Raw genomic sequence first — 132,742 nt, 5'->3', positions numbered from 1 at the left:
CAATGTCTGGGACCCCCCGCCCCCCATTCTGCTCCTCTTTGAGGAGGGTGACGCGTTTTAGCTTTTCCATAGTGCTCCCCCAGACAAAGCAGAAAGCCATCCGGGTAATTAGTTTCCCGGTGGCTTTGTCTGGGGGAAACACCCTCCCCACATAGAGCAGAATGGGTAGGACAATTGCCTTTAGGACGAGGATCTTACCCGCCATGGTCAAGGGCCGTGCACTCCAGCTCCTGATTTTATTTTGGACGTGGCGGAGGGCTCCCTCTCAGCTGGTTCTCCCTCCTCCGTCAGCCTGGAAGGTCACCCCCAGGAGCTTGATGGTATTCCTACGCACAGGGAAGGAAACGGTCAGCTCCTCACTCCAATGTGGAGACAGAAACAGTTCACTCTTGTCCCTGTTGACCAGGGCGCCAGTGGCCACACAGAAGTCGTCCAACACCTTGGTGGCACAAGCGATAGAACGACTATCTGTGGCGACGATGGCAATGTCGTCCATGTACGCCATCACCTTTAGCCGTTCCCCCCCCGCTCCAGGGAGTGGATAGCCCACCACCCCTGGATTGGCCCTGATGGCCTGGAGGAACGGTTCCAGGTAGATGACGTACAGGAGAGATGCTAGAGGGCACCCCTGCGTGACGCCAGACCTGACATCGAACGGGGCAGAGGGCTGTCGATTGACAACCACTCTGCCAGTTATGTCTGTCAGACAGATTTTTGTCCAGCGCAGGAGGGGGCCAGGAATGTTCATTTTCTCTAGCACTCTCTCCAAGCACACATGACTCACCCGGTCAAATGCCTTCTCTTGATCGAGACTGAGAAGGCACAAGGGGGACCTCCGCTCCCCGGAGTGGATGATTAGATCCCTCCCGAGGAGCAGGTTGTCATTTATGGACCTCCCCTGCACGCTGCAGGTCTGGTCCGGTCTGATCACTGATGTTATCAGGCCTTGGAACCTCCCCATCAGCGCCTTCACTATGATCTTATAATCGACTGAGAGGAGGTTGATCCTTCAGGTCCCCCTTCTTTGGGACAAGAGCTACTGAGCTCTGTCTCAGTGAGGCGCCTAACCGCCCCTCCCTGTACGCAGCCCCGAACACTTCCGCCACGTCCCCCTTCAGGAGATCCCAGTGAGCCTGGTAAAACTCAGCTGGGATTCCGTCAGGGCCCAGAGCTTTGTGCGTGTTCAAGGAGTGCACGGCCCTGGTGAGCTTCTCAATGCTCAACTCCGCTTCCATCTGCTCACCTCCCTTCCTTCGCCTTCCTCCGCCCGACTGCCCGGAAGTAGCCCCGCACTCGCTCCTTCACTATCTCCCACCACTCCACCGGGGAGTCAAAGAGATGTTTCAGACTCACCCACTCCAGGTATCTTCCTCGAGAAGGAGAGACGCACCTGGGGGTCTTGGAGATGGCTGATATTCATCCACCAGAGCCCCTTACCCACAGTTATAGGTTTCTCCCAGACCAGGGACACGGTTACCATGTGGTGGTCCGAGAAGTGCACCGCCTTGGTGGAATAGCTGTGCACCTTCAGGCCTGGGGAGAGCAGAAACATGTCAATTCTCGATGAGGAGGAGCCAGAGGAACTCACAAACGTGTGCTGGGGAGGAGAGGCGCCCCCGGCGTCGCAGAGGGAGAAATCCTTGATGAGGGACCGCAGCAGGGTGCCGGAGCGATCCGGTCTTCGTTTGCTGCGGTCCTCATCTCTTAATACACAGTTGAAATCTCCCTCTACGACGACGGGCATTGTGCAGTGTAACAGTGGTGATAATTTAGTGAAAAGGGAGACTCTCTCGGCCACGCTGGTGGGGCCGTACACGTTGATGACCCTGAGTGGGGAACCCCCGACCTCGAGATCGGTGATGAGGATTCGCCCACTCTCCACAATATTGTGTGCTGTTATTTTAACAAAGGCATTTTTCATCGACGTGCCGACCCCCATCAGCTCTGGCGATGTTAGAGCCAGACCAGAGAGAGTCTCCCATTCTCCATTCCTCCCCCAGAGCGCCATCCCACTCCCGAAACGGGCTCCGGGCCCTGTTCGCGTACGAGAGGGGGCAATCACGGAAGAGATTCAGATTTTACTTGCCCGTACCTGCCCAACCACGTACTCACATCGTGGTCCTGTACAGTACACATACTTCTGCCGCATCTGATGAACTGTTGGCCTCAGCTGTAGTTAGGCTTGGCTGCACCCTATTGTCGTGAGCCACGGACCCCTTGCCGAGCTCAGACCTCACGTTCCCACGAGCAGTACCTCACCATGAGGTGTCTCGGGGACGAACTCAAGTACTCCGAACGTCCTGGAGCCCTGGTAAGTTCTACTGAACTTCCAGCCCAGTCTCGAAGTGAAGGGTGTGATGCAAATCTGGTATTTGATGTCCTGTATTCAATGTATTCCTCTAAAGAATCTTTATCACATATGATTATAGTAAGATATACTTTATTATAATCAATCAAAAGAATAGAGTTATACAGATTACAGTGTACATATCATCTTTTGCAGTTTGCTGATCACATGCAAGTTACATATACCCCTTTAGCTCTTTCTAATTTACCTTTCCACCTATGATGTTTAAAAATCAAGGTACACCCCTCAAATATCCATCCTCTTTGGCCTTAGCCTTATCCTATAGCTCCCCCTTCTGGACGTTTAAAAGAAACTATTCCTAGAATATTATATTTATCTAACTATGATAACTTCTCTACATTTTTCTACCTTATATAGTACCTTAATGAGAAATAAAAGATATTAAAATAAAAGGAAACTTATAATGTGTTACTTTTCCGACTTCTACAAGTAATATAGATTATAATTACCACTCCAGCTTGGTTATAGTTTTTCTGTGTGGCTCTTTCTTCAGCTGAGTCCGCACCGCGTACGTCACTCCTCTCTCCATATCCATATCCTGGAGTGGCGCGCAGAGGGAGCGCGCCACTCCAGCTTGACTACAGCTGTCTTGTGTTGCTCTCTCTTCAACAGCTCGTAGATATCTTGTGAGGCAAAATTCTAAGATCCTACCCTAAGGTCTAAAAGCTTATTCCTTATATATCTTTTTTGCATACAAAAGTGTACCTTGTTGATAAGAAATGTCCCCAATATTTCAAGCGGGAAGACATTTATCTCTTATGTAACTTGTTTTTTAATGACCATATTCATTATTTCTTTTTTACCAACTGTCATTTTCTCATACTGAAATTTCCCCAATACTTTATCTCATGTGCCCCTCCGGTTTTGGGAATTTCCACCATCTTAATATACGAGTGGAAAAACACTAGCTTTTTTGTATTTTTTTAAGGAACCTATTCATCACTGGTATCTGTTTCAATTTCATAGTCTCTCCTTGACTTCCTCCACACCTTGATCTCATGCAAGCCAGAAGTTAATGCCTGCCACCATCTCAATACACTCTTCTTCTACAGTCAGTCCTTTGAATCTATCCAATAAATTATTTGTGCTATAATCAGGAAGGCCCTTGAAGCCTCTTAATATTCTTTCGGTATTGACATCCCTTCCATTTTCCTTATCTCTCCTACATTTTTCCATCTCCTCATATTCTTTGATCTCCCAATTATCTTCATTATTTTTCTCATCCTGTTGCTTTAACCGGGCCTTGTGCTCCTCCCCTGTAGGAGCAAGCCCGCACGTGTCAACCAAGTATGTTATCACATCTACCGTCTCCTTGAATGCCAAACTCCCTGGGTCACCAATTTCCCGTTCAGCTTGTTCAGCATCTTCCATGGTCATGCTAGAACACATTCTACGCATGGCCTCAGTCAGGCCTTTAGCCTTGCTCTCTAAAACCCTGAATCTAAGTCCTCTGACTTCAGACTCCTCAGTATCCATATACGGTTGTACATTTATCTTGTACCACATATTTTTCTTCTTACGGGCGTTCTTACTACCACCTCGATGGCGTGTGCGAGGGGTTAACAATGCATTCCTTCTTAACCCATCGCACGTCAATCTCTCATCAGGGGGGCCTAGGGCCGGGTCCTCGACACTATGTACAGTCTCTTTTGGAATCTGGGCTTTGGCCTTTTGTTGTCCTGTCCTGTTTTTGTTCATTCCCTGACTTTTACACACCCGTTCAATGTGTCCCTTTTCCCCACACTTCCTGCACTCCACATCCTTACTCCAACACTCAGCAGCAAAATGTCCTGTTTTGTCGCACTGGTAACATTTGCTCTGAGCTCCCTTTTCATCGGCGGAGACCTTGTGCAGTTTTCCACTGCTTTCACTGAGGTGATGAGCCGCTAATTCCATGGACACACTCATTTCAATAGCTTTATCCAATGTAAGTGCACTTTCAGTTAGCAGGCGTTTCTGAGAAGCTCCACTCCGCACACGAGCCTGTCCCTTACGGTGTCATTCAGTACATCATTGAATTCACAATGCTCAGCTAGCTTTCTTAGTGCAGCTGCAAACACTGCTACGGACTCCCCTTCCTCTTGGTTCCTTTTATGGAAGCGAAAACGCTTAGCAATCACCAGGGGCTTAGGTGAAAAGTGAGCTGTTAAAGCAGCCACTATACTTTCATAGCTTTTGGTCCCGGGCTTGTCTGGCTGGACCAGGGCACGTAGCAAGTTATATGTTTTTGGCCCCATTACACTTAAGAACATAGGCACAAGCTTCTCGCCTTCAATGCCATTTGCTTTAGCAAAGTACTCAAAACATTCCGTGTAGGACTTCCATTGCTCCATATTTTCATCAAAGGCGCCAATGCTTCCTAGTATCCCCGTCATTTTAGCCTTGTTAGCAACTTGTTAGCCAGTACTCACGCTCCTTTGTTAACTGATTTATCTGCCAACGTAGTCGTCCTCCCAACGATGAAGCTAATCATCCGCTAGCCGCATTCTTGGAAAACAGTCCGCTCAAAACTTTTCTTTCAAACGAAACACACGCAGATCACGATAATCCTCGTCGCCACTTTGTCGTATATTGCCTGAGTTTCATTCCCGTTTAAACTCTTGCTACAACATAAATCAGACGGAGACGGACTTGAACAATACCAGGAGAGTCGTCCCTTTATTTTACTTCCAGAAACAACATGTGACCCGAAGGTCTCTTAAATCAGAACAGTTAGTAAGGCACTAGCCAATTGGTGGCAGTAACAGAGTATAACACCCAATACCCGAATATATGACAGAACCCAGCATCAGGGTCCAAAACCTCGGACAGGTGTGTCTAATGTGCAGTGCAGAGCAAAGCTTTGAAGCAGACCACAGGTCATCAGCCATCACTGCTCTCTTTAATACAGCTAACAACATGACCAAGAATGTGGTTCTTTATGGGAATCCATATTTGATTGAGCTTTGTGTATAGCAACTTTGAGTGTCCTTTTTGTGCCTGTTGGTTGAGAATTGGAGGATTTGAGATCTGGTTTATATAGAAAAAAACGAAATTATTTAAAATTCAACAATTTGAAACCCAATGATTCATCATTGTGGCAATCGCCCAAATTATAATTTCGCTTTGTATGCTATTCTCTAAAAATAAATGTTTTCCTTAAAAATGTCAGCTTGATCTTAAAAAATAATTGCCGAAACTTAAATGACGTTTTGTTTTGTCAGCCGTCCTTAAGAAAATAATTGTTCTTATCACATCGTACAGGCATACAAACTGCCCTTCACAAATGTGTTCTTGTCAAAAATAATTGACATGACATGTTACATCAAACGCTCAAAAATAAATGACATTTTGCATCACAGGCTATATAAAAATAAATGTTCTTATCGCATTGTACAGGCATACAGCTGTTCTGCAAACTGTCTTTGCCAAAGTTAGACCCCCCCCCCCCCCTACACAAGACTTCCTGTCCTGCACGGTTCATACCTGAACTGTCCTTAACATCGATAGCCCACCCCCACAACGCCAGGCATCCTGCCCTGCAAGCAGTTTTCTAACACAGAGGAATCATTCGGTATTTTCCAACTTTTCTTAAGCATACACATTATTTTATTCAATTCAGGTTACATATGGGTCACGATACTTCTAGCACAAATGAGCAGTTAATCAGTTTGAAAATATGTAGGCATACTTAATCGTACTTTAACAATTGATTAATGGTGGTTTCTTGCGTTTCCATAAGCTCATCTGTAATGAATGACATAGGTTCATTGGATTACATATTCTACAGTTGACACTGTGGTTTCTTGCGTTTCCATAAGCTCATCTGCAATTAATGATATAGGTTCATTGGCTTGCATATTGATTACATGAGTAATAGGCAGCATACATGTGATATATATCGATTATAGGCCGCATACATATTGGTATACTTTTGGCATGAAGCTTTAAGAGTTTTGGAGGAACCAGCTTGCTCAACTCTAACAGTTTGACGGTTTAATCTGATTTTGACTTGTGATTGATTTGTCATAAAATGGAGATAGAACAACTTGTTCTGTGAATTTTTCCTACAGTAATTTTCCTAAAAAGAAATACTGGTTTAGTAGTTGAACTCATACCAGGCAGCCCTGTAGGAGGGGTCTTCAGTAAAGCCCAATTTCTTAAAGAGCCTGTAGGAGACCTGGTTCTCCTCCTCAGTGTAGCAGTACACAGGGTAACCCTGGGCATGGAGCCTTGCTGCCATGGTGCTCAGCATGATCTTGGCATAGCCCTTCCCCCTGTGCTCTGGCAGGGTGTACACCATCCCCATGGCACAGTAATCATACAGCAGCACCCAGGAAACTGGACGGCCTTCTTCATCAGTGATGCAACATGTGGGGAAGTGGCTTATCAGATGTTTGATTCGTTGAAAACCTTTTTCATTATCTCCATATTTCCAGGTTTTATTCACCAAACCGACATGGGATTCATTCAGGGAGGAGATCCTGGCCTCCACATCTCTGTGGGGAAGGACAGGAACACAGGACGTAGGTTGAGGAAAAAGGCCTGTTTCATGACCAGTCATTTGGATTTCATATAGTCAATTAACTTCAGCTGAACCTTGACCTCACATGAAAAGTAAGATCTCTGTGCCAATGAGAGGACATTCAGTTCCACACCATTGGTATGTCTCAACAAAAACACAAAAACCACCAATGGCAAATGCAAGGGAGCTTCAACTAAAGATATGAGAATGGGAATGACCAACTGAATGTACCTGCTCACTGTCAGGTGAGGAAGGTGATTTGGGTCTTGTAATTCCAGGAGGTGAGCTACATGACACGGTCTCATTGTGACATCTTTTGTGGCAGAAATGTCCTTCAACATGGTGGTATGAAGCATGTCAATCCCTTCAGGAAACAAGAGAAACCCATAATATGAATCATAAAAACACATGGTTGCAATGGCTAGAAAGGTTAAAAAGGAAGAAGAAAATTATCCACCTCCAATTTTCAAGTATTTATTCCAATCTAAGATGCTGTCTTCTGTCAACATTCTCTTAAGAACCTTCTCATCAGTACTGAAGCAAGCCAGTTCCTCATTTTTAAGCAGGGTGTGTTCACTCTGTTCATGCCATTAAAAAATAATCAGTTACTCAAACAATGGACATGTAATATGTATTCATATTGAATACAGTACAATTCTGAAATTGACTGGATGAACAGAATGAGTGATTGAACATACACATACATAATATGTAATATGTATTCACCTTTTGGTGCGGTCGACAAATGATGGTTTTAAAATCAGGCCAGGAGTCCACAACAACCTCTAGTGTATGTGGTTTGTCTCTATTCATACCAAACAGATATCCATAAGCCTAAAGGACAAAATACAAAAATGTTCTTATTCACAGTTTTATTTCATAGCGAGACTCTCTCCACCCTGTTACATATTCCATATGTGGAGGGAAGGATCGCCCTGATCATTAGACGTGGATATTCTTTCAGACACACTGACTGCCGGCCACGCCCTGATTAATGCTCTATAAAGCCCAGTCTACAGCAAACAGCCAACTTGAGATGAGACCAGAATTATGGTTGTGTCTATCAAAGCTGGCTGGGTTGGGGACCAGTAGCTTGTGCTCAGCCCTGCCTCAGCTAGTGTGTCAAACTGACACTTACAGTCAGCCTTGCATCTTACAGGCTGAGCTGCCTTCCAGTTCTTCTGTTTCTCTGTTTGTCCTGTGCATCTCTTCCCTGTCAGGTGTGCACATCGTGTTTGTTTGTTTTGTACCTAGCTGGGTGCTACTGCTCCATCTCCTTGTGGGGTGTCTTGCACAGTTTCCCCATTCATATGGAACAGAGTGGAGAGATAGTCTCCATATGAAAGAGAGCGTATTGGTTATGTTGTAACCATGGTTCTCTGGTGTAGACCACTCGGAGACAGGGCTGATCAAATGTTCCGTGCCAACTCCAGTGCTTTATAGAGCATGAATCAGGGTGTGGCTGGGACAACCGGGGTGTCATAAAAAATATCCACTGTTATGTTCCTGTTTTCTGTCTGTTAGTTTATCATTGTTTATTATCATTATTCTTGTCATTTATTATTTTTCATATTCATGTCTGGTGTTCTGTTTATATTCATTCGTCTTTGCACTCGTCTTCCCCTGTGATGTCTGAGTCTGAATGTTTATGAGCCCAGTCACTCCCTTGTCTGCATGCCCCACTATTCGGGTGTTTACGGTCTTTCCGGGGTTCAACCTTCCTTCAAATCTTGCATTCCTTACTTCCTGCTTTCTCTCCATTTCATGTTTGTACACAGCACTAATATACTAATCCCAACTAACATAGTATAATTAGTACTGTACAGATCCTAACACAGTAATATGTTCATCAAACTAACAAACTAACATTCATTAGTTTTGGGTATTTGTAATTTAAATCACTGAACTAACTTACTAACGCATCTCCAGTTTCAATTCTGTTCCGTAACTCCGCCTCCCTATTCTATCACTGATTACTTGCTTAGTTTCAGCAAAGTATTCGCACCTGTCTCTCCGTATCTCTGCATCTCCTGATTTTGTGCAATTGTCTACTCCCTAGTCCGGAGCCATTTGTATTACATGTGTGTCTTTGCGATTCCAGTCCGCGTTGTGCTATTCCCCTTTCATGTGTCTCACCTGATGTTTAGTTGTTAGACCGCCCTCACTCCCATGCCCCGCCTAGTTTGTCTCATTCCCCTGTGTATTTATACCTGTCCTTTTCAGTTGCACCTTGCTAGTTCGTCTTGTCCTGTTTTTTTGAGTCCAGAGCCCTTTATTCCGTTCCCTGTTCTAGCCTCCTTATTCCCAAGCCTTGTTTTCCCAAGCCTTGTTTTCTCCCAAGCCTTGTTTTCCCGAGCCTTGTTTTCCCAAGCCTTGTTTTCCCGAGCCTTGTTTTCACCCAAGCCTTGTTTTCCCGAGCCTTGTTTTCCCAAGCCTTGTTTTCCCGAGCCCTTGCCCTGTTTATTGTTGGATTCCCTGCGTTTGACCCCTGCCTGATTTGTGGACTCTTCTGTTGGATCTACTTTTGCCTGTCTGACCCCGTTTATTGAACTTTTGCCCGTTTGCGATGACACTCTGTCTGCCCCTTCATCTGCTAGTAAACCTGCCATTTTCTACACCCCTATGTCTGCTTCTGGTTCCTCTGTCCGCCCAGCGTGACAATCCATGTCAAATGACCAGGGGGGATCCTTCCCTCTACATATCGGTATCAACACAGTATACAACCAGAACAGATGGGTGCATGCTTTAACAATACAAAAAATAGAAACATTTATCCTTAAAAATTAAGAAAATAAATTATTAAATAAACAGTGCAATTATTAAAGATTTCCATTAATTGGTTTCAAATTGGCTCAATACAATTATTTTAATTATTATTTAATTATTTAATTATTAATTATTCCCGCACAAAGCTATTTTCACCATCTAGGCTACTTCTAGTGATTTCACTCTTTGTGGTACCTGCCAAAATAAATAATGTATACATTACCATGAAGCCTTTTGGTAAGTATGACCACAGAACCTTTTCTGCGTGTTGTAATGCAGCCTTATTTAAAATCTTCATCTTTTCAAGACACGATATCCAGCTAAAAATCTACAAAGAATGATGGCCTATATTAACTACATTTCAAAAAAAATAATCTTTAAAGAATTACTCATGAAAGTTTCAAATTTGAGATATGTTTCTAATATGACATCATATAGTCAAAACTCCACTGACCGCCTCGGATTTTGAACTCCATCTAATATCAGTGGAACGCACCCGCCCTGGCTGCCTGCCTTGAGTGCCTCATCAAACTTTACATAAGTCACGGTTTCTTATCAGTAGTTTAGGCAGAAAAAAGACGGTGGGTGTGCATCAGAAAAACTGGTTGTGGCACATTTCATTTTCGCCACCACAGACTATAGGCACCGCTAGACTGATGTGCACCTCCACATAAATATAGCCTAACCATCTAGTACTCTCCATTATAGGCTTGCCTACAACATAGCCAAAACATAAAAAGTTTTTTTTTAGGCTCGGACACAGATTCAGGGCTCCGTTGCAGACCACGAACTCTCAAAGTTTTCGTTTTTTTTATTGTTCAAGACGAGTGCAGGAATAAGCTAGACGTAGTCAGCAAAAACCGGTTTAAAAAAAATTATTCCGTTGGAATCGCACTGAAAGTGGTTAAGTTCCATAAACTGTCGGACTCAGGATTTCGATTTTTTAAATATATATTTTTTCACCGTTGCTCCTCCCAGTTGGTCTGTTGGTCTGCAGGTTATTTATGTTATGTTGCTGTGTCACATTCTCCCAAAGCAAGCAACTTTGGGAGAATGAGTGCAGAGTGCAGAATATTTCTTGGATTTGACCATAGCCCAGTTCTCAATCTGTTTGTATCACAACCAACTGAAGTTATTCCCAGATGATTCGTCCACGTCTATGCCTGCATGTACGTTTATTCGGAAAGGACTGTTATGGGAAGTTTGTTCATCTGTTTTTACTGTGGATTAGCAGGGAAAGTAGGCAAAACTTCAACTCAAACGAATGTTCCCCAGTGCATTTCACAGTGTGAGGATATCACAGACTCTTGTGTGGTTATCCGTGACTCTTTTCCACATTTCTTTTAAAAACGTCTTTCTGTAGACTTAGGTTTTGCATTCCCTCCCTAAAAAATAAAATAAATCAAGTTTCTTCATCCAGCCTATTCTAGAGGTTAGATTAAGAGGTAATGTTGACGTGGTCTGAAATAATAAAAGTCTCATGCACACATTGTGCTTATCGTGCTGCATTGAAAACAATGACAAAAAACAAGGAAACATTTTTCAGATGATCAAATTAAAGACTCCTAATGAGGTCACTGACCACAGGTGTTATTTCATATTATTTCCCTTCAAACTAACACAATACAGGTTTAGCTCATTATAGCTTTCTTCATTAGCCCATCACCTAATGGTTAGCTTTCATGGCCAGGTGTACAGACTTTCACCAATTAGGAACCTGTTGATCAGTCTTTAATTTGATCAGTTAATATTTAATTTCATGTTTTTACCTCCCTTTATGTCATTTTCACTAGACCAAGAGCACAATGTGATTATGGGACTTTTAGTCTGCAAAGCAAATTCAGACATAATCTGGCTTAAAAGCATCAATATTTCCTCTAAACATGATAAGAACCAAATATAGAGAAGTGGAGTTTTTTTTAAATTCCAGGACAGCAGTAGGCTATATTGCATAGCACGTGCCACCAATTAAACTTCTCATCTAACCCAGGCAGACAGAGTAAAATAGTTTATCATCTTCACTGATTCAAATTAAAGAAATGCTCCCGCTTCTCCGTGATGTTCTTAGGTCACGCAACCGACTCTCATCAGCTCGTACTTACCAGCCCAGGGATGGTTCCATACTACATTGTGACTATTATGGAAGAATTGTCAGTAAACGGAAGGTTGAGTCGAATAGCTAACACAAACTTACCTATTGACTGCACAAATATCAATGTTCTCACCCTACTACCTTGGTCCTGATTGATGATCGCAACATTGGTTTGGAAGATAAGAAGAGTTCTTGGGGTGTGTCTTCAAACTAGTTTTTCTGGCTAACCTCATTGGCAGCAGCGTACCAAGCTTCAGCAGGTCAAGTATGCATTAGATGTTTTGTCATGATAAAAGGAATTCCTGCCTCTAATGCAATCAAGGCAAAAGTGGAATCGCACCAAAAGAAACTTCAAACCTGGATGTTCATGGCTCATGGGTAGAGTACTGAAAGCTAGAGCAGATTCAAGATGACATGTTAGGAGTGTACTTCTGAGAACTAAGATTAGCACACTAGAACAACCTATCAGTAAGGTCTGCCTGCTGGTCCAAGTGTCACACTGAAGAAAATGACAAGTCCATGTAAGTACGCACGCACGCACGCACGCACGCACGCACGCACGCACACACACACATTCATACGTTTGCATTACACACATAATGCATTACACACATAAGTAGACTTGTAGGAATACGAAAGATTTGACGAAAGATTTGATGTTGATTTGCCTCCTTAAATTTTGTTTCGTGTATTGTTATGTTACACACGGCAAACAATAGGGGCCGGTGTGTAGGAGCCAAAGGTTGGCCAGCTACAACAAATTTTGACTATTTAAGGGCACCACTGGATGATGCAAGCAGAGTTTGCCAATTGAAGACAGGTGCTCACCTGAAGGATGCCGAGCTGAAATCGGTTTTTCTTTTTTTTTCTTTTTTTTTAACGAGCTTTGCTTTAAAGTTTCAATTGTTTTCATTTGTAAAGGAAGTTTAAGTTTTCTAGAAGAGCTTTCTTTAGTTTTATTTTGTCCCGACATATCCTTTTTTGTTTGGGCTATTTTATAGCTTTATAGTCTATCCTGCATAACATATGCCTAGCATTTCAGCTACAAACATAGCCTATACATGCACACTCATTCATTCATCTTTTGAAACACCGTGAATCTGGAAGACTGGATACTTTGAACAAATCAAGAAGAAGCAATCTCCTCAATGCTGAGAAGTACAGGCAGATATTTATCCATCATGCTATACCATCAGGGAGGCATCTGATTGGTCCCAAATTTATTCTGCAGCAGGACAACGACCCCAAACATACAGCCAATGTCATGAAGAACTATCTTCAGTGTAAAGAAGAACAAGGAGTCCTGGAAGTGATGGTATGGCCCCCACAGAGCCCTGATCTCAACATAATCGAGTCTGTCTGGGATTACATGAAGAGACAGAATCATTTGAGGCTGCCTAAATCCAAAGAAGAACTGTGGCTAGTTCTCCAAGACGTTTGGAACAACCAACCTGCCGAGTTCCTTCAAAACGTTTGTGCAAGTATACCAAGAAGAATTTATGCTGTTTTGAAGGCAAAGGGTGGTCAGATTTTTCTGCTGTTCATTCACTGCTTCGGTTCATGCATTTTGTAAATTGATAAAAAATAAACTATTAACATTTCTAATTTTGAAAGCATTCTTATTTTACAGCATTTTACACACCTGCCTAAAACTTGTACACAATACTGTAGAACCCTAGCCATTTTCAATTTAAAAGCAACAAGGTGCAGAGAAGGGACGATGGCCAACTGGAATAGAATTGGGTGTTGTTGTGGAAGGTTGTTAACTTTTTTGGCACCACCACCAGAGGAGCACCACCACCAGAGGAACACCACCCCACCCGCCCACTGACAGTGTGTATGAGCGCAACTAAGAAAGGGTATTCCAGCCAGTCTGCCTTAAAGAACATTGCATTGTGGGATTTCCCTTCTTGCGGGAAGCATTTTATGCCCTTGTAGGGAGGGAAGAACAAGGAAGCAAGGGAATATAATCATTCCCTCCCCTTTAATGATTTCAGAACTGATACCCAGAAGAGAGAATAAAATTTGGAATCGAACCCAGCATCAGGGTCCAAAACCTCGGCCAGGTGTGTCTAATGTGCGGTGCAGAGCAAAGCTTTGAAGCAGACCACAGGTCATCAGCCATCACTGCTCTCTTTAATACAGCTAACAACATGACCAAGAATGTGGTTCTTTATGGGAATCAATATTTGATTGAGCTTTGTGTATAGCATTGTACACTTCTTTCAATTGTCCTGTTTGTGCCTGTTGGTTGAAAATTGGCAAAATTATTTAGAATTCAACATTTTGAAATCGCCTTTTTCCAAAAAGGACAGCCTGAGTAATTGCGAGTCAAACACTAAGTCTCAGGCCGTGCTCAATTGCAAACGCCAACATAACAGACGTATTTTAGAAAAGTTACCACACTTGTAATTTTCCTCAAAAGTAAGACTGGTTTAGTAGTTGAACTCAAACCGGGTGGCCCTGAAGGAGAGGTATTCAGTAAAGCCCAGTTTCTTAAAGAGCCTGTAGGAAACCTGGTTCTCCTCCAAAACGTAGCAGTACACAGGGTAACCGTGGGCATGGAGCTTTGCTGCCATGGTGCTCACCAGGATTTTGGCATAGCCCTTCCCCCTGTGCTCTGGCAGGGTGTACAGCATCCCCATGGCACAGTAATCATACAGCAGCACCCAGGAAACTGAACGGCCTTCTTCATCAGTGATGCAACATGTGGGGAAGTGGCTTATCAGATGTTTGATTCGTTGAAAACCTTTTTCATCATCTCCAAATTTCCAGGTTTCACCAAACCGACATTGGATTTTGTTGCAGATAACATGGCTGTGTCATATAGGTGAGGTGCAGGGGGCTGAGATACAGAATTTGTGCCTACCTGCTCACTCTTAACTGACTGGACATCACCCATTTCACTGTTATAGGCTTCCAATCTGGCTCGAGGTCCTTCCACAACCTTCAGCCTGAAGACCTTCCAGCTCAGACCTGTGAATTTCCTGTTCTTTCTTGTGCTGCTCTTCTAGAGCTTTTATCCTTTCTCTTTGCTTACTTTCCTCTTGCACAATCTTGTATTCAGACCCTTTTGATGCTAGCTCTGCTGCTGCATCAGCCCGTTATATGAAGACGAGGAATGATGGCTCCTATTTGACTGGGCAGCGGTAGAACCATTCATTGAGAGAGCATAGTCACGATCCAGCAGCTCACACAGACGACATTTTTCATTTTCTGCATCCAAATCTCCAGTAATCCCTGTTAATCTTTCATAGATGATTTTGATAATGTCACTCGTTACTGCTTCACATGCATCAACCTTTCGCCTTAAATCAGCTCTTGGTGCTCCCTGACCTCTTACTTCAATGTAAAGTCTGTTTCCCCTTTCTCTAAACTGTCCGCAAGTGAAGACAGGTGTTCTTTAGTCATTTCTGACTTTAAGTTTCTCTCTTGCCTCACGCGCTTGGATTTTCCACTGTTCGTATAAGCCGGTAAATCTTTTTTCCTTTTTACTTGCTTCTTCCTGTTGATAAGTAAGCATTTTTTCTGTTGGCATTCTGATACGCTCAGAGTGGCAAGGTTTGTCTGTATCACTCGGAACTTTTCACTGCAGATCAGCCAACATTTTTTCTTTACCTTTGATTGTTTCCTTTATATATCCTGCCTTGTCGTATCACTCGTTTTGAAGCAAGCCGTTAAGATGCTGAATTTCTTTGATTAGATTGTCTATCTGTTCATGAATGTCCTTAAAGCTCTCGAATGAGGCTTCTGCGCCTTTTTCAGCCACTTTCAGTGCATCCAGAGACATTATAGGTATCGTTCAGTTTCCAGACAAATTCTGCCACCTGTTGTCCGCAGCGGGTATTTACTTTATAGACTCGAGACCACGTTGTGCAGCATGGGGGCGGCTGGTCAAGTTCTGACTGTAGCGTCCCAGTATAATTAAGAACAAGCCTGGACTGATGATCTAAAGACGTTTAGAGCTCCAATTACCTTCATTGACCAACCAAGAACGTGTTGCCCTTTCCGACTGGCGCTGATCTCCCGTTACTCTCTCCGTTCGTACTTATCACTCGTTTTATCTCGTTAACGTTGCGTTAATGCACCATTTATCCTTTCCGTTCTCTATCTACGTTCACTTTATGAAATAAGAATATAATGTCAAAAGGAAAGCACGTCCGGTTAACACGAATAACAAAATAAAATAACAAATACAAATTATGCACGTATGCTTAACTTATGCATTTACTATGAACTGAGACATTTTTTAATTAAATCATTTTTAAACATTGAGGTCATTTACACATACATTGGGCCTCATTTATCAAACGTGAGCCGAACGAACTAAATTCTTTGGAAATGTATTTGCAAATACAATGTGGGATTGATCAAAGTTTTCGGATGTCAGTTTTTTCTTGGGAGCCGAACGAACTTCAGGAGTAGTCTCAGATGATCGTATTGTGCGCGGAAATGAAAGGAATGAATGCGTTTATTATTCCATTCATTTATATTTTATTTTGAAAAAATATTTGAATAAGCCAGTAATCCTGATTAATTGATGCTTGACTGGAGTTGAATATTGAAACAAGTCCACGCCCTTGTTATGTGGGATTTCCAGTAGCGTGCACACGTTCTTTGTCAGTTGGCAATGGCAGGCAAAGACAGGAGTCCATGGAGAGTAAAGAAGTTCCGTTTATTGTAGAATGGATTCCGCATCACTGTTCAACCGTTGTTTCGATAGAGATACTGGAGATACAATTTGAGAAAGACAAATAACCCGCGAGAGCACCTCGCTAGCACCAATTACTAGGTGAAATACACACAGCCGCTTGCCGGGCTGATAATTACTCCTGATTTTGTGGGTCTGTCTCAGGGTTTACTCCAAAGTTTCTCCAATGGCTCCAACATGCACTTCCTCAACCGAGTACAGGCACAACCGCCGCCTCGCTTTTCGCGACCAGGGTTTTATACCCAAATGTATCACTTAATGCAGTTCTCACTTAGGTCCGCTCCGGACTACCTAAACTAGTTGTGTTTTCTCACCCTCATTTTTACGCACAAAATCAGGAATAACATTTAGGATACAATGCAGATGCATAAACAACCTGGTTCATTATAAAGTACATGAAAACCCTTAACAGTATATGCTATTCTGAACACTTAGCATAATGTTATTGAAATGTAAAACACATTCAAATGTATATTTCCAGGGTGATGACGTTGACAGTGTTCGCTAGCGCCCCCATGTGTATCTCGCCCAACACAACAGAATGCACTGCGAACACAAATCTGTCAAAATATAAATTCCATAAAACACATGAAGTTTGCTGAAAGCGAAGCCTACAAGTCTAAGTGTATAGCCGCTCTTAACATTACGTGAATGTATTGCTTGAGCCTATTCGAAGATTTGGGGCATGGCGTAGGCAAGAGGGCACGTTTTTTTGCCTCGCATTTGATTTCAGAAGTTGACATGAACTGTTTTCCCCAGTCAGAAGCTGGTCATTCGGTCATTCCGAAATGATGTGAACGCAGCATAAAACTCTTTTTCGATTACATTATTGCTTGAATAGAAGATGAAAGCATGGCTTACTTCCAGAACGTGGTCAGGTGCTTTCCGTCCTCAGCTTCTTGTGGACTGGCACAGGAAAGTGAAAATACATCGTTGCTTGATGATCCCGCAGTAACGTCTCTCCTGTAATGAGATAACTTTGCCTCCAGTTTTATGTCAACCAAATAAGTTTTATATATATGTCCATGCTCACAAAGAGAAGTTGCTGAGTATCAGTGTGAGTCAAACTGTCATGTTCCTGTGTTCTGTGTGCTAGTTCATCATTGTTTATTATCATCATTCTTGTAATTTATTATTTTTCATATTCATGTCTGGTGTTCTGTTTATATTCGTTAGTCTTTGCACTCGTCTTCCCCTGTGATGTCTGAGTCTGAATGTTTTCTAGCCCAGTCACTCCCTTGTCTGCGTGCCCCACTATTCGGGTGCTTAGGGGGTCCAGCCTTCCTTCCAATCTTACATTCCTTACTTCCTGCTTTCTCTCCATTTCATGTTTGTACATAGCACTAATATACTAATCCCAACTAACATAGAATTTGTACAGTACTAATTATACTATCACACTAATATGTTTGTCAAACTAAAAAACTAACATTCACTAGTTTTGGGTATTTGTAATTAAAATCACTTAACTAACTTACTAACGCATCTCCAGTTTCAATTCTGTTCTGTAACTCCGCCTCCCTATTCTATCACTGATGACTTGCTTAGTAGTTGAACTCAAACCAGGTGGCCCTGTAGGAGGGGTGCTCAGTAAAGCCCAGTTTCTTAAAAAGCCTGTAGGAGACCTGGTTCTCCTCCTCGATGTAGCAGTACACAGGGCAACCCTGGGCATGGAGCCTTGCTGCCATGGTGCTCACCAGGATCTTGGCATAGCCCTTCCCCCTGTGCTCTGGCAGGGTGTATAGCATCCCCATGGCACAGTAATCATACAGCAGCACCCAGGAAACTGGACGGCCTTCTTCATCAGTGATGCAACATGTAGGGAAGTGGCTTATCAGATGTTTGATTACTTGGAAACCATTTTCATCACCTCCACGTTTCCAGGTTTCATTCACCAAACCGACATGGAATTCATTCAGGGAGGAGATCCTGGCCTCCACATCTCTGTGGGGAAGGACAGGAACACAGAACACAGGTAGAGGAAAAAGGCCTGTTTTTTGACCAGTCATTTGGATTTCATTTAGTCAATAAACTTCAGTAAGATCTCTGTGCCAATGAGAGGACACTCAGTTGCACACCATTGGGTATGTCTCAACAAAAACACAAAAACCACCAGTGACAAATGCAAGGGAGCTTCAACTAAAGATATGAGAATGGGAATGACCAACTGAATGTACCTGCTCACTGTCAGGTGAGGAAGGTGATTTGGGTCTTGTAATTCCAGGAGGTGAGTTACACCACACGGTCTCATTGTGACATCTTTTGTGGCAGAAATGTCCTTCAACATGATGGTATGAAGCATGTCGATCCCTTCAGAAAACAAGAGAAACCCATAATATTAATCATAAAACACATGGTTGCAATGGTTCGAAAGGTTAAAAAGGAATAAGAAAATGATCCACCTCGAATTTTGAAGTATTCTTTCCAATCTAAGCTGTCTTCTGTCAACATTCTCTTAAGAACCTTCTCATCAGTACTGAAGAAAGTCAGTCCCTCATTATGAAGCAGGGTGTGTTCACTCTGTTCATGCCATTAAAAAAATAATCAGTGGACAAATGTAATATACATTCATATTGAATACAGTACAATTCTGAAATTGACTGGATAAAGAGAATGAGTGATTGAACATACACATAACATAATATGCAATATGTAGTCACCTGTGGGTGCGGTCGACAAATGATGGTTTTAAAATCAGGCCAGGAGTCCACAACAACCTCTAGTATATGTGGTTTGTCTCTATTCATAGCAAACAGATATCCATAAGCCTAAAGGACAAAATACAAAATTTGTATTGTTCACAGTTCCATATGTGGAGGGAAAGATAGTGTCGTGAGCCACGGACCCCTTGCCGAGCTCAGACCTCATGTTCCCATGAGCAGTACCCCACGAGGAGGTGTCTCGGGGACGAACTCAAGTACTCCGAACGTCCTGGAGCCCTGGTAAGTTCTACTGAACTTCCAGCCCAGTCTCAAAGTGAAGGGTGTGATGCAAATCTGGTATTCAATGTCCTGTATTCAATGTATTCCTCTAAAGAATCTTTATCACATATGATTATAGTAAGATATACTTTATTATAATCAATCAAAAGAATAGAGTTACACAGATTACAGTGTAAATATCATCTTTCAGTTTGCTGATCACATGCAAGTTACATATACCCCTTTAGCTCTTTCTAATTTACCTTTCCACCTATGATGTTTAAAAATCAAGGTACACCCCTCAAATATCCATCCTCTTTGGCCTTAGCCTTATCCTATAGCTCCCCCTTCTGGACGTTTAAAAGAAACTATTCCTAGAATATTATATTTATCTAACTATGATAACTTCTCTACATTTTTCTACCTTATATAGTACCTTAATGAGAAATAAAAGATATTAAAATAAAAGGAAACTTATAATGTGTTACTTTTCCGACTTCTACAAGTAATATAGATTACAATTACCACTCCAGCTTGGTTATAGTTTTTCTGTGTGGCTCTTTCTTCAGCTGAGTCCGCACCGCGTACGTCACTCCTCTCTCCATATCCATATCCTGGAGTGGCGCGCAGAGGGAGCGCGCCACTCCAGCTTGACTACAGCTGTCTTGTGTTGCTCTCTCTTCAACAGCTCGTAGATATCTTGTGAGGCAAAATTCTAAGATCCTACCCTAAGGTCTAAAAGCTTATTCCTTATATATCTTTTTTGCATACAAAAGTGTACCTTGTTGATAAGAAATGTCCCCAATATTTCAAGCGGGAAGACATTTATCTCTTATGTAACTTGTTTTTTAATGACCATATTCATTATTTCTTTTTTACCAACTGTCATTTTCTCATACTGAAATTTCCCCAATACTTTATCTCATGTGCCCCTCCGGTTTTGGGAATTTCCACCATCTTAATATACGAGTGGAAAAACACTAGCTTTTTTGTATTTTTTTAAGGAACCTATTCATCACTGGTGTCTGTTTCAATTTCATAGTCTCTCCTTGACTTCCTCCACACCTTGATCTCATGCAAGCCAGAAGTTAATGCCTGCCACCATCTCAATACACTCTTCAACTTCTTCTACAGTCAGTCCTTTGAATCTATCCAATAAATTATTTGTGCTATAATCAGGAAAGCCCTTGAAGCCTCTTAATATTCTTTCGGTATTGACATCCCTTCCATTTTCCTTATCTCTCCTACATTTTTCCATCTCCTCATATTCTTTGATCTCCCAATTATCTTCATTATTTTTCTCATCCTGTTGCTTTAACCAGGCCTTGTGCTCCTCCCCTGTAGGAGCAAGCCCGCACGTGTCAACCAAGTATGTTATCACATCTACCGTCTCCTTGAATGCCAAACTCCCTGGGTCACCAATTTCCCGTTCAGCTTGTTCAGCATCTCCCATGGTCATGCTAGAACACATTCTACGCATGGCCTCAGTCAGGCCTTTAGCCTTGCTCTCTAAAACCCTGAATCTAAGTCCTCTGACTTCAGACTCCTCAGTATCCATATACGGTTGTACATTTATCTTGTACCACATATTTTTCTTCTTACGGGCGTTCTTACTACCACCTCGATGGCGTGTGCGAGGGGTTAACAATGCATTCCTTCTTAACCCATCGCACGTCAATCTCTCATCAGGGGGGCCTAGGGCCGGGTCCTCGACACTATGTACAGTCTCTTTTGGAATCTGGGCTTTGGCCTTTTGTTGTCCTGTCCTGTTTTTGTTCATTCCCTGACTTTTACACACCCGTTCAGTGTGTCCCTTTTCCCCACACTTCCTGCACTCCACATCCTTACTCCAACACTCAGCAGCAAAATGTCCTGTTTTGTCGCACTGGTAACATTTGCTCTGAGCTCCCTTTTCATCGGCGGAGACCTTGTGCAGTTTTCCACTGCTTTCACTGAGGTGATGAGCCGCTAATTCCATGGACACACTCATTTCAATAGCTTTATCCAATGTAAGTGCACTTTCAGTTAGCAGGCGTTTCTGAGAAGCTCCACTCCTCAGGCCGCACACGAGCCTGTCCCTTACGGTGTCATTCAGTACATCATTGAATTCACAATGCTCAGCTAGCTTTCTTAGTGCAGCTGCAAACACTGCTACGGACTCCCCTTCCTCTTGGTTCCTTTTATGGAAGCGAAAACGCTCAGCAATCACCAGGGGCTTAGGTGAAAAGTGAGCTGTTAAAGCAGCCACTATACTTTCATAGCTTTTGGTCCCGGGCTTGTCTGGCTGGACCAGGGCACGTAGCAAGTTATATGTTTTTGGCCCCATTACACTTAAGAACATAGGCACAAGCTTCTCGCCTTCAATGCTACTCAAAACATTCCGTGTAGGACTTCCACTGCTCCATATTTTCATCAAAGGCGCCAATGCTTCCTAGTATCCCCGTCATTTTAGCCTTGTTAGCAACTTGTTAGCCAGTACTCACGCTCCTTTGTTAACTGATTTATCTGCCAACGTAGTCGTCCTCCCAACGATGAAGCTAATCATCCGCTAGCCGCATTCTTGGAAAACAGTCCGCTCAAAACTTTTCTTTCAAACGAAACACACGCAGATCACGATAATCCTCGTCGCCACTTTGTCGTATATTGCCTGAGTTTCATTCCCGTTTAAACTCTTGCTACAACATAAATCAGACGGAGACGGACTTGAACAATACCAGGAGAGTCGTCCCTTTATTTTACTTCCAGAAACAACATGTGGCCCGAAGGTCTCTTAAATCAGAACAGTTAGTAAGGCACTAGCCAATTGGTGGCAGTAACAGAGTATAACACCCAATACCCGAATATATGACAGAACCCAGCATCAGGGTCCAAAACCTCGGACAGGTGTGTCTAATGTGCAGTGCAGAGCAAAGCTTTGAAGCAGACCACAGGTCATCAGCCATCACTGCTCTTTTTAATACAGCTAACAACATGACCAAGAATGTGGTTCTTTATGGGAATCCATATTTGATTGAGCTTTGTGTATAGCAACTTTGAGTGTCCTTTTTGTGCCTGTTGGTTGAGAATTGGAGAATTTGAGATCTGGTTTATATAGAAAAAAAAGAAATTATTTAAAATTCAACATTTTGAAACCCAATGATTCATCATTGTGGCAATCGCCCAAATTATAATTTCGCTTTGTATGCTATTCTCTAAAAATAAATGTTTTCCTTAAAAATGTCAGCTTGATCTTAAAAAATAATTGCCGAAACTTAAATGATGTTTTGTTTTGTCAGCCGTCCTTAAGAAAATAATTGTTCTTATCACATCGTACAGGCATACAAACTGCCCTTCACAAATGTGTGTCTTTGCCAAAGTTAGACCCCCCCCCCTACACAAGACTTCCTGTCCTGCACGGTTCATACCTGAACTGTCCTTAACATCGATAGCCCACCCCCACAACGCCAGGCATCCTGCCCTGCAAGCAGTTTTCTAACACAGAGGAATCATTCGGTATTTTCCAACCTTTCTTAAGCATACACATTATTTTATTCAATTCAGGTTACATATGGGTCACGATACTTCAAGCACAAATGAGCAGTTAATCAGTTTGAAAATATGTAGGCATACTTAATCGTACTTTAACAATTGATTAATGGTGGTTTCTTGCGTTTCCATAAGCTCATCTGTAATGAATGACATAGGTTCATTGGATTACATATTCTACAGTTGACACTGTGGTTTCTTGCGTTTCCATAAGCTCATCTGCAATTAATGATATAGGTTCATTGGCTTGCATATTGATTACATGGGTAATAGGCAGCATACATGTGATATATATCGATTATAGGCCGCATACATATTGGTATACTTTTGGCATGAAACTTTAAGAGTTTTGGAGGAACCAGCTTGCTCAACTCTGACAGTTTGACGGTTTAATCTGACTTTGACTTGTGAGTGATTTGTCATAAAATGGAGATAGAACATCTTGTTCTGTGAATTTTTCCTACAGTAATTTTCCTAAAAAGAAATACAAGTTTAGTAGTTGAACTCATACCAGGCAGCCCTGTAGGAGGGGTCTTCAGTAAAGCCCAGTTTCTTAAAGAGCCTGTAGGAGACCTGGTTCTCCTCCTCAGTGTAGCAGTACACAGGGCAACCCTGGGCATGGAGCCTTGCTGCCATGGTGCTCAGCAGGATGTTGGCATAGCCCTTCCCCCTGTGCTCTGGCAGGGTGTACAGCAACCCCATGGCACAGTAACCATACAGCAGCACCCAGGAAACTGGACGGCCTTCTTCATCAGTAATGCAACATGTGGGGAAGTGGCTTATCAGATGTTTGATTAGTTGAAAACCTTTTTCATCATCTCCATATTTCCAGGTTTTATTCACCAAACCGACATGGGATTCATTCAGGGAGGAGATCCTGGCCTCCACATCTCTGTGGGGAAGGACAGGAACACAGGACGTAGGTTGAGGAAAAAGGCCTGTTTCATGACCAGACATTTGGATTTCATATAGTAAATTAACTTCAGCTGAACCTTGACCTCACATGAAAAGTAAGGTCTCTGTGCCAATGAGAGGACATTCAGTTCCACACCATTGGTATGTCTCAACAAAAACACAAAAACCACCAATGGCAAATGCAAGGGAGCTTCAACTAAAGATATGAGAATGGGAATGACCAACTGAATGTACCTGCTCACTGTCAGGTGAGGAAGGTGATTTGGGTCTTGTAATTCCAGGAGGTGAGCTACATGACACGGTCTCATTGTGAAATCTTTTGTGGCAGAAATGTCCTTCAACATGGTGGTATGAAGCATGTCAATCCCTTCAGAAAACAAGAGAAACCCATAATATGAATCATAAAAACACATGGTTGCAATGGCTAGAAAGGTAAAAAAGGAAGAAGAAAATGATCCACCTCCAATTTTCAAGTATTTATTCCAATCTAAGATGCTGTCTTCTGTCAACATTCTCTTAAGAACCTTCTCATCAGTACTGAAGAAAGTCAGTTCCTCATTTTTAAGCAGGGTGTGTTCACTCTGTTCATGCCATTAAAAAATAATCAGTTACTCAAACAATGGACACATGTAATATGTATTGATAATGAATACAGTACAATTCTGAAATTGACTGGATAAACAGAATGAGTGATTGAACATACACATACATAATATGTAATATGTAGTCACCTGTGGGTGCGGTCGACAAATGATGGTTTTAAAATCAGGCCAGGAGTCCACAACAACCTCTAGTGTATGTGGTTTGTCTCTATTCATACCAAACAGATATCCATAAACCTAAAGGACAAAATACAAAAATGTTCTTATTCACAGTTTTATTTCATAGCGAGACTCTCTCCACCCTGTTACACATTCCATGTGTGGAGGGAAGGATCGCCCTGGTCATTAGACGTGGATATTCTTTCAGACACACTGACTGCCGGCCACGCCCTGATTAATGCTCTATGAAGCCCAGTCTACAGCAAACAGCCAACTTGAGATGAGACCAGAATTATGGTTGTGTCTATCAAAGCTAGCTGGGTTGGGGACCAGTAGCTTGTGCTCAGCCCTGCCTCAGCTAGTGTGTCAAACTGACACTTACAGTCAGCCTTGCATCTTACAGGCTGAGCTGCCTTCCAGTTCTTCTGTTTCTCTGTTTGTCCTGTGCATCTCTTCCCTGTCAGGTGTGCACATCGTGTTTGTTTGTTTTGTACCTTGCTGGGTGCTACTGCTCCATCTCCGTGTGGGGTGACTTGCACAGTTTCCCCATACATATGGAACAGAGTGCAGAGATAGTCTCCATATGAAAGAGAGCGTATTGGTTATGTTGTAACCATGGTTCTCTGGTGTAGACCACTCGGAGACAGGGCTGATCAAATGTTCCGTGCCAACTCCAGTGCTTTATAGAGCATGAATCAGGGCGTGGCTGGGACAACCGGGGTGTCATAAAGAATATCCACGTCTAATGACCAGAGGGGATCCTTCCCTCTACATATGGAATATGTAACCAGGGTATCAACACAGTATACAACCAGAACAGTTTCGACTGCATGCTTCATACAGATGGTTGCATGTGTAACAGGTGAAAAAATTGCCTGAGTCCGAAGTGGGATTTGAACCCCAGCCTCTTACTTGTCCAAATTATTTGTTGAACTAACGCGTTACCAGTCAGCTAAAGACGAAGTCGCCTCTGGCCAACCGCAAGAAAGTTCTTTTTGAATTTGAGGGTTACGTCATCGGGGAGTGTTGCCGCGATAACCTGCTACCAGCCTTCGCTTTCACTGCACCATCCGTGCTTACTAGCGAACTCGCTGAGCTAACCATGCTACACTCACCCCCCTTGACTTCCTTCTCCATGTGAAACTCCGCAGCGACCATTTATTTATTTTATTTTTTACTCCCACCCAGATCCGAGTCACGGCACCAATGTAACAGGTGAAGAAATTGCCTGAGTCCGAGATGGGATTTGAATATCAGTATGGTGGGATTTGAGGGTTACGTCATCGGGGAGTGTTGCCGCGATAACCTGCTACCAGCTTCGCTTTCACAGCACCATCCATGCTTACTAGCGAACTAGCTGAGCTAACCATGCTACACATGCTTTAACAATACTCAAAATAGAAACATTCATCCTTGAAAATTAAGAAAATAAATGACTGAATATGCAGTACAATTTTAAAATATTAACATAAATTGGTTTCAAATTGGCTCAATACAATTATTTTCATGAATTAATTATTTTTTACATTACATTATTGGCATTTGGCAGACGCTCTTATCCAGAGCGACGTACAACAAAGTACATACCCATAACCTGGGATAAGTTCGCTGAAAGACCCTAGAGGGAAGTACAATTTCAACTGCTACCTGTACAACAAAGATAAGGAGGAGGGCCTTTTTTTTTTTCTTTTTTTTTTTGAGAACAAAGAAACAAACAAACAGAGCAAAAGTGACCAAAGTTAACAATCCAAACACTACAACACAACATTTTATCCCGTACAAAGCTATTTTCACCATCTAAGCTACTTCTAGTGATTTCACTCTATGTGGAACCTGCCAAAATAAATAATGTATACATTACCATGGAGCTTTTTGGTAAGTATGACCGCAGAACCTTTTCTGCTTGTTGTAACGCAGCCTCATTTAAAATCTTCATCTTTTCAAGACACGATATCCAGTTAAATATGATTGCAACATTTGTTTGGAAGGTGAGATGAGTTGTGGGGGTGTGTCTCCCCTTTTTTTTTTTTTTTTCAGGCTAAACTCATTGGCAGCAGTGTACCCTACTTTGGCAGGTAAAGCCTGAAGTAGGCGTTCCATTTGGAGTTTAGCAAGATGTTTTGTCATGTAACACAGTGTAGCACCTACACCGGGTGATTGACAAGGGAAAAGATGGTCTTCCCTAGTCAGCGAAACTGCAAAAGATAGGTGTGCCAAGCTTGTGGCATCATATTCAAAAAGACTTGAGGCTGTAATTGCTGCCAAAGGAGCATCAACAAAGTATTGAGCAAATGTTGTGAATACTTGTGTACATGTGATTTCTTAGTTTTTTATTTTTAATAAATTTGCAAAAATTTCAAAACAACTTTCATGTTGTCGTTATGGGGTGTTGTGTGTAGAATTTTGAGGAAAAAAATGAATTTATTCAATTTTGGAATAAGCGTGTAACATAACAAAATGTGGGAAAAGTGAAGCGCTGTGAATACTTTCCGGATGCACTGTATATGCAGTATTTTACTGTGAATCTGTTTCATCAGACAATGCTCACCTGTGATATGCAAAAATGGCAATTTCCCTAACAAAAGTTAGTTCATCTGATCTTACCGTGGATTAGCAGGGAAAGTAGGTAAAAACGCAAACGAATGTTCACAGTGTGAGGATATCAGACTCTTGTGTGGTTATCCGTGACTCTACCTTTTTCCAAATTTCTTTAAAAAACGTCTTTCGTTTTGCGTTCCCTCCCTAAAAAATAAACCTTCTTCATCAAGCCTATTCTACAGGCTAGATGAAGAGGTAATATTGACCTTCTTAACACACATGGTCTGAAATTGCGATGCGTGCCATGAATGATGAGTCTCATGCACACTGTAGCGTCTCGGAGTGAGTGGTTCCAAACTGTAAGAGGCCGACAGAGCAGCGTTCAGTTCATTTTTGGCACCTACAAAATTGGTGCCTTGGTCACACTTAATTTGTCTGACTGAGCCTCGCAATGCTATAAAGCAACGCAGACCATTGATAAAGGCATCAGTGGACAGATCATCCAACATCTCCACATGGACGGCACGAGAGCAGAAGCACGTAAAGAGCAGGCCATATCTTTTGTTTTCTTTTCGGCCTTGTTTAGTCATTTGGTCTTTGGGTCTTTGATGATCACTAGCTCTGCGCTTTGTCATTCACTGATAGTGGAGTGTGCATCTGATTTGTCCTTTAGGAGTCGCCGTCGGAGACGTGCTATGGCCCTGACAGCCTGTGCCCAGGATGAGAACTTTACCAGGCGGTCTGAGAGACTCACAGTCTTTGTTTGCAACGTTAGAACCTTTCTGACCTCTCGGTCTCCGATTGGAAGTTCCAGAATCTCCATTGCTGGAGGTCGAATTTCCTTTTCCCACAGGAACTTTGGACCTGTGAGCCAAGTGAATGACAGCAATTCATCTATTGTTGTTCCCCTGGACACGTAGTCTGCAGGGTTTTCATTGGTGGAGACATAAAGCCATTGTTGGGGTGTTGTGCTATTGCGTATCTTCTGCACCCTGTTTGTGAAGAAAGTGTGAAAGGGTACATAAATAACGAAGCGACACGCTAAGACAACTTTAGAGTCTGCCTAAAAGAACTCTTCCACATTGTCATAAGCTCTTCTCTGAGCATGTTACTCACCATGACTGAAACTGCTGCTGCTGTCCGTTCTAACCTTGGAATTGTGATGACCTTTGTGGGAGACACGCAAGACTTCCCCATGATGAAAGCACAGTGAACGTCTGCATCCTCATTCTTAAGTCTCAGATAAGAACACTTTCCATAACCAGTGGTGCTTGCATCTGAGAAATGATGCAGTTCCCTTTTTACCACTTTTCCAAAGTTAGCAGGCACATAACACCTGGCTATCTGTATTTTCTCCAGATTAACGAGATCCTTTCTCCATCGCTCCCACCTTGGGTCTCAGCTGTTCAGGCAGCGGGTCATCCCATCCACTACCTTGACGACACATTTCTTGCAGGATCCTTTTTCCACAGAGAACATGGGTGGCGACAAATCCCAGGGGGTTGTATGTCGACTCCACAGTGGATAACGCCGTGAGGAAGGTTGGTCTTTCAGTGTGATGCCGAATGTGAAGCAATCCTGCTCTATGTTCCATGCCCAGTGCTCTCTCTGTTTGCATCTCACTGAAAGCAAGGTCCTTTGTTTTGATGTCTGTTGCATGTTCTGATGCCGGTATACTGTTTAAAACAGCATTGTTGTTTGATACAAACTTGTGTAGCCAGAGACCACCTTTATCACATAGACAACAGTCTTCCATTTTCGGATGATGGAGGCCACTGTGCTCACTGTGCATCACCTTCAAAGCAGCAGAAATTTTTCTGTACCCTTCCCCAGATTTGTGCCTCGAGACAATCCTGTCTCGGAGGTCTACAGAAAATTCCTTTGACTTCATGCTTGGTTTGTGCTCCGACATGCACTGTCAACTGTGGGACCTTTTATAGACAGGTGTGTGCCTTTCCAAATCATGTCCAATCAACTGAATTTACCACAGGTGGACTCCAAATAAGCTGTAGAAACATCTCAAGGTTGATCAGTGGAAACAGGATGTACCTGAGCTCAATTTTGAGCTTCATGGAAAAGGCTGTGAATACTTATGTACATGTGATTTCTTAGTTTTTTATTTTTAATAAATTTTCAAAAATTTCATTATGGGGTGTTGTGTGTAGAATTTTGAGGAAAAAAATGAATTAATTCCATTTTGGAATAAGGCTGTAACATAACAAAATGTGGGAAAAGTGAAGCACTGTGAATACTTTCCAGATGCACTGTATATATTTTCATGCTCACAAAGAGAAGTTGCTGAGTATCTGTGTGAGTCAAACACTAATAAATCACAGGCTGAGTTACTGTGCAAGTTAAACATTAATAAATCACAGGCCGAGCTTTATTGCAAACATCTACATAACAGGTATTTTAGTAGTCACCTCACCTCACTTGTAATTTTATAAAAATAAATACTGGTTTAGTAGTTGAACTCAAACCAGGTGGCCTTGTAGGAGGGGTCTTCAGTAAAGCCCAGTTTCTTAAAGAGCCTGTAGGAGACCTGGTTCTCCTCCTCGACATTGCAGTACACAGGGTAACCCTGGGCATGGAGCCTTGCTGCCATGGTGCTCACCAGGATCTTGGCATAGCCCTTCCCCCTGTGCTCTGGCAGGGTGTATAGCATCCCCATGGCACAGTAATCATACAGCAGCACCCAGGAAACTGGACGGCCTTCTTCATCAGTGATGCAACATGTGGGGAAGTGGCTTATCAGATGTTTGATTAGTTGAAAACCTTTTTCATCATCTCCATATTTCCAGGTTTTATTCACCAAACCGACATGGAATTCATTCAGGGAGGAGATCCTGGCCTCCACATCTCTGTGGGGAAGGACAGGAACACAGGACTTAGGGAGAGGAAAAAGGCCTGTTTTGTGACCAGTCATTTGGATTTCATTTAGTCAATAAACTTCAGTAAGATCTCTGTGCCAATGAGAGGACACTCAGTTGCACACCATTGGGTATGTCTCAACAAAAACACAAATACCACCAGTGACAAATGCAAGGGAGCTTCAACTAAAGATATGAGAATGGGAATGACCAACTGAATGTACCTGCTCACTGTCAGGTGAGGAAGGTGATTTGGGTCTTGTAATTCCAGGAGGTGAGTTACACCACACGGTCTCATTGTGACATCTTTTGTGGCAGAAATGTCCTTCAGCATGGTGGTATGAAGCATGTCAATCCCTTCAGAAAACAAGAGAAACCCATAATATGAATCATAAAAACACATGGTTGCAATGGCTAGAAAGGTTAAAAAGGAAGAAGAAAATGATCCACCTCCAATTTTCAAGTATTTATTCCAATCTATAATCTAATGCTGTCTTCTGTAAACATTCTCTTAAGAACCTTCTCATCAGTACTGAAGAAAGTCAGTTCCTCATTTTTAAGCAGGGTGTGTTCACTCTGTTCATGCCATTAAAAAATAATCAGTTACTCAAACAATGGACATGTAATATGTATTCATATTGAATACAGTACAATTCTGAAATTGACTGGATAAACAGAATGAGTGATTGAACATACACATACATAATATGTAATATGTATTCACCTTTTGGTGCAGTCGACAAATGATGGTTTTAAAATCAGGCCAGGAGTCCACAACAACCTCTAGTGTATGTGGTTTGTCTCTATTCATACCAAACAGATATCCATAAACCTAAAGGACAAAATACAAAAATGTTCTTATTCACAGTTTTATTTCATAGCGAGACTCTCTCCACCCTGTTACACATTCCATGGAGGGAAGGATCGCCCTGGTCATTAGACGTGGATATTCTTTCAGACACACTGACTGCCGGCCACGCCCTGATTAATGCTCTATGAAGCCCAGTCTACAGCAAACAGCCAACTTGAGATGAGACCAGAATTATGGTTGTGTCTATCAAAGCTGGCTGGGTTGGGGACCAGTAGCTTGTGCTCAGCCCTGCCTCAGCTAGTGTGTCAAACTGACACTTACAGTCAGCCTTGCATCTTACAGGCTGAGCTGCCTTCCAGTTCTTCTGTTTCTCTGTTTGTCCTGTGCATCTCTTCCCTGTCAGGTGTGCACATCGTGTTTGTTTGTTTTGTACCTTGCTGGGTGCTACTGCTCCATCTCCGTGTGGGGTGACTTGCACAGTTTCCCCATACATATGGAACAGAGTGCAGAAATAGTCTCCATATGAAAGAGAGCGTATTGGTTATGTTGTAACCATGGTTCTCTGGTGTAGACCACTCGGAGACAGGGCTGATCAAATGTTCCGTGCCAACTCCAGTGCTTTATAGAGCATGAATCAGGGCGTGGCTGGGACAACCGGGGTGTCATAAAGAATATCCACGTCTAATGACCAGAGGGGATCCTTCCCTCTACATATGGAATATGTAACCGGGGTATCAACACAGTATACAACCAGAACATTTTCCACTGCATGCTTCATACAGATGGTTGCATGTGTAACAGGTGAAAAAATTGCCTGAGTCTGAGATGGGATTTGACCCTGGCCTCTCACTTGTCCGAATTATTTGTTGAACGAACGCGTTACCAGTCAGCTAAAGACGAACTCGCCTCTAGCCAAGCGCAACGACGTCCTTTTTGAATTTGAGGGTTACGTCATTGGGGAGTGTTGCTGCGATAACCTGCTACCAGCCTTCGCTTTCACTGTACCATCCGTGCTCACTAGCGAAATAGCGAGCTAACCATGCTACACTCACCCCCCTTTGACTTCCTTCTCCATGTGAAGCTCCGCAGCGACCATTTATTTATTTATTTTTTTTACTCCCACCCAGATCCGAGTCACGGCACCAATGTAACAGGTGAAGAAATTGCCTGAGTCCGAGATGGGATTTGAATATCAGTATGGTGGGATTTGAGGGTTACGTCATCGGGAAGTGTTGCCGCGATAACCTGCTACCAGCCTTCGCTTTCACAGCACCATCCATGCTTACTAGCGAACTAGCTGAGCTAACCATGCTACACATGCTTTAATAATACTCAAAATAGAAACATTCATCCTTGAAAATTAAGAAAATAAATGACTGAATACGCAGTACAATTTTAATATATTTACATAAATTGGTTTCAAATTGGCTCAATACAATTATTTTCATGAATTAATTATTTTTTACATTACATTATTGGCATTTGGCAGACGCTCTTATCCAGAGCGACGTACAACAAAGTGCATACCCATAACCTGGGATAAGTTCGCTGAAAGACCCTAGAGGGAAGTACAATTTCAACTGCTACCTGTACAACAAAGATAAGGAGGAGGGCCTTTTTTTTTTCCTTTTTTTTTTTGAGAGCAAAGAAACAAACAAACAGAGCAAAAGTGACCAAAGTTAACTATCCAAACACTACAACACAACATTTTATCCCGTACAAAGCTATTTTCACCATCTAAGCTACTTCTAGTGATTTCACTCTATGTGGAACCTGCCAAAATAAATAATGTATACATTACCATGAAGCTTTTCGGTAAGTATGACCGCAGAACCTTTTCTGCTTGTTGTAACGCAGCCTCATTTAAAATCTTCATCTTTTCAAGACACGATATCCAGTTAAATATGATTGCAACATTTGTTTGGAAGGTGAGATGAGTTGTGGGGGTGTGTCTCCCCTTTTTTTTTTTTTTCAGGCTAACCTCATTGGAGCAGTGTACCCTACTTTGGCAGGAAAAGCATGCAGTAGGTGTTCCATTTGGAGTTTAGCAAGATGTTTTGTCATGTAACACAGTGTAGCACCTACACCGGGTGATTGACAAGGGAAAAGATGGTCTTCCCTAGTCAGCGAAACTGCCCAAAGATAGGTGTGCCAAGCTTGTGGCATCATATTCAAAAAGACTTGAGGCTGTAATTGCTGCCAAAGGAGCATCAACAAAGTATTGAGCAAATGCTGTGAATACTTATGTACATGTGATTTCTTAGTTTTTTATTTTTAATAAATTTGCAAAAATTTCAAAACAACTTTCATGTTGTCGTTATGGGGTGTTGTGTGTAGAATTTTGAGGAAAAAAATGAATTTATTCAATTTTGGAATAAGCCTGTAACATAGCAAAATGTGGGAAAAGTGAAGCGCTTTGAATACTTTCCGGATGCACTGTATATGATTTGATAGTCATGATAGTCATGAATTGGCCGAAACAGTCCATGCCACAGTAAGTGAAAGGTGGAGAGGGTTCTATTCGTTCTCTGGGAAGATCATTTTCTGTCCTTCAACGGGTCTCCTTAATCTCCGACAGACTACGCACTGGAGAATGTAGGATGAGACAGATTGACTTAATCTTGGGATCCAATAGCCATTTGAATGGATTTCATTGATGGTAAAGCCTTTGCCCTGGTGTTTAACCCTTTCATGGCAGTGTGCAATTATAAGTTTTGTGATATGATGCTCTCTTGGGATGACTGTCGGGTGCTTGTCCAAACTAGGAAGGGCTGAACAACCTAGTCTCCCTCCCACCTTGAGCAGAGCATCCTTGTCTAAAAAGACATCAAGATGATATAGCTTGTAGCAGATTTCCTTTGCTTATTGTCTTTATTTCTTCCTGATATGCTTGTTTTTGTGGGTCTTTGATGATCACTAGCTCTGCGCTTTGTCGTTCACTGATAGTGGAGTGTGCATCTGATTTGTCCTTTAGGAGTCGCCGTCGGAGACGTGCTATGGCCCTGACAGCCTGTGCCCAGGATGAGAACTTTACCAGGCGGTCTGAGAGACTCACAGTCTTTGTTTGCAACGTTAGAACCTTTCAGACCTCTCGGTCTCCGAATGGAAGTTCCAGAATCTCCATTGCTGGAGGTCGAATTTCCTTTTCCCACAGGAACTTTGGACCTGTGAGCCAAGTGAATGACAGCAATTCATCGACTGTTGTTCCCCTGGACGCGTAGTCTGCAGGGTTTTCATTGGTGGAGACATAAAGCCATTGTTGGGGTGTTGTGCTATTGCGTATCTTCTGCACCCTGTTTGTGAAGAAAGTGTGAAAGGGTACATAAATAACGAAGCGACACGCTAAGACAATTTTAGAGTCTGCCTAAAAGAACTCTTCCACATTGTCATAAACTAGCTCTTCTCTGAGCATGTTACTCACCATGACTGAAACTGCTGCTGCTGTCCGTTCTAACCTTGGAATTGTGATGACCTTTGTGGGAGACACGCAAGACTTCCCCGTGATGAAAGCACAGTGAACGTCTGCATCCTCATTCTTAAGTCTCAGATAAGAACACTTTCCATAACCAGTGGTGCTTGCATCTGAGAAATGATGCAGTTCCCTTTTTACCACTTTTCCAAAGTTAGCAGGCACATAACACCTGGCTATCTGTATTTTCTCCAGATTAACGAGATCCTTTCTCCATCGCTCCCACCTTGGGTCTCAGCTGTTCAGGCAGCGGGTCATCCCATCCACTACCTTGACGACACATTTCTTGCAGGATCCTTTTTCCACAGAGAACATGGGTGGCGACAAATCCCAGGGGGTTGTATGTCGACTCCACAGTGGATAACGCCGTGAGGAAGGTTGGTCTTTCAGTGTGATGCCGAATGTGAAGCAATCCTGCTCTATGTTCCATGCCCAGTGCTCTCTCTGTTTGCATCTCACTGAAAGCAAGGTCCTTTGTTTTGATGTCTGTTGCATGTTCTGATGCCGGTATACTGTTTAAAACAGCATTGTTGTTTGATACAAACTTGTGTAGCCAGAGACCACCTTTATCACATAGACAACATTCTTCCATTTTCGGATGATGGAGGCCACTGTGCTCACTGTGCATCACCTTCAAAGCAGCAGAAATTTTTCTGTACCCTTCCCCAGATTTGTGCCTCGAGACAATCCTGTCTCGGAGGTCTAAAGAAAATTCCTTTGACTTCATGCTTGGTTTGTGCTCCGACATGAACTGTCAACTGTGGGACCTTTTATAGACAGGTGTGTGCCTTTCCAAATCATGTCCAATCAACTGAATTTACCACAGGTGGACTCCAAATAAGCTGTAGAAACATCTCAAGGTTGATCAGTGGAAACAGGATGTACCTGAGCTAAATTTTGAGCTTCATGGAAAAGGCTGTGAATACTTATGTACATGTGATTTCTTTTTTTTTTTTTTTATAAATTTGCAAAAATTTCATTATGGGGCGTTGTGTGTAGAATTTTGAGGAACAAAATGAATTAATTCCATTTTGGAATAAGGCTGTAAGATAACAAAATGTGGGAAAAGTGAAGCACTGTGAATACTTTCCGGATGCACTGTATATATTTTCATATATATAGTATCTGTGTGAGTTAAATATTAATACATCACAGGCCATGCTCTATTGCAAACACCTACATAACAGGTATTTCAGCAAAGTCACCCCACCTCACTTGTAATTTTCCAAACAAGAAATATTGGTTTTGTAGTTGAACTCAACCCGGGTGGCCCTGTGAGAGGGGTCCTCAGTAAAGCCCGATTTCTTAAAGAGCCTGAAGGAGACCTGGTTCTCCTCCTCGATGTTGCAGTACACAGGGTAACCCTGGGCATGGAGCCTTGCTGCCATGGTGCTCACCAGGATCTTGGCATAGCCCTTCCCCCTGTGCTCTGGCAGGGTGTACAGCAACCCCATGGCACAGTAATCATACAGCAGCACCCAGGAAACTGGACGGCCTTCTTCATCAGTGATGCAACATGTGGGGAAGTGGCTTATCAGATGTTTGATTCGTTGAAAACCTTTTTCATCATCTCCAAATTTCCAGGTTTCACCAAACCGACATTGGATTATGTTGCAGATAACATGGCTGTGTCATATAGGGGAGGTGCAGGGGGCTGAGATACAGAATTTGTGCCTACCTGCTCACTCTTAACTGACTGAACATCACCCATTTCACTGTTATAGGCTTCCAATCTGGCTCGAGGTCCTTCCACAACCTTCAGCCTGAAGACCTTCCAGCTCAGATCTGTGAATTTCCTGTTCTTTCTTGTGCTGCTCTTCTAGAGCTTTTATCCTTTCTCTTTGCTTACTGTCCTCTTGCACAATCTTGTATTCAGACCCTTTTGATGCTAGCTCTGCTGCTGCATCAGCCCGTTATATGAAGACGAGGAATGATGGCTCCTATTTGACTGGGCAGCGGTAGAACCATTCATTGAGAGAGCATAGTCACGATCCAGCAGCTCACACAGACGACATCTTTCATTTTCTGCATCCAAATCTCCAGTAATCCCTGTTAATCTTTCATAGATGATTTTGATAATGTCACTCGTTACTGCTTCACATGCATCAACCTTTCGCCTTAAATCAGCTCTTGGTGCTCCCTGACCTCTTACTTCAATGTAAAGTCTGTTTCCCCTTTCTCTAAACTGTCCGCAAGTGAAGACAGGTGTTCTTTAGTCTTTTCTGACTTTAAGTTTCTCTCTTGCCTCACGCGCTTGGATTTTCCACTGTTCGTATAAGCCGGTAAATCTTTTTTCCTTTTTACTTGCTTCTTCCTGTTGATAAGTAAGCATTTTTTCTGTTGGCATTCTGATACGCTCAGAGTGGCAAGGTTTGTCTGTATCACTCGGAACTTTTCACTGCAGATCAGCCAACATTTTTTCTTTACCTTTGATTGTTTCCTTTATATATCCTGCCTTGTCGTATCACTCGTTTTGAAGCAAGCCGTTAAGATGCTGAATTTCTTTGATTAGATTGTCTATCTGTTCATGAATGTCCTTAAAGCTCTCGAATGAGGCTTCTGCGCCTTTTTCAGCCACTTTCAGTGCATCCAGAGACATTATAGGTATCGTTCAGTTTCCAGACAAATTCTGCCACCTGTTGTCCGCAGCGGGTTTTTTTTACTTTATAGACTCGAGACCAAGGCGGCACGGATGGTGCAGTGGGTAGCACTGCCGCCTCACAGCAAGGAGGTCCTGGGTTCGAATCCCCGTCGGCCGGGGCCTCTCTGTGCGGAGTTTGCATGTTCTCCCCGTGTCTGCGTGGGTTTCCTCCGGGTACTCCGGTTTCCTCCCACAGTCCAAAGACATGCAGATTAGGCTGATTGGAGAGTCTAAATTGCCCATAGGTGTGAGTGTGTGAGTGAATGGTGCGTGTGCCCTGCGATGGACTGGCGACCTGTCCAGGGTGTATTCCTGCCTTTCGCCCAATGTATGCTGGGATAGGCTCCAGCCCCCCTGCGACCCTGATCAGGATAAGCGGGTTCAGATAATGGATGGATGGATGGACTCGAGACCATGTTGTGCAGCATGGGGGCGGCTGGTCAAGTTCTGACTGTAGCGTCCCAGTATAATTAAGAACAAGCCTGGACTGATGATCTAAAGACGTTTAGAGCTCCAATTACCTTCATTGACCAACGTAAGAACGTGTTGCCCTTTCCGACTGGCGCTAATTTCCCGTTACTCTCCCCGTTCACTAGTTTTATCTCGTTGCGTTAATGCACCATTTATCCTTTCCGTTCTCTATCTACGTTCACTTTATGAAATAAGAATATAATGTCAAAAGAAAAGCACGTCCGGTTAACACGAATAACAAAATAAAATAACAAATACAAATTATGCACGTATGCTTAACTTATGCATTTACTATGAACTGAGACATTTTTGAATTAAATCATTTTTAAACATTGAGGTCATTTACACATACATTGGGCCTCATTTATCAAACGTGAGCCGAACGAACTAAATTCTTTGGAAATGTATTTGCAAATACAATGTGGGATTGATCAAAGTTTTCGGATGTCAGTTTTTTCGTGGGAGCCGAACGAACTTCAGGAGTGGTCTCAGCGGATCGTATTGTGCGCGGAAATGAAAGGAATGAATGCGTTTATTATTCCATTCATTTATATTTTATTTTGAAAAAATATTTGAATAAGCCAGTAATCCTGATTAATTGATGCTTGACTGGAGTTGAATATTGAAACAAGTCCACGCCCTTGTTATGTGGGATTTCCAGTAGCGTGCACACGTTCTTTGTCAGTTGGCCGGGCTTGCCGGGCTGATAATTACTCCTGATTTTGTGGGTCTGTCTCAGGGTTTACTGCAAAGTTTCTCCAATGGCTCCAACATGCACTTCCTCAACCGAGTACAGGCACAACCGCCGCCTCGCTTTTCGCGGGCCAGGGTTTTATACCCAAATGTATCACTTAATGCAGTTCTCACTTAGGTCCGCTCCGGACAACCTAAACTAGTTGTGTTTTCTCACCCTCATTTTTACACACAAAATCAGGAATAACATTTAGGATACAATGCGGATGCATAAACAACCTGGTTCATTATAAAGTACATGAAAACCCTTAACAGTATATGCTATTCTGAACACTTAGCATAATGTTATTGAAATGTAAAACACATTAAAATGTATATTTCCAGGGTGATGACGTTGAACATGTGAAAGTGTGTTCGCTAGCGCCCCCATGTGCATCTCGCCCAACACAACAGAATGCACTGCGAACACAAATCTGTCAAAATATAAATTCCATAAAACACATGAAGTTTGCTAAAAGCGAAGCCTACAAGTCTAAGTGTATAGCCGCTCTTAACATTACGTAAATGTATTGCTTGAGCCTATTCGAAGATTTGGGGCTTGGCGTAGGCAAGAGGGCACGTTTTTTTGCCTCGCATTTGATTTCAGAAGTTGACATGAACTGTTTTCCCCAGTCAGAAGCTGGTCATTCGGTCATTCCGAAATGATGTGAACGCAGCATAAAACTCTTTTTCGATTACATTATTGCTTGAATAGAATATGAAAGCATGGCTTACTTCCAGAACGTGGTCAGGTGCTTTCCGTCCTCAGCTTCTTGTGGCCTGGCACAGGAAAGTGAAAATACATCGCTGCTTGATGATCCCGCAGTAACGTCTCTCCTATAATGAGATAACTTTGCCTCCAGTTTTATGTCAACCAAATAAGTTTTATATATATGTCCATGCTCACAAAGAGAAGTTGCTGAGTATCAGTGTGAGTCAAACTGTTATGTTCCTGTGTTCTGTGTGCTAGTTCATCATTGTTTATTATCATCATTCTTGTAATTTATTATTTTTCATATTCATGTCTGGTGTTCTGTTTATATTCGTTAGTCTTTGCACTGGTCTTCCCCTGTGATGTCTGAGTCTGAATGTTTTCTAGCCCAGTCACTCCCTTGTCTGCGTGCCCCACTATTCGGGTGCTTAGGGGGTCCAGCCTTCCTTCCAATCTTACATTCCTTACTTCCTGCTTCCTCTCCATTTCATGTTTGTACATAGCACTAATATACTAATCCCAACTAACATAGAATTTGTACAGTACTAATTATACTATCACACTAATATGTTTGTCAAACTAACAAACTAACATTCATTAGTTTTGGGTATTTGTAATTAAAATCACTTAACTAACTTACTAACGCATCTCCAGTTTCAATTCTGTTCTGTAACTCCGCCTCCCTATTCTATCACTGATGACTTGCTTAGTTTCAGCGAAGTATTCGCACCTGTCTCTCCGTATCTCTGCATCTCCTGATTCTCTACAATTGTCTGCTCTCTAGTCCGGAGCCGTTTGTTTTTGTTTTTGCCTTTTTGGACGGACCCCCCGGTTTTGACCCTGGCATGTTTTTCGGCTCTGCTCTGTCTGCCCCTTTTGATATTAAATCGCCATTTTTCTGCACCCCTGTCTGCTTCTGGTTCCTCTGTTCCCCCCGGCATAACACAAACACTAATAAATCACAGGCTGAGTAACTGTGCAAGTTAAACATTAATAAATCACAGGCCGAGCTCTATTGCAAACATCTACATAACAGGTATTATAGAAAAAAAAACTCACTTATAATTTCATGAAAATAAATACTGGTTTAGTAGTTGAACTCAAACCAGGTGGCCCTGTAGGAGGGGTCCTCAGTAAAGCCCAGTTTCTTAAAGAGCCTGTAGGAGACCTGGTTCTCCTCCTCGATGTAGCAGTACACAGGGTAACCCTGGGCATGGAGCCTTGCTGCCATGGTGCTCACCAGGATCTTGGCATAGCCCTTCCCCCTGTGCTCTGGCAGGGTGTACACCATCCCCATGGCACAGTAATCATACAGCAGCACCCAGGAAACTGGACGGCCTTCTTCATCAGTGATGCAACATGTGGGGAAGTGGCTTATCAGATGTTTGATTACTTGGAAACCATTTTCATCACCTCCACGTTTCCAGGTTTCATTCACCAAACCGACATGGAATTCATTCAGGGAGGAGATCCTGGCCTCCACATCTCTGTGGGGAAGGACAGGAACACAGAACACAGGTAGAGGAAAAAGGCCTGTTTTGTGACCAGTCATTTGGATTTCATTTAGTCAATAAACTTCAGTATGGTATCTGTGCCAATGAGAGGACACTCAGTTCCACACCATTGGGTATGTCTCAACAAAAACACAAAAACCTCCAGTGACAAATGCAAGGGAGCTTCAACTAAAGATATGAGAATGGGAATGACCAACTGAATGTACCTGCTCACTGTCAGGTGAGGAAGGTGATTTGGGTCTTGTAATTCCAGGAGGTGAGTTACACCACACGGTCTCATTGTGACGTTTTTTGTGGCAGAGATGTCCTTCAACATGGTGGTATGAAGCATGTCAATCCCTTCAGAAAACAAGAGAAACCCATAATATGAATCATAAAAACACATGGAGGGTTGCAATGGCTAGAAAGGTTAAAAAGGAGGAAAAAAATGATTCACCTCCAATTTTGAAGTATTTATTCCAATCTAAGATGCTGTCTTCTGTCAACATTCTCTTAAGAACCTTCTCATCAGTACTGAAGAAAGTCAGTTCCTCATTATAAAGCAGGGTGTGTTCACTCTGTTCATGCCATTAAAAAAAACAGTTACTCAAACAATGGACACATGTAATATGTATTGATAATGAATACAGTACAATTCTGAAATTGACTGGATAAACAGAATGAGTGATTGAACATACACATACATAATATGTAATATGTATTCACCTTTTGGTGCGGTCGACAAATGATGGTTTTAAAATCAGGCCAGGAGTCCACAACAACCTCTAGTGTAGGTCGTTTGTCTCTATTCATAGCAAACAGATATCCATAAGCCTAAAGGACAAAATGCAAAAATGTTCTTCATACCGAGACTCTCTCCACTTTGTTACACATTCCATGTGTGGAGGGAAGGATCGCCCTGATCATTAGACGTGGATATTCTTTCAGACACACTGACTGCCGGCCACGCCCTGATTAATGCTCTATGAAGCCCAGTCTACAGCAAACAGCCAACTTGAGATGAGACCAGAATGATGGTTGTGTCTATCAAAGCTGGCTGGGTTGGGGACCAGTAGCTTGTGTTCAGCCCTTCCTCAGCTAGTGTGTCAAACTGACACTTACAGTCAGCCTTGCATCTTACAGGCTGAGCTGCCTTCCAGTTCTTCTGTTTCTCTGTTTGTCCCGTGCATCTCTTCCCTGTCAGGTGTGCACATCGTGTTTGTTTGTTTTGTACCTTGCTGGGTGCTACTGCTCCATCTCCTTGTGGGGTGTCTTGCACAGTTTCCCCATTCATATGGAACAGAGTGGAGAGATAGTCTCCATATGAAAGAGAGCGTATTGGTTATGTTGTAACCATGGTTCTCTGGTGTAGACCACTCAAAGTCAGGGCTGATCAAATGTTCCGTGCCAACTCCAGTGCTTTATAGAGCATGAATCAGGGCGTGGCTGGGACAACCGGGGTGTCATAAAAAATATCCACTGTTATGTTCCTGTTTTCTGTCTGTTAGTTTATCATTGTTTATTATCATTATTCTTGTCATTTATTATTTTTCATATTCATGTCTGGTGTTCTGTTTATATTCATTCGTCTTTGCACTCGTCTTCCCCTGTGATGTCCGAGTCTGAATGTGTATGAGCCCAGTCACTCCCTTGTCTGCATGCCCCACTATTCGGGTGTTTACGGTCTTTCCGGGGTTCAACCTTCCTTCCAATCTTGCATTCCTTACTTCCTGCTTTCTCTCCATTTCATGTTTGTACACAGCACTAATATACTAATCCCAACTAACATAGTATAATTAGTACTGTACAAATCCTAACACAGTAATATGTTCATCAAACTAACAAACTAACATTCATTAGTTTTGGGTATTTGTCATTTAAATCACTGAACTAACTTACTAACGCATCTCCAGTTTCAATTCTGTTCTGTAACTCCGCCTCCCTATTCTATCACTGATTACTTGCTTAGTTTCAGCAAAGTATTCGCACCTGTCTCTCCGTATCTCTGCATCTCCTGATTTTGTGCAATTGTCTACTCCCTAGTCCGGAGCCATTTGTATTACATGTGTGTCTTTGCGATTCCAGTCCGCGTTGTGCTATTCCCCTTTCATGTGTCTCACCTGATGTTTAGTTGTTAGACCGCCCTCACTCCCATGCCCCGCCTAGTTTGTCTCATTCCCCTGTGTATTTATACCTGTCCTTTTCAGTTGCACCTTGCTAGTTCGTCTTGTCCTGTTTTTTTGAGTCCCGAGCCCTTTATTCCGTTCCCTGTTCTAGCCTCCTTATTCCCAAGCCTTGTTTTCCCAAGCCTTGTTTTCTCCCAAGCCTTGTTTTCCCGAGCCTTGTTTTCCCAAGCCTTGTTTTCCCGAGCCTTGTTTTCACCCAAGCCTTGTTTTCCCAAGCCTTGTTTTCCCAAGCCTTGTTTTCACCCAAGCCTTGTTTTCCCAAGCCTTGTTTTCCCAAGCCTTGTTTTCTCCCAAGCCTTGTTTTCCCGAGCCCTTGCCCTGTTTATTGTTGGATTCCCTGCGTTTGACCCCTGCCTGATTTGTGGACTCTTCTGTTGGATCTACTTTTGCCTGTCTGACCCCCTGGTTTTTGAACTTTTGCCCGTGTGCGATGACACTCTGTCTGCCCCTTCATCTGCTAGTAAACCTGCCATTTTCTACACCCCTATGTCTGCTTCTGGTTCCTCTGTCCGCCCAGTGTGACAATCCATGTCAAATGACCAGGGGGGATCCTTCCCTCTACATATCGGTATCAACACAGTATACAACCAGAACAGATGGGTGCATGCTTTAACAGTACAAAAAATAGAAACATTTATCCTTAAAAATTAAGAAAATAAATTATTAAATAAACAGTGCAATTATTAAAGATTTCCATTAATTGGTTTCAAATTGGCTCAATACAATTATTTTAATTATTATTTAATTATTTAATTATTAATTATTCCCGCACAAAGCTATTTTCACCATCTAGGCTACTTCTAGTGATTTCACTCTTTGTGGTACCTGCCAAAATAAATAATGTATACATTACCATGAAGCCTTTTGGTAAGTATGACCACAGAACCTTTTCTGCGTGTTGTAATGCAGCCTTATTTAAAATCTTCATCTTTTCAAGACACGATATCCAGCTAAAAACCTACAAAGAATGATGGCCTATATTAACTACATTTCAAAAAAAATAATCTTTAAAGAATTACTCATGAAAGTTTCAAATTTGAGATATGTTTCTAATATGACATCATATAGTCAAAACTCCACTGACCGCCTCGGATTTTGAACTTTACATAAGTCACGGTTTCTTATCAGTAGTTTAGGCAGAAAAAAGACGGTGGGTGTGCATCAGAAAAACTGGTTGTGGCACATTTCATTTTCGCCACCACAGACTATAGGCACCGCTAGACTGATGTGCACCTCCACATAAATATAGCCTAACCATCTAGTACTCTCCATTATAGGCTTGCCTACAACATAGCCAAAACATAAAAAGTTTTTTTTTAGGCTCGGACACAGATTCAGGGCTCCGTTGCAGACCACGAACTCTCAAAGTTTTCGTTTTTTTTATTGTTCAAGACGAGTGCAGGAATAAGCTAGACGTAGTCAGCAAAAACCGGTTTAAAAAAAATTATTCCGTTGGAATCGCACTGAAAGTGGTTGTTAAGTTCCATAAACTGTCGGACTCAGGATTTCGATTTTTTTAATACATATATTTTTTCACCTTTGCTCCTCCCAGTTGGTCTGTTGGTCTGCAGGTTATTTATGTTATGTTGCTGTGTCACATTCTCCCAAAGCAAGCGACTTTGGGAGAATGAGTGCACAGTGCAGAATATTTCTTGGATTTGACCATAGCCCAGTTCTCAATCTGTTTGTATCACAACCAACTGAAGTTATTCCCAGATGATTCGTACACATCTATGCCTGCATGTACGTTTATTCGGAAAGGACTGTTATGAGAAGTTTGTTCATCTGTTTTTACTGTGGATTAGCAGGGAAAGTAGGCAAAACTTCAACTCAAACGAATGTTCCCCAGTGCATTTCACAGTGTGAGGATATCACAGACTCTTGTGTGGTTATCCGTGACTCTTTTCCACATTTCTTTTAAAAACGTCTTTCTGTAGACTTAGGTTTTGCATTCCCTCCCTAAAAAATAAAATAAATCAAGCTTCTTCATCCAGCCTATTCTAGAGGTTAGATTAAGAGGTAATGTTGACGTGGTCTGAAATAATAAAAGTCTCATGCACACATTGTGCTTATCGTGCTGCATTGAAAACAATGACAAAAAACAAGGAAACATTTTTCAGATGATCAAATTAAAGACTCCTAATGAGGTCACTGACCACAGGTGTTATTTCATATTATTTCCCTTCAAACTAACACAATACAGGTTTAGCTCATTATAGCTTTCTTCATTAGCCCATCACCTAATGGTTAGCTTTCATGGCCAGGTGTACAGACTTTCACCAATTAGGAACCTGTTGATCAGTCTTTAATTTGATCAGTTAATATTTAATTTCATGTTTTTACCTCCCTTTATGTCATTTTCACTAGACCAAGAGCAAAATGTGATTATGGGACTTTTAGTCTGCAAAGCAAATTCAGACATAATCTGGCTTAAAAGCATCAATATTTCCTCTAAACATGATAAGAACCAAATATAGAGAAGTGGAGTTTTTTTTAAATTCCAGGACAGCAGTAGGCTATATTGCATAGCACGTGCCACCAATTAAACTTCTCATCTAACCCAGGCAGACAGAGTAAAATAGTTTATCATCTTCACTGATTCAAATTAAAGAAATGCTCCCGCTTCTCCGTGATGTTCTTAGGCCACGCAACCGACTCTCATCAGCTCGTACTTACCAGCCCAGGGATGGTTCCATACTACATTGTGACTATTATGGAAGAATTGTCAGTAAACGGAAGGTTGAGTCGAATAGCTAACACAAACTTACCTATTGACTGCACAAATATCAATGTTCTCACCCTACTACCTTGGTCCTGATTGATGATCGCAACATAGGTTTGGAAGATAAGAAGAGTTCTTGGGGTGTGTCTTCAAACTAGTTTTTCTGGCTAACCTCATTGGCAGCAGCGTACCAAGCTTCTGCAGGTCATGTATGCATTAGATGTTTTGTCATGATAAAAGGAATTCCTGCCTCTAATGCAATCAAGGCAAAAGTGGAATCGCACCAAAAGAAACTTCAAACCTGGATGTTCATGGCTCATGGGTAGAGTACTGAAAGCTAGAGCAGATTCAAGAGGACATGTTAGGAGTGTACTTCTGAGAACTAAGATTAGCACACTAGAACAACCTATCAGTAAGGTCTGCCTGCTGGTCCAAGTGTCACACTGAAGAAAATGACAAGTCCATGTAAGTATGCACGCACGCACGCACGCACGCACGCACGCACGCACGCACGCACGCACGCACGCACGCACGCACGCACGCACACACACACACACACACACATTCATACGTTTGCATTACACACATAATGCATTACACACATAAGTAGACTTGTAGGAATACGAAAGATTTGACGAAAGATTTGATGTTGATTTGCCTCCTTAAATTTTGTTTCGTGTATTGTTATGTTACACACGGCAAACAATAGGGGCCGGTGTGTAGGAGCCAAAGGTTGGCCAGCTACAACAAATTTTGACTATTTAAGGGCACCACTGGATGATGCAAGCAGAGTTTGCCAATTGAAGACAGGTGCTCACCTGAAGGATGCCGAGCTGAAATCGGTTTTTCTTTTTTTTTCTTTTTTTTTAACAAGCTTTGCTTTAAAGTTTCAATTGTTTTCATTTGTAAAGGAAGTTTAAGTTTTCTAGAAGAGCTTTCTTTAGTTTTATTTTGTCCCGACATATCCTTTTTTGTTTGGGCTATTTTATAGCTTTATAGTCTATCCTGCATAACATATGCCTAGCATTTCAGCTACAAACATAGCCTATACATGCACACTCATTCATTCATCTTTTGAAACACCGTGAATCTGGAAGACTGGATACTTTGAACAAATCAAGAAGAAGCAATCTCCTCAATGCTGAGAAGTACAGGCAGATATTTATCCATCATGCTATACCATCAGGGAGGCATCTGATTGGTCCCAAATTTATTCTGCAGCAGGACAACGACCCCAAACATACAGCCAATGTCATGAAGAACTATCTCCAGCGTAAAGAAGAACAAGGAGTCCTGGAAGTGATGGTATGGCCCCCACAGAGCCCTGATCTCAACATAATCGAGTCTGTCTGGGATTACATGAAGAGACAGAATCATTTGAGGCTGCCTAAATCCAAAGAAGAACTGTGGCTAGTTCTCCAATTTGATCAGTTAATATTTAATTTCATGTTTTTACCTCCCTTTATGTCATTTTCACTAGACCAAGAGCACAATGTGATTATGGGACTTTTAGTCTGCAAAGCAAATTCAGACATAATCTGGCTTAAAAGCATCAATATTTCCTCTAAACATGATAAGAACCAAATATAGAGAAGTGGAGTTTTTTTTAAATTCCAGGACAGCAGTAGGCTATATTGCATAGCACGTGCCACCAATTAAACTTCTCATCTAACCCAGGCAGACAGAGTAAAATAGTTTATCATCTTCACTGATTCAAATTAAAGAAATGCTCCCGCTTCTCCGTGATGTTCTTAGGCCACGCAACCGACTCTCATCAGCTCGTACTTACCAGCCCAGGGATGGTTCCATACTACATTGTGACTATTATGGAAGAATTGTCAGTAAACGGAAGGTTGAGTCGAATAGCTAACACAAACTTACCTATTGACTGCACAAATATCAATGTTCTCACCCTACTACCTTGGTCCTGATTGATGATCGCAACATAGGTTTGGAAGATAAGAAGAGTTCTTGGGGTGTGTCTTCAAACTAGTTTTTCTGGCTAACCTCATTGGCAGCAGCGTACCAAGCTTCTGCAGGTCATGTATGCATTAGATGTTTTGTCATGATAAAAGGAATTCCTGCCTCTAATGCAATCAAGGCAAAAGTGGAATCGCACCAAAAGAAACTTCAAACCTGGATGTTCATGGCTCATGGGTAGAGTACTGAAAGCTAGAGCAGATTCAAGAGGACATGTTAGGAGTGTACTTCTGAGAACTAAGATTAGCACACTAGAACAACCTATCAGTAAGGTCTGCCTGCTGGTCCAAGTGTCACACTGAAGAAAATGACAAGTCCATGTAAGTACGCACGCACGCACGCACGCACGCACGCACGCACGCACGCACGCACGCACGCACGCACGCACGCACGCACGCACGCACGCACGCACACACACACACACACATTCATACGTTTGCATTACACACATAATGCATTACACACATAAGTAGACTTGTAGGAATACGAAAGATTTGACGAAAGATTTGATGTTGATTTGCCTCCTTAAATTTTGTTTCGTGTATTGTTATGTTACACACGGCAAACAATAGGGGCCGGTGTGTAGGAGCCAAAGGTTGGCCAGCTACAACAAATTTTGACTATTTAAGGGCACCACTGGATGATGCAAGCAGAGTTTGCCAATTGAAGACAGGTGCTCACCTGAAGGATGCCGAGCTGAAATCGGTTTTTCTTTTTTTTTCTTTTTTTTTAACGAGCTTTGCTTTAAAGTTTCAATTGTTTTCATTTGTAAAGGAAGTTTAAGTTTTCTAGAAGAGCTTTCTTTAGTTTTATTTTGTCCCGACATATCCTTTTTTGTTTGGGCTATTTTATAGCTTTATAGTCTATCCTGCATAACATATGCCTAGCATTTCAGCTACAAACATAGCCTATACATGCACACTCATTCATTCATCTTTTGAAACACCGTGAATCTGGAAGACTGGATACTTTGAACAAATCAAGAAGAAGCAATCTCCTCAATGCTGAGAAGTACAGGCAGATATTTATCCATCATGCTATACCATCAGGGAGGCATCTGATTGGTCCCAAATTTATTCTGCAGCAGGACAACGACCCCAAACATACAGCCAATGTCATGAAGAACTATCTTCAGTGTAAAGAAGAACAAGGAGTCCTGGAAGTGATGTTATGGCCCCCACAGAGCCCTGATCTCAACATCATCGAGTCTGTCTGGGATTACATGAAGAGACAGAATTATTTGAGGCTGCCTAAATCCAAAGAAGAACTGTGGCTAGTTCTCCAAGACGTTTGGAACAACCAACCTGCCGAGTTCCTTCAAAACGTTTGTGCAAGTATACCAAGAAGAATTTATGCTGTTTTGAAGGCAAAGGGTGGTCAGATTTTTCTGCTGTTCATTCACTGCTTCGGTTCATGCATTTTGTAAATTGATAAAAAATAAACTATTAACATTTCTAATTTTGAAAGCATTCTTATTTTACAGCATTTTACACACCTGCCTAAAACTTGTACACAATACTGTAGAACCCTAGCCATTTTCAATTTAAAAGCAACAAGGTGCAGAGAAGGGACTATGGCCAACTGGAATAGAATTGGGTGTTGTTGTGGAAGGTTGTTAACTTTTTTGGCACCACCACCAGAGGAGCACCACCACCAGAGGAACACCACCCCACCCGCCCACTGACAGTGTGTATGAGCGCAACTAAGAAAGGGTATTCCAGCCAGTCCACCTTAAAGAACATTGCATTGTGGGATTTCCCTTCTTGCGGGAAGCATTTTATGCCCTTGTAGGGAGGGAAGAACAAGGAAGCAAGGGAATATAATCATTCCCTCCCCTTTCATGATTTCAGAACTGATACCCAGAAGAGAGAATAAAATTTGGAATCGAACCCAGCATCAGGGTCCAAAACCTCGGCCAGGTGTGTCTAATGTGCGGTGCAGAGCAAAGCTTTGAAGCAGACCACAGGTCATCAGCCATCACTGCTCTTTTTAATACAGCTAACAACATGACCAAGAACGTGGTTCTTTATGGGAATCAATATTTGATTGAGCTTTGTGTATAGCATTGTACACTTCTTTCAATTGTCCTGTTTGTGCCTGTTGGTTGAAAATTGGCGAAATTATTTAGAATTCAACATTTTGAAATCGCCTTTTTCCAAAAAGGACAGCCTGAGTAATTGCGAGTCAAACACTAAGTCTCAGGCCGTGCTCAATTGCAAAAGCCAACATAACAGACGTATTTTAGAAAAGTCACCACACTTGGAATTTTCCTCAAAAGTAAGACTGGTTTAGTAGTTGAACTCAAACCGGGTGGCCCTGAAGGAGAGGTATTCAGTAAAGCCCAGTTTCTTAAAGAGCCTGTAGGAAACCTGGTTCTCCTCCAAAACGTAGCAGTACACAGGGTAACCGTGGGCATGGAGCCTTGCTGCCATGGTGCTCACCAGGATCTTGGCATAGCCCTTCCCCCTGTGCTCTGGCAGGGTGTACAGCATCCCCATGGCACAGTAATCATACAGCAGCACCCAGGAAACTGAACGGCCTTCTTCATCAGTGATGCAACATGTGGGGAAGTGGCTTATCAGATGTTTGATTCGTTGAAAACCTTTTTCATCATCTCCACGTTTCCAGGTTTCATTCACCAAACCGACATGGAATTCATTCAGGGAGGAGATCCTGGCCTCCACATCTCTGTGGGGAAGGACAGGAACACAGGACTTAGGGAGAGGAAAAAGGCCTGTTTTGTGACCAGTCATTTGGATTTCATTTAGTCAATAAACTTCAGTAAGATCTCTGTGCCAATGAGAGGACACTCAGTTGCACACCATTGGGTATGTCTCAACAAAAACACAAATACCACCAGTGACAAATGCAAGGGAGCTTCAACTAAAGATATGAGAATGGGAATGACTTCTGTCAACATTCTCTTAAGAACCTTCTCATCAGTACTGAAGAAAGTCAGTCCCTCATTATGAAGCAGGGTGTGTTCACTCTGTTCATGCCATTAAAAAAATAATCAGTGGACAAATGTAATATACATTCATATTGAATACAGTACAATTCTGAAATTGACTGGATAAAGAGAATGAGTGATTGAACATACACATAACATAATATGCAATATGTAGTCACCTGTGGGTGCGGTCGACAAATGATGGTTTTAAAATCAGGCCAGGAGTCCACAACAACCTCTAGTATATGTGGTTTGTCTCTATTCATAGCAAACAGATATCCATAAGCCTAAAGGACAAAATACAAAATTTGTATTGTTCACAGTTCCATATGTGGAGGGAAAGATAGTGTCGTGAGCCACGGACCCCTTGCCGAGCTCAGACCTCACGTTCCCACGAGCAGTACCCCACGAGGAGGTGTCTCAGGGACGAACTCAAGTACTCCGAACGTCCTGGAGCCCTGGTAAGTTCTACTGAACTTCCAGCCCAGTCTCGAAGTGAAGGGTGTGATGCAAATCTGGTATTCGATGTCCTGTATTCAATGTTTTCCTCTAAAGAATCTTTATCACATATGATTATAGTAAGATATACTTTATTATAATCAATCAAAAGAATAGAGTTACACAGATTACAGTGTAAATATCATCTTTCAGTTTGCTGATCACATGCAAGTTACATATACCCCTTTAGCTCTTTCTAATTTACCTTTCCACCATGATGTTTAAAAGTCAAGGTACACCCCTCAAATACCCATCCTCTTCTTTGGCCTTTACCTTATGGCTCCCCCTTCACGGAGATAAAAGCTACTGAACTTCCATTAATACAATGGGTACGAACACCCCTAAAGTCTACTACTTATTTATATCGTATATAGTATCTTACTAAAAAATAAAAGACATAAAAATGAAAGGAAACTTATAACGTTGAGCTTCTATGTACTACTTTTCCTACTTTTACTAGTAATATAGATTATAATTACCACCCATGCCCTAAATATTGCCATCTCGTTTTCTGTGGGATTTGATCCCTCCTCCTTGCTGTTGATGAGCTCTTTGAACAGCTGCATTGGTTTGGGAATCTGGGGCCGGATCAGGACCCAGACTTTCAAAAGACGTGACTTTGCACTTCGTACTTCTCCTGCCAGTTGTCTGGGATGTGCACTGGTGTTTTCTCATACCTCAAAAGAAATTTCCCCAATACTTTATCTCATGTGCCCCTCCGGTTGGGAGTTTCCACCATCTTAAACGAGTGGAAAAACACTAGCTTTTTTGTATTTTTTTAAGGAACCTATTCATCACTGGTATTTGTCTCCCTGTCATAATCTCTCCTTGGACTTTCTCCAAACTTTGACTTCATACAAGCCAGAAGTTAGTGCCCTCCACCATCTCAACACACTCTTCAGGTGCCCCTCTCCGCGGCGCCTTAAGGGATCTACAAAGGATAATCCAGCTAATAGCTGAGTGTAATTCATAATTTAACTCCTCCACTGTTAGTCCTTTGAATCTATCCGATAAATAATTTGTGCTATAATCAGGAAGGCCCTTGAAGCCTCTTAAGTATTATTTGTTTGCTTGCTGATTCTAAATCCAGTTTAGTTGTCATTATAGTGTTCTGTTGTGTACTTGTTTGTTTGTTAGCTATTACAAGTGGTGTTTATTTAGATTCAGTGAAACTGGGTTAGGTGTTTGTTTCTCTCAGGTAAGCTAGGCTATTAAGTTAGGCTATTGTTTTACTGGCTGGCAGGCCACAGCTTTTGTTGTAGGAGGAGCCAATACTTTGCACCCTGCTCAGGCTATTAGTACTGGCACACCTGAACTCACTTCAGTGTGCATTATTGTTCTGCAGTGGGTTGGTTGCATTTTCTGTATTCGGCGTCAGTGTTATTTAAGCAGTTGTGTAGCACACCAGCGGCAGCTGTGTGCGGCAGCCTCGGCTACTTGCCTCGGCGTACGAAGTCGCAGGTGTACAAAGTCGAGGGTGTCTATCTACGGGTGTCCATCCAGGCTGTCCGAGAACCTGATGTTTGATTTTGTTTTTGCTGCCTGCCCTCATTCCACTGTGTAGTATTCCCCTTGTCCTCCCTAGTTCCCTCCATGTGTTTCCTTCCCATCCCTGTCCTCTCTCCTCTCCCCAGGTCCCAGTCAGGTAGGAGGTTCGCCTCCCGCCAACATGGGCAGAATATCTCTAGCCTCATCTTCCCTCCCAGATCCCCTGGTATTGATCTCTGTGTGGCTGGTGGCCTCTGGAACTGCCAGTCCGCTGTCCAGAAAGCAGACTTCATATCTGCCTATGCCTCCCACCTCAACCTTGACTTTCTTGCTTTAACTGAAACGTGGCTCTCACCAGAGAACACGGCCACCCCGGCTGCCCTTTCCTCTGCCTTCTCTTTTTCCCACACACCCAGATCCTCTGGCAGAGGAGGTGGCACAGGTCTCCTAATCTCATCCTCATGGAGATCTAGTGTCTTCTCCTCATCCCTCTCCTTCTCCTCTTTTGAATTTCATGCGGTTTCTGTTACTCTGCCGTGCAAACTGTTTGTTATTGTTGTTTATCGCCCCCCGGGTCCTCTGGGAAACTTTTTTGGATGAGATGGACATCCTCCTCAGCTCCTCACCTGTCAATGACACCCCCCTGATCCTCCTGGGTGACTTCAACCTCAACTCAGAGTCCACCCAGTCTACCTTTCTCTCCCTCCTCTCTTCTTTTGACCTTACCCTCACTCTTTCCCCTCCCACCCACAAAGCAGGCAACCTTCTTGACCTCATCTTCACAAGGAGCTGCACAACAACCAACCTCTCTGTAACACCACTCCATATATCTGACCACTCCTTCATCTCTTTCTCTCTTCCACTCTCCTCCAACACCCATCCATCTCTCCCACCATCCACTGTCACCGGTCGACGGAACCTACGCCACCTGTCTTCCTTCACCCTCTCATCTACAATCCTCTCCTCCCTACCATCTGCGGAGTCTTTCTCTCGACTGTCTCCCGATGATGTGGCTACAACTCTCATGTCCTCCCTCTCATCTTCCTTTGACTCTCTGTGTCCCCTCACCACCAAACTAGCTCGGGCCTCCCCCCCCAGTCCTTGGCTTTCTGATGCTCTACGAACTGTCCGAACCGAACTGCGGGCGGCGGAGAGAAAATGGAAAAGGTCCTGTCTCCCCAGTGATATGGCTTCCTTCCATGCCCTCTTATCATCTTTCCATTCCTCTGTCTTTCTAGCTAAATCTTCCTTCTTTCACTCGAAAATTAACGCGGCCGCCTCTAATCCCCGCAAACTGTTTTCAACTTTCTCCTCTCTTCTGGCCCCCCCTCCCCCCCCACCCCCCTCATCACTCACACCTGATGACTTTGTCTCCTTCTTTGAAAAGAAGGTCGATGCTATTCGCAATTCCTTCTCCCAACCCTCCACCCCTGCTGTGACCCTCCTACCCTCCCCAACTCCCTAACCTCCTTTTCTCCCCTCTCTGACGCCGACACACTGAAACTCCTTACTTCCCATCGCCCAACCACCTGTCCTCTTGACCCCATCCCCTCTCCCCTCCTACAATCTATATCTGATGACATTCTCCCTTTTCTCTCCTCTCTGATCAACACCTCCCTCTCTTCCGGCACCATGCCCTCTTCCCTGAAGAGGGCCAGAGTCACTCCCCTGCTCAAAAAACCTACTCTTGACCCTTCTGCCCTGAACAACTACCGGCCTGTCTCTCTTCTTCCCTTTCTCGCTAAAACTCTGGAACGGGCGGTCTGCTCCCAACTGTCCACTTATCTTCTCCAGAACAATCTCCATGACCCCAACCAGTCTGGCTTCAAGAGTGGCCACACCACTGAAACCGCCCTGCTCTCGGTCACTAAGGCACTCCACTCTGCTAAAGCAAAATCCCTCTCCTCTGTCCTCATCTTCCTCGACCTGTCGGCCGCCTTCGATACAGTCAACCATGAGATTCTGCTCTCATCGCTGTCTGGGATGGGTGTCACAGGTTCTGCACTCGCCTGGTTTTCCTCCTACCTCTCTGGTCGCTCCTACCAGGTGACTTGGAGGGGCTCTGTCTCCGACCCTCACCCCCTACTAACTGGAGTCCCACAGGGCTCGGTTCTTGGGCCTCTCCTCTTCTCGCTATGCACCATGTCTCTTGGTTCTGTTATCTCTTCCCATGGCTTTTCTTATCATTCCTACGCTGATGACACCCAACTCTTCATTTCCTTCCCCCCCGACACCCAAGTCACCACACGGATCTCTGCCTGCTTGGCTGATATCTCTGCGTGGATGACTTCCCATCACCTGAAGCTCAACCTTGCCAAAACTGAGCTTCTCTACATCCCTGCTAAGTCCTCTCCGTCAATCGACCTCTCATTGACTGTTGAGGACTTTGTAGTTTCCTCCTCCCGTACGGCAAAGAACCTTGGGGTGACTCTTGATAACTGCCTCACCCTGGCTCCACAAGTATCCTCCTCTGCCAGAACTTGCAGGTTCTTTCTGTATAATATACGCCGTATCCGTCATCTCCTAACTGAGAAAGCCACCCAGCTCCTAGTCCAGGCGCTCGTCATTTCCCGCCTGGATTACTGCAACTCCCTCCTAGCCGGTCTCCCAGCGTGTGCCATCAAGCCTCTCCAGCTGGTCCAAAATGCTGCAGCCCGCCTGATCACCAGTCAGCCCAGGTCGGCTCATGTCACCCCGCTTCTCATTGGCCTCCACTGGCTTCCTATTGCCGCACGCATCCGTTTCAAGGCCCTAGTGTTGGCATTTCAGGCTGCTAAGGGGACTGCCCCACCTAACATACAATCCCTGATCACTCCTTACTCCCCAGCTAGATCACTCCGGTCTGCCAGCTCTGGTCGCCTTATGGTTCCCTCTCTACGTGCACCTGGCGGTCGAGCTGCACGTTCACGCCTGTTTTCCGTTCTGGTTCCACAGTGGTGGAATGACTTGCCTACCACTGTCAGAACAGCAGAATCCCTCCCCCTATTTCGACGCAGACTCAAAACCCACCTTTTCAAACTCTACCTTAGTCCTCCCTCCTGATTTCCCCTGCCCCTCCTTTCTGATATCCCTATCCTTGTCTAACCCCCCCCAAAAAAAACAATAAAAAAAACGAATGCACTTATGAGGACAACTATGTTTAGAACAGCATTTCATGTGTATTTTGCGAGTTTCTGGATGTGATGCTTTGACTATTGGTAGAACTTATGCACTTGTAAGTCGCTTTGGATTAAAAGTGTCTGCCAAATGACTAAAATGTAATGTAATGTAATGTAATCATCTGAAAAATGTTTCCTTGTTTATTATCATTGTTTGCAATGCAGCGCGATAAGCACAGTGGGCCTCATTTATCAATATTTTCGGAAATCCGTGTGAAAATGTATGTGTAATCGGAAACGAACTAAAAATTTGCGCGGGATTCATGAAAGAGGAGGAGACACAGCTTTTTTTGTGTTGTGTGTATGTTGATCAATACCAATCAATAGTAAACAAAAAGCGCGTGTACAAAATGAATAATTTGAATAAATTGACGCCCATAAAATACCTTATAAGGACCACGGAAATAAATGTCAGTCAATTAAAAAGAAATGGCTGAATGCGAACATGAAAATGTATATAAAACGTATGTAGGACTTAACATCGTGGCATAGAAGATGTTTTCTTATAATATACTTGAACTCGCCGTTATTGTTCGTTGTTTATTATTCTGTTCAAAAACAGACGAGGAAATTAAGATGATCCTTGTGGAGAAACATAAAGCGATGTGCCAAACCTGATGATGATCCACTGGGATTGAAACGTGTTAGGAGCATATCACTGTGCAGGCTTCCTTCTTCATCCGAACTAACATCTAAATATTAGTAATTATTCTACGTTTGTTTATATAGGCTACATAAACTACGTATGCACCATGACTGGAATGCTGCATTGGATCAGAGTTATTGCTGTTTTTGTAATCTGTCTTGAGTTCCACATAAAATGGTTTGACATTAATGACTTTAATCTTCTATTCAAGCAATAATGTAATCTAAAGAGAGTCTAATGCTGGGTTCACATCATATAGGAATGACCGAATTACCACCTTCCGACTGGGAAAAACGATTCACGTCAACAAAAAAACATGGGCTCTTTCCGCAGTAGGCTAAATCTTCTAATAGGCTACACATTTACATGTAATGTTAAGAAAGACCATACATATAAACGACGGTCTAAGATGGGTACCCCCTATTTATAGCAAACTTTTAGGCTTGTAGGCTTCGCTTTTCGCAAACTTCATGTGTTTTATGGAATTTTATTCAACTCCATTCAAGCATGAATTAATCTGGATTACCGGAATGAAACATCACCCATTTCAATGTTGAATCCTGTTGCGTTTTTATATGATATGAATAATTGTAATATCCAATCATTTTATTCAAATAATGTTACCACTCAAAATCAAAATGAAATATAAATGAATGGAATAATAAATCCACAAAGCACGCTTTAGAATTTAGAATTTAGGGGGAATTTCGTTCGGCTCACGTTTGATAAATGAGGCCCAATGTGTGCATGAGACTTACCAGTCATGGCATGCATCGCAATTTCAGACCATTTGTCTTAAAATCGATATTATATTTCCTCTTCATCTAGCCATCTTCATTTATTTAATTTTTTAGGGAGGGAACGCAAAACCTCTCCAGAAAGACGTTTTTAAAAGAAATGTGGAAAAAGGTAGTCACAGAACCTCACAAGAGTCTGTGATATCCTCACACTGTGAAACGCACAGGGGACATTCGTTTGAGTTGTTGAAGTTGTCTACTTCCCCTGCTAATCTACAGTAAAAACAGATTAATACAATTCTGTTAAGGAAATGGCTCTTTTTGCATATCACAGGTGAGCATCGTCTGATGAAACAGTTCGACAATAAAAAAAGAACAATATACTTGAGTTTAACTTTCTTATTTATTTGCAAAGAAAAAACAAAGTGAGAGAGCTTACTGGCTCTGATTTGAATCAGGCATAGCAAGGCTTATATACAGTTTTCAGTACACTGACCCAGAAGGGGGGGCTTTACCAAAACAAAACGACATGAAGCTGGCCACTAACATTTATCAGTATTTTGTCTTCTGATTACCCCTTGTTGACCTTGCTGTAAGACCAGAATGTGCTAGCTACCCCCTTCCAGGAGGAGCAGAGACATTAAGGTCAAAGGCTGTCTGTCTGCTGGGAGAGAGACAGAAAAAGACTCATAGTGAGCACTTAATTCAGAAAGTGGTCTAATAGTAATAAGGTTATTTTTAATCACGTGATTGTCTGTTGATGTCGGGAGCGGGAAAAGCACCAGCTGACTCCCGCCCCCTCAACGGGTTCCTATTATTCTTATGCAGAACCGACCCACCACAAGGAGCTCACAACGAAGCAGGTAAAGGGCAAAAGCTTTATTTTATTTATTCCCTCAAAGGGCAAGTCAGCCAACACGGGCGGGGTCTCACACGCACTCACACCTTTCACTTCCACGCACACCAAATAACTCCATCACAACAAATAACTTTAGAGGGGATGTAGTTGGCCCCCAATGCTGTGCTCGGCCTCTACATTCCAAAACGAAAAAGAAAAAAGAAAACCCAACCCCGAAACAATCGGCTGTCTCCCGCTGTGCAATAAAGTCTCCTGAGGTCGCTGAGCTGCGCCCCGAACCACTCTGCTGTCCACTGCACGCTGGATCTGCTTCACTGTCCGCACTTCCACCAATGGGGAATGAGCTAGTGCTGGCTCCGGTACTGGTCCGCCCGTTGCGTTACCACAGCGTGGAAGACTCAGTTCCCTCCGCCCTCGTCAGAGTGAGTGTAGTCTTACTGCGTCCTTCCTCCGCAAACTCGCGCGGTCGTTGCCATGGCACCAGTCCGGCTCCGCTCCTCCAGAATCGCCCAGCGCTGGTCCCACTGAAGAGCAGTATCGCACGCGCAGCGTCCACATTCTTCCGGGGCTGCCCCCCAGCTAACCTCCGTCAATGCGGGAGACAGCCTAAACCAAAAAAAAAAACCCAAGAAAGAAGATCAGATAACGGAAGACGTTAATACAATAGCCTGAATTGCTACCTGAAAGTTTCACATTTAATTGAAGGCACTAACGCTGGCTAGCTTGTTCGGATCAATACGAACAGCAACGTTGCTATGCTGTAACAATTGCCACAAGTTTCATGTTAAACGTAAGGATACCAGCACTAATGCTGGCTGGCTGACCTGTTCTGATCAATAGTCTACGAACGGTAACATGTTGCTACACTGCATCAGTCGCCACACACTTAAACGAATCAATGCAGACAATAATAAAAACAATGCTTCGTGATGCTCTAATGATCGAAAACAAAGTGAGACTTATCTACTTGATGAAAAATGAATAAAGTGCATTAATATAGCCTACCCCTTTCCAAAGTCTCAAAGTACATAGATTTTTACATTTCGTTAAAACTGGAAAATGAAAACAACCTTGCAGCCGGTTGAAATTTAACGAACACCACTGTCAGTCAAAAAAAAAAGCATTTTACGGCCAAAGGCGGTCGATTGAGGGAAGAGGATGAGAGGATCGCTCGTCCTGCCCATCAATCAATAAGAGGGCGGAGTTGGGGGGTTCATTTCCTCACGTTTTCACCCTGGCGCCACGGCACGGTTGGGGCGAACAAACGAAAGTTCAGTCTGGGCTGCACGGCTTAATTTTCTTTTTCTTTTCTTTTTTTAAATTTATTTATTTTTATTTATTTATTATTTTTTAAACAATAGGATTAATGTTATCTATAAAACAGAGGAAAGACACTCATGATTTCGGGTATATTACCCCTTAAAGTGTACTATATAACATCCTACATGCACGTTTCAGATCAACATCTTAAAAGATAAATTAAACCTCCCTCGAGAACTTTTGCCTGTCCCAGCCCACGTTAGCTAAACATGACGTTCAAATCCTTTCAAAAACATTATTTTGTAATATTGTGTGATTTCATCTCTCATATTTGAAACATCTTTTTTCATGAGTAATTAGGCCATGCTTCTTTGTAGGCTTTTAGCTGGATATCGTGTCTTGAAAAGATGAAGATTTTAAATAAGGCTGAATTACAACAAGCAGAAAAGGTTCTGCGGTCACACTTCCCAAAAAGCTCCATGGTAATGTATTCATTATTTATTTTGGCAGGTTCCACAAAGAGTTAAATAACTAGAAGTAGCTTAGATGGTGAAAATAGCTTTGTTGGGATAAAATAATTAAAATAATTGAGGCAATTTGAAACCAATTCATGTAAATATTTTATAATTGTACTGTGTATTCAGTCATTTATTTTCTTAATTTTCAAGGATAAATGTTTCTATTTTGAGTATTGTTAAAGCATGCAACCATCTGTATGAAGCATGCAGTCGAAGCTGTTCTGGTTGTATATTGTGTTGATACCCCGGTTACATATTCCATATGTAGAGGGAAGGATCCCCCCTGGTCATTAGACGTGGATATTCTTTATGACTCCCTGGTTGTCCCAGCCACGCCCTGATTCATGCTCTATAAAGCACTGGAGTTGGCACGGAACATTTGATCAACCCTGCCTCCGAGTTGTCTACACCAGAGAACCATGGTTACAACATAACCAATACGCTCTCTTTCATATGGAGACTATCTCTGCACTCTGTTCCATATGTATGGGGAAACTGTGCAAGACACCCCACAAGGAGATGGAGCAGTAGCACCCAGCAAGGTACAAAACAAACAAACACGATGTGCACACCTGACAGGGAAGAGATGCACAGGACAAACGGAGAAACAGAAGAACTGGAAGGCAGCTCAGCCTGTAAGATGCAAGGCTGACTGTAAGTGTCAGTTTGACACACTTGCTGAGGCAGGGCTGAGCACAAGCTACTGGTCCCCAACCCAGCCAGCTTTGATAGACACAACCATAAATCTGGTCTCATCTCAAGTTGGCTGTTTGCTGTAGACTGGGCTTTATAGAGCATTAATCAGGGCGTGGCCGGCAGTCAGTGTGTCTGAAAGAATATCCACGTCTAATGATCAGGGCTATTGTCGAGGACCCGGCCCTAGGCCCCCCTGATGAGAGATTGACGGGGGATGGGTTAGGAAAGAATGCATTGTTAACCCCTCGCACACGCCATTGAGGTGGTAGTAAGAATGCCTGTAAGAAGAAAAATATGTGGTTCAGAGATAATGAGCAGCCATACTTGTCAGTAGAGGAGTCTGAAGTCGGGGGACTTAGATTTAGGGTTTTAAGGAGCAAGGTTAAAGTTCTGACTGAGAATACCCCAACCCTACAGGGGAGGGGCACAATGCCTGGCTAAAGAAAAAAAATAAGGAAAACGGAAGGGATGTCAATACCGAAAGAAGATTAAGAGGCTTCAAGGGCCTTCCTGATTATAGCACAAATTATTTATCGGATAGATTCAAAGGACTAACAGTGGAGGAGTTAAATGATGAATTACACCCAGCTATTAGCTGGATTATCCTTTGTAGATCCCTTAAGGCGCCGCGGAGAGGGGCACCTGAAGAGTGTGTTGAGATGGTGGAGGGCACTAACTTCTGGCTTGTATGAAGTCAAAGTTTGGAGAAAGTCCAAGGAGAGATTATGACAGGGAGACAAATACCAGTGATGAATAGGTTCCTTAAAAAAATACAAAAAAGCTAGTGTTTTTCCACTCGTTTAAGATGGTGGAAACTCCCAACCGGAGGGGCACATGAGATAAAGTATTGGGGAAATTTCTTTTGAGGTATGAGAAAACACCAGTGCACATCCCAGACAACTGGCAGGAGAAGTACGAAGTGCAAAGTCACGTCTTTTGAAAGTCTGGGTCCTGATCCGGCCCCAGATTCCCAAACCAATGCAGCTGTTCAAAGAGCTCATCAACAGCAAGGAGGAGGGATCAAATCCCACAGAAAACGAGATGGCAATATTTAGGGCATGGGTGGTAATTATAATCTATATTACTAGTAAAAGTAGGAAAAGTAGTACATAGAAGCTCAACGTTATAAGTTTCCTTTCATTTTTATGTCTTTTATTTTTTAGTAAGATACTATATACGATATAAATAAGTAGTAGACTTTAGGGGTGTTCGTACCCATTGTATTAATGGAAGTTCAGTAGCTTTTATCTCCGTGAAGGGGGAGCCATAAGGTAAAGGCCAAAGAAGAGGATGGGTATTTGAGGGGTGTACCTTGACTTTTAAACATCATGGTGGAAAGGTAAATTAGAAAGAGCTAAAGGGGTATATGTAACTTGCATGTGATCAGCAAACTGAAAGATGATATTTACACTGTAATCTGTGTAACTCTATTCTTTTGATTGATTATAATAAAGTATATCTTACTATAATCATATGTGATAAAGATTCTTTAGAGGAAAACATTGAATACAGGACATCGAATACCAGATTTGCATCACACCCTTCACTTCGAGACTGGGCTGGAAGTTCAGTAGAACTTACCAGGGCTCCAGGACGTTCGGAGTACTTGAGTTCGTCCCTGAGACACCTCCTCGTGGGGTACTGCTCGTGGGAACGTGAGGTCTGAGCTCGGCAAGGGGTCCGTGGCTCACGACACTATCTTTCCCTCCACATATGGAACTGTGAACAATACAAATTTTGTATTTTGTCCTTTAGGCTTATGGATATCTGTTTGCTATGAATAGAGACAAACCACATATACTAGAGGTTGTTGTGGACTCCTGGCCTGATTTTAAAACCATCATTTGTCGACCGCACCCACAGGTGACTACATATTGCATATTATGTTATGTGTATGTTCAATCACTCATTCTCTTTATCCAGTCAATTTCAGAATTGTACTGTATTCAATATGAATGTATATTACATTTGTCCACTGATTATTTTTTTAATGGCATGAACAGAGTGAACACACCCTGCTTCATAATGAGGGACTGACTTTCTTCAGTACTGATGAGAAGGTTCTTAAGAGAATGTTGACAGAAGTCATTCCCATTCTCATATCTTTAGTTGAAGCTCCCTTGCATTTGTCACTGGTGGTATTTGTGTTTTTGTTGAGACATACCCAATGGTGTGCAACTGAGTGTCCTCTCATTGGCACAGAGATCTTACTGAAGTTTATTGACTAAATGAAATCCAAATGACTGGTCACAAAACAGGCCTTTTTCCTCTCCCTAAGTCCTGTGTTCCTGTCCTTCCCCACAGAGATGTGGAGGCCAGGATCTCCTCCCTGAATGAATTCCATGTCGGTTTGGTGAATGAAACCTGGAAACGTGGAGATGATGAAAAAGGTTTTCAACGAATCAAACATCTGATAAGCCACTTCCCCACATGTTGCATCACTGATGAAGAAGGCCGTTCAGTTTCCTGGGTGCTGCTGTATGATTACTGTGCCATGGGGATGCTGTACACCCTGCCAGAGCACAGGGGGAAGGGCTATGCCAAGATCCTGGTGAGCACCATGGCAGCAAGGCTCCATGCCCACGGTTACCCTGTGTACTGCTACGTTTTGGAGGAGAACCAGGTTTCCTACAGGCTCTTTAAGAAACTGGGCTTTACTGAATACCTCTCCTTCAGGGCCACCCGGTTTGAGTTCAACTACTAAACCAGTCTTACTTTTGAGGAAAATTCCAAGTGTGGTGACTTTTCTAAAATACGTCTGTTATGTTGGCTTTTGCAATTGAGCACGGCCTGAGACTTAGTGTTTGACTCGCAATTACTCAGGCTGTCCTTTTTGGAAAAAGGCGATTTCAAAATGTTGAATTCTAAATAATTTCGCCAATTTTCAACCAACAGGCACAAACAGGACAATTGAAAGAAGTGTACAATGCTATACACAAAGCTCAATCAAATATTGATTCCCATAAAGAACCACGTTCTTGGTCATGTTGTTAGCTGTATTAAAAAGAGCAGTGATGGCTGATGACCTGTGGTCTGCTTCAAAGCTTTGCTCTGCACCGCACATTAGACACACCTGGCCGAGGTTTTGGACCCTGATGCTGGGTTCGATTCCAAATTTTATTCTCTCTTCTGGGTATCAGTTCTGAAATCATGAAAGGGGAGGGAATGATTATATTCCCTTGCTTCCTTGTTCTTCCCTCCCTACAAGGGCATAAAATGCTTCCCGCAAGAAGGGAAATCCCACAATGCAATGTTCTTTAAGGTGGACTGGCTGGAATACCCTTTCTTAGTTGCGCTCATACACACTGTCAGTGGGCGGGTGGGGTGGTGTTCCTCTGGTGGTGGTGCTCCTCTGGTGGTGGTGCCAAAAAAGTTAACAACCTTCCACAACAACACCCAATTCTATTCCAGTTGGCCATAGTCCCTTCTCTGCACCTTGTTGCTTTTAAATTGAAAATGGCTAGGGTTCTACAGTATTGTGTACAAGTTTTAGGCAGGTGTGTAAAATGCTGTAAAATAAGAATGCTTTCAAAATTAGAAATGTTAATAGTTTATTTTTTATCAATTTACAAAATGCATGAACCGAAGCAGTGAATGAACAGCAGAAAAATCTGACCACCCTTTGCCTTCAAAACAGCATAAATTCTTCTTGGTATACTTGCACAAACGTTTTGAAGGAACTCGGCAGGTTGGTTGTTCCAAACGTCTTGGAGAACTAGCCACAGTTCTTCTTTGGATTTAGGCAGCCTCAAATAATTCTGTCTCTTCATGTAATCCCAGACAGACTCGATGATGTTGAGATCAGGGCTCTGTGGGGGCCATAACATCACTTCCAGGACTCCTTGTTCTTCTTTACACTGAAGATAGTTCTTCATGACATTGGCTGTATGTTTGGGGTCGTTGTCCTGCTGCAGAATAAATTTGGGACCAATCAGATGCCTCCCTGATGGTATAGCATGATGGATAAATATCTGCCTGTACTTCTCAGCATTGAGGAGATTGCTTCTTCTTGATTTGTTCAAAGTATCCAGTCTTCCAGATTCACGGTGTTTCAAAAGATGAATGAATGAGTGTGCATGTATAGGCTATGTTTGTAGCTGAAATGCTAGGCATATGTTATGCAGGATAGACTATAAAGCTATAAAATAGCCCAAACAAAAAAGGATATGTCGGGACAAAATAAAACTAAAGAAAGCTCTTCTAGAAAACTTAAACTTCCTTTACAAATGAAAACAATTGAAACTTTAAAGCAAAGCTCGTTAAAAAAAAAGAAAAAAAAAGAAAAACCGATTTCAGCTCGGCATCCTTCAGGTGAGCACCTGTCTTCAATTGGCAAACTCTGCTTGCATCATCCAGTGGTGCCCTTAAATAGTCAAAATTTGTTGTAGCTGGCCAACCTTTGGCTCCTACACACCGGCCCCTATTGTTTGCCGTGTGTAACATAACAATACACGAAACAAAATTTAAGGAGGCAAATCAACATCAAATCTTTCGTCAAATCTTTCGTATTCCTACAAGTCTACTTATGTGTGTAATGCATTATGTGTGTAATGCAAACGTATGAATGTGTGTGTGTGTGTGTGCGTGCGTGCGTGCGTGCGTGCGTGCGTGCGTGCGTGCGTGCGTGCGTGCGTGCGTGCGTGCGTGCGTGCGTGCGTGCGTGCGTGCGTACTTACATGGACTTGTCATTTTCTTCAGTGTGACACTTGGACCAGCAGGCAGACCTTACTGATAGGTTGTTCTAGTGTGCTAATCTTAGTTCTCAGAAGTACACTCCTAACATGTCCTCTTGAATCTGCTCTAGCTTTCAGTACTCTACCCATGAGCCATGAACATCCAGGTTTGAAGTTTCTTTTGGTGCGATTCCACTTTTGCCTTGATTGCATTAGAGGCAGGAATTCCTTTTATCATGACAAAACATCTAATGCATACATGACCTGCAGAAGCTTGGTACGCTGCTGCCAATGAGGTTAGCCAGAAAAACTAGTTTGAAGACACACCCCAAGAACTCTTCTTATCTTCCAAACCTATGTTGCGATCATCAATCAGGACCAAGGTAGTAGGGTGAGAACATTGATATTTGTGCAGTCAATAGGTAAGTTTGTGTTAGCTATTCGACTCAACCTTCCGTTTACTGACAATTCTTCCATAATAGTCACAATGTAGTATGGAACCATCCCTGGGCTGGTAAGTACGAGCTGATGAGAGTCGGTTGCGTGGCCTAAGAACATCACGGAGAAGCGGGAGCATTTCTTTAATTTGAATCAGTGAAGATGATAAACTATTTTACTCTGTCTGCCTGGGTTAGATGAGAAGTTTAATTGGTGGCACGTGCTATGCAATATAGCCTACTGCTGTCCTGGAATTTAAAAAAAACTCCACTTCTCTATATTTGGTTCTTATCATGTTTAGAGGAAATATTGATGCTTTTAAGCCAGATTATGTCTGAATTTGCTTTGCAGACTAAAAGTCCCATAATCACATTGTGCTCTTGGTCTAGTGAAAATGACATAAAGGGAGGTAAAAACATGAAATTAAATATTAACTGATCAAATTGGAGAACTAGCCACAGTTCTTCTTTGGATTTAGGCAGCCTCAAATGATTCTGTCTCTTCATGTAATCCCAGACAGACTCGATTATGTTGAGATCAGGGCTCTGTGGGGGCCATACCATCACTTCCAGGACTCCTTGTTCTTCTTTACGCTGGAGATAGTTCTTCATGACATTGGCTGTATGTTTGGGGTCGTTGTCCTGCTGCAGAATAAATTTGGGACCAATCAGATGCCTCCCTGATGGTATAGCATGATGGATAAATATCTGCCTGTACTTCTCAGCATTGAGGAGATTGCTTCTTCTTGATTTGTTCAAAGTATCCAGTCTTCCAGATTCACGGTGTTTCAAAAGATGAATGAATGAGTGTGCATGTATAGGCTATGTTTGTAGCTGAAATGCTAGGCATATGTTATGCAGGATAGACTATAAAGCTATAAAATAGCCCAAACAAAAAAGGATATGTCGGGACAAAATAAAACTAAAGAAAGCTCTTCTAGAAAACTTAAACTTCCTTTACAAATGAAAACAATTGAAACTTTAAAGCAAAGCTCGTTAAAAAAAAAGAAAAAAAAAGAAAAACCGATTTCAGCTCGGCATCCTTCAGGTGAGCACCTGTCTTCAATTGGCAAACTCTGCTTGCATCATCCAGTGGTGCCCTTAAATAGTCAAAATTTGTTGTAGCTGGCCAACCTTTGGCTCCTACACACCGGCCCCTATTGTTTGCCGTGTGTAACATAACAATACACGAAACAAAATTTAAGGAGGCAAATCAACATCAAATCTTTCGTCAAATCTTTCGTATTCCTACAAGTCTACTTATGTGTGTAATGCATTATGTGTGTAATGCAAACGTATGAATGTGTGTGTGTGTGTGTGTGTGCGTGCGTGCGTGCGTGCGTGCGTGCGTGCGTGCGTGCGTGCGTGCGTGCGTGCGTGCGTGCGTGCATACTTACATGGACTTGTCATTTTCTTCAGTGTGACACTTGGACCAGCAGGCAGACCTTACTGATAGGTTGTTCTAGTGTGCTAATCTTAGTTCTCAGAAGTACACTCCTAACATGTCCTCTTGAATCTGCTCTAGCTTTCAGTACTCTACCCATGAGCCATGAACATCCAGGTTTGAAGTTTCTTTTGGTGCGATTCCACTTTTGCCTTGATTGCATTAGAGGCAGGAATTCCTTTTATCATGACAAAACATCTAATGCATACATGACCTGCAGAAGCTTGGTACGCTGCTGCCAATGAGGTTAGCCAGAAAAACTAGTTTGAAGACACACCCCAAGAACTCTTCTTATCTTCCAAACCTATGTTGCGATCATCAATCAGGACCAAGGTAGTAGGGTGAGAACATTGATATTTGTGCAGTCAATAGGTAAGTTTGTGTTAGCTATTCGACTCAACCTTCCGTTTACTGACAATTCTTCCATAATAGTCACAATGTAGTATGGAACCATCCCTGGGCTGGTAAGTACGAGCTGATGAGAGTCGGTTGCGTGGCCTAAGAACATCACGGAGAAGCGGGAGCATTTCTTTAATTTGAATCAGTGAAGATGATAAACTATTTTACTCTGTCTGCCTGGGTTAGATGAGAAGTTTAATTGGTGGCACGTGCTATGCAATATAGCCTACTGCTGTCCTGGAATTTAAAAAAAACTCCACTTCTCTATATTTGGTTCTTATCATGTTTAGAGGAAATATTGATGCTTTTAAGCCAGATTATGTCTGAATTTGCTTTGCAGACTAAAAGTCCCATAATCACATTTTGCTCTTGGTCTAGTGAAAATGACATAAAGGGAGGTAAAAACATGAAATTAAATATTAACTGATCAAATTAAAGACTGATCAACAGGTTCCTAATTGGTGAAAGTCTGTACACCTGGCCATGAAAGCTAACCATTAGGTGATGGGCTAATGAAGAAAGCTATAATGAGCTAAACCTGTATTGTGTTAGTTTGAAGGGAAATAATATGAAATAACACCTGTGGTCAGTGACCTCATTAGGAGTCTTTAATTTGATCATCTGAAAAATGTTTCCTTGTTTTTTGTCATTGTTTTCAATGCAGCACGATAAGCACAATGTGTGCATGAGACTTTTATTATTTCAGACCACGTCAACATTACCTCTTAATCTAACCTCTAGAATAGGCTGGATGAAGAAGCTTGATTTATTTTATTTTTTAGGGAGGGAATGCAAAACCTAAGTCTACAGAAAGACGTTTTTAAAAGAAATGTGGAAAAGAGTCACGGATAACCACACAAGAGTCTGTGATATCCTCACACTGTGAAATGCACTGGGGAACATTCGTTTGAGTTGAAGTTTTGCCTACTTTCCCTGCTAATCCACAGTAAAAACAGATGAACAAACTTCTCATAACAGTCCTTTCCGAATAAACGTACATGCAGGCATAGATGTGTACGAATCATCTGGGAATAACTTCAGTTGGTTGTGATACAAACAGATTGAGAACTGGGCTATGGTCAAATCCAAGAAATATTCTGCACTGTGCACTCATTCTCCCAAAGTCGCTTGCTTTGGGAGAATGTGACACAGCAACATAACATAAATAACCTGCAGACCAACAGACCAACTGGGAGGAGCAAAGGTGAAAAAATATATGTATTAAAAAAATCGAAATCCTGAGTCCGACAGTTTATGGAACTTAACAACCACTTTCAGTGCGATTCCAACGGAATAATTTTTTTTAAACCGGTTTTTGCTGACTACGTCTAGCTTATTCCTGCACTCGTCTTGAACAATAAAAAAAACGAAAACTTTGAGAGTTCGTGGTCTGCAACGGAGCCCTGAATCTGTGTCCGAGCCTAAAAAAAAACTTTTTATGTTTTGGCTATGTTGTAGGCAAGCCTATAATGGAGAGTACTAGATGGTTAGGCTATATTTATGTGGAGGTGCACATCAGTCTAGCGGTGCCTATAGTCTGTGGTGGCGAAAATGAAATGTGCCACAACCAGTTTTTCTGATGCACACCCACCGTCTTTTTTCTGCCTAAACTACTGATAAGAAACCGTGACTTATGTAAAGTTCAAAATCCGAGGCGGTCAGTGGAGTTTTGACTATATGATGTCATATTAGAAACATATCTCAAATTTGAAACTTTCATGAGTAATTCTTTAAAGATTATTTTTTTTGAAATGTAGTTAATATAGGCCATCATTCTTTGTAGGTTTTTAGCTGGATATCGTGTCTTGAAAAGATGAAGATTTTAAATAAGGCTGCATTACAACACGCAGAAAAGGTTCTGTGGTCATACTTACCAAAAGGCTTCATGGTAATGTATACATTATTTATTTTGGCAGGTACCACAAAGAGTGAAATCACTAGAAGTAGCCTAGATGGTGAAAATAGCTTTGTGCGGGAATAATTAATAATTAAATAATTAAATAATAATTAAAATAATTGTATTGAGCCAATTTGAAACCAATTAATGGAAATCTTTAATAATTGCACTGTTTATTTAATAATTTATTTTCTTAATTTTTAAGGATAAATGTTTCTATTTTTTGTACTGTTAAAGCATGCACCCATCTGTTCTGGTTGTATACTGTGTTGATACCGATATGTAGAGGGAAGGATCCCCCCTGGTCATTTGACATGGATTGTCACACTGGGCGGACAGAGGAACCAGAAGCAGACATAGGGGTGTAGAAAATGGCAGGTTTACTAGCAGATGAAGGGGCAGACAGAGTGTCATCGCACACGGGCAAAAGTTCAAAAACCAGGGGGTCAGACAGGCAAAAGTAGATCCAACAGAAGAGTCCACAAATCAGGCAGGGGTCAAACGCAGGGAATCCAACAATAAACAGGGCAAGGGCTCGGGAAAACAAGGCTTGGGAGAAAACAAGGCTTGGGAAAACAAGGCTTGGGAAAACAAGGCTTGGGTGAAAACAAGGCTTGGGAAAACAAGGCTTGGGAAAACAAGGCTTGGGTGAAAACAAGGCTCGGGAAAACAAGGCTTGGGAAAACAAGGCTCGGGAAAACAAGGCTTGGGAGAAAACAAGGCTTGGGAAAACAAGGCTTGGGAATAAGGAGGCTAGAACAGGGAACGGAATAAAGGGCTCGGGACTCAAAAAAACAGGACAAGACGAACTAGCAAGGTGCAACTGAAAAGGACAGGTATAAATACACAGGGGAATGAGACAAACTAGGCGGGGCATGGGAGTGAGGGCGGTCTAACAACTAAACATCAGGTGAGACACATGAAAGGGGAATAGCACAACGCGGACTGGAATCGCAAAGACACACATGTAATACAAATGGCTCCGGACTAGGGAGTAGACAATTGCACAAAATCAGGAGATGCAGAGATACGGAGAGACAGGTGCGAATACTTTGCTGAAACTAAGCAAGTAATCAGTGATAGAATAGGGAGGCGGAGTTACAGAACAGAATTGAAACTGGAGATGCGTTAGTAAGTTAGTTCAGTGATTTAAATGACAAATACCCAAAACTAATGAATGTTAGTTTGTTAGTTTGATGAACATATTACTGTGTTAGGATTTGTACAGTACTAATTATACTATGTTAGTTGGGATTAGTATATTAGTGCTGTGTACAAACATGAAATGGAGAGAAAGCAGGAAGTAAGGAATGCAAGATTGGAAGGAAGGTTGAACCCCGGAAAGACCGTAAACACCCGAATAGTGGGGCATGCAGACAAGGGAGTGACTGGGCTCATACACATTCAGACTCGGACATCACAGGGGAAGACGAGTGCAAAGACGAATGAATATAAACAGAACACCAGACATGAATATGAAAAATAATAAATGACAAGAATAATGATAATAAACAATGATAAACTAACAGACAGAAAACAGGAACATAACAGTGGATATTTTTTATGACACCCCGGTTGTCCCAGCCACGCCCTGATTCATGCTCTATAAAGCACTGGAGTTGGCACGGAACATTTGATCAGCCCTGACTTTGAGTGGTCTACACCAGAGAACCATGGTTACAACATAACCAATACGCTCTCTTTCATATGGAGACTATCTCTCCACTCTGTTCCATATGAATGGGGAAACTGTGCAAGACACCCCACAAGGAGATGGAGCAGTAGCACCCAGCAAGGTACAAAACAAACAAACACGATGTGCACACCTGACAGGGAAGAGATGCACGGGACAAACAGAGAAACAGAAGAACTGGAAGGCAGCTCAGCCTGTAAGATGCAAGGCTGACTGTAAGTGTCAGTTTGACACACTAGCTGAGGAAGGGCTGAACACAAGCTACTGGTCCCCAACCCAGCCAGCTTTGATAGACACAACCATCATTCTGGTCTCATCTCAAGTTGGCTGTTTGCTGTAGACTGGGCTTCATAGAGCATTAATCAGGGCGTGGCCGGCAGTCAGTGTGTCTGAAAGAATATCCACGTCTAATGATCAGGGCGATCCTTCCCTCCACACATGGAATGTGTAACAAAGTGGAGAGAGTCTCGGTATGAAGAACATTTTTGCATTTTGTCCTTTAGGCTTATGGATATCTGTTTGCTATGAATAGAGACAAACGACCTACACTAGAGGTTGTTGTGGACTCCTGGCCTGATTTTAAAACCATCATTTGTCGACCGCACCAAAAGGTGAATACATATTACATATTATGTATGTGTATGTTCAATCACTCATTCTGTTTATCCAGTCAATTTCAGAATTGTACTGTATTCATTATCAATACATATTACATGTGTCCATTGTTTGAGTAACTGTTTTTTTTAATGGCATGAACAGAGTGAACACACCCTGCTTTATAATGAGGAACTGACTTTCTTCAGTACTGATGAGAAGGTTCTTAAGAGAATGTTGACAGAAGACAGCATCTTAGATTGGAATAAATACTTCAAAATTGGAGGTGAATCATTTTTTTCCTCCTTTTTAACCTTTCTAGCCATTGCAACCCTCCATGTGTTTTTATGATTCATATTATGGGTTTCTCTTGTTTTCTGAAGGGATTGACATGCTTCATACCACCATGTTGAAGGACATCTCTGCCACAAAAAACGTCACAATGAGACCGTGTGGTGTAACTCACCTCCTGGAATTACAAGACCCAAATCACCTTCCTCACCTGACAGTGAGCAGGTACATTCAGTTGGTCATTCCCATTCTCATATCTTTAGTTGAAGCTCCCTTGCATTTGTCACTGGAGGTTTTTGTGTTTTTGTTGAGACATACCCAATGGTGTGGAACTGAGTGTCCTCTCATTGGCACAGATACCATACTGAAGTTTATTGACTAAATGAAATCCAAATGACTGGTCACAAAACAGGCCTTTTTCCTCTACCTGTGTTCTGTGTTCCTGTCCTTCCCCACAGAGATGTGGAGGCCAGGATCTCCTCCCTGAATGAATTCCATGTCGGTTTGGTGAATGAAACCTGGAAACGTGGAGGTGATGAAAATGGTTTCCAAGTAATCAAACATCTGATAAGCCACTTCCCCACATGTTGCATCACTGATGAAGAAGGCCGTCCAGTTTCCTGGGTGCTGCTGTATGATTACTGTGCCATGGGGATGCTATACACCCTGCCAGAGCACAGGGGGAAGGGCTATGCCAAGATCCTGGTGAGCACCATGGCAGCAAGGCTCCATGCCCAGGGTTACCCTGTGTACTGCTACATCGAGGAGGAGAACCAGGTCTCCTACAGGCTCTTTAAGAAACTGGGCTTTACTGAGGACCCCTCCTACAGGGCCACCTGGTTTGAGTTCAACTACTAAACCAGTATTTATTTTTTCATGAAATTATAAGTGAGGTTCGGTTTTTTTTTCTATAATACCTGTTATGTAGATGTTTGCAATAAAGCTCGGCCTGTGATTTATTAATGTTTAACTTGCACAGTTACTCAGCCTGTGATTTATTAGTGTTTGTGTTATGCCGGGGGGAACAGAGGAACCAGAAGCAGACAGGGGTGCAGAAAAATGGCGATTTAATATCAAAAGGGGCAGACAGAGCAGAGCCGAAAAACATGCCAGGGTCAAAACCGGGGGGTCCGTCCAAAAAGGCAAAAACAAAAACAAACGGCTCCGGACTAGAGAGTAGACAATTGTAGAGAATCAGGAGATGCAGAGATACGGAGAGACAGGTGCGAATACTTCGCTGAAACTAAGCAAGTCATCAGTGATAGAATAGGGAGGCGGAGTTACAGACCAGAATTGAAACTGGAGATGCGTTAGTAAGTTAGTTAAGTGATTTTAATTACAAATACCCAAAACTAGTGAATGTTAGTTTGTTAGTTTGACAAACATATTAGTGTGATAGTATAATTAGTACTGTACAAATTCTATGTTAGTTGGGATTAGTATATTAGTGCTATGTACAAACATGAAATGGAGAGAAAGCAGGAAGTAAGGAATGTAAGATTGGAAGGAAGGCTGGACCCCCTAAGCACCCGAATAGTGGGGCACGCAGACAAGGGAGTGACTGGGCTAGAAAACATTCAGACTCAGACATCACAGGGGAAGACCAGTGCAAAGACTAACGAATATAAACAGAACACCAGACATGAATATGAAAAATAATAAATTACAAGAATGATGATAATAAACAATGATGAACTAGCACACAGAACACAGGAGCATAACAGTTTGACTCACACTGATACTCAGCAACTTCTCTTTGTGAGCATGGACATATATATAAAATTTATTTGGTTGACATAAAACTGGAGGCAAAGGTATCTCATTATAGGCGAGACGTTACTGCGGGATCATCAAGCAGCGATGTATTTTCACTTTCCTGTGCCAGTCCACAAGAAGCTGAGGACGGAAAGAACCTGACCACGTTCTGGAAGTAAGCCATGCTTTCATCTTCTATTCAAGCAATAATGTAATCGAAAAAGAGTTTTATGCTGCGTTCACATCATTTCGGAATGACCGAATGACCAGCTTCTGACTGGGGAAAACAGTTCATGTCAACTTCTGAAATCAAATGCGAGGCAACGAAACGTGCCCTCTTGCCTACGCCATGCCCCAAATCTTCGAATAGGCTCAAGCAATACATTTACGTAATGTTAAGAGCGGCTATACACTTAGACTTGTTGGCTTCGCTTTTAGCAAACTTCATGTGTTTTATGGAATTTATATTTTGACAGATTTGTGTTCGCAGTGCATTCTGTTGTGTTGGGCGAGATGCACATGGGGGCGCTAGCGAACACACTGTCACATGTTCAACGTCATCACCCTGGAAATATACATTTTAATGTGTTTTACATTTCAATAACATTATGCTAAGTGTTCAGAATAGCATATACTGTTAAGGGTTTTCATGTACTTTATAATGAACCAGGTTGTTTATGCATCTGCATTGTATCCTAAATGTTATTCCTGATTTTGTGTGTAAAAATGAGGGTGAGAAAACACAACTAGTTTAGGTTGTCCGGAGCGGACCTAAGTGAGAACTGCATTAAGTGATACATTTGGGTATAAAACCCTGGCCCGCGAAAAGCGAGGCGGCGGTTGTGCCTGTACTCGGTTGAAGAAGTGCATGTTGGAGCCATTGGAGAAACTTTGGCGTAAACCCTGAGACAGACCCACAAAATCAGGAGTAATTATCAGCCCGGCAAGCGGCTGTGTGTATTTCACCTAGTAATTGGTGCTAGCGAGGTGCTCTCGCGGGTTATTTGTCTTTCTCAAATTGTATCTCCAGTATCTCTATCGAAACAACGGTTGAACAGTGATGCGGAATCCATTCTACAATAAACGGAACTTCTTTACTCTCCATGGACTCCTGTCTTTGCCTGCCATTGCCAACTGACAAAGAACGTGTGCACGCTACTGGGAATCCGACATAACAAGGGCGTGGACTTGTTTCAATATTCAACTCCAGTCAAGCATCAATTAATCAGGATTACTGGCTTATTCAAATATTTTTTCAAAATAAAATATAAATGAAAGGAATAATAAACGCATTCATTCCTTTCATTTCCGCGCACAATACGATCAGCTGAGACCACTCCTGAAGTTCGTTCGGCTCCCACGAAAAAACTGACACCCGAAAACTTCCCACATTGTATTTGCAAATACATTTCCAAAGAATTTAGTTCGTTCGGCTCACGTTTGATAAATGAGGCCCAATGTATGTGTAAATTATTTAATTAAAAAGTTAAGCATACGTGCATAATTTGTATTTGTTATTTTATTTTGTTATTCGTGTTAACCGGACGTGCTTTTCTTTTGACATAATATTCTTATTTCATAAAGTGAACGTAGATAGAGAACGGAAAGGATAAATGGTGCATTAACGCAACGTTAACGAGATAAAACTAGTGATAAGTACGAACGGGGAGAGTAACGGGAGTTCAGCGCCAGTCGGAAAGGGCAGCACGTTCTTACGTTGGTCAATGAAGATAATTGGAGCTCTAAACATCTTTAGATCATCAGTCCAGGCTTGTTCTTAATTATATAGGACGCTACAGTCAGAACTTGACCAGCCGCCCCCAGGCTGCACAACATGGTCTCGAGTCTATAAAGTAAATACCCGCTGCGGACAACAGGTGGCAGAATTTGTCTGGAAACTGAACGATACCTATAATGTCTCTGGATGCACTGAAAGTGGCTGAAAAAGGCGCAGAAGCCTCATTCGAGAGCTTTAAGGACATTCATGAACAGATAGACAATCTAATCAAAGAAATTCAGCATCTTAACGGCTTGCTTCAAAACGAGTGATACGACAAGGCAGGATATAAAGGAAACAATCAAAGGTAAAGAAAAAATGTTGGCTGATCTGCAGTGAAAAGTTCCGAGTGATACAGACAAACCTTGCCACTCTGAGCGTATCAGAATGCCAACAGAAAAAATGCTTACTTATCAACAGGAAGAAGCAAGTAAAAAGGAAAAAAGATTTACCGGCTTATACGAACAGTGGAAAATCCAAGCGCGTGAGGCAAGAGAGAAACTTAAAGTCAGAAATGACTAAAGAACACCTGTCTTCACTTGCGGACAGTTTAGAGAAAGGGGAAACAGACTTTACATTGAAGTAAGAGGTCAGGGAGCACCAAGAGCTGATTTAAGGCGAAAGGTTGATGCATGTGAAGCAGTAACCAGTGACATTATCAAAATCATCTATGAAAGATTAACAGGGATTACTGGAGATTTGGATGCAGAAAATGAAAGATGTCGTCTGTGTGAGCTGCTGGATCGTGACTATGCTCTCTCAATTAATGGTTCTACCGCTGCCCAGTCAAATAGGAGCCATCATTCCTCGTCTTCATATAACGGGCTGATGCAGCAGCAGAGCTAGCATCAAAAGGGTCTGAATACAAGATTGTGCAAGAGGAAAGTAAGCAAAGAGAAAGGATAAAAGCTCTAGAAGAGCAGCACAAGAAAGAACAGGAAATTCACAGATCTGAGCTGGAAGGTCTTCAGGCTGAAGGTTGTGGAAGGACCTCGAGCCAGATTGGAAGCCTATAACAGTGAAATGGGTGATGTTCAGTCAGTTAAGAGTGAGCAGGTAGGCACAAATTCTGTATCTCAGCCCCCTGCACCTCCCCTATATGACACAGCCATGTTATCTGCAACATAATCCAATGTCGGTTTGGTGAAACCTGGAAATTTGGAGATGATGAAAAAGGTTTTCAACGAATCAAACATCTGATAAGCCACTTCCCCACATGTTGCATCACTGATGAAGAAGGCCGTCCAGTTTCCTGGGTGCTGCTGTATGATTACTGTGCCATGGGGTTGCTGTACACCCTGCCAGAGCACAGGGGGAAGGGCTATGCCAAGATCCTGGTGAGCACCATGGCAGCAAGGCTCCATGCCCAGGGTTACCCTGTGTACTGCAACATCGAGGAGGAGAACCAGGTCTCCTTCAGGCTCTTTAAGAAATCGGGCTTTACTGAGGACCCCTCTCACAGGGCCACCCGGGTTGAGTTCAACTACAAAACCAATATTTCTTGTTTGGAAAATTACAAGTGAGGTGGGGTGACTTAGCTGAAATACCTGTTATGTAGGTGTTTGCAATAGAGCATGGCCTGTGATGTATTAATATTTAACTCACACAGATACTATATATATGAAAATATATACAGTGCATCCGGAAAGTATTCACAGTGCTTCACTTTTCCCACATTTTGTTATCTTACAGCCTTATTCCAAAATGGAATTAATTCATTTTGTTCCTCAAAATTCTACACACAACACCCCATAATGAAATTTTTGCAAATTTATTAAAAATAAAAAACTAAGAAATCACATGTACATAAGTATTCACAGCATTTGTTCAATACTTTGTTGATGCTCCTTTGGCAGCAATTACAGCCTCAAGTCTTTTTGAATATGATGCCACAAGCTTGGCACACCTATCTTTGGGCAGTTTCGCTGACTAGGGAAGACCATCTTTTCCCTTGTCAATCACCCGGTGTAGGTGCTACACTGTGTTACATGACAAAACATCTTGCTAAACTCCAAATGGAACGCCTACTTCATGCTTTACCTGCCAAAGTAGGGTACACTGCTCCAATGAGGTTAGCCTGAAAAAAAAAAAAAAGAGGAGACACACCCCCAAAACTCATCTCACCTTCCAAACAAATGTTGCAATCATATTTAACTGGATATCGTGTCTTGAAAAGATGAAGATTTTAAATAAGGCTGCGTTACAACAAGCAGAAAAGGTTCTGCGGTCATACTTACCGAAAAGCTTCATGGTAATGTATACATTATTTATTTTGGCAGGTTCCACATAGAGTGAAATCACTAGAAGTAGCTTAGATGGTGAAAATAGCTTTGTACGGGATAACATGTTGTGTTGTAGTGTTTGGATAGTTAACTTTGGTCACTTTTGCTCTGTTTGTTTGTTTCTTTGCTCTCAAAAAAAAAAAGAAAAAAAAAAAGGCCCTCCTCCTTATCTTTGTTGTACAGGTAGCAGTTGAAATTGTAGTTCCCTCTAGGGTCTTTCAGCGAACTTATCCCAGGTTATGGGTATGCACTTTGTTGTACGTCGCTCTGGATAAGAGCGTCTGCCAAATGCCAATAATGTAATGTAAAAAATAATTAATTCATGAAAATAATTGTATTGAGCCAATTTGAAACCAATTTATGTAAATATATTAAAATTGTACTGCGTATTCAGTCATTTATTTTCTTAATTTTCAAGGATGAATGTTTCTATTTTGAGTATTATTAAAGCATGTGTAGCATGGTTAGCTCAGCTAGTTCGCTAGTAAGCATGGATGGTGCTGTGAAAGCGAAGCTGGTAGCAGGTTATCGCGGCAACACTCCCCGATGACGTAACCCTCAAATCCCACCATACTGATATTCAAATCCCATCTCGGACTCAGGCAATTTCTTCACCTGTTACATTGGTGCCGTGACTCGGATCTGGGTGGGAGTAAAAAATAAAATAAATAAAATGGTCGCTGCGGAGTTTCACATGGAGAAGGAAGTCAAGGGGGGTGAGTGTAGCATGGTTAGCTTAGCTAGTTCGCTAGTAAGCACGGATGGTGCAGTGAAAAGCGAAGGCTGGTAGCAGGTTATCGCGGCAACACTCCCCGATGACGTACCCCTCAAATTCAAAAAGAACGTTGTTGCCCTTGGCTAGAGGTGAGTTCGTCTTTAGCTGACTGGTAACGCGTTCGTTCAACAAATAATTTGGACAGGTGAGAGGCCGGGGTTCAAATCCCACCTCGGACTCAGGCAATTTCTTCACCTGTTACACATGCAACCATCTGTATGGAGCATGCAGTCGAAACTGTTCTGGTTGTATACTGTGTTGATACCCCGGTTACATATTCCATATGTAGAGGGAAGGATCCCCTCTGGTCATTAGACGTGGATATTCTTTATGACACCCCGGTTGTCCCAGCCACGCCCTGATTCATGCTCTATAAAGCACTGGAGTTGGCACGGAACATTTGATCAGCCCTGACTTTGAGTTGTCTACACCAGAGAACCATGGTTACAACATAACCAATACGCTCTCTTTCATATGGAGACTATCTCTGCACTCTGTTCCATATGTATGGGGAAACTGTGCAAGACACCCCACAAGGAGATGGAGCAGTAGCACCCAGCAAGGTACAAAACAAACAAACACGATGTGCACACCTGACAGGGAAGAGATGCACAGGACAAACTGAGGCTGGGCTGAGCACAAGCTACTGGTCCCCAACCCAGCCAGCTTTGATAGACACAACCATAATTCTGGTCTCATCTCAAGTTGGCTGTTTGCTGTAGACTGGGCTTTATAGAGCATTAATCAGGGCGTGGCCGGCAGTCAGTGTGTCTGAAAGAATATCCACGTCTAATGATCAGGGCGATCCTTCCCTCCACACATGGAATGTGTAACAGGGTGGAGAGAGTCTCGCTATGAAATAAAACTGTGAATAAGAACATTTTTGTATTTTGTCCTTTAGGCTTATGGATATCTGTTTGGTATGAATAGAGACAAACCACATACACTAGAGGTTGTTGTGGACTCCTGGCCTGATTTTAAAACCATCATTTGTCGACTGCACCAAAAGGTGAATACATATTACATATTATGTATGTGTATGTTCAATCACTCATTCTGTTTATCCAGTCAATTTCAGAATTGTACTGTATTCATTATCAATACATATTACATGTGTCCATTGTTTGAGTAACTGATAATTTTTTAATGGCATGAACAGAGTGAACACACCCTGCTTAAAAATGAGGAACTGACTTTCTTCAGTACTGATGAGAAGGTTCTTAAGAGAATGTTTACAGAAGACAGCATCTTAGATTGGAATAAATACTTGAAAATTGGTGGTGGATAATTTTCTTCTTCCTTTTTAACCTTTCTAGCCATTGCAACCATGTGTTTTTATGATTCATATTATGGGTTTCTCTTGTTTTCTGAAGGGATTGACATGCTTCATACCACCATGTTGAAGGACATTTCTGCCACAAAAGATGTCACAGTGAGACCGTGTCATGTAGCTCACCTCCTGGAATTACAAGACCCAAATCACCTTCCTCACCTGACAGTGAGCAGGTACATTCAGTTGGTCATTCCCATTCTCATATCTTTAGTTGAAGCTCCCTTGCATTTGCCATTGGTGGTTTTTGTGTTTTTGTTGAGACATACCAATGGTGTGGAACTGAATGTCCTCTCATTGGCACAGAGACCTTACTTTTCATGTGAGGTCAAGGTTCAGCTGAAGTTAATTTACTATATGAAATCCAAATGTCTGGTCATGAAACAGGCCTTTTTCCTCAACCTAAGTCCTGTGTTCCTGTCCTTCCCCACAGAGATGTGGAGGCCAGGATCTCCTCCCTGAATGAATCCCATGTCGGTTTGGTGAATAAAACCTGGAAATATGGAGATGATGAAAAAGGTTTTCAACGAATCAAACATCTGATAAGCCACTTCCCCACATGTTGCATCACTGATGAAGAAGGCCGTCCAGTTTCCTTGGTGCTGCTGTATGATTACTGTGCCATGGGGATGCTATACACCCTGCCAGAGCACAGGGGGAAGGGCTATGCCAAGATCCCGGTGAGCACCATGGCAGCAAGGCTCCATGCCCAGGGTTACCCTGTGTACTGCAATGTCGAGGAGGAGAACCAGGTCTCCTACAGGCTCTTTAAGAAACTGGGCTTTACTGAAGACCCCTCCTACAAGGCCACCTGGTTTGAGTTCAACTACTAAACCAGTATTTATTTTTATAAAATTACAAGTGAGGTGAGGTGACTACTAAAATACCTGTTATGTAGATGTTTGCAATAAAGCTCGGCCTGTGATTTATTAATGTTTAACTTGCACAGTTACTCAGCCTGTGATTTATTAGTGTTTGACTCACACAGATACTCAGCAACTTCTCTTTGTGAGCATGAAAATATATACAGTGCATCCGGAAAGTATTCACAGTGCTTCACTTTTCCCACATTTTGTTATGTTACAGCCTTATTCCAAAATGGAATGAATTCATTTTTTTCCTCAAAATTCTACACACAACACCCCATAACGACAACATGAAAGTTGTTTTGAAATTTTTGCAAATTTATTAAAAATAAAAAACTAAGAAATCACATGTACATAAGTATTCACAGGCGGCACGGATGGTGCAGTGGGTAGCACTGCCGCCTCACAGCAAGGAGGTCCTGGGTTCGAATCCCCGTCGGCCGGGGCCTCTCTGTGCGGAGTTTGCATGTTCTCCCCGTGTCTGCGTGGGTTTCCTCCCACAGTCCAAAGACATGCAGGTTAGGCTGATTGGAGAGTCTAAATTGCCCATAGGTATGAGTGTGTGAGTGAATGGTGTGTGTGCGCCCTGCGATGGACTGGCGACCTGTCCAGGGTGTATTCCTGCCTTTTGCCCAATGTATGCTGGGATAGGCTCCAGCCCTCCTGCGACCCTGTTCAGGATAAGCGGGTTAAGATAATGGATGGATGGATGGATGGATGGATAAGTATTCACAGCCTTTTCCATGAAGCTCAAAATTGAGCTCAGGTACATCCTGTTTCCACTGATCAACCTTGAGATGTTTCTACAGCTTATTTGGAGTCCACCTGTGGTAAATTCAGTTGATTGGACATGATTTGGAAAGGCACACACCTGTCTATAAAAGGTCCCACAGTTGACAGTTCATGTCGGAGCACAAACCAAGCATGAAGTCAAAGGAATTTTCTTTAGACCTCACAAGGCACAAATCTGGGGAAGGGTACAGAAAAATTTCTGCTGCTTTGAAGGTGATGCACAGTGAGCACAGTGGCCTCCATCATCCGAAAATGGAAGACTGTTGTCTATGTGATAAAGGTGGTCTCTGGCTACACAAGTTTGTATCAAACAACAATGCTGTTTTAAACAGTATACCGGCATCAGAACATGCAACAGACATCAAAACAAAGGACCTTGCTTTCAGTGAGATGCAAACAGAGAGAGCACTGGGCATGGAACATAGAGCAGGATTGCTTCACATTCGGCATCACACTGAAAGACCAACCTTCCTCACGGCGTGGAATATTATCCACTGTGGAGTCGACATACGACCCCCTGGGATTTGTCGCCACCCATGTTCTCTGTGGAAAAAGGATCCTGCAAGAAATGTGTCGTCAAGGTAGTGGATGGGATGACCCGCTGCCTGAACAGCTGAGACCCAAGGTGGGAGCGATGGAGAAAGGATCTCGTTAATCTGGAGAAAATACAGATAGCCAGGTGTTATGTGCCTGCTAACTTTGGAAAAGTGGTAAAAAGGGAACTGCATCATTTCTCAGATGCAAGCACCACTGGTTATGGAAAGTGTTCTTATCTGAGACTTAAGAATGAGGATGCAGACGTTCACTGTGCTTTCATCATGGGGAAGTCTTGCGTGTCTCCCACAAAGGTCATCACAATTCCAAGGTTAGAACGGACAGCAGCAGCAGTTTCAGTCATGGTTAGTAACATGCTCAGAGAAGAGCTTATGACAATGTGGAAGAGTTCTTTTAGGCAGACTCTAAAGTTGTCTTAGCGTGTCGCTTCGTTATTTATGTACCCTTTCACACTTTCTTCACAAACAGGGTGCAGAAGATACGCAATAGCACAACACCCCAACAATGGCTTTATGTCTCCACCAATGAAAACCCTGCAGACTACGCGTCCAGGGGAACAACAATAGATGAATTGCTGTCATTCACTTGGCTCACAGGTCCAAAGTTCCTGTGGGAAAAGGAAATTCGACCTCCAGCAATGGAGATTCTGGAACTTCCAATCGGAGACCGAGAGGTCAGAAAGGTTCTAACGTTGCAAACAAAGACTGAGTCTCTCAGACCGCCTGGTAAAGTTCTCATCCTGGGCACAGGCTGTCAGGGCCATAGCACGTCTCCGACGGCGACTCCTAAAGGACAAATCAGATGCACACTCCACTATCAGTGAATGACAAAGCGCAGAGCTAGTGATCATCAAAGACCCACAAAAACAAGCATATCAGGAAGAAATAAAGACAATAAGCAAAGGAAATCTGCTACAAGCTATATCATCTTGATGTCTTTTTAGACAAGGATGCTCTGCTCAAGGTGGGAGGGAGACTAGGTTGTTCAGCCCTTCCTAGTTTGGACAAGCACCTGACAGTCATCCCAAGAGAGCATCATATCACAAAACTGATAATTGCACACTGCCATGAAAGGGTTAAACACCAGGGCAAAGGCTTTACCATCAATGAAATCCGTTCAAATGGCTATAGGATCCCAAGATTAAGTCAATCTGTCTCATCCTACATTCTCCAGTGCGTAGTCTGTTGGAGATTAGGGAGACCCATTGAAGGACAGAAAATGATCTTCCCAGAGAACGAATAGAACCCTCTGCACCTTTCACTTACTGTGCCTTGGACTGTTTCGGCCCATTCATGACTAAACAAGGCCGAAAAGAAAACAAAAGATATGGCCTGCTCTTTACGTGCTTCTGCTCTCGTGCCGTCCATGTGGAGATGTTGGATGATCTGTCCACTGATGCCTTTATCAATGGTCTGCGTTGCTTTATAGCATTGCGAGGCTCAGTCAGACAAATTAAGTGTGACCAAGGCACCAATTTTGTAGGTGCCAAAAATGAACTGAACGCTGCTCTGTCGGCCTCTTACAGTTTGCAACCACTCACTCCGAGACGCTACAGTGTGCACGAGACTCATCATTCATGGCACGCATCGCAATTTCAGACCATGTGTGTTAAGAAGGTCAATATTACCTCTTCATCTAGCCTGTAGAATAGGCTTGATGAAGAAGGTTTATTTTTTAGGGAGGGAACGCAAAACGAAAGACGTTTTTTAAAGAAATTTGGAAAAAGGTAGAGTCACGGATAACCACACAAGAGTCTGATATCCTCACACTGTGAACATTCGTTTGAGTTTTTACCTACTTTCCCTGCTAATCCACAGTAAGATCAGATGAACTAACTTTTGTTAGGGAAATTGCCATTTTTGCATATCACAGGTGAGCATTGTCTGATGAAACAGATCCACAGTAAAATACTGCATATACAGTGCATCCGGAAAGTATTCACAGCGCTTCACTTTTCCCACATTTTGTTATGTTACAGGCTTATTCCAAAATTGAATAAATTCATTTTTTTCCTCAAAATTCTACGCACAACACCCCATAATGACAACATGAAAGTTGTTTTGAAATTTTTGCAAATTTATTAAAAATAAAAAACTAAGAAATCACCTGTACATAAGTATTCACAGCATTTGCTCAATACTTTGTTGATGCTCCTTTGGCAGCAATTACAGCCTCAAGTCTTTTTGAATATGATGCCACAAGCTTGGCACACCTATCTTTGGGCAGTTTCGCTGACTAGGGAAGACCATCTTTTCCCTTGTCAATCCCTCGGTGTAGGTGCTACACTGTGTTACATGACAAAACATCTTGCTGAACTCCAAATGGAACGCCTACTTCATGCTTTACCTGCCAAAGTAGGGTACACTGCTCCAATGAGGTTAGCCTGAAAAAAAAAAAAGAGGAGACACACCCCCAAAACTCATCTCACCTTCCAAACAAATGTTGCAATCATATTTAACTGGATATCGTGTCTTGAAAAGATGAAGATTTTAAATAAGGCTGCGTTACAACAAGCAGAAAAGGTTCTGTGGTCATACTTACCGAAAAGCTTCATGGTAATGTATACATTATTTAATTTGGCAGGTTCCAGGCAATTTCTTCACCTGTTACATTGGTGCCGTGACTCGGATCTGGGTGGGAGTAAAAAATAAAATAAATAAAATGGTCGCTGCGGAGTTTCACATGGAGAAGGAAGTCAAAGGGGGGTGAGTGTAGCATGGTTAGCTCAGCTAGTTCGCTAGTAAGCATGGATGGTGCAGTGAAAAGCGAAGGCTGGTAGCAGGTTATCGCGGCAACACTCCCCGATGACGTAACCCTCAAATTCAAAACGAACGTTGTTGCCCTTGGCTAGAGGCGAGTTCGTCTTTAGCTGACTGGTAACGCGTTCGTTCAACAAATAATTTGGACAAGTGAGAGGCCGGGGTTCAAATCCCACCTCGGACTCAGGCAATTTCTTCACCTGTTACACATGCAACCATCTGTAGGAAGCATGCAGTCGAAACTGTTCTGGTTGTATACTGTGTTGATACCCTGGTTACATATTCCATATGTAGAGGGAAGGATCCCCTCTGGTCATTAGACGTGGATATTCTTTATGACACCCCGGTTGTCCCAGCCACGCCCTGATTCATGCTCTATAAAGCACTGGAGTTGGCACGGAACATTTGATCAGCCCTGACTTTGAGTGGTCTACACCAGAGAACCATGGTTACAACATAACCAATACGCTCTCTTTCATATGGAGACTATCTCTCCACTCTGTTCCATATGTATGGGGAAACTGTGCAAGACACCCCACAAGGAGATGGAGCAGTAGCACCCAGCAAGGTACAAAACACACCTGACAGGGAAGAGATGCACGGGACAAACAGAGAAACAGAAGAACTGGAAGGCAACTCAGCCTGTAAGATGCAAGGCTGACTGTAAGTGTCAGTTTGACACACTAGCTGAGGCAGGGCTGAGCACAAGCTACTGGTCCCCAACCCAGCCAGCTTTGATAGACACAACCATAATTCTGGTCTCATCTCAAGTTGGCTGTTTGCTGTAGACTGGGCTTTATAGAGCATTAATCAGGGCGTGGCCGGCAGTCAGTGTGTCTGAGAGAATATCCACGTCTAATGATCAGGGCGATCCTTCCCTCCACATATGGAATATGTAACAGGGTGGAGAGAGTCTCGGTATGAAGAACATTTTTGCATTTTGTCCTTTAGGCTTATGGATATCTGTTTGGTATGAATAGAGACAAACCACCTTCACTAGAGGTTGTTGTGGACTCCTGGCCTGATTTTAAAACCGTCATTTGTCGACCGCACCAAAAGGTGAATACATATTACATATTATGTATGTGTATGTTCAATCACTCATTCTCTTCATCCAGTCAATTTCAGAATTGTACTATATTCAATATGAATACATATTACATGTTCATTGTTTGATTAACTGATTATTTTTTAATGGCATGAACAGAGTGAACACACCCTGCTTAAAAATGAGGAACTGACTTTCTTCAGTACTGATGAGAAGGTTCTTAAGAGAATGTTGACAAAAGACAGCATCTTAGATTGGAATAAATACTTCAAAATTGGAGGTGGATAATTTTCTTCTTCCTTTTTAACCTTTCTAGCCATTGCAACCATCCATGTGTTTTTATGATTAATATTATGGGTTTCTCTTGTTTTCTGAAGGGATTGACATCCTTCATACCACCATGTTGAAGGACATCTCTGCCACAAAAGATGTCACAATGAGACCGTGTGGTGTAACTCACCTCCTGGAATTACAAGACCCAAATCACCTTCCTCACCTGACAGTGAGCAGGTACATTCAGTTGGTCATTCCCATTCTCATATCTTTAGTTGAAGCTCCCTTGCATTTGCCACTGGTGGTTTTTGTGTTTTTGTTGAGACATACCAATGGTGTCGAACTGAATGTCCTCTCATTGGCACAGAGACCTTACTTTTCATGTGAGGTCAAGGTTCAGCTGAAGTTAATTGACTATATGAAATCCAAATGTCTGGTCATGAAACAGGCCTTTTTCCTCAACCTAAGTCCTGTGTTCCTGTCCTTCCCCACAGAGATGTGGAGGCCAGGATCTCCTCCCTGAATGAATTCCATGTCGGTTTGGTGAATGAAACCTGGAAATATGGAGATGATGAAAAAGGTTTTCAACTAATCAAACATCTGATAAGCCACTTCCCCACATGTTGCATCACTGATGAAGAAGGCCGTCCAGTTTCCTGGGTGCTGCTGTATGATTACTGTGCCATGGGGTTGCTGTACACCCTGCCAGAGCACAGGGGGAAGGGCTATGCCAAGATCCTGCTGAGCACCATGGCAGCAAGGCTCCATGCCCAGGGTTGCCCTGTGTACTGCTACATTGAGGAGGAGAACCAGGTCTCCTACAGGCTCTTAAAGAAACTGGGCTTTACTGAGGACCCCTCCTACAGGTCTGCCTGGTATGAGTTCAACTACTAAACCAGTATTTCTTTTTAGGAAAATTACTGTAGGAAAAATTCACAGAAGAAGATGTTCTATCTCCATTTTATGACAAATCAATCACAAGTCAAAATCAGATTAAACCGTCAAACTGTCAGAGTTGAGCAAGCTGGTTCCTCCAAAACTCTTAAAGCTTCATGCCAAAAGTATACCAATATGTATGCGGCCTATAATCGATATATATCACATGTATGCTGCCTATTACTCATGTAATCAATATGCAAGCCAATGAACCTATATCATTAATTGCAGATGAGCTTATGGAAACGCAAGAAACCACAGTGTCAACTGTAGAATATGTAATCCAATGAATTTATGTCATTCATTACAGATGAGCTTATGGAAACCACCATTGATCGATTGTTAAAGTACGATTAAGTATGCTTACATATTTTCAAACTGATTAACTGCTCATTTGTGCTAGAAGTATCGTGACCCATATGTAACCTGAATTGAATAAAATAATGTGTATGCTTAAGAAAAGTGTGAAAATACCGAATGATTCCTCTGTGTTAGAAAACTGCTTGCAGGGCAGGATGCCTGGCGTTGTGGGGGTGGGCTATCGATGTTAAGGACAGGTCAGGTATGAACCGTGCAGGACAGGAAGTCTTGTGTAGGGGGGGGGGGGGGGTAACTTTGGCAAAGACAGTTTGCAGAACAGCTGTATGCCTGTACAATGCGATAAGAACATTTATTTTTATATAGCCTGTGACGCAAAATGTCATTTATTTTTGAGCGTTTGATGTAACCTGTCATGTCAATTATTTTTGACAAGAACACATTTGTGAAGGGCAGTTTGTATACCTGTACGATGTGATAAGAACAATTATTTTCTTAAGGACGGCTGACAAAACAAAACCTCATTTAAGTTTCGGCAATTATTTTTTAAGATCAAGCTGACAAAACAAACGCCGTTTTTAAGGAAAACATTTATTTTTAGAGAATAGCATACAAAGCGAAATTATAATTTGGGCGATTGCCACAATGATGAATCATTGGGTTTCAAAATGTTGAATTTTAAATAATTTCGTTTTTTTCTATATAAACCAGATCTCAAATTCTCCAATTCTCAACCAACAGGCACAAAAAGGACACTCAAAGTTGCTATACACAAAGCTCAATCAAATATTGATTCCCATAAGGAACCACATTCTTGGTCATGTTGTTAGCTGTATTAAAAAGAGCAGTGATGGCTGATGACCTGTGGTCTGCTTCAAAGCTTTGCTCTGCACCGCACATTAGACACACCTGTCCGAGGTTTTGGACCCTGATGCTGGGTTCTGTCATATATTCGGGTATTGGGTGTTATACTCTGTTACTGCCACCAATTGGCTAGTGCCTTACTAACTGTTCTGATTTAAGAGACCTTCGGGTCACATGTTGTTTCTGGAAGTAAAATAAAGGGACGACTCTCCTGGTATTGTTCAAGTCCGTCTCCGTCTGATTTATGTTGTAGCAAGAGTTTAAACGGGAATGAAACTCAGGCAATATACGACAAAGTGGCGACGAGGATTACATTTTACGACAAAGTGGCGACGAGGATAACATTTTACATTTACATTTACATTTTAGTCATTTGGCAGACGCTTTTAATCCAAAGCGACTTACAAGTGCATAGGTTCTACCATAAGTCAGAGCATCACATCCAGAAACCAGCAAAATACACAGGAAATGCTGTTCTAAACATAGTTGTCCTCAGAAGTTTTTTTTTTTTTTTTTTTTTGGGGGGGGGGTTAGACAAGGATAGGGATATCAGAAAGGAGGGGCAGGGGAAATCAGGAGGGAGGACTAAGGTAGAGTTTGAAAAGGTGGGTTTTGAGTCTGCGTCGAAATAGGGGGAGGGATTCTGCTGTTCTGACAGTGGTAGGCAGGTCATTCCACCACTGAGGAACCAGAGCGGAAAACAGGCGTGAACGTGCAGCTCGACCGCCAGGTGCACGTAGAGAGGGAACTGTAAGGCGACCAGAGCTGGCAGACCGGAGTGATCTAGCTGGGGAGTAGTGAGTGATCAGGGATTGTATGTAAGGTGGGGCAGTCCCCTTAGCAGCCTGAAATGCCAACACTAGTGCCTTGAAACGGATGCGTGCGGCAATGGGAAGCCAGTGGAGGCCAATGAGAAGCGGGGTGACATGAGCCGACCTGGGCTGATTGGTGATCAGGCGGGCTGCAGCATTCTGGACCAGCTGGAGGGGCTTGATGGCACACGCTGGGAGACCGGCTAGAAGGGAGTTGCAGTAATCCAGGCGGGAAATGACGAGCGCCTGGACTAGGAGCTGGGTGGCTTTCTCAGTCAGGAGATGACGGATACGGCGTATATTATACAGAAAGAACCTGCAGGTTCTGGCAGTGGAGGATACTTGTGGAGCCAGGGTGAGGCAGTTATCAAGAGTCACCCCAAGATTCTTTGCCGTACGGGAGGAGGAAACTACAAAGTCCTCAACAGTCAATGAGAGGTCGATTGACGGAGAGGACTTAGCAGGGATGTAGAGAAGCTCAGTTTTGGCAAGGTTGAGCTTCAGGTGATGGGAAGTCATCCACGCAGAGATATCAGCCAAGCAGGCAGAGATCCGTGTGGTGATTTGGGTGTCGGGGGGGAAGGAAATGAAGAGTTGGGTGTCATCAGCGTAGGAGTGATAAGAAAAGCCATGGGAAGAGATAACAGAACCAAGAGACATGGTGTATAGCGAGAAGAGGAGAGGCCCAAGAACCGAGCCCTGCGGGACTCCAGTTCGTAGGGGTTGAGGGTCGGAGACTGCGCCCCTCCAAGTCACCTGGTAGGAGCGACCAGAGAGGTAGGAGGAAAACCAAGCGAGTGCAGAACCTGTGACACCCATCCCAGACAGCGATGAGAGCAGAATCTCATGGTTGACTGTATCGAAGGCGGCCGACAGGTCGAGGAAGATGAGGACAGAGGAGAGGGATTTTGCTTTAGCAGAGTGGAGTGCCTCAGTGACCGCGAGCAGGGCGGTTTCAGTGGAGTGGCCACTCTTGAAGCCAGACTGGTTGGGGTCATGGAGATTGTTGTGGAGATTATCGTGATTTGCGTGTGTTTTGTTTGAAAGAAAAGTTTTGAGCGGACTGTTTTCCATGAATGCGGCTAGCGGATGATTAGCTTCATCGTTGGGAGGACGACTACGTTGGCAGATAAATCAGTTAACAAAGGAGCGTGAGTACTGGCTAACAAGTTGCTAACAAGGCTAAAATGACAGGGATACTAGGAAGCATTGGCGCCTTTGATGAAAATATGGAGCAGTGGAAGTCCTACACGGAATGTTTTGAGTACTTTGCTAAAGCAAATGGCATTGAAGGCGAGAAGCTTGTGCCTATGTTCTTAAGTGTAATGGGGCCAAAAACATATAACTTGCTACGTGCCCTGGTCCAGCCAGACAAGCCCGGGACCAAAAGCTATGAAAGTATAGTGGCTGCTTTAACAGCTCACTTTTCACCTAAGCCCCTGGTGATTGCTGAGCGTCCGTAGCAGTGTTTGCAGCTGCACTAAGAAAGCTAGCTGAGCATTGTGAATTCAATGATGTACTGAATGACACCGTAAGGGACAGGCTCGTGTGCGGCCTGAGGAGTGGAGCTTCTCAGAAACGTCTGCTAACTGAAAGTGCACTTACATTGGATAAAGCTATTGAAATTAGTGTGTCCATGGAATTAGCGGCTCATCACCTCAGTGAAAGCAGTGGAAAACTGCACAAGGTCTCCGCCGATGAAAAGGGAGCTCAGAGCAAATGTTACCAGTGCGACAAAACAGGACATTTTGCTGCTGAGTGTTGGAGTGCAGGAAGTGTGGTAAAAAGGGACACATTGAACGGGTGTGTAAAAGTCAGGGAATGAACAAAAATTCAAGACAGGACAACAAAAGGCCAAAGCCCAGATTCCAAAAGAGACTGTATGTAGGGTGCAGCCAAGCCTAACTACAGCTGAGGCCAACAGTTCATCAGATGCGGCAGAAGTATGTGTACTGTACAGGACCACGATGTGAGTACGTGGTTGGGCAGGTACGGGCAAGTAAAATCTGAAGCCAGGAGGGTCCTGGATGAGGATGGAGTCACATGCAGGGGCCAGGAAATGGCTGGTCCAGCTCAAGCCTGACCCCTCTGCAGTGGGGGGGGTATGTCACATCCCCAGCACCATCACGCTGGGGAGACACCGGGGCGTGGTGTTTTATTACGGCATGCCCAAGCTGTGCAGGAACTGCGGCGAGTTAGGTCACTTGGCCGCAGCCTGCACACAGTGGTCAAGTGCAAGTCGTGTGGCGGCGAGCACGAGACCAGGGCGTGCCGTGACCCGAGGCCCTGTAACCTCTGCGGGGTGAGGGGGCATTTCTTCCGTGATTGCCCCCCTCGTACGCAAACAGGGCCCGGAGCACCGCGCCCCCACCACCGTCAATGACTGCCCCCCCCTCCCCCACCCCACCCTATCCCCACACCACACATTAGAGCACCCACTCCCCCTTTGCCCCAGCCTGACAGTCTAACCCCCACAACACAAACACCACTGACCCTTCCCTGCAGCACAACACCGGCAACCCCCACCTCAACAGCACCCCCTGTTACCCAACCCACTGTCACCACAGTCAAAGAGGAGCCTGACTCTGACACCCCCATTGTGGTGGAGGGGTCAGACTCCTCATCAGCAGACTCGGACACAAACTCCATCACCCCGTGGCAAAAACCTAAACGGAAGGGAAAAAGAATTAGATCACCCACAACAGCAAAAACGCAACATACACCCAGCCAGCCTCCAAACCCAGCAATAGCACGCCAACCAATCAACGCAAAAAGAGAAACAGTACAATCAAACAAAAAACCGGTACAAAGTCCCAAATCTTTGCCAGGCCCAATCCCCTTCCCAAACCTGCTACTCATCCACCATAAGGAAAACTTGCAGAACATCAGCACACTTCACCCCCATTCCATCAGGGACCAGCCAGCCCCCGGTCCGGACTCTCAAAAGGGGGCGACAACATCCCCCTCCTCCCAGGCCCTCCCAGGCACTGGGGGGAGGCCTGGGGCAAGAACAACCACCCCCACCTCTCCACGACAGAACCTCCCAGGCAGTCAGGAGGGGAGACCCATGGGAGAACATGGTCAGGGGGTGAGTAGGCGCCACAATAACCCGGACACAATTTTTAATACAATCAACCAAATTTGCCAGAATATGGCTAATAGCCATACCGGATCATCAGACACATACAAACAATAAACATCATGGCACACAACTTTACACTTACCACACTCAACACCCGTAGCATCAGACACTCTGACAAACGCACCACTGTCTTCTCCATTCTATCACAGATCCCCTCAGACGTCGTCCTGCTCCAGGAATGTGGAATTCCGTTTCGGGAGTGGGATGGCGCTCTGGGGGAGGAATGGAGAATGGGAGACTCTCTCTGGTCTGGCTCTAACATCGCCAGAGCTGATGGGGTCGGCATGTTGATGAAAAATGCCTTTGTTAAAATAACAGCACACAATATTGTGGAGAGTGGGCGAATCCTCATCACCGATCTCGAGGTCGGGGGTTCCCAACTCAGGGTCGTCAACGTGTACGGCCCCACCAGCGTGGCCGAGAGAGTCTCCCTTTTCACTAAATTATCACCACTGTTACACTGCACAATGCCCGTCGTCGTAGAGGGAGATTTCAACTGTGTATTAAGAGATGAGGACCGCAGCAAACAAAGACCGGATCACTCCGGCACCCTGCTGCGGTCCTCATCAAGGATTTCTCCCTCTGCGACGCCGGGGGTGCCTCTCCTCCCCAACACATGTTCCTCTGGCTCCTCCTCATCCAGAATTGACATGTTTCTGCTCTCCCCAGGCCTGAAGGTGCACAGCTATTCCACCAAGGCGGTGCACTTCTCGGACCACCACATGGTAACCGTGTCCCTGGTCTGGGAGAAACCTATAACTGTGGGTAAGGGGCTCTGGTGGATGAATATCAGCCATCTCCAAGACCCCCAGGTGCGTCTCTCCTTCTCGAGGAAGATACCTGGAGTGGGTGAGTCTGAAACATCTCTTTGACTCCCCGGTGGAGTGGTGGGAGATAGTGAAGGAGCGAGTGCGGGGCTACTTCCGGGCAGTCGGGCGGAGGAAGGCGAAGGAAGGGAGGTGAGCAGATGGAAGCGGAGTTGAGCATTGAGAAGCTCACCAGGGCCGTGCACTCCTTGAACACGCACAAAGCTCTGGGCCCTGACGGAATCCCAGCTGAGTTTTACCAGGCTCACTGGGATCTCCTGAAGGGGGACGTGGCGGAAGTGTTCGGGGCTGCGTACAGGGAGGGGCGGTTAGGCGCCTCACTGAGACAGAGCTCAGTAGCTCTTGTCCCAAAGAAGGGGGACCTGAAGGATCAACCTCCTCTCAGTCGATTATAAGATCATAGTGAAGGCGCTGATGGGGAGGTTCCAAGGCCTGATAACATCAGTGATCAGACCGGACCAGACCTGCAGCGTGCAGGGGAGGTCCATAAATGACAACCTGCTCCTCGGGAGGGATCTAATCATCCACTCCCCCTTGTCCCCCTTGTGCCTTCTCAGTCTCGATCAAGAGAAGGCATTTGACCGGGTGAGTCATGTGTGCTTGGAGAGAGTGCTAGAGAAAATGAACATTCCTGGCCCCCTCCTGCGCTGGACAAAAATCTGTCTGACAGACATAACTGGCAGAGTGGTTGTCAATCGACAGCCCTCTGCCCCGTTCGATGTCAGGTCTGGCGTCACGCAGGGGTGCCCTCTAGCATCTCTCCTGTACGTCATCTACCTGGAACCGTTCCTCCAGGCCATCAGGGCCAATCCAGGGGTGGTGGGCTATCCACTCCCTGGAGCGGGGGGGGAACGGCTAAAGGTGATGGCGTACATGGACGACATTGCCATCGTCGCCACAGATAGTCGTTCTATCGCTTGTGCCACCAAGGTGTTGGACGACTTCTGTGTGGCCACTGGCGCCCTGGTCAACAGGGACAAGAGTGAACTGTTTCTGTCTCCACATTGGAGTGAGGAGCTGACCGTTTCCTTCCCTGTGCGTAGGAATACCATCAAGCTCCTGGGGGTGACCTTCCAGGCTGACGGAGGAGGGAGAACCAGCTGAGAGGGAGCCCTCCGCCACGTCCAAAATAAAATCAGGAGCTGGAGTGCACGGCCCTTGACCATGGCGGGTAAGATCCTCGTCCTAAAGGCAATTGTCCTACCCATTCTGCTCTATGTGGGGAGGGTGTTTCCCCCAGACAAAGCCACCGGGAAACTAATTACCCGGATGGCTTTCTGCTTTGTCTGGGGGAGCACTATGGAAAAGCTAAAACGCGTCACCCTCCTCAAAGAGGAGCAGAATGGGGGGCGGGGGGTCCCAGACATTGTTAACATCATTATGGTGCAGGGTCTGGCCACCCTTGTCCAGAATGCAGGTAAGGTGGGTAAGGCCTCTGGTACCTTTGCCAGGTACTATGCCACTCCCTTCCTCAGAGCAATGGGCTTGGGTGTGCTGGACCTCACCATACCCTACAGCTGGGACCCCCCCTATGTCTACCAAGCCCTGAAGGACTTTGCCTACAGGACGGGTCTGCCCAGGACTGGCCTGACCTCGTGGAGCTATAAAATGATTATGGCTCATTTAAGATCTGGACAAATTGTAACGCTCCCGAGGGGGTGGGGGGGCAGACCTGGACCCGCAAGTCATCTGGGCAAATGTGACACATAAGTGTCTTACAAACAAACAAAAAGACATTGCCTGGATGACAGCCCATAGGTGTCTCCCCACTAGAACATTTATGTATCGCCGGCACTTAGCCCTGACTGAACGCTGCCCCCACGGATGCACTGACTCAGAACACATCCACCACCTGTTCTGGGAGTGCTCCGTGGCCAGGCGGGTCTGGGGCCTTGTTTGTTTCTCTGTCTCCCTGAGCAGGTTCCTGCCGAGGTCCTCCCTGATGGCTGAGGGCATCCTCTACGGTCCGCCGGGGGGATTCAAGACCACCGTGCTCCAGCGTCAGTGGAGGATCATAAACACAGTGAAGCAGGTCCTGTGGGAGACGAGGAACATCAAGGTCTACCAGAAAACATCCGTAGACCTGGTCACTCTCCGGAGGAGGATCCAAAACCTCCTCCAGGACGGCATTCTGGTGGACATGCACGGCAGCAAGAACCTGGCGAGAGAGAAGTGGGGGGTGGACCACTGGAAAGAATTCATCATATAGTCCACCCCCCCAAGGGACACAGAAGCCTCTCAGGACAGTAAAACCTGAGCGAAATGGACTTTCCTTTTTCCTATTTCTTGGTCTTTTAATCCACCTTTGTTTCTTTGAATTGCATATTGATTTTTGTCGGATATTCTGTGTTTTTATTTTGTGACCATTTTTGAATCACTTTTTCTTAAAATTTGTTTTTCATTCATTTGGTGTCTTTGTTTCCTTTGGTTTAAGTGTTTGTTTAAATGATTTGTTTGTGTTATTGAGTGTGTTTAAAAAAAAAAAAGAAAAAAGATTTTAAATTGTTAAAAGAAATTATAAAAACCAATAAAACTACCTGTTACACCCAGTGTTGGCATAGAAAGGACACTGATGTAGAAAAGTTAGTTCTTTTATTTTTACTGTGAACGTTACCCTTAGCACAAACTTTAGCAATGGAATCTTCTAACTCACGTCAGCCAGTGGGGTTACAGTGCGGGGCAAGCAAGACTTTATGTGGTTCTTTCAACCCGTGTTTGTTGAGGTAATGTTAGGGTGCACCGAGGATGGAAGACACGAAGGACGAGGGACTGAGATGATGAGGTGCTGAAGGTGTATTTTATTTACAGTGATGAACCAAATAATAATAAACTAAGAAGGAGGATTTTAGAACAAACAAAAGAAAATGGCATGTACTTTGGCTATGCCTCAAATAGTAGGCCCATTACACAGCACACCCACTCCATGTCTCAAACAAAAAAGGGAGCCCCCTCAGCTCTCTCCTGGAGCTATAAATGGGCATAGCCCCTCCCACCTGGCACCTTCCATGCACAAAAAAATAAATATAATCAATTAACAAAATAAAACAAAAAATGGTCGAACAGAACATAACACACATGGCCATAACAAGAATAACAAACAGCTAAACACACAAGAATAACAAGGGGGTACTAAACAGAAATTAAAACAATCATTCATGTACTATTCAAATTCCCCCCTTGTCTAAATTAAACAGGTGGTAGTTCCCACTACTCACCTTTCATAAATATCACCTGGTCCCCTTCTCTTCCTGTTTGGTTGTGAGACCAGGATTGAACAGACCCAGGTAAACCCTTTGTTTTATGTGGTGAATCATTTTTAAAAGCACCCGCTGTGCGTTGTTTACTCCCGCTCAGTGTAAAATGTAAAGCGTGTTGTGTTGCGGTTGCATGTCCGTAACAGTGTTAGTCTCGCCGCGGCGCTAGTCCGTGACAGGTAATATTTCTGTCGCTGTTCCTCCTTGTCCCTTTGTTGTTTCGGCAGTGATGTTGGAAAAGCACTCCGAGTCAATAATTGTTCAAACTATAAATCTTTAGTTTAAAATAAAACAGATTAATCTGGGGAATTTGTGTGCTCCGGCAAGAAGCTTCAAGAGACCAGAGAATTCCAAAGTAACAGTAGGAAATGTCCTAGCCTTCATACAATATAGTTAACCAATCATCTGTCATACAAATGTCACATTGTCTCTTAACCCGCCTTAATATTTTCTGTCACTATGACAGCTGAGCTGTCTTAAGCCCCCATCCCTGCAATGTCAGGCCGCCCAGCCTGCAATCACCAAACAAAAACATTTCCCTTGTGAAGACGCACTAAGCCCGCATTCAGAAAGCAGCGTCATGACCTTTTAAACACCTGAGTAAATGAACTTCTTGTACTTTGTGTACTCTTGTACACAGAGTTCTTGTACAGCTCAATATATTTGAACAGACATGGTTTTAAGAAAAGCATTTAAATCAAACTTCATCATTATTCTAAACATATATAGTTTCAGAAAAAGCATTTTGATCAAACTTCAAAACGTTTTGTCCAAATTTAGTTTTTTTTTTTACATTGGAAACAACATTGGAAACTTTCTCCGAGCTGCACCAGCACTCAGTTTGCTCTCCTTCCCGACCAGAAAATAGTAATGGGCAGTTCGCAAACGAATTTTTCTTGAAGAATTCTTACAAATGAGCCAAGGCTAGATTAGTTTGGCTCTCTCCCCAAGCGCTGAGATCTGCCCGCCCTGCTTAGCCATTATAGTGATTTTAGGGACATGCACAGTGTCCAATAGCTACTTAACAGGACAGCATTGTGTGATCGAGCCGATAGGCTTCCCGAATTGCGAATCAAACAACCACAAGTGAACAAAGAGCCGAATGAGCCATTGAACGACTGAACGAACGAGTGAGCCCGAAGCCATTGAACGACTGAACGAACGAGTGAGCCAAAAGAGCCATTGAACGACTGAACGAACAAAACTTGAACTGTTGAGGCGTAACGTTAACTGTGTCAGGAGACATTCAGTGGACCAGCTGAATAGTTAGGATATCACAGATAGTATTTAGCGAAATGATGTTGTCTTTTAATTTTCTGTAATAGAGTCAGTTCGGCTATGCTATAAAAGTGATGAATAGTTTCGCAAAGACCACAACGTACATCGTGTAATTTTATTTTTGTAGGTAGTATATTGAAACGTAGCTAGCTATGTGTGGGCTGCAGTAATATATTTCAGGTGTAATCTTAATTTATATATAATGTAATTGTTGCCTATGTAATTTCACTTTAACATCAATGTCTCATACCTTACAATTTCTTAAGAAAACTGAAATGGAAGATAAAAACGTTTATTAATGCCATTTTTTTGGCTCCTAAGCAGATGGCTTTTGTGCAGTATCATCCATACTGCAAAGCATAATTAAACAGATGTTCAATGTATTGACCAGCTGCCCGCAAAGCAAGTGACGCCGGACCGGATCTGTGCCGGTACCGACTGACTTCGGGCAAGATCAGATCGCTTACGGGGTGCAATCCAAAAAATTAAAATATTGCGTTAGTTTTGTTTTCCTTTTATTAATAGGCTATGCTACAACAGGGCAATAAGTGGCGTCAACAAATGCTGTCTAAAAGAGGGGTAGCTAAAATTATGGTAATTTAACCAATGACACTTTGGTTGCGGTTTACACGTTATACTAAATTTATATTAAAAGGGGGAATGTTAAATCAATTTCGCAACTCGACTGAGTGATATTCCGAGGGAGCCACACGCGGAAGGCTTTTTTATGCTGCGAACGAACTGAGTAACACATGAGACTCGTGCCCGTACATTCCGGAAGTACAAGTGAACGAACGAGTGAGTCAAACAAACGAATATATTGAACGAACGGAGCCAAAAGATGCGGCTACCCGAAATGAACAAACGTTCCCATCGCTACCAGAGAACCATTTCTTGCTCTCTTAGTTGAGTTGCTTGAGTCGCCACGTGCTGTGCATTGCATTGCCCCCTACTGGTCAGAGTACACGCAGCTTCTCCATTTCGTTGCATAAATACTGCTTTTTCGAACAGAAATTATTGCAGGTCCTACACGATCAACCAGGAGCAAAGTTGTAACGTGAGAACGCTGATATTTCTGCAGTCTATAGGCAAGTTTGCGTTAGCTATTTGACTCAACCTTGTACGTAATTGAATATGCATGTTCATGGAGTATCATGCTTCGTGTAATTGCCTGCCTGGAGAAGCACCCCTTTGCTTTACAAAGGTCTCTATGACTTTTGGGAATGCTGACTATCTATCTTGCGTTTACTGACAATTCTTACATAATAGTCACCATGTAGTATGGAACCATCCCTGGGTTGATGAGTCAGTTGCGTGGCCTAAGAACATCACGGAGAAGCGGGAGCATTTCTTTAATTTGAAGCGGTAAAATAAACTATTTTACTCTGTCTGCCTGGGTTAGTATATGCTGAATTAACCAAATTTTTGTCTGAAGCATATTTCTTCATTCATGTTCTGTAACGCGTTACATATTTTTTTAGTTTCATCTTTAATTTGGACATTTGCCATTCATTAGTTGAAAAGCTTAATTAATGGAGCATGTAGGTCTCAGTGTGGTTCTTGAACTCCGTCCTGGTGGGCTGCCGCAATCTCGGAATTAAAAAAAACTTCACTTTTCTAAATTTTGTACTTTTTGTGTTCAGAGGAAATATTGATGCTTTGAAGCCAGATTATGTCTGAATTTGCTTTTACGCTCTGAAGACGGCTCTTGGTCAAGTAAAAATAATGACAAAGGGAGGTAAAACTGATGACTTAAAGCAGGGGTCGGCAACCCTGGTCCTGGAGAGCCGCAGGGTGTGCTGGCTTTCATTGTTACTTGGCATTAATTGATCTATGAAAGCCGTTGATTACACAGTTAACTCACCTCACCTGGTTTCTTGGGTCTGTATCGGTTGCTTATTTTAAGGTGGAGACGAAAGCCAGCACACCCTGCGCAGCTCTCCAGGACCAGGGTTGCCGACCCCTGACTTAAAGACTCAGGTGAATCAGCAGATTCCTAATTGGTGAAAGTGTTTACACCTGGCCATGCAAATTAACCATTAGTAGATGGGCTAATGAAGAAAACTATAATGAGCCAAACCTGTATTGTGTTAGTTTGAAGAGAAAAAATATGAAGGCATTTAAACACCTGTGGCCAGTGACCTTTAGAGTCTTTAATTTGATCACTCCTTCATCTCTTTCTCTCTTCCACTCTCCTCTTACACCCATCCATCTCCCCCACCTTCCACTGTCACCTGTCGACGGAACCTACGCCACCTGTCTTCCTCCACCCTCTCATCCACAATCCTCTCCTCCCTACCATCCGCGGAGTCTTTCTCTCGACTGTCTCCCGATGATGCGGCTACAACTCTCATGTCCTCCCTCTCATCTTCCTTTGACTCTCTGTGTCCCCTCACCACCAAACTAGCTCGGGGCTCCCCTCCCCCCCAGTCCCTGGCTTTCTGATGCTCTACGAGCTGTCCGAACCGAACTGCGGGCGGCGGAGAGAAAATGGAAAAGGTCCTGTCTCCCCAGTGATATGGCTTCCTTCCATGCCCTCTTATCATCTTTCCATTCCTCTGTCTCTCTAGCTAAATCTTCCTTCTTTCACTCGAAAATTAACGTGGCCGCCTCTAATCCCCGCAAGCTGTTTTCAACTTTCTCCTCTCTTCTGGCCCCCCCTCCCCCCCCCACCCCCCTCATCACTCACACCTGATGACTTTGTCTCCTTCTTTGAAAAGAAGGTCGATGCTATTCGCAATTCCTTCTCCCAACCCTCCAGCCCTGCTGACGCTCCTACCCTCCCCAACTCCCTAACCTCCTTTTCTCCCCTCTCTGACACCGACACACTGAAACTCCTTACTTCCCACCGCCCAACCACCTGTCCTCTTGACCCCATCCCCTCTCCCCTCCTACAATCTATATCTGATGACATTCTCCCTTTTCTCTCCTCTCTAATCAACACCTCCCTCTCTTCCGGCACCATGCCCTCTTCCCTGAAGAGGGCCAGAGTCACTCCCCTGCTCAAAAAACCTACTCTTGACCCCTCTGCCCTGAACAACTACCGGCCTGTCTCTCTTCTTCCCTTTCTCGCTAAAACTCTGGAACCGGCGGTCTGCTCCCAACTGTCCACTATCAACAATCTCCATGACCCCAACCAGTCTGGCTTCAAGAGTGGCCACACCACTGAAACCGCCCTGCTCGCGGTCACTGAGGCACTCCACTCTGCTAAAGCAAAATCCCTCTCCTCTGTCCTCATCTTCCTCGACCTGTCGGCCGCCTTCGATACAGTCAACCATGAGATTCTGCTCTCATCGCTGTCTGGGATGGGTGTCACAGGTTCTGCACTCGCTTGGTTTTCCTCCTACCTCTCTGGTCGCTCCTACCAGGTGACTTGGAGGGGCTCTGTCTCCGACCCTCACCCCCTACGAACTGGAGTCCCGCAGGGCTCGGTTCTTGGGCCTCTCCTCTTCTCGCTATACACCATGTCTCTTGGTTCTGTTATCTCTTCCCATGGCTTTTCTTATCATTCCTACGCTGATGACACCCAACTCTTCATTTCCTTCCCCCCCCGACACCCAAGTCACCACACGGATCTCTGCCTGCTTGGCTGATATCTCTGCGTGGATGACTTCCCATCACCTGAAGCTCAACCTTGCCAAAACTGAGCTTCTCTACATCCCTGCTAAGTCCTCTCTGTCAATCGACCTCTCATTGACTGTTGAGGACTTTGTAGTTTCCTCCTCCCGTACGGCAAAGAATCTTGGGGTGACTCTTGATAACTGCCTCACCCTGGCTCCACAAGTATCCTCCTCTGCCAGACCCTGCAGGTTCTTTCTGTATAATATACGCCGTATCCGTCATCTCCTGACTGAGAAAGCCACCCAGCTCCTAGTCCAGGCGCTCGTCATTTCCCGCCTGGATTACTGCAACTCCCTCCTAGCCGGTCTCCCAGTGTGTGCCATCAAGCCCCTCCAGCTGGTTCAAAATGCTGCAGCCCGCCTGATCACCGGTCAGCCCAGGTCGGCTCATGTCACCCCGCTTCTCATTGGCCTCCACTGGCTTCCTATTGCCGCACGCATCCGTTTCAAGGCCCTAGTGTTGGCATTTCAGGCTGCTAAGGGGACTGCCCCACCTTACATACAATCCATGATCACTCCTCACTCCCCAGCTAGATCACTCCGGTCTGCCAGCTCTGGTCGCCTTATGGTCCCCTCTCTACGTGCACCTGGCGGTCGAGCTGCACGTTCACGCCTGTTTTCCGTTCTGGTTCCTCAGTGGTGGAATGACTTGCCTACCACTGTCAGAACAGCAGAATCCCTCCCCCTATTTCGACGCAGACTCAAAACCCACCTTTTCAAACTCTACCTTAGTCCTCCCTCCTGATTTCCCCTGCCCCTCCTTTCTGATATCCCTATCCTTGTCTAACCCCCCCCCCAAAAAACCAAAAAAAACCCCCAAAAAAAACAACAAATGCACTTATGATGACAACTATGTTTAGAACAGCATTTCCTGTGTATTTTGCTAGTTTCTGGATGTGATGCTTTGACTTATGGTAGAACCTATGCACTTGTAAGTCGCTTTGGATTAAAAGTGTCTGCCAAATGACTAAAATGTAATCTAATGTAATCTTCTGAAAAATGTTTCCTTGTTTATTATCATTGTTTGCAATGCAGCGCGATAAGCACAGTGGGCCTCAATATTTTCGGAAATCCGTGTGAAAATGTGTGTGTAATCGGAAACGAACTAAAAATTTGCGTGGGATTCATGAAAGAGGAGGAGACACAGCTTTTTTTGTGTTGTGTGTATGTTGATCAATACAAATCAATAGGAAACAAAAAGCGCGTGTAATTTGAATAAATTGACGCCCATAAAGGACCACGGAAATAAATGTCAGTCAATTAAAAAGAAATGGCTGAGAAAATGCGAACATGAAAATGTATGTAAAACGTATGTAGGACTTAACATCGTGGCATAGAAGATGTTTTCTTATAATATACTTGAACTCGCCGTTATTGTTCGTTGTTTATTATTCTGTTCAAAAACAGACGAGGAAATTAAGATGATCCTTGTGGAGAAACATAAAGCGATGTGCCAAACCTGATGATGATCCACTGGGATTGAAACGTTGTCTACAATAATGGTGTGTTAGGAGCATATCACTGTGCAGGCTTCCTTCTTCATCCGAACTAACATCTAAATATTAGTAATTATTCTACGTTTGTTTATATAGGCTACATAAACTACGTATGCACATAGGACTGGAATGCTGCATTGGATCAGAGTTATTGCTGTTTTTGTAATCTGTCTTGAGTTCCACATAAAATGGTTTGACATTAATGACTTTAATCTTCTATTCAAGCAATAATGTAATCTAAAGAGAGTCTAATGCTGGATTCACATCATATAGGAATGACCGAATTACCACCTTCCGACTGGGAGAAACGGTTCACGTCAACAAAAAAACATGCGCTCTTTCCGCAGTAGGCTAAATCTTGTAATAGGCTACACATTTACATGTAATGTTAAGAAAGGCCATACATATAAACGACGGTCTAAGATGGGTACCCCCTATTTATAGCAAACTTTTAGGCTTGTAGGCTACGCTTTTCGCAAACTTCATGTGTTTTATGGAATTTTATTCAACTCCATTCAAGCATGAATTAATCTGGATTACCGGAATGAAACATCACCCATTTCAATGTTGAATCCTGTTGCGTTTTTATATGATATGAATAATTGTAATATCCAATTATTTTATTCAAATAATTTTACCACTCAAAATCAAAATGAAATATAAATGAATGGAATAATAAATCCACAAAGCACGCTTTACAACCGCGCGCTTATATTTCCGAGAGCTGAGACTACTCCTGAAGTTCGTTCGGCTCCCACGAAAAAACTGACATCCGATAACTTTGATAAATCTCACATTTTCAAAGAATTTCCAAAGAATTTATGGGGAATTTCGTTCTGCTCACGTTTGATAAATGAGGCCCAATGTGTGCATGAGACTTATCAGTCATGGCATGCATCGCAATTTCAGACCATTCTGTCTGTGATATCCTCACACTGTGAAACGCACAGGGGACATTCGTTTGAGTTGTTGAAGTTGTCTACTCCCCCTGCTAATCTTCAGTAAAAACAGATTAATACAATTCTGTTAAGGAAATGGCTCTTTTTGCATATCACAGGTGAGCATCGTCTGATGAAACAGTTCGACAATAAAAAAAAGAACAATATACTTGAGTTTAACTTTCTTATTTATTTGCAAAGAAAAAACAAAGTGAGAGAGCTTACTGGCTCTGATTTGAATCAGGCATAGCAAGGCTTATATACAGTTTTCAGTACACTGACCCAGAAGGGGGGGCTTTACCAAAACAAAAAGACATGAAGCTGGCCACTAACATTTATCAGTATTTTGTCTTCTGATTACCCCTTGTTGACCTTGCTGTAAGACCAGAATGTGCTAGCTACCCCCTTCCAGGAGGAGCAGAGACATTAAGGTCAAAGGCTGTCTGTCTGCTGGGAGAGAGACAGAAAAAGACTCATAGTGAGCACTTAATTCAGAAAGTGGTCTAATAGTAATAAGGTTATTTTTAATCACGTGATTGTCTGTTGATGTCGGGAGCGGGAAAAGCACCAGCTGACTCCCGCCCCCTCAACGGGTTCCTATTATTCTTATGCAGAACCGACCCACCACAAGGAGCTCACAACGAAGCAGGTAAAGGGCAAAAGCTTTATTTTATTTATTCCCTCAAAGGGCAAGTCAGCCAACACGGGCGGGGTCTCACACGCACTCACACCTTTCACTTCCACGCACACCAAATAACTCCATCACAACAAATAACTTTAGAGGGGATGTAGTTGGCCCCCAATGCTGTGATCGGCCTCTACATCCCAAAACGAAAAAGAAAAAAGAAAACCCAACCCCGAAACAATCGGCTGTCTCCCGCTGTGCAATAAAGTCTCCGGGTCGCTGAGCTGCGCCCCGAACCACTCTGCTGTCCACTGCACGCTGGATCTGCTTCACTGTCCGCACTTCCACCAATGGGGAATGAGCTAGTGCTGGCTCCGGTACTGGTCCGCCCGTTGCGTTACCACCGCGTGGAAGACTCAGTTCCCTCCGCCCTCGTCAGGGTGAGTGTAGTCTTACTGCGTCCTTCCTCCGCAAAGTCGCGCGGTCGTTGCCACGGCACCAGTCCGGCTCCAATAGTCTACGAACGGTAACATGTTGCTACACTGCATCAGTCGCCACACACTTAAACGAATCAATGCAGACAATAATAAAAAACAATGCTTCGTGATGTCCCTCTAATGATCGAAAACAAAGTGAGACTAATCTACTTGATGAAAAATGAATAAAGTGCATGAATATAGCCTACCCCTTTCCAAAGTCTCACAGTACGTAGAAGATTTTTTACATTTCGTTAAAACTGGAAAATAAAAACAACCTTGCAGCCGGTTGAAATTTAACGAACACCACTGTCAGTCAAAAAAAAAAGCATTTTACGGCCAAAGGCGGTCGATTGAGGGACGAGGATGAGAGGATCGCTCGTCCTGCCCATCAATCAATAAGAGGGCGGAGTTGGGGGGGTTCATTTCCTCACGTTTTCACCCTGGCGCCACGGCACGGATTGGGGCGAACAAACGAAACTTCAGTCTGGGCTGCACGGCTTAATTTTCTTTTTCTTTTTCTATTTATTTTTTATTTTTTAAACAATAGGATTAATGTTATCTATAAAACAGAGGAAAGACACTGATTTCGGGTATATTACCCCTTAAAGTGTACTATATAACATCCTACATGCACGTTTCAGATCAACATCTTAAAAGATAAATTAAACCTCCCTCGAGAACTTTTGCCTGTCCCAGCCCACGTTAGCTAAACATGACGTTCAAATCCTTTCAAAAACATTATTTTGTAATATTGTGTGATTTCATCTCTCATATTTGAAACATCTTTTTTCATGAGTAATTAGGCCATGCTTCTTTGTAGGCTTTTAGCTGGATATCGTGTCTTGAAAAGATGAAGATTTTAAATAAGGCTGAATTACAACAAGCAGAAAAGGTTCTGCGGTCACACTTCCCAAAAAGCTCCATGGTAATGTATACATTATTTATTTTGGCAGGTTCCACAAAGAGTTAAATAACTAGAAGTAGCTTAGATGGTGAAAATAGCTTTGTTGGGATAAAATAATTAAAATAATTGAGGCAATTTGAAACCAATTCATGTAAATATTTTATAATTGTACTGTGTATTCAGTCATTTATTTTCTTAATTTTCAAGGATAAATGTTTCTATTTTGAGTATTGTTAAAGCATGCAACCATCTGTATGAAGCATGCAGTCGAAGCTGTTCTGGTTGTATATTGTGTTGATACCCCGGTTACATATTCCATATGTAGAGGGAAGGATCCCCCCTGGTCATTAGACGTGGATATTCTTTATGACTCCCTGGTTGTCCCAGCCACGCCCTGATTCATGCTCTATAAAGCACTGGAGTTGGCACGGAACATTTGATCAACCCTGCCTCCGAGTTGTCTACATCAGAGAACCATGGTTACAACATAACCAATACGCTCTCTTTCATATGGAGACTATCTCTGCACTCTGTTCCATATGTATGGGGAAACTGTGCAAGACACCCTACAAGGAGATGGAGCAGTAGCTCCCAGCAAGGTACAAAACACACCTGACAGGGAAGAGATGCACAGGACAAACAGAGAAACAGAAGAACTGGAAGGCAACTCAGCCTGTAAGATGCAAGGCTGACTAAGTGTCAGTTTGACACACTAGCTGAGTCAGGGCTGAACACAAGCTACTGGTCCCCAACCCAGCCAGCTTTGATAGACACAACCATAATTCTGGTCTCATCTCAAGTTGGCTGTTTGCTGTAGACTGGGCTTTATAGAGCATTAATCAGGGCGTGGCCGGCAGTCAGTGTGTCTGAAAGAATATCCACGTTGAATGAGCAGGGCTATTGTCGAGGACCCGGCCCTAGGCCCCCCTGATGAGAGATTGACGGGGATGGGTTAGGAAGGAATGCATTGTTAACCCCTCGCACACGCCATTGAGGTGGTAGTAAGAACGCCTGTAAGAAGAAAAATATGTGGTTCAGAGATAATGAGCAGCCATACTTGTCAGTAGAGGAGTCTGAAGTCGGGGGACTTAGATTTAGGGTTTTAAGGAGCAAGGTTAAAGTTCTGACTGAGAATACCCCAACCCTACAGGGGAGGGGCACAATGCCTGGCTAAAGAAAAAAAATAAGGAAAACGGAAGGGATGTCAATACCGAAAGAATATTAAGAGGCTTCAAGGGCCTTCCTGATTATAGCACAAATAATTTATCGGATAGATTCAAAGGACTAACAGTGGAGGAGTTAAATTATGAATTACACTCAGCTATTAGCTGGATTATCCTTTGTAGATCCCTTAAGGCGCCGCGGAGAGGGGCACCTGAAGAGTGTGTTGAGATGGTGGAGGGCACTAACTTCTGGCTTGTATGAAGTCAAAGTTTGGAGAAAGTCCAAGGAGAGATTATGACAGGGAGACAAATACCAGTGATGAATAGGTTCCTTAAAAAAATACAAAAAAGCTAGTGTTTTTCCACTCGTTTAAGATGGTGGAAACTCCCAACCGGAGGGGCACATGAGATAAAGTATTGGGGAAATTTCTTTTGAGGTATGAGAAAACACCAGTGCACATCCCAGACAACTGGCAGGAGAAGTACGAAGTGCAAAGTCACGTCTTTTGAAAGTCTGGGTCCTGATCCGGCCCCAGATTCCCAAACCAATGCAGCTGTTCAAAGAGCTCATCAACAGCAAGGAGGAGGGATCAAATCCCACAGAAAACGAGATGGCAATATTTAGGGCATGGGTGGTAATTATAATCTATATTACTAGTAAAAGTAGGAAAAGTAGTACATAGAAGCTCAACGTTATAAGTTTCCTTTCATTTTTATGTCTTTTATTTTTTAGTAAGATACTATATACGATATAAATAAGTAGTAGACTTTAGGGGTGTTCGTACCCATTGTATTAATGGAAGTTCAGTAGCTTTTATCTCCGTGAAGGGGGAGCCATAAGATAAGGTAAAGGCCAAAGAAGAGGATGGGTATTTGAGGGGTGTACCTTGACTTTTAAACATCATGGTGGAAAGGTAAATTAGAAAGAGCTAAAGGGGTATATGTAACTTGCATGTGATCAGCAAACTGAAAGATGATATTTACACTGTAATCTGTATAACTCTATTCTTTTGATTGATTATAATAAAGTATATCTTACTATAATCATATGTGATAAAGATTCTTTAGAGGAAAACATTGAATACAGGACATCGAATACCAGATTTGCATCACACCCTTCACTTCGAGACTGGGCTGGAAGTTCAGTAGAACTTACCAGGGCTCCAGAACGTTCGGAGTACTTGAGTTCGTCCCTGAGACACCTCCTCGTGGGGTACTGCTCGTGGGAACATGAGGTCTGAGCTCGGCAAGGGGTCCGTGGCTCACGACACTATCTTTCCCTCCACATATGGAACTGTGAACAATACAAATTTTGTATTTTGTCCTTTAGGCTTATGGATATCTGTTTGCTATGAATAGAGACAAACCACATATACTAGAGGTTGTTGTGGACTCCTGGCCTGATTTTAAAACCATCATTTGTCGACCGCACCCACAGGTGACTACATATTGCATATTATGTTATGTGTATGTTCAATCACTCATTCTCTTTATCCAGTCAATTTCAGAATTGTACTGTATTCAATATGAATGTATATTACATTTGTCCACTGATTATTTTTTTAATGGCATGAACAGAGTGAACACACCCTGCTTCATAATGAGGGACTGACTTTCTTCAGTACTGATGAGAAGGTTCTTAAGAGAATGTTGACAGAAGACAGCATCTTAGATTGTAAAAAATACTTCAAAATTCGAGGTGGATCATTTTCTTATTCCTTTTTAACCTTTCTAACCATTGCAACCATGTGTTTTATGATTAATATTATGGGTTTCTCTTGTTTTCCGAAGGGATTGACATGCTTCATACCACCATGCTGAAGGACATTTCTGCCACAAAAGATGTCACAATGAGACCGTGTCATGTAACTCACCTCCTGGAATTACAAGACCCAAATCACCTTCCTCACCTGACAGTGAGCAGGTACATTCAGTTGGTCATTCCCATTCTCATATCTTTAGTTGAAGCTCCCTTGCATTTGTCACTGGTGGTTTTTGTGTTTTTGTTGAGACATACCCAATGGTGTGCAACTGAGTGTCCTCTCATTGGCACAGAGATCTTACTGAAGTTTATTGACTAAATGAAATCCAAATGACTGGTCACAAAACAGGCCTTTTTCCTCTCCCTAAGTCCTGTGTTCCTGTCCTTCCCCACAGAGATGTGGAGGCCAGGATCTCCTCCCTGAATGAATTACATGTCGGTTTGGTGAATGAAACCTGGAAACGTAATGATGAAAAAGGTTTTCAACGAATCAAACATCTGATAAGCCACTTCCCCACATGTTGCATCACTGATGAAGAAGGCCGTTCAGTTTCCTGGGTGCTGCTGTATGATTACTGTGCCATGGGGATGCTGTACACCCTGCCAGAGCACAGGGGGAAGGGCTATGCCAAGATCCTGGTGAGCACCATGGCAGCAAGGCTCCATGCCCACGGTTACCCTGTGTACTGCTACGTTTTGGAGGAGAACCAGGTTTCCTACAGGCTCTTTAAGAAACTGGGCTTTACTGAATACCTCTCCTTCAGGGCCACCCGGTTTGAGTTCAACTACTAAACCAGTCTTACTTTTGAGGAAAATTACAAGTGTGGTGACTTTTCTAAAATACGTCTGTTATGTTGGCTTTTGCAATTGAGCACGGCCTGAGACTTAGTGTTTGACTCGCAATTACTCAGGCTGTCCTTTTTGGAAAAAGGCGATTTCAAAATGTTGAATTCTAAATAATTTCGGCAATTTTCAACCAACAGGCACAAACAGGACACTTGAAAGAAGTGTACGATGCTATACACAAAGCTCAATCAAATATTGATTCCCATAAAGAACCACGTTCTTGGTCATGTTGTTAGCTGTATTAAAAAGAGCAGTGATGGCTGATGACCTGTGGTCTGCTTCAAAGCTTTGCTCTGCACCGCACATTAGACACACCTGGCCGAGGTTTTGGACCCTGATGCTGGGTTCGATTCCAAATTTTATTCTCTCTTCCGGGTTTCAGTTATGAAATTATGAAAGGGGAGGGAATGATTATATTCCCTTGCTTCCTTGTTCTTCCCTCCCTACAAGGGCATAAAATGCTTCCCGCAAGAAGGGAAATCCCACAATGCAATGTTCTTTAAGGCAGACTGGCTGGAATACCCTTTCTTAGTTGCGCTCATACACACTGTCAGTGGGCGGGTGGGGTGGTGTTCCTCTGGTGGTGGTGCTCCTCTGGTGGTGGTGCCAAAAAAGTTAACAACCTTCCACAACAACACCCAATTCTATTCAAGTTGGCCTTAGTCCCTTCTCTGCACCTTGTTGCTTTTAAATTGAAAATGGCTAGGGTTCTACAGTATTGTGTACAAGTTTTAGGCAGATGTGTAAAATGCTGTAAAATAAGAATGCTTTCAAAATTAGAAATGTTAATAGTTTATTTTTTATCAATTTACAAAATGCATGAACCGAAGCAGTGAATTAACAGCAGAAAAATCTGACCACCCTTTGCCTTCAAAACAGCATAAATTCTTCTTGGTATACTTGCACAAACGTTTTGAAGGAACTCGGCAGGTTGGTTGTTCCAAACGTCTTGGAGAACTAGCCACAGTTCTTCTTTGGATTTAGGCAGCCTCAAATGATTCTGTCTCTTCATGTAATCCCAGACAGACTCGATTATGTTGAGATCAGGGCTCTGTGGGGGCCATACCATCACTTCCAGGACTCCTTGTTCTTCTTTACACTGAAGATAGTTCTTCATGACATTGGCTGTATGTTTGGGGTCGTTGTCCTGCTGCAGAATAAATTTGGGACCAATCAGATGCCTCCCTGATGGTATAGCATGATGGATAAGTATCTGCCTGTACTTCTCAGCATTGAGGAGATTGCTTCTTCCTGATTTGTTCAAAGTATCCAGTCTTCCAGATTCACGGTGTTTCAAAAGATTAATGAATGAGTGTGCATGTATAGGCTATGTTTGTAGCTGAAATGCTAGGCATATGTTATGCAGGATAGACTATAAAGCTATAAAATAGCCCAAACAAAAAAGGATATGTCGGGACAAAATAAAACTAAAGAAAGCTCTTCTAGAAAACTTAAACTTCCTTTACAAATGAAAACAATTGAAACTTTAAAGCAAAGCTCGTAAAAAAAAAAAAAAAAAAAAAACGATTTCAGCTCGGCATCCTTCAGGTGAGCACCTGTCTTCAATTGGCAAACTCTGCTTGCATCATCCAGTGGTGCCCTTAAATAGTCAAAATTTGTTGTAGCTGGCCAACCTTTGGCTCCTACACACCGGCCCCTATTGTTTGCCGTGTGTAACATAACAATACACGAAACAAAATTTAAGGAGGCAAATCAACATCAAATCTTTCGTCAAATCTTTCGTATTCCTACAAGTCTACTTATGTGTGTAATGCATTATGTGTGTAATGCAAACGTATGAATGTGTGTGCGTGTGTGCGTGTGTGCGTGTGCGTGCGTGCGTGCGTGCGTGCGTGCGTGCGTGCGTGCGTGCGTACTTACATGGACTTGTCATTTTCTTCAGTGTGACACTTGGACCAGCAGGCAAACCTTACTGATAGGTTGTTCTAGTGTGCTAATCTTAGTTCTCAGAAGTACACTCCTAACATGTCCTCTTGAATCTGCTCTAGCTTTCAGTACTCTACCCATGAGCCATGAACATCCAGGTTTGAAGTTTCTTTTGGTGCGATTCCACTTTTGCCTTGATTGCATTAGAGGCAGGAATTCCTTTTATCATGACAAAACATCTAATGCATACATGACCTGCTGAAGCTTGGTACGCTGCTGCCAATGAGGTTAGCCAGAAAAACTAGTTTGAAGACACACCCCAAGAACTCTTCTTATCTTCCAAACCTATGTTGCGATCATCAATCAGGACCAAGGTAGTAGGGTGAGAACATTGATATTTGTGCAGTCAATAGGTAAGTTTGTGTTAGCTATTCGACTCAACCTTCCGTTTACTGACAATTCTTCCATAATAGTCACAATGTAGTATGGAACCATCCCTGGGCTGGTAAGTACGAGCTGATGAGAGTCGGTTGCGTGGCCTAAGAACATCACGGAGAAGCGGGAGCATTTCTTTAATTTGAATCAGTGAAGATGATAAACTATTTTACTCTGTCTGCCTGGGTTAGATGAGAAGTTTAATTGGTGGCACGTGCTATGCAATATAGCCTACTGCTGTCCTGGAATTAAAAAAAAACTCCACTTCTCTATATTTGGTTCTTATCATGTTTAGAGGAAATATTGATGCTTTTAAGCCAGATTATGTCTGAATTTGCTTTGCAGACTAAAAGTCCCATAATCACATTGTGCTCTTGGTCTAGTGAAAATGACATAAAGGGAGGTAAAAACATGAAATTAAATATTAACTGATCAAATTAAAGACTGATCAACAGGTTCCTAATTGGTGAAAGTCTGTACACCTGGCCATGAAAGCTAACCATTAGGTGATGGGCTAATGAAGAAAGCTATAATGAGCTAAACCTGTATTGTGTTAGTTTGAAGGGAAATAATATGAAATAACACCTGTGGTCAGTGACCTCATTAGGAGTCTTTAATTTGATCATCTGAAAAATGTTTCCTTGTTTTTTGTCATTGTTTTCAATGCAGCACGATAAGCACAATGTGTGCATGAGACTTTTATTATTTCAGACCACGTCAACATTACCTCTTAATCACATTACCTCTTAATCTAACCTCTAGAATAGGCTGGATGAAGAAGCTTGATTTATTTTATTTTTTAGGGAGGGAATGCAAAACCTAAGTCTACAGAAAGACGTTTTTAAAAGAAATGTGGAAAAGAGTCACGGATAACCACACAAGAGTCTGTGATATCCTCACACTGTGAAATGCACTGGGGAACATTCGTTTGAGTTGAAGTTTTGCCTACTTTCCCTGCTAATCCACAGTAAAAACAGATGAACAAACTTCCCATAACAGTCCTTTCCGAATAAACGTACATGCAGGCATAGATGTGTACGAATCATCTGGGAATAACTTCAGTTGGTTGTGATACAAACAGATTGAGAACTGGGCTATGGTCAAATCCAAGAAATATTCTGCACTGTGCACTCATTCACCCAAAGTCGCTTGCTTTGGGAGAATGTGACACAGCAACATAACATAAATAATCTGCAGACCAACAGACCAACTGGGAGGAGCAAAGGTGAAAAAATATATGTATTAAAAAAATCGAAATCCTGAGTCCGACAGTTTATGGAACTTAACAACCACTTTCAGTGCGATTCCAACGGAATAATTCGTTGTTTGTTTGTTTTTTTTTTAAACCGGTTTTTGCTGACTGCGTCTAGCTTATTCCTGCACTCGTCTTGAACAATAAAAAAAACGAAAACTTTGAGAGTTCGTGGTCTGCAACGGAGCCCTGAATCTGTGTCCGAGCCTAAAAAAAAACTTTTTATGTTTTGGCTATGTTGTAGGCAAGCCTATAATGGAGAGTACTAGATGGTTAGGCTATATTTATGTGGAGGTGCACATCAGTCTAGCGGTGCCTATAGTCTGTGGTGGCGAAAATGAAATGTGCCACAACCAGTTTTTCTGATGCACACCCACCGTCTTTTTTCTGCCTAAACTACTGATAAGAAACCATGACTTATGTAAAGTTCAAAATCCGAGGCGGTCAGTGGAGTTTTGACTATAGGATGTCATATTAGAAACATATCTCAAATTTGAAACTTTCATGAGTAATTCTTTAAAGATTATTTTTTTTGAAATGTAGTTAATATAGGCCATCATTCTTTGTAGGTTTTTAGCTGGATATCGTGTCTTGAAAAGATGAAGATTTTAAATAAGGCTGCATTACAACACGCAGAAAAGGTTCTGTGGTCATACTTACCAAAAGGCTTCATGGTAATGTATACATTATTTATTTTGGCAGGTACCACAAAGAGTGAAATCACTAGAAGTAGACTAGATGGTGAAAATAGCTTTGTGCGGGAATAATTAATAATTAAATAATTAAATAATAATTAAAATAATTGTATTGAGCCAATTTGAAACCAATTAATGGAAATCTTTAATAATTGCACTGTTTATTTAATAATTTATTTTCTTAATTTTTAAAAATAAATGTTTCTATTTTTTGTATTGTTAAAGCATGCACCCGTCTGTTCTGGTTGTATACTTTGTTGATACCGATATGTAGAGGGAAGGATCCCCCCTGGTCATTTGACATGGATTATCACGCTGGGCGGACAGAGGAACCAGAAGCAGACATAGGGGTGTAGAAAATGGCAGGTTTACTAGCAGATGAAGGGGCAGACAGAGTGTCATCGCAAACGGGCAAAAGTTCAAAAACCAGGGGGTCAGACAGGCAAAAGTAGATCCAACAGAAGAGTCCACAAATCAGGCAGGGGTCAAACGCAGGGAATCCAACAATAAACAGGGCAAGGGCTCGGGAAAACAAGGCTTGGGAGAAAACAAGGCTTGGGAAAACAAGGCTTGGGTGAAAACAAGGCTTGGGAAAACAAGGCTTGGGAAAACAAGGCTTGGGAAAACAAGGCTCGGGAAAACAAGGCTTGGGAAAACAAGGCTCGGGAAAACAAGGCTTGGGAGAAAACAAGGCTTGGGAAAACAAGGCTTGGGTGAAAACAAGGCTTGGGAAAACAAGGCTTGGGAAAACAAGGCTTGGGAAAACAAGGCTCGGGAAAACAAGGCTTGGGAAAACAAGGCTCGGGAAAACAAGGCTTGGGAGAAAACAAGGCTTGGGAAAACAAGGCTTGGGAATAAGGAGGCTAGAACAGGGAACGGAATAAAGGGCTCGGGACTCAAAAAAACAGGACAAGACGAACTAGCAAGGTGCAACTGAAAAGGACAGGTATAAATACACAGGGGAATGAGACAAACTAGGCGGGGCATGGGAGTGAGGGCGGTCTAACAACTAAACATCAGGTGAGACACATGAAAGGGGAATAGCACAACGCGGACTGGAATCGCAAAGACACACATGTAATACAAATGGCTCCGGACTAGGGAGTAGACAATTGCACAAAATCAGGAGATGCAGAGATACGGAGAGACAGGTGCGAATACTTTGCTGAAACTAAGCAAGTAATCAGTGATAGAATAGGGAGGCGGAGTTACAGAACAGAATTGAAACTGGAGATGCGTTAGTAAGTTAGTTCAGTGATTTAAATGACAAATAGCCAAAACTAATGAATGTTAGTTTGTTAGTTTGATGAACATATTACTGTGTTAGGATTTGTACAGTACTAATTATACTATGTTAGTTGGGATTAGTATATTAGTGCTGTGTACAAACATGAAATGGAGAGAAAGCAGGAAGTAAGGAATGCAAGATTGGAAGGAAGGTTGAACCCCGGAAAGACCGTAAACACCCGAATAGTGGGGCATGCAGACAAGGGAGTGACTGGGCTCATAAACATTCAGACTCAGACATCACAGGGGAAGACGAGTGCAAAGACGAATGAATATAAACAGAACACCAGACATGAATATGAAAAATAATAAATGACAAGAATAATGATAATAAACAATGATAAACTAACAGACAGAAAACAGGAACATAACAGTGGATATTTTTTATGACACCCCGGTTGTCCCAGCCACGCCCTGATTCATGCTCTATAAAGCACTGGAGTTGGCACGGAACATTTGATCAGCCCTGACTTTGAGTGGTCTACACCAGAGAACCATGGTTACAACATAACCAATACGCTCTCTTTCATATGGAGACTATCTCTCCACTCTGTTCCATATGTATGGGGAAACTGTGCAAGACACCCCACAAGGAGATGGAGCAGTAGCACCCAGCAAGGTACAAAACAAACAAACACGATGTGCACACCTGACAGGGAAGAGATGCACAGGACAAACAGAGAAACAGAAGAACTGGAAGGAAGCTCAGCCTGTAAGATGCAAGGCTGACTGTAAGTGTCAGTTTGACACACTAGCTGAGGCAGGGCTGAGCACAAGCTACTGGTCCCCAACCCAGCCAGCTTTGATAGACACAACCATAATTCTGGTCTCATCTCAAGTTGGCTGTTTGCTGTAGACTGGGCTTCATAGAGCATTAATCAGGGCGTGGCCGGCAGTCAGTGTGTCTGAAAGAATATCCACGTCTAATGATCAGGGCGATCCTTCCCTCCACACATGGAATGTGTAACAAAGTGGAGAGAGTCTCGGTATGAAGAACATTTTTGCATTTTGTCCTTTAGGCTTATGGATATCTGTTTGCTATGAATAGAGACAAACGACCTACACTAGAGGTTGTTGTTGACTCCTGGCCTGATTTTAAAACCATCATTTGTCGACCGCACCAAAAGGTGAATACATATTACATATTATGTATGTGTATGTTCAATCACTCATTCTGTTTATCCAGTCAATTTCAGAATTGTACTGTATTCATTATCAATACATATTACATGTGTCCATTGTTTGAGTAACTGTTTTTTTTTAATGGCATGAACAGAGTGAACACACCCTGCTTTATAATGAGGAACTGACTTTCTTCAGTACTGATGAGAAGGTTCTTAAGAGAATGTTGACAGAAGACAGCATCTTAGATTGGAATAAATACTTCAAAATTGGAGGTGAATCATTTTTTTCTTCCTTTTTAACCTTTCTAGCAATTGCAACCATCCATGTGTTTTTATGATTCATATTATGGGTTTCTCTTGTTTTCTGAAGGGATTGACATGCTTCATACCACCATGTTGAAGGACATCTCTGCCACAAAAAACGTCACAATGAGACCGTGTGGTGTAACTCACCTCCTGGAATTACAAGACCCAAATCACCTTCCTCACCTGACAGTGAGCAGGTACATTCAGTTGGTCATTCCCATTCTCATATCTTTAGTTGAAGCTACTTTGCATTTGTCACTGGAGGTTTTTGTGTTTTTGTTGAGACATACCCAATGGTGTGGAACTGAGTGTCCTCTCATTGGCACAGATACCATACTGAAGTTTATTGACTAAATGAAATCCAAATGACTGGTCACAAAACAGGCCTTTTTCCTCTACCTGTGTTCTGTGTTCCTGTCCTTCCCCACAGAGATGTGGAGGCCAGGATCTCCTCCCTGAATGAATTCCATGTCGGTTTGGTGAATGAAACCTGGAAACGTGGAGGTGATGAAAATGGTTTCCAAGTAATCAAACATCTGATAAGCCACTTCCCCACATGTTGCATCACTGATGAAGAAGGCTGTCCAGTTTCCTGGGTGCTGCTGTATGATTACTGTGCCATGGGGATGGTGTACACCCTGCCAGAGCACAGGGGGAAGGGCTATGCCAAGATCCTGCTGAGCACCATGGCAGCAAGGCTCCATGCCCAGGGTTGCCCTGTGTACTGCTACATCGAGGAGCAGAACCAGGTCTCCTACAGGCTCTTTAAGAAACTGGGCTTTACTGAGGACCCCTCCTACAGGGCCACCTGGTTTGAGTTCAACTACTAAACCAGTATTTATTTTTTCATGAAATTATAAGTGAGGTTCGGTTTTTTTTTCTATAATACCTGTTATGTAGATGTTTGCAATAAAGCTCGGCCTGTGATTTATTAATGTTTAACTTGCACAGTTACTCAGCCTGTGATTTATTAGTGTTTGTGTTATGCCGGGGGGAACAGAGGAACCAGAAGCAGACAGGGGTGCAGAAAAATGGCGATTTAATATCAAAAGGGGCAGACAGAGCAGAGCCGAAAAACATGCCAGGGTCAAAACCGGGGGGTCCGTCCAAAAAGGCAAAAACAAAAACAAACGGCTCCGGACTAGAGAGTAGACAATTGTAGAGAATCAGGAGATGCAGAGATACGGAGAGACAGGTGCGAATACTTCGCTGAAACTAAGCAAGTCATCAGTGATAGAATAGGGAGGCGGAGTTACAGACCAGAATTGAAACTGGAGATGCGTTAGTAAGTTAGTTAAGTGATTTTAATTACAAATACCCAAAACTAGTGAATGTTAGTTTGTTAGTTTGACAAACATATTAGTGTGATAGTATAATTAGTACTGTACAAATTCTATGTTAGTTGGGATTAGTATATTAGTGCTATGTACAAACATGAAATGGAGAGAAAGCAGGAAGTAAGGAATGTAAGATTGGAAGGAAGGCTGGACCCCCTAAGCACCCGAATAGTGGGGCACGCAGACAAGGGAGTGACTGGGCTAGAAAACATTCAGACTCAGACATCACAGGGGAAGACCAGTGCAAAGACTAACGAATATAAACAGAACACCAGACATGAATATGAAAAATAATAAATTACAAGAATGATGATAATAAACAATGATGAACTAGCACACAGAACACAGGAGCATAACAGTTTGACTCACACTGATACTCAGCAACTTCTCTTTGTGAGCATGGACATATATATAAAATTTATTTGGTTGACATAAAACTGGAGGCAAAGGTATCTCATTATAGGCGAGACGTTACTGCGGGATCATCAAGCAGCGATGTATTTTCACTTTCCTGTGCCAGTCCACAAGAAGCTGAGGACGGAAAGAACCTGACCACGTTCTGGAAGTAAGCCATGCTTTCATATTCTATTCAAGCAATAATGTAATCGAAAAAGAGTTTTATGCTGCGTTCACATCATTTCGGAATGACCGAATGACCAGCTTCTGACTGGGGAAAACAGTTCATGTCAACTTCTGAAATCAAATGCGAGGCAACGAAACGTGCCCTCTTGCCTACGCCATGCCCCAAATCTTCGAATAGGCTCAAGCAATACATTTACGTAATGTTAAGAGCGGCTATACACTTAGACTTGTTGGCTTCGCTTTTAGCAAACTTCATGTGTTTTATGGAATTTATATTTTGACAGATTTGTGTTCGCAGTGCATTCTGTTGTGTTGGGCGAGATGCACATGGGGGCGCTAGCGAACACACTGTCACATGTTCAACGTCATCACCCTGGAAATATACATTTTAATGTGTTTTACATTTCAATAACATTATGCTAAGTGTTCAGAATAGCATATACTGTTAAGGGTTTTCATGTACTTTATAATGAACCAGGTTGTTTATGCATCTGCATTGTATCCTAAATGTTATTCCTGATTTTGTGTGTAAAAATGAGGGTGAGAAAACACAACTAGTTTAGGTTGTCCGGAGCGGACCTAAGTGAGAACTGCATTAAGTGATACATTTGGGTATAAAACCCTGGCCCGCGAAAAGCGAGGCGGCGGTTGTGCCTGTACTCGGTTGAAGAAGTGCATGTTGGAGCCATTGGAGAAACTTTGGCGTAAACCCTGAGACAGACCCACAAAATCAGGAGTAATTATCAGCCCGGCAAGCGGCTGTGTGTATTTCACCTAGTAATTGGTGCTAGCGAGGTGCTCTCGCGGGTTATTTGTCTTTCTCAAATTGTATCTCCAGTATCTCTATCGAAACAACGGTTGAACAGTGATGCGGAATCCATTCTACAATAAACGGAACTTCTTTACTCTACATGGACTCCTGTCTTTGCCTGCCATTGCCAACTGACAAAGAACGTGTGCACGCTACTGGGAATCCGACATAACAAGGGCGTGGACTTGTTTCAATATTCAACTCCAGTCAAGCATCAATTAATCAGGATTACTGGCTTATTCAAATATTTTTTCAAAATAAAATATAAATGAAAGGAATAATAAACGCATTCATTCCTTTCATTTCCGCGCACAATACGATCAGCTGAGACCACTCCTGAAGTTCGTTCGGCTCCCACGAAAAAACTGACACCCGAAAACTTCCCACATTGTATTTGCAAATACATTTCCAAAGAATTTAGTTCGTTCCGCTCACGTTTGATAAATGAGGCCCAATGTATGTGTAAATTATTTAATTAAAAAGTTAAGCATACGTGCATAATTTGTATTTGTTATTTTATTTTGTTATTCGTGTTAACCGGACGTGCTTTTCTTTTGACATTATATTCTTATTTCATAAAGTGAACGTAGATAGAGAACGGAAAGGATAAATGGTGCATTAACGCAACGTTAACGAGATAAAACTAGTGATAAGTACGAACGGGGAGAGTAACGGGAGTTCAGCGCCAGTCGGAAAGGGCAGCACGTTCTTACGTTGGTCAATGAAGATAATTGGAGCTCTAAACATCTTTAGATCATCAGTCCAGGCTTGTTCTTAATTATATAGGACGCTACAGTCAGAACTTGACCAGCCGCCCCCAGGCTGCACAACATGGTCTCGAGTCTATAAAGTAAATACCCGCTGCGGACAACAGGTGGCAGAATTTGTCTGGAAACTGAACGATACCTATAATGTCTCTGGATGCACTGAAAGTGGCTGAAAAAGGCGCAGAAGCCTCATTCGAGAGCTTTAAGGACATTCATGAACAGATAGACAATCTAATCAAAGAAATTCAGCATCTTAACGGCTTGCTTCAAAACGAGTGATACGACAAGGCAGGATATAAAGGAAACAATCAAAGGTAAAGAAAAAATGTTGGCTGATCTGCAGTGAAAAGTTCCGAGTGATACAGACAAACCTTGCCACTCTGAGCGTATCAGAATGCCAACAGAAAAAATGCTTACTTATCAACAGGAAGAAGCAAGTAAAAAGGAAAAAAGATTTACCGGCTTATACGAACAGTGGAAAATCCAAGCGCGTGAGGCAAGAGAGAAACTTAAAGTCAGAAATGACTAAAGAACACCTGTCTTCACTTGCGGACAGTTTAGAGAAAGGGGAAACAGACTTTACATTGAAGTAAGAGGTCAGGGAGCACCAAGAGCTGATTTAAGGCGAAAGGTTGATGCATGTGAAGCAGTAACCAGTGACATTATCAAAATCATCTATGAAAGATTAACAGGGATTACTGGAGATTTGGATGCAGAAAATGAAAGATGTCGTCTGTGTGAGCTGCTGGATCGTGACTATGCTCTCTCAATTAATGGTTCTACCGCTGCCCAGTCAAATAGGAGCCATCATTCCTCGTCTTCATATAACGGGCTGATGCAGCAGCAGAGCTAGCATCAAAAGGGTCTGAATACAAGATTGTGCAAGAGGAAAGTAAGCAAAGAGAAAGGATAAAAGCTCTAGAAGAGCAGCACAAGAAAGAACAGGAAATTCACAGATCTGAGCTGGAAGGTCTTCAGGCTGAAGGTTGTGGAAGGACCTCGAGCCAGATTGGAAGCCTATAACAGTGAAATGGGTGATGTTCAGTCAGTTAAGAGTGAGCAGGTAGGCACAAATTCTGTATCTCAGCCCCCTGCACCTCCCCTATATGACACAGCCATGTTATCTGCAACATAATCCAATGTCGGTTTGGTGAAACCTGGAAATTTGGAGATGATGAAAAAGGTTTTCAACGAATCAAACATCTGATAAGCCACTTCCCCACATGTTGCATCACTGATGAAGAAGGCCGTCCAGTTTCCTGGGTGCTGCTGTATGATTACTGTGCCATGGGGTTGCTGTACACCCTGCCAGAGCACAGGGGGAAGGGCTATGCCAAGATCCTGGTGAGCACCATGGCAGCAAGGCTCCATGCCCAGGGTTACCCTGTGTACTGCAACATCGAGGAGGAGAACCAGGTCTCCTTCAGGCTCTTTAAGAAATCGGGCTTTACTGAGGACCCCTCTCACAGGGCCACCCGGGTTGAGTTCAACTACAAAACCAATATTTCTTGTTTGGAAAATTACAAGTGAGGTGGGGTGACTTAGCTGAAATACCTGTTATGTAGGTGTTTGCAATAGAGCATGGCCTGTGATGTATTAATATTTAACTCACACAGATACTATATATATGAAAATATATACAGTGCATCCGGAAAGTATTCACAGTGCTTCACTTTTCCCACATTTTGTTATCTTACAGCCTTATTCCAAAATGGAATTAATTCATTTTGTTCCTCAAAATTCTACACACAACACCCCATAATGAAATTTTTGCAAATTTATTAAAAATAAAAAACTAAGAAATCACATGTACATAGGTATTCACAGCCTTTTCCATGAAGCTCAAAATTGAGCTCAGGTACATCCTGTTTCCACTGATCAACCTTGAGATGTTTCTACAGCTTATTTGGAGTCCACCTGTGGTAAATTCAGTTGATTGGACATGATTTGGAACGGCACACACCTCTCTATAAAAGGTCCCACAGTTGACAGTGCATGTCGGAGCACAAACCAAGCATGAAGTCAAAGGAATTGTCTGTAGACCTCCGAGACAGGATTGTCTCGAGGCACAAATCTGGGGAAGGGTACAGAAACATTGCTGCTGCTTTGAAGGTCGTAATGAGCACAGTGGCCTCCATCATCCGAAAATGGAAGAATGTTGTCTATGTGATAAAGGTGGTCTCTGGCTACACAAGTTTGTATCAAACAACAATGCTGTTTTAAACAGTATACCGGCATCAGAACATGCAACAAAGGACCTTGCTTTCAGTGAGATGCAAACAGAGAGAGCACTGGGCATGGAACATAGAGCAGGATTGCTTCACATTCGGCATCACACTGAAAGACCAACCTTCCTCACGGCGTGGAATATTATCCACTGTGGAGTCGACATACGACCCCCTGGGATTTGTCGCCACCCATGTTCTCTGTGGAAAAAGGATCCTGCAAGAAATGTGTCGTCAAGGTAGTGGATGGGATGACCCGCTGCCTGAACAGCTGAGACCCAAGGTGGGAGCGATGGAGAAAGGATCTCGTTAATCTGGAGAAAATACAGATAGCCAGGTGTTATGTGCCTGCTAACTTTGGAAAAGTGGTAAAAAGGGAACTGCATCATTTCTCAGATGCAAGCACCACTGGTTATGGAAAGTGTTCTTATCTGAGACTTAAGAATGAGGATGCAGACGTTCACTGTGCTTTCATCATGGGGAAGTCTTGCGTGTCTCCCACAAAGGTCATCACAATTCCAAGGTTAGAACGGACAGCAGCAGCAGTTTCAGTCATGGTGAGTAACATGCTCAGAGAAGAGCTAGTTTATGACAATGTGGAAGAGTTCTTTTAGGCAGACTCTAAAATTGTCTTAGCGTGTCGCTTCGTTATTTATGTACCCTTTCACACTTTCTTCACAAACAGGGTGCAGAAGATACGCAATAGCACAACACCCCAACAATGGCTTTATGTCTCCACCAATGAAAACCCTGCAGACTACGCGTCCAGGGGAACAACAATAGATGAATTGCTGTCATTCACTTGGCTCACTGGTCCAAAGTTCCTGTGGGAAAAGGAAATTCGACCTCCAGCAATGGAGATTCTGGAACTTCCATTCGGAGACAGAGAGGTCAGAAAGGTTCTAACGTTGCAAACAAAGACTGTGAGTCTCTCAGACCGCCTGGTAAAGTTCTCATCCTGGGCACAGGCTGTCAGGGCCATAGCACGTCTCCGACGGCGACTCCTAAAGGACAAATCAGATGCACACTCCACTATCAGTGAACGACAAAGCGCAGAGCTAGTGATCATCAAAGACCCACAAAAACAAGCATATCAGGAAGAAATAAAGACAATAAGCAAAGGAAATCTGCTACAAGCTATATCATCTTGATGTCTTTTTAGACAAGGATGCTCTGCTCAAGGTGGGAGGGAGACTAGGTTGTTCAGCCCTTCCTAGTTCGGACAAGCACCCGACAGTCATCCCAAGAGAGCATCATATCACAAAACTGATAATTGCACACTGCCATGAAAGGGTTAAACACCAGGGCAAAGGCTTTACCATCAATGAAATCCGTTCAAATGGCTATTGGATCCCAAGATTAAGTCAATCTGTCTCATCCTACATTCTCCAGTGCGTAGTCTGTCGGAGATTAAGGAGACCCGTTGAAGGACAGAAAATGATCTTCCCCGAGAACGAATAGAACCCTCTCCACCTTTCACTTACTGTGCCTTGGACTGTTTCGGCCCATTCATGACTAAACAAGGCCGAAAAGAAAACAAAAGATATGGCCTGCTCTTTACATGCTTCTGCTCTCGTGCCGTCCATGTGGAGATGTTGGATGATCTGTCCACTGATGCCTTTATCAATGGTCTGCGTTGCTTTATAGCATTGCGAGGCTCAGTCAGACAAATTAAGTGTGACCAAGGCCCCAATTTTGTAGGTGCCAAAAATGAACTGAACGCTGCTCTGTCGGCCTCTTACAGTTTGGAACCACTCACTCCGAGACGCTACAGTGTGCATGAGACTCATCATTCATGGCACGCATCGCAATTTCAGTCCATGTGTGTTAAGAAGGTCAATATTACCTCTTCATCTAGCCTGTAGAATAGGCTTGATGAAGAAGGTTTATTTTTTAGGGAGGGAACGCAAAACGAAAGACGTTTTTTAAAGAAATGTGGAAAAAGGTAGAGTCACGGATAACCACACAAGAGTCTGATATCCTCACACTGTGAACATTTGTTTGAGTTTTTACCTACTTTCCCTGCTAATCCACAGTAAGATCAGATGAACTAACTTTTGTTAGGGAAATTGCCATTTTTGCATATCACAGGTGAGCATTGTCTGATGAAACAGATCCACAGTAAAAAAAATGAAAGTTGCTTTGAAATTTTTGCAAATTTATTAAAAATAAAAAACTAAGAAATCACATGTACATAAGTATTCACAGCATTTGTTCAATACTTTGTTGATGCTCCTTTGGCAGCAATTACAGCCTCAAGTCTTTTTGAATATGATGCCACAAGCTTGGCACACCTATCTTTGGGCAGTTTCGCTGACTAGGGAAGACCATCTTTTCCCTTGTCAATCACCCGGTGTAGGTGCTACACTGTGTTACATGACAAAACATCTTGCTAAACTCCAAATGGAACGCCTACTTCATGCTTTACCTGCCAAAGTAGGGTACACTGCTCCAATGAGGTTAGCCTGAAAAAAAAAAAAAAGAGGAGACACACCCCCAAAACTCATCTCACCTTCCAAACAAATGTTGCAATCATATTTAACTGGATATCGTGTCTTGAAAAGATGAAGATTTTAAATAAGGCTGCGTTACAACAAGCAGAAAAGGTTCTGCGGTCATACTTACCGAAAAGCTTCATGGTAATGTATACATTATTTATTTTGGCAGGTTCCACATAGAGTGAAATCACTAGAAGTAGCTTAGATGGTGAAAATAGCTTTGTACGGGATAACATGTTGTGTTGTAGTGTTTGGATAGTTAACTTTGGTCACTTTTGCTCTGTTTGTTTGTTTCTTTGCTCTCAAAAAAAAAAAGAAAAAAAAAAAGGCCCTCCTCCTTATCTTTGTTGTACAGGTAGCAGTTGAAATTGTAGTTCCCTCTAGGGTCTTTCAGCGAACTTATCCCAGGTTATGGGTATGCACTTTGTTGTACGTCGCTCTGGATAAGAGCGTCTGCCAAATGCCAATAATGTAATGTAAAAAATAATTAATTCATGAAAATAATTGTATTGAGCCAATTTGAAACCAATTTATGTAAATATATTAAAATTGTACTGCGTATTCAGTCATTTATTTTCTTAATTTTCAAGGATGAATGTTTCTATTTTGAGTATTATTAAAGCATGTGTAGCATGGTTAGCTCAGCTAGTTCGCTAGTAAGCATGGATGGTGCTGTGAAAGCGAAGCTGGTAGCAGGTTATCGCGGCAACACTCCCCGATGACGTAACCCTCAAATCCCACCATACTGATATTCAAATCCCATCTCGGACTCAGGCAATTTCTTCACCTGTTACATTGGTGCCGTGACTCGGATCTGGGTGGGAGTAAAAAATAAAATAAATAAAATGGTCGCTGCGGAGTTTCACATGGAGAAGGAAGTCAAGGGGGGTGAGTGTAGCATGGTTAGCTTAGCTAGTTCGCTAGTAAGCACGGATGGTGCAGTGAAAAGCGAAGGCTGGTAGCAGGTTATCGCGGCAACACTCCCCGATGACGTACCCCTCAAATTCAAAAAGAACGTTGTTGCCCTTGGCTAGAGGTGAGTTCGTCTTTAGCTGACTGCTAACGCGTTCGTTCAACAAATAATTTGGACAGGTGAGAGGCCGGGGTTCAAATCCCACCTCGGACTCAGGCAATTTCTTCACCTGTTACACATGCAACCATCTGTATGGAGCATGCAGTCGAAACTGTTCTGGTTGTATACTGTGTTGATACCCCGGTTACATATTCCATATGTAGAGGGAAGGATCCCCTCTGGTCATTAGACGTGGATATTCTTTATGACACCCCGGTTGTCCCAGCCACGCCCTGATTCATGCTCTATAAAGCACTGGAGTTGGCACGGAACATTTGATCAGCCCTGACTTTGAGTGGTCTACACCAGAGAACCATGGTTACAACATAACCAATACGCTCTCTTTCATATGGAGACTATCTCTGCACTCTGTTCCATATGTATGGGGAAACTGTGCAAGACACCCCACAAGGAGATGGAGCAGTAGCACCCAGCAAGGTACAAAACAAACAAACACGATGTGCACACCTGACAGGGAAGAGATGCACAGGACAAACTGAGGCTGGGCTGAGCACAAGCTACTGGTCCCCAACCCAGCCAGCTTTGATAGACACAACCATAATTCTGGTCTCATCTCAAGTTGGCTGTTTGCTGTAGACTGGGCTTTATAGAGCATTAATCAGGGCGTGGCCGGCAGTCAGTGTGTCTGAAAGAATATCCACGTCTAATGATCAGGGCGATCCTTCCCTCCACACATGGAATGTGTAACAGGGTGGAGAGAGTCTCGGTATGAAATAAAACTGTGAATAAGAACATTTTTGTATTTTGTCCTTTAGGCTTATGGATATCTGTTTGCTATGAATAGAGACAAACCACATACACTAGAGGTTGTTGTGGACTCCTGGCCTGATTTTAAAACCATCATTTGTCGACCGCACCAAAAGGTGAATACATATTACATATTATGTATGTGTATGTTCAATCACTTATTCTCTTTATCCAGTCAATTTCAGAATTGTACTGTATTCATTATCAATACATATTACATGTGTCCATTGTTTGAGTAACTGTTTTTTTTTAATGGCATGAACAGAGTGAACACACCCTGCTTTATAATGAGGAACTGACTTTCTTCAGTACTGATGAGAAGGTTCTTAAGAGAATGTTGACAGAAGACAGCATCTTAGATTGGAATAAATACTTCAAAATTGGAGGTGAATCATTTTTTTCTTCCTTTTTAACCTTTCTAGCCATTGCAACCATCCATGTGTTTTTATGATTAATATTATGGGTTTCTCTTGTTTTCTGAAGGGATTGACATGCTTCATACCACCATGTTGAAGGACATTTCTGCCTCAAAAGATGTCACAATGAGACCGTGTGGTGTAACTCACCTCCTGGAATTACAAGACCCAAATCACCTTCCTCACCTGACAGTGAGCAGGTACATTCAGTTGGTCATTCCCATTCTCATATCTTTAGTTGAAGCTCCCTTGCATTTGTCACTGGAGGTTTTTGTGTTTTTGTTGAGACATACCCAATGGTGTGGAACTGAGTGTCCTCTCATTGGCACAGAGACCTTACTGAAGTTTATTGACGAAATGAAATCCAAATGACTGGTCACAAAACAGGCCTTTTTCCTCTACCTGTGTTCTGTGTTCCTGTCCTTCCCCGCAGAGATGTGGAGGCCAGGATCTCCTCTGTGACTGAATCCCATGTCGGTTTGGTGAATAAATCCTGGAAACGTGGAGGTGATGAAAATGGTTTCCAAGTAATCAAACATCTGATAAGCCACTTCCCCACATGTTGCATCACTGATGAAGAAGGCCGTCCAGTTTCCTGGGTGCTGCTGTATGATTACTGTGCCATGGGGATGGTGTACACCCTGCCAGAGCACAGGGGGAAGGGCTATGCCAAGATCCTGCTGAACTACTAAACCAGTATTTCTTGTGAGAAAAATTACAAGTGAGGTGACTTTGCTAAAATACCTGTTATGTAGCTGTTTGCAATAGAGCACGGCCTGTGATTTAGTGTTTGACTCGCAGTTGCTCAGCCTGTCCTGTTTGGATAAAGGTGATTTCAAAATATTGAATTCTAAATCATTTAGTTTTTTTAAATTAAAACCAGATCTCTAATTCTCCAATTCTCTACCAACGAGCACAAGAAGTGTACAATGTTATTCACAAAGCTCAATCAAATATTGATTCCCATAAAGAACCACATTCTTGGTCATGTTGTTAGCTGTATTAAAGAGAGCAGTGATGGCTGATGACCTGTGGTCTGCTTCAAAGCTTTGCTCTGCACCGCACATTAGACACACCTGGCCAAGGTTTTGAACCCTGATGCTGGGTTCGATTCCAAATTTTATGCTCTCTTCTAGGTTTCAGTTATGAAATTATGAAAGGGGAGGGAACGATTATATTCCCTTGCTCCCTTGTTCGTAGGGCGCTACGCGGTTAAGGTAAATGACTGGGACAGGCAAGGTTGGTGGTTTGAATCCCAGTGTAGCCACAATAAGATCCGCACAGCTGTTGGGCCCTTGAGCAAGGCCCTTAACGCTGCATTGCTCCAGGGGAGGATTGTCTCCTGCTTAGTCTAATCAACTGTACGTAGCTCTGGAGAAGAGCGTCTGCCAAATGCCATTAATGTAATGTAATGTCTTCCCTCCCTCCAAAGGCATAAAATGCTTCCAGCAAAAGGGAAATCCCACAATGCAATGTTCCATGCATGATGAAGATAATTGGCTAATCAGTGCACTTTCAAATGGAAGAGGCAATACTTTTTGTAGGATCTTGGGAGGTTTGGGAATAATTAATGAGCAAGTTGAGGAATAGAAAGGGTGTTGCATGACAAAGCATCTGGCATCAAATACACACCTAATGCTTTTCCTGCCAAAGTAGGGTACACTACTGCCAATGAGGTTAGCCTGAAAAACTAGTTTGAAGACACACCTCCAGAACTCTTCTCACATTCCAAACAAATCGATTGTTACACCCAGTGTTGGCATAGAAAGGACACTGATGTAGAAAAGTTAGTTCTTCTATTTTTACTGTGAACGTTACCCTTAGCACAAACTTTAGCAATGGAATCTTCTAACTCACGTCAGCCAGTGGGGTTACAGTGCGGGGCAAACAAGACTTTATATGGTTCTTTCAACCCGCGTTTGTTGAAGTAATGTTAGGGTGCACCGAGGGTGGAAGACAGTGATGAACCAAATAATAATAATAAACTAAGAAGGAAGATTTTAGAACAAACAAAAGAAAATGGGAATGAAAATGGCTTGTACTTTAGCTATGCCTCAAAAAGTAGGCCCATTGCACACATGTGCATTATTGTTCTGCAGTGGGTTGGTTGCATTTTCTCCTGGATTAGTTAATCTTCTTTCGGTATTGACATCCCTTCCGTTTTCCTTATTTTTTTTCTTTAGCCAGGCATTGTGCCCCTCCCCTGTAGGGTTGGGGTATTCTCAGTCAGAACTTTAACCTTGCTCCTTAAAACCCTAAATCTAAGTCCCCCGACTTCAGACTCCTCTACTGACAAGTATGGCTGCTCATTATCTCTGAACCACATATTTTTCTTCTTACAGGCATTCTTACTACCACCTCAATGGCGTGTGCGAGGGGTTAACAATGCATTCTTTCCTAACCCATCCCCCGTCAATCTCTCATCAGGGGGGCCTAGGGCCGGGTCCTCGACAATAGCCCTGATCATTAGACGTGGATATTCTTTCAGACACACTGACTGCCGGCCACGCCCTGATTAATGCTCTATAAAGCCCAGTCTACAGCAAACAGCCAACTTGAGATGAGACCAGATTTATGGTTGTGTCTATCAAAGCTGGCTGGGTTGGGGACCAGTAGCTTGTGCTCAGCCCTGCCTCAGCAAGTGTGTCAAACTGACACTTACAGTCAGCCTTGCATCTTACAGGCTGAGCTGCCTTCCAGTTCTTCTGTTTCTCCGTTTGTCCTGTGCATCTCTTCCCTGTCAGGTGTGCACATCGTGTTTGTTTGTTTTGTACCTTGCTGGGTGCTACTGCTCCATCTCCTTGTGGGGTGTCTTGCACAGTTTCCCCATACATATGGAACAGAGTGCAGAGATAGTCTCCATATGAAAGAGAGCGTATTGGTTATGTTGTAACCATGGTTCTCTGGTGTAGACAACTCGGAGGCAGGGTTGATCAAATGTTCCGTGCCAACTCCAGTGCTTTATAGAGCATGAATCAGGGCGTGGCTGGGACAACCAGGGAGTCATAAAGAATATCCACGTCTAATGACCAGGGGGGATCCTTCCCTCTACATATGGAATATGTAACCGGGGTATCAACACAATATACAACCAGAACAGCTTCGACTGCATGCTTCATACAGATGGTTGCATGCTTTAACAATACTCAAAATAGAAACATTTATCCTTGAAAATTAAGAAAATAAATGACTGAATACACAGTACAATTATAAAATATTTACATGAATTGGTTTCAAATTGCCTCAATTATTTTAATTATTTTATCCCAACAAAGCTATTTTCACCATCTAAGCTACTTCTAGTTATTTAACTCTTTGTGGAACCTGCCAAAATAAATAATGAATACATTACCATGGAGCTTTTTGGGAAGTGTGACCGCAGAACCTTTTCTGCTTGTTGTAATTCAGCCTTATTTAAAATCTTCATCTTTTCAAGACACGATATCCAGCTAAAAGCCTACAAAGAAGCATGGCCTAATTACTCATGAAAAAAGATGTTTCAAATATGAGAGATGAAATCACACAATATTACAAAATAATGTTTTTGAAAGGATTTGAACGTCATGTTTAGCTAACGTGGGCTGGGACAGGCAAAAGTTCTCGAGGGAGGTTTAATTTATCTTTTAAGATGTTGATCTGAAACGTGCATGTAGGATGTTATATAGTACACTTTAAGGGGTAATATACCCGAAATCATGAGTGTCTTTCCTCTGTTTTATAGATAACATTAATCCTATTGTTTAAAAAATAATAAATAAATAAAAATAAATAAATTTAAAAAAAGAAAAGAAAAAGAAAATTAAGCCGTGCAGCCCAGACTGAACTTTCGTTTGTTCGCCCCAACCGTGCCGTGGCGCCAGGGTGAAAACGTGAGGAAATGAACCCCCCAACTCCGCCCTCTTATTGATTGATGGGCAGGACGAGCGATCCTCTCATCCTCTTCCCTCAATCGACCGCCTTTGGCCGTAAAATGCTTTTTTTTTTGACTGACAGTGGTGTTCGTTAAATTTCAACCGGCTGCAAGGTTGTTTTCATTTTCCAGTTTTAACGAAATGTAAAAATCTATGTACTTTGAGACTTTGGAAAGGGGTAGGCTATATTAATGCACTTTATTCATTTTTCATCAAGTAGATAAGTCTCACTTTGTTTTCGATCATTAGAGCATCACGAAGCATTGTTTTTATTATTGTCTGCATTGATTCGTTTAAGTGTGTGGCGACTGATGCAGTGTAGCAACATGTTACCGTTCGTAGACTATTGATCAGAACAGGTCAGCCAGCCAGCATTAGTGCTGGTATCCTTACGTTTAACATGAAACTTGTGGCAATTGTTACAGCATAGCAACGTTGCTGTTCGTATTGATCCGAACAAGCTAGCCAGCGTTAGTGCCTTCAATTAAATGTGAAACTTTCAGGTAGCAATTCAGGCTATTGTATTAACGTCTTCCGTTATCTGATCTTCTTTCTTGGGTTTTTTTTTTTGGTTTAGGCTGTCTCCCGCATTGACGGAGGTTAGCTGGGGGGCAGCCCCGGAAGAATGTGGACGCTGCGCGTGCGATACTGCTCTTCAGTGGGACCAGCGCTGGGCGATTCTGGAGGAGCGGAGCCGGACTGGTGCCATGGCAACGACCGCGCGAGTTTGCGGAGGAAGGACGCAGTAAGACTACACTCACTCTGACGAGGGCGGAGGGAACTGAGTCTTCCACGCTGTGGTAACGCAACGGGCGGACCAGTACCGGAGCCAGCACTAGCTCATTCCCCATTGGTGGAAGTGCGGACAGTGAAGCAGATCCAGCGTGCAGTGGACAGCAGAGTGGTTCGGGGCGCAGCTCAGCGACCTCAGGAGACTTTATTGCACAGCGGGAGACAGCCGATTGTTTCGGGGTTGGGTTTTCTTTTTTCTTTTTCGTTTTGGAATGTAGAGGCCGAGCACAGCATTGGGGGCCAACTACATCCCCTCTAAAGTTATTTGTTGTGATGGAGTTATTTGGTGTGCGTGGAAGTGAAAGGTGTGAGTGCGTGTGAGACCCCGCCCGTGTTGGCTGACTTGCCCTTTGAGGGAATAAATAAAATAAAGCTTTTGCCCTTTACCTGCTTCGTTGTGAGCTCCTTGTGGTGGGTCGGTTCTGCATAAGAATAATAGGAACCCGTTGAGGGGGCGGGAGTCAGCTGGTGCTTTTCCCGCTCCCGACATCAACAGACAATCACGTGATTAAAAATAACCTTATTACTATTAGACCACTTTCTGAATTAAGTGCTCACTATGAGTCTTTTTCTGTCTCTCTCCCAGCAGACAGACAGCCTTTGACCTTAATGTCTCTGCTCCTCCTGGAAGGGGGTAGCTAGCACATTCTGGTCTTACAGCAAGGTCAACAAGGGGTAATCAGAAGACAAAATACTGATAAATGTTAGTGGCCAGCTTCATGTCGTTTTGTTTTGGTAAAGCCCCCCCTTCTGGGTCAGTGTACTGAAAACTGTATATAAGCCTTGCTATGCCTGATTCAAATCAGAGCCAGTAAGCTCTCTCACTTTGTTTTTTCTTTGCAAATAAATAAGAAAGTTAAACTCAAGTATATTGTTCTTTTTTTATTGTCGAACTGTTTCATCAGACGATGCTCACCTGTGATATGCAAAAAGAGCCATTTCCTTAACAGAATTGTATTAATCTGTTTTTACTGTAGATTAGCAGGGGAAGTAGACAACTTCAACAACTCAAACGAATGTCCCCTGTGCGTTTCACAGTGTGAGGATATCACAGACTCTTGTGAGGTTCTGTGACTACCTTTTTCCACATTTCTTTTAAAAACGTCTTTCTGGAGAGGTTTTGCGTTCCCTCCCTAAAAAATTAAATAAATGAAGATGGCTAGATGAAGAGGAAATATAATATCGATTTTAAGACAAATGGTCTGAAATTGCGATGCATGCCATGACTGGTAAGTCTCATGCACACATTGGGCCTCATTTATCAAACGTGAGCCGAACGAAATTCCCCCTAAATTCTAAATTCTAAAGCGTGCTTTGTGGATTTATTATTCCATTCATTTATATTTCATTTTGATTTTGAGTGGTAACATTATTTGAATAAAATGATTGGATATTACAATTATTCATATCATATAAAAACGCAACAGGATTCAACATTGAAATGGGTGATGTTTCATTCCGGTAATCCAGATTAATTCATGCTTGAATGGAGTTGAATAAAATTCCATAAAACACATGAAGTTTGCGAAAAGCGAAGCCTACAAGCCTAAAAGTTTGCTATAAATAGGGGGTACCCATCTTAGACCGTCGTTTATATGTATGGTCTTTCTTAACATTACATGTAAATGTGTAGCCTATTAGAAGATTTAGCCTACTGCGGAAAGAGCCCATGTTT

General features: G+C 43.0%; 10 protein-coding genes and 2 long non-coding RNA genes across 20 annotated transcripts; 7 read left to right on the top strand and 5 right to left on the bottom strand.

The window, feature by feature from the left end:
- Positions 1 to 4,999: 4,999 nt before the first annotated feature.
- LOC133118349 (glycine N-acyltransferase-like protein 3) lies at positions 5,000 to 11,934 on the bottom strand. Of its 4 annotated transcripts, none has more exons than XM_061228257.1 (6): positions 11,833 to 11,934; positions 9,862 to 9,966; positions 7,599 to 7,706; positions 7,330 to 7,450; positions 7,104 to 7,236; positions 5,000 to 6,846 (listed from the first exon to the last, which is right to left on the bottom strand). In XM_061228257.1, the coding sequence occupies exons 2-6, from the start codon at positions 9,934 to 9,936 to the stop codon at positions 6,447 to 6,449; spliced, it is 837 nt and encodes a 278-aa protein (XP_061084241.1). In that variant the 5' UTR covers positions 9,937 to 9,966; positions 11,833 to 11,934; the 3' UTR covers positions 5,000 to 6,446. The 4 variants fall into 4 exon arrangements, with proteins under 4 accessions (XP_061084241.1, XP_061084242.1, XP_061084244.1 ...); XM_061228258.1 differs by having other exon boundaries at positions 11,741 to 11,872; XM_061228260.1 differs by lacking the exon at positions 7,599 to 7,706.
- Positions 11,935 to 17,985: 6,051 nt separating this feature from the next.
- LOC133118362 (glycine N-acyltransferase-like protein 3) lies at positions 17,986 to 18,745 on the bottom strand. The gene is made up of 2 exons (XM_061228287.1): positions 18,619 to 18,745; positions 17,986 to 18,385 (listed from the first exon to the last, which is right to left on the bottom strand). Exons 1-2 carry the CDS (start codon positions 18,741 to 18,743, stop codon positions 17,986 to 17,988), a joined length of 525 nt encoding a protein of 174 aa, XP_061084271.1. The 5' UTR covers positions 18,744 to 18,745.
- Positions 18,746 to 23,379: 4,634 nt separating this feature from the next.
- On the bottom strand, positions 23,380 to 26,499 carry LOC133118359 (glycine N-acyltransferase-like protein 3). The gene is made up of 5 exons (XM_061228284.1): positions 26,425 to 26,499; positions 24,534 to 24,641; positions 24,263 to 24,383; positions 24,037 to 24,169; positions 23,380 to 23,779 (listed from the first exon to the last, which is right to left on the bottom strand). The coding sequence occupies exons 1-5, from the start codon at positions 26,497 to 26,499 to the stop codon at positions 23,380 to 23,382; spliced, it is 837 nt and encodes a 278-aa protein (XP_061084268.1).
- Positions 26,500 to 29,534: 3,035 nt separating this feature from the next.
- LOC133118018 (uncharacterized) lies at positions 29,535 to 35,705 on the bottom strand. Its single transcript, XM_061227612.1, has 3 exons — positions 35,483 to 35,705; positions 30,196 to 30,328; positions 29,535 to 29,962 (listed from the first exon to the last, which is right to left on the bottom strand). Exons 1-3 carry the CDS (start codon positions 35,703 to 35,705, stop codon positions 29,563 to 29,565), a joined length of 756 nt encoding a protein of 251 aa, XP_061083596.1. The 3' UTR covers positions 29,535 to 29,562.
- A 4,189-nt stretch (positions 35,706 to 39,894) lies between these two features.
- Positions 39,895 to 45,318, bottom strand: LOC133118350 (glycine N-acyltransferase-like protein 3). 4 transcript variants are annotated; one of them, XM_061228261.1, is made up of 6 exons: positions 45,255 to 45,318; positions 43,340 to 43,444; positions 41,027 to 41,134; positions 40,758 to 40,878; positions 40,528 to 40,660; positions 39,895 to 40,294 (listed from the first exon to the last, which is right to left on the bottom strand). In XM_061228261.1, the coding sequence occupies exons 2-6, from the start codon at positions 43,412 to 43,414 to the stop codon at positions 39,895 to 39,897; spliced, it is 837 nt and encodes a 278-aa protein (XP_061084245.1). In that variant the 5' UTR covers positions 43,415 to 43,444; positions 45,255 to 45,318. The 4 variants fall into 4 exon arrangements, with proteins under 4 accessions (XP_061084245.1, XP_061084247.1, XP_061084248.1 ...); XM_061228263.1 differs by having other exon boundaries at positions 45,163 to 45,274; XM_061228264.1 differs by lacking the exon at positions 43,340 to 43,444.
- A 13,841-nt stretch (positions 45,319 to 59,159) lies between these two features.
- On the top strand, positions 59,160 to 62,083 carry LOC133118369 (uncharacterized). The gene is made up of 3 exons (XR_009706390.1): positions 59,160 to 59,266; positions 61,754 to 61,861; positions 62,002 to 62,083. It is a non-coding gene; the product is annotated as an uncharacterized LOC133118369 (long non-coding RNA).
- Positions 62,084 to 66,863: 4,780 nt separating this feature from the next.
- On the top strand, positions 66,864 to 72,284 carry LOC133118353 (glycine N-acyltransferase-like protein 3). Its single transcript, XM_061228276.1, has 6 exons — positions 66,864 to 66,924; positions 68,735 to 68,839; positions 71,045 to 71,152; positions 71,301 to 71,421; positions 71,519 to 71,651; positions 71,885 to 72,284. Exons 2-6 carry the CDS (start codon positions 68,765 to 68,767, stop codon positions 72,282 to 72,284), a joined length of 837 nt encoding a protein of 278 aa, XP_061084260.1. The 5' UTR covers positions 66,864 to 66,924; positions 68,735 to 68,764.
- Positions 72,285 to 77,134: 4,850 nt separating this feature from the next.
- On the top strand, positions 77,135 to 80,178 carry LOC133118358 (glycine N-acyltransferase-like protein 3). Its single transcript, XM_061228283.1, has 5 exons — positions 77,135 to 77,209; positions 78,917 to 79,024; positions 79,175 to 79,295; positions 79,389 to 79,521; positions 79,779 to 80,178. Exons 1-5 carry the CDS (start codon positions 77,135 to 77,137, stop codon positions 80,176 to 80,178), a joined length of 837 nt encoding a protein of 278 aa, XP_061084267.1.
- Positions 80,179 to 84,038: 3,860 nt separating this feature from the next.
- Positions 84,039 to 87,027, top strand: LOC133118357 (glycine N-acyltransferase-like protein 3). The gene is made up of 5 exons (XM_061228282.1): positions 84,039 to 84,113; positions 85,269 to 85,376; positions 85,525 to 85,645; positions 85,743 to 85,875; positions 86,133 to 87,027. The coding sequence occupies exons 1-5, from the start codon at positions 84,039 to 84,041 to the stop codon at positions 86,530 to 86,532; spliced, it is 837 nt and encodes a 278-aa protein (XP_061084266.1). The 3' UTR covers positions 86,533 to 87,027.
- An 8,755-nt stretch (positions 87,028 to 95,782) lies between these two features.
- Positions 95,783 to 109,261, top strand: LOC133118352 (glycine N-acyltransferase-like protein 3). 3 transcript variants are annotated; one of them, XM_061228274.1, is made up of 7 exons: positions 95,795 to 95,821; positions 98,976 to 99,049; positions 105,048 to 105,152; positions 107,625 to 107,732; positions 107,873 to 107,993; positions 108,086 to 108,218; positions 108,452 to 109,261. In XM_061228274.1, exons 3-7 carry the CDS (start codon positions 105,078 to 105,080, stop codon positions 108,846 to 108,848), a joined length of 834 nt encoding a protein of 277 aa, XP_061084258.1. In that variant the 5' UTR covers positions 95,795 to 95,821; positions 98,976 to 99,049; positions 105,048 to 105,077; the 3' UTR covers positions 108,849 to 109,261. The 3 variants fall into 3 exon arrangements, with proteins under 3 accessions (XP_061084257.1, XP_061084258.1, XP_061084259.1); XM_061228275.1 differs by lacking the exon at positions 98,976 to 99,049 and adding an exon at positions 103,738 to 103,772 and having other exon boundaries at positions 95,802 to 95,821; XM_061228273.1 differs by lacking the exon at positions 98,976 to 99,049 and having other exon boundaries at positions 95,783 to 95,821; positions 108,452 to 109,260.
- A 1,885-nt stretch (positions 109,262 to 111,146) lies between these two features.
- Positions 111,147 to 116,718, top strand: LOC133118354 (glycine N-acyltransferase-like protein 3). Its single transcript, XM_061228277.1, has 6 exons — positions 111,147 to 111,202; positions 113,046 to 113,150; positions 115,478 to 115,585; positions 115,735 to 115,855; positions 115,953 to 116,085; positions 116,319 to 116,718. Exons 2-6 carry the CDS (start codon positions 113,076 to 113,078, stop codon positions 116,716 to 116,718), a joined length of 837 nt encoding a protein of 278 aa, XP_061084261.1. The 5' UTR covers positions 111,147 to 111,202; positions 113,046 to 113,075.
- A 9,253-nt stretch (positions 116,719 to 125,971) lies between these two features.
- Positions 125,972 to 127,023, top strand: LOC133118371 (uncharacterized). The gene is made up of 4 exons (XR_009706392.1): positions 125,972 to 126,064; positions 126,214 to 126,334; positions 126,432 to 126,564; positions 126,798 to 127,023. It is a non-coding gene; the product is annotated as an uncharacterized LOC133118371 (long non-coding RNA).
- The last annotated feature ends 5,719 nt before the right edge of the window (positions 127,024 to 132,742 follow it).

This window comes from Conger conger, chromosome 18, assembly GCF_963514075.1.
Source record: "Conger conger chromosome 18, fConCon1.1, whole genome shotgun sequence".
NCBI classification, from domain to species: Eukaryota; Metazoa; Chordata; class Actinopteri; order Anguilliformes; family Congridae; genus Conger; species Conger conger.
The sequence above is the reverse complement of the archived record's forward strand: the minus strand, read 5'-3'. Positions and strand labels throughout refer to the sequence as shown.

Bases quoted from the DNA above. Each gene is read 5' to 3' on its own strand.
- LOC133118357 (XM_061228282.1), top strand. From the start codon at position 84,039: ATGAAGATTTTAAATAAGGCTGCGTTACAACAAGCAGAAAAGGTTCTG. The intron at 85,377-85,524 runs GTGAATACATAT...TGGCATGAACAG, and splicing joins TTTGTCGACCGCACCAAAAG to AGTGAACACACCCTGCTTAA. The intron at 85,646-85,742 runs GTGGATAATTTT...TGTTTTCTGAAG, and splicing joins TAAATACTTCAAAATTGGAG to GGATTGACATCCTTCATACC.
- LOC133118359 (XM_061228284.1), bottom strand. From the start codon at position 26,499: ATGAAGATTTTAAATGAGGCTGCGTTACAACAAGCAGAAAAGGTTCTG. The intron at 24,642-26,424 runs GTAATGTATACA...TTTGTCCTTTAG, and splicing joins ACTTACCAAAAAGCTCCATG to GTTTATGGATATCTGTTTGG. The intron at 24,384-24,533 runs GTGACTACATAT...TGGCATGAACAG, and splicing joins TTTGTCGACCGCACCCACAG to AGTGAACACACCCTGCTTAA.
- LOC133118018 (XM_061227612.1), bottom strand. From the start codon at position 35,705: ATGGGGTTGCTGTACACCCTGCCAGAGCACAGGGGGAAGGGCTATGCC. The intron at 30,329-35,482 runs GTTTGGAAAATT...TGTTTTCTGAAG, and splicing joins CTACAAAACCAATATTTCTT to GGATTGACATGCTTCATACC. The intron at 29,963-30,195 runs GTACATTCAGTT...CCTTCCCCACAG, and splicing joins CCTCACCTGACAGTGAGCAG to AGATGTGGAGGCCAGGATCT.
- LOC133118353 (XM_061228276.1), top strand. From the start codon at position 68,765: ATGAAGATTTTAAATAAGGCTGCATTACAACACGCAGAAAAGGTTCTG. The intron at 68,840-71,044 runs GTAATGTATACA...TTTGTCCTTTAG, and splicing joins ACTTACCAAAAGGCTTCATG to GCTTATGGATATCTGTTTGC. The intron at 71,153-71,300 runs GTGAATACATAT...TGGCATGAACAG, and splicing joins TTTGTCGACCGCACCAAAAG to AGTGAACACACCCTGCTTTA.
- LOC133118362 (XM_061228287.1), bottom strand. From the start codon at position 18,743: ATGCTTCATACCATCATGTTGAAGGACATTTCTGCCACAAAAGATGTC. The intron at 18,386-18,618 runs GTACATTCAGTT...CCTTCCCCACAG, and splicing joins CCTCACCTGACAGTGAGCAG to AGATGTGGAGGCCAGGATCT.
- LOC133118352 (XM_061228274.1), top strand. From the start codon at position 105,078: ATGAAGATTTTAAATAAGGCTGAATTACAACAAGCAGAAAAGGTTCTG. The intron at 107,733-107,872 runs GTGACTACATAT...TGGCATGAACAG, and splicing joins TTTGTCGACCGCACCCACAG to AGTGAACACACCCTGCTTCA. The intron at 107,994-108,085 runs GTGGATCATTTT...TGTTTTCCGAAG, and splicing joins AAAATACTTCAAAATTCGAG to GGATTGACATGCTTCATACC.
- LOC133118354 (XM_061228277.1), top strand. From the start codon at position 113,076: ATGAAGATTTTAAATAAGGCTGCATTACAACACGCAGAAAAGGTTCTG. The intron at 115,586-115,734 runs GTGAATACATAT...TGGCATGAACAG, and splicing joins TTTGTCGACCGCACCAAAAG to AGTGAACACACCCTGCTTTA. The intron at 115,856-115,952 runs GTGAATCATTTT...TGTTTTCTGAAG, and splicing joins TAAATACTTCAAAATTGGAG to GGATTGACATGCTTCATACC.
- LOC133118349 (XM_061228257.1), bottom strand. From the start codon at position 9,936: ATGAAGATTTTAAATAAGGCTGCATTACAACACGCAGAAAAGGTTCTG. The intron at 7,707-9,861 runs GTAATGTATACA...TTTGTCCTTTAG, and splicing joins ACTTACCAAAAGGCTTCATG to GCTTATGGATATCTGTTTGG. The intron at 6,847-7,103 runs GTACATTCAGTT...CCTTCCCCACAG, and splicing joins CCTCACCTGACAGTGAGCAG to AGATGTGGAGGCCAGGATCT.
- LOC133118358 (XM_061228283.1), top strand. From the start codon at position 77,135: ATGAAGATTTTAAATAAGGCTGCGTTACAACAAGCAGAAAAGGTTCTG. The intron at 77,210-78,916 runs GTAATGTATACA...TTTGTCCTTTAG, and splicing joins ACTTACCGAAAAGCTTCATG to GCTTATGGATATCTGTTTGG. The intron at 79,025-79,174 runs GTGAATACATAT...TGGCATGAACAG, and splicing joins TTTGTCGACTGCACCAAAAG to AGTGAACACACCCTGCTTAA.
- LOC133118350 (XM_061228261.1), bottom strand. From the start codon at position 43,414: ATGAAGATTTTAAATAAGGCTGCATTACAACACGCAGAAAAGGTTCTG. The intron at 41,135-43,339 runs GTAATGTATACA...TTTGTCCTTTAG, and splicing joins ACTTACCAAAAGGCTTCATG to GCTTATGGATATCTGTTTGC. The intron at 40,295-40,527 runs GTACATTCAGTT...CCTTCCCCACAG, and splicing joins CCTCACCTGACAGTGAGCAG to AGATGTGGAGGCCAGGATCT.